At 42.5% G+C, this 121,896-nt stretch overlaps 1 protein-coding gene and 1 pseudogene across 1 annotated transcript; one reads left to right on the plus strand and one right to left on the minus strand.

Annotated features, from left to right (window-relative positions):
- Window positions 1-1,571: 1,571 nt before the first annotated feature.
- On the minus strand, window positions 1,572-1,703 carry LOC141113036 (U2 spliceosomal RNA; annotated as a pseudogene).
- A 31,782-nt stretch (window positions 1,704-33,485) lies between these two features.
- HSD11B2 (hydroxysteroid 11-beta dehydrogenase 2) lies at window positions 33,486-116,437 on the plus strand. The gene is made up of 5 exons (XM_073605423.1): window positions 33,486-33,964; window positions 92,023-92,235; window positions 102,603-102,788; window positions 107,049-107,186; window positions 110,975-116,437. The coding sequence occupies exons 1-5, from the start codon at window positions 33,688-33,690 to the stop codon at window positions 111,325-111,327; spliced, it is 1,167 nt and encodes a 388-aa protein (XP_073461524.1). The 5' UTR covers window positions 33,486-33,687; the 3' UTR covers window positions 111,328-116,437.
- The last annotated feature ends 5,459 nt before the right edge of the window (window positions 116,438-121,896 follow it).

Raw genomic sequence — 121,896 nt, forward strand, 5'->3', positions numbered from 1 at the left:
CAGCCTTAGGTCTAGTTCACACTTGTGCTTGGGGCAGTAAAAATAGGAGTCCAAAATGTATAGTTACATTGATTCAGCTCAAACCAATGTAAGTATACATACTCCATACCTGTGGGAATGTAGTGGAAGGTGAGAATTGCTCTTTTTAGTCCCCACTAATACAGTGATCTCCATGGTCCTATTGGTCTGGTGTTGAGCCACACCCATCCTACATAGTGACCACAGGGTGGGGGGTGGTCACGTGCTTGGTACTGGCGCCATTCACAGAACACCTTGGATTTTTTTTTTTATCAAATAGTTTTGTAGGCTTTACAAAAAACAGGCATACAAAAAACAAACACAAAAAAGAAACAATAAGCAGAAAAATAGTAAAAGAGACAGCAGCCTTGTAATCCTGTCCATAGCTAGTATGTGGAACAGCTATAGACATATAGGAATTAAAGCGGAGTTCCACCCAGAAGTGGAACTTCCACTCATTTGTCCCCCCCCGGGTGTCACATTTGGCACCTTTCGGGGGGGAGCAGATACCTGTCTCTGACAGGTTTTTTTTTTTTTTTTATTGAAAGTCTATGGCGTGCATAACACACCCAAAAACTTCACCCGGTGCATAAAAAATGTGCACACACATAAAGAGTGCTCACAAAAAAGTGCAACGGGTACACAGACGTGCCAATTCCCTGATCCCCCGGGGCGTTAGGCTCCAGACGGGGACAAAGGTATTTACAATAGGCTATCTGGCCGAAACCAGACAGACCCCGTTCTCTGGAAGGCCTGCCGAAGCAGAGCCCACCCAAGTACTAGGTGGGGCTTCCCCGAAGGGAGACCCCATGAGTCAGGGGACGGACGAAGCCAGAAGGCCATGTCCACCCCTCCACAAGACTTTCAGGACTGGCCCGAGGACCCGTCCTTACTCATCACACAGTGACAAACGTGAACAAGACGTGACAAAACATAGGATTCAATCAAAAAAAGAAAGAAAATAAATAGAAAGTGGGGAAGGGATAGTGGAGAGGAGAGTGAAAAAGGTGGCCATTGTGTAAAACAATGACCAGGCCCTCCGGCCAAGAATAAAAAATTCCTCTGGTCCCAGCCAAAAGGCCCAGCCCAAGAGGCAGGTGCTAAAAAAGCCTGTTTATGGTGCAGTGACCGTGGTGCCTCAAATCAAAGTGACTGCCACTCACAGTGATTTTATGGCACCCATGGACTGCCACTCCAGGGGTACTACTCCATAGGCTTTCAAGACCAACCCTGGCCACCAGCCCAGACCACAGCAGACCCCACCCCAGGCAGAAAGGCATGGAGTTCAGGAAGCTTGGTGAGAGCCCTTTACCATCAGGCTTCACCGTCGTTCCGTCCCTCCTACCTAATTACATTCGGGAAGTACTGGCCGCTCCCCCGGTGGGAAAAAGGGGAGCCAGCATTCCCTCCCGAATAACTGTCCGGAGCTAGATCTGCCCCAATCCAGGCCAGAAGGCCAGGGTCCCGACCCTCCGGTTCAGACCCCGTGGTTCTCCATCCACATCAGAAGGCTTCCCTTTCAGCTATGAACCGTCCAGGTCACCTTTACTCCAGCAGGCTTTGCATAGCAACCGCCATCCCATCTCTATCTCACCATAGATCAGAGACGGAAGCAAGCGCCACTTCCTGGAAACTGATAAGAACAGATACTACACTTGATCTTAGCCAAAAGGCCGAGAAGCGGCCTGTCCAAACTTCCGGGAGTCCACGCCAGTGGTGAATTACGCCAGTAGGTCGGCTCCCACCTCCTCCTTCCCCCGCCCCCGGGCCAGTAGGAGAGAGGAGTGGAGCCTCACACATGTGCAGTAGGGTTCCCGGCGTGAAGCCATAAGGCTACACTGGCGGGTTCCCTTACCCGCAATGGTGGCGGCGTCCCCTGACAGCTGACGGAAAGATCAGCTGCGGTGCCGACAACGCTGGACTTCAGGACAGGTAAGTGTCCGATTAATAAAAGTCAGCAGGTGCAGTATGTGTAGCTGCTGGCTTTTAATTTTTTCAGGAATAGGCGGACCTCTGCTTTAACAATAAATGCAATCACTGCATAAATGCAAACACATTGATTTCTCCAGGCTGATTATCCGAGTGTTGTGCAATGCATACAAGGAACAACGAGTAACTCAAGATTTTGTGATGTAAAGCCCGTACACACGATCAGAAATGCCGCTAGCTAAACTCCGATGAGAGCTTTTGGTCGGAAAATGCGACCGTGTGTATGCTCCATCAGACTTTTGCTGGCGGAATTCCAGCCAGTAAAAGATTGAGAGCATGTTCTCTATTTTTTTTTCCAATAAATTTTTATTGAGTTTTACATATTACAGGTTATGAAGTCATAGTAAGGAACAGGAACATGAACATGTAAATGTAAGTTTACAGACTAGATATTGTAAGTATAGTCTGAATAGCGATTTTATGAATAACGTTCTATGAGAAAGAAAAAATTGTTAACAAAGTGATTATAAACATAGGGTAGAACAGTTGACCTGGAATGATAGGAGGAGGGGTGGGGTAAGGAGGGGAGGGATGCAAGAGGAAGGAGGGGCAAGGAGGGATAAGGGAAGGGGGGGAAGGAGAGCTTCAAGTGGAAGGCGAGTAGAGAGACAGGGCATTCAATTGTTAAACCTTACTTCAATCATTAATTCTTTTTTGAGTACCAAAGGACCCATGGGTTCCAGCGAGTTAGTGTCTTTGTATGGGATTGTTTGCTGCGTGGCAAAAGGGTTTCATAAGTGAAATGGGTTTGTACTAAGTTAGTAACTTCCGTAAGGGAGGGAATGTTGTCAGATTTCCAGTTTCTAGTGAGCAAGAGTTTGGTAGCTAGGAGGACGTGTGTAATCACTGTTCTTTGGTGTATGGGAAAATCTTCTATTGTCAAATTAAGAATGGCTAAGTGTGGAGTAATTGTAACCGAGCTATGGAGTATGTCTTGGAGTATGGATTCCACATTTTTCCAAAGCTGGGTTACATTTGGGCAAGACCAACGAATGTGGAGGAGGGTGCCCATATGGCCACAGTTTCTCCAGCAGTCGTGTAAGGCATGTCTGTGGAATTTGGCCAGTCTGGACGGAGTTAGGTATCATCTCATTAGCGTTTTTTGGGTGATTTCCCAAAGGGAGGTGCAAGTGGTTGCTTTGTAAATAGATGTGATTGCCTGATGCCATTGGGCACCTGTGAATTGTGTCTCTAGGTCAGTTTCCCAGTCAAGGAGAGGTTTGGTTTTGCTGAACATGTTTTTTTCCTGTAGGAATGAGTATATGAGGGAAGTCCCTTTAGTGTTAAAGTGTTCTGTAAAGAAGTAGTTCCGTAGTTTCAAGGGTAGTTTTCCTTCTAGAGATGTGTGTGCCTTCAAGCAGTTTTGTAATCTGAAGTAGCTGAGGAAGTCTTTGGAGGGTGCATTGAGGTCTTTGCCTATTTGTGAGAAGGATTTGCAGGTTGTTAGATCGCGAAGTTCTTGTGTGTATGTTACCCGGTCAGTAATCCAGGATGGGAGTGTTAAGTCAGGAGTAAGAAGCTTTAAGGTGTTTAAAGGAATGTGTAGTGGTTTCGTCAGTACATGTGACCATTTGGTATTGTGTAGTGTACGCCACACTTTAACTGAGGCTTGGACAGTGGGTGAGTAGTGGAAAATGTGAGGATTATGTGTAGAGGTACTAAATAACCAGTTGGCGAGGTTTGTGCCGGTGTCTTGTGATTTTCTATATCGCTCCAGAGAGTTTTGGGTGAGGTATTCATCCATTCTTTCATTTGTGATAGATGGCGGATCTGTGTTTAATAAGTTTCGTGTGACTACATCTAGATTTTTTCCCTTGCCAAACAAATTGGCTTAAGATGGATTGGAGAGATTTCAGGTAGGTAGATGAAAGTGGTATAGGAAGCGTGCGAAATATGTAGAGCAGCCGTGGCAATACCATCATTTTAAAGGCTGCCAGGTGGCTTGACCATGAGAATTCATGTTTGGAGAGTTTTGTGGTTTCAGTGAGCATCATCTGTTTGGCGTCTGTTTGGCGTCTGTGTAGTTGTGTGCGAAAAGACCTCTAGTGGATTTGGTGAGAATAATGCCGAGGTAGGGAATACTATCCTCTGCCCATGGGTAAGGATATTGGGTCTGGAGAAGATTACTAGTGGTTGCATCAATGCCCAGGTCTAGAATGTAGGATTTATGTTCATTAACTTTGTAGTAATTAAAGTACTAAACCTTTTCAGTAGCGATTGGACCAAAGCCAGGGAAGAGTGAGGGTTTGTATTCATCATTATCACGTCGTCTGCAAATAAATTTATTTTGTGTTCTGTGGTACCAATGGTGAAGCCTGATATTGTAGAGTGGGATCTAACATGTTCTGCTAAGGGTTCCATAATTAGGTTAAAAATTATTGGTGAGAGCGGACAACCTTGTCGGGTGCCATTAGTGATGGAGAATGGCTTAGACAGCATCTCCAATGTATAGACCTGTGCTGATGGGGAGGAATACAGAGCCATTATGGCTGCCAGAATGGGGCCCTGAAAACCAAATTTGCCAAGGGCTGCTTCAAGATATTTCCAATGGACCCTATCGAACGCCTTCTCTGCATCCAAGGATAGGAGCAGAGAAGGCATTCTAGATATCTCAGCGTGATGGATTATGTTAATAAATCTGCGAGTGGCATCAGTTGTCTGCCTCCCTTTTGTGAAGCCTGATTGGTCCTTATGTATTAGAAGGGGCATTAGGTTGAGTAATCTGTGGGCTATTAGTTTGGCATAGATTTTTGTGTCCACATTGAGAAGAGATATGGGTCGGAAGTTTTGTGCAGAGGTAGGCTCTTTCCTCGGCTAGTGTAACAATTAAGGCACTTAGCATTTCTGGGGGAAGAGAGGAGGAGGAGGCAGCGTCATTGTACACTTTGGTCAGATATGATGTTAGTACAGTTCCAAATTGTTTGTAATACTCTCCTGTAAGACCATCTGGGCCAGGAGATTTGTTAGAGGGAAGTGATGAAATTATATTTTTGATTTCTAGATCTGTAAATGGGGTGTTCAGGGAGTCTAGTTGTTCTGTGGTCAGTTTAGGGAGGTTGATCTCATTGAGAAATGCCTCTATGTCAGGTAGAGATGGCTGTGTGACAGATGTGTCATCTTTTAAATTATAAAGTGTATTGTAGTAGTAACTAAATGCGCCTGCAATAGCTTGTGGATCTATCAGTTTCTGTTTAGCAGCTGGGTGGAATAGATGGGTAATTTTGGTTTTGGAATAGTAACCTTTGATTCTATTTGCCATTGCCTTTCCGGCTTTGTTACCAGTAGAGTAGTGTTGAGCTCTAAAATGCTTATGTGCTCTTTCAAAAGATTCTAGAAGGAGAGATTTTAATTCCTGTCTAAGGTAGTCTAATTTAGTCTTGGGTAATGGATCTGGATTAGTTTGGTTTTGGTTTTCTAGCGTTTTAATATCGGCAGCAAGTGTGTTTAGACGCTGTGATCTCCTCCTCCTCTCTCTAGCAGTAAGTTGAATAAGGATCCCCCTTATGAATGCCTTATGGGCATTCCAAAGAACGGTATCATTGCTAACAGATCCTGCATTAGTATTAAAGTATTCTGTTAAACGCTCTCTAATATAAGAAGAATGGATCGGTGAGTGGAGAATCGCAGCATTCGCTCTCCATATCCATGTACAGGAAATCTTCGGCGAGTCTTCTATGGTCATTGTAACCGCAGCGTGGTCAGACCACGTAATGGTCAATATCTCTGTGGAGGAGATTTTGGGCAAAGTCCATTTATCCACTAGGAAGTAGTCAATCCGAGTGTAAGAGTTATGTCTAGGGGAGAAATAGGAGTAGTCGCTTTCGGTGGTGTGATGGCATCTCCACACATCAAATAAGTCATGAGATCGAATGAACGGTCCCATAGGGGATGTAACTCTGGCTGAGTGGGAAGAAGAGTCGATGGAGTTGTCAGGTGTAAAGCGATTGATTTTTTTCATCAATTTCGACAGAAAGTGAATCTGTTTCTTGTTGGGGGCATATACTGATATGATGGTGTAATTATCGTTGTTTAATGTACAATTCAATGCCAGATATCTACCATCAACATCCTGAAGGCTGTCATGTAGGGTGAATGAGCATGTAGATTTAATGGCTATCATGACTCCGTTTTTTTTGTCAGGACCCGAGGCTTTAAAGATGTTTGAAAAATTCTTATTGGAGCACTGAGGTTCGGCGTTGGTTTTAAAGTGCGTTTCTTGGACGCACAGGACATCGCAGTGAGAATCCTGTGCAGTTCGCCACAGAGATGTCCTTTTGGCAGGGTGATTGAGTCCTTTTACATTCAGTGTAAAATATATATGGATTTCGCGCAATATTAAATAAAATTACAATAAATCAATAAATAAATAAATAAATCCACGTGTGACAAACGTGTGCAAACTATATGGTTATACGTAAAAACAGTGTCAATTAAGGTGCTGATTAGTGGGCTATCACTGCAAAGGATCAATTGTCTCTATATTGCAGCATATAGCTATATTCACTATCTTCTAATAGTGATAAATTAGTTGCAACATTAACGTGCGTGAAAAACAATAATATTAAGCAACCATTAATTAAACATGATTAGACATAAGTGCAAGTGCATACAAAAAATATATATATATAATCTTAGGACATCACTCCATAATCTCATGAGAAATAGTGTGTTAAAAAAGTCCTCATCAACACTCTGTTATAATGGGGAATAAAGTAATAAAGTCACTTGTGCTTCAAAATGTGTATTACCGCTCAGCCAATCCCTACACGTTACGACACCGTCACGTGTCTTCATCTGGGGACCATATGAAGGTGAGGGTCCTGAGAGACCATTAGAGGAAACACCACCAGCAGGGTCACGCACCTCTTAAACCTTATGCACTACAATTAAATAGAAGAACTGCATTTATCTACAGACTTTCGCATTTTGCTACCCATAAATCTCCTAATATTACTTTATTCCCCATTATAACAGAGTGTTGATGAGGACTTTTTTAACACACTATTTCTCATGAGATTATGGAGTGATGTCCTAAGATTATATATATATATTTTTTGTATGCACTTGCACTTATGTCTAATCATGTTTAATCAATGGTTGCTTAATATTATTGTTTTTCAGGCACGTTAATGTTGCAACTAATTTATCACTATTAGAAGATAGTGAATATAGCTATATGCTGCAATATAGAGACAATTGATCCTTTGCAGTGATAGCCCACTAATCAGCACCTTAATTGATACTGTTTTTACGTATAACCATATAGTTTGCACACGTTTGTCACACGTGGATTTATTTATTTATTTATTGATTTATTGGAATTTTATTTAATATTGCGTGAAATCCATATATATTTTACATTGTATTAAGTGTTGGTGTGAACACCCCAATTTTGCTGCAATATTGCTATTCACCCACTATGCGATTTTATATATTGTCACTTTGAAATTAGTTTACAATTTTTACATCCGACAAGCGCGAAGGACACTATACACCTTTTACATTCAGTGACAGAAATTTGGGCACTTTGAAAGTGGTGCGTATAGGTAGTGGAGTAAGGTACTACTTACAGTTACTCAGATGGGTAAATTGCTCGAGGAGGTTGGTTGTTGTTAGAAGTCCTGGATCCGAGGGACTTGAGCTCTCGTGGATAAGGAAGGAAGGGAGAAAAACAGCAAGGTAGTTAGCGATAAACAAGAGGGTAAGGGAAAACAGTTGTCAGCAGTGTGTTAGGGACTGCTGAATGTGGCTGAGGGTAAAGTTCGTAAACTAACTGCAACGAGCAGGCACTGAATCGGAGTGCTTATCTGAGATTGGATTCACAGCATCACTGATCTGGAAGTCATTTGTTGTAGTGGTGAGAATGACCAGAGTTGAAGGATTGCGCGTTTGGTTTGTGGGTCACTGGGGTTGGAGGGTCACCGTCAGGAATGATACCCCATGTTTTAAGCAATTTTATGCCCTCTTCGACGGTATGGATATTGTGGCGTGTTCCATTTTTGGTAACCATCAGCTTGGTTGGGAACCCCCATTGATATGGGATCTTATGATTATTGAGGGGTTTTGTGATTGTTTGCAGTTGACGTCTTTGTTGACGAGTATATTGAGAGATGTCAGCAAAAAGTTGCAGCTTTGCGTATGGATGTGGGAGCTGTCCCAGGCGTCTGGATTGTGTAAGGAGCATGTCCTTGGTGTGGTAGAAATGGATGCGCATCAGGAGTATCCCAAGGTACTTATGTAGGTAGGTGAGGAGGTTTTGGGAGACGATGGATGCGATCGATGATTGTCTTGATCGTTGAGAGATCTGGTAGAAGTGTTGAGATCAACTTCCTAGCGTAGGAGTTGAGATCTGCTGGTAGGATAGTTTCAGGGATTCCTCTTATCTTGATATTTTGTCGCCGTGAGCGATCTTCAAGATCCGCCATTTTGGCACGCACCCAGCGGTGTTCTTCTCTGGTGTGGTCATGTGCGTCTACCAGGTCATTAACTGTTTCTGTCATGACGCTCATCTGCTTTTCAATAATCCCCACTTTCTGCCCTGTGTGCAGCATTTCTGTTTTAAATGCTGTAAACATTGAAGAAATGTCAGACTGGAGGGAGCTGTGAAGTGACATCAGCATTTCTTTCAGCATAGTGTCTATGACAGGCTGATTTGTAGAAGGGAAGGCTGCTATGGGGGAAGCTGGAGAAGGCTGTGTGAGGAGATTTTCTAATGCAGGCCTTACCTCCTGTGACTGATCCGCTGAATCCAGTCGCATCCTTGCTTTTGCAGGGCTGTTGGAGGTGGATGAGGGGCCTGAGGATAGCTGGGAGCCTGAGGAGTTGTGCTGGGCTCAAATGGAGGATTCTTCATCATCAGGCAGGTCAGTGTAGGAATCCTCTGTGTGCTGTGCAGTGCCGCGGTGGCCATCTTGGATTTTATCTCCCTGAGGGAAGATGAGGAAATCTGTGATTTTTGTGGGAATCCTGTATTCTTTCCTCTTTCTAGAGGTTCCAGTCTGGTTCCCCAGGTTGTGGGGGTCTGAGGATTGTATTTTGTGGTGTCTGAGGCAGTGATTTGAGGTCCGGTTCTCCATTCAGTGCAGGAGCTGTGAGATCAGGCTTCCAGTCAGCTAGCCACGCCCCCCCCCCCCCCTCCCATGTTCTCTATTTTTCAGTCGGAAAAAGTTCCTATCCGAAAATGCGATCATCTGTATGCAATTCCGACTCACCAAAAATCACGCATGCTCAGAATCAAGTACGAGACGGAAGCGCTCAGTCTGGTAAAACTAGCGTTCGTAATGGAGATAGCACATTTGTCATGCTGCAAATTATTGGATCTTTTAATGCAGTGCATTCCTTTGTTCTTTATAATGCTAGAAGAATGAATTTGTTTTGCTGCTGATATTCACACAGAGTTCTGATAAACTTATTTCTTTATTATTTCTCGTTATCTCCTGAATAATCATTTTTGTTTTTAAAGCCAGATCTCCATAATAATGTTTAGAAAAATTTTTTATAGCCATTTTTTTAAATCAAGATCTCCTGTTTTTTGGATTATTTTTAAATTAGTTTCTAGTGATCTCCATATTTTTTTTTTTGTGTGTCAAGTTTCCACAACAACATTATTATCTTGTATTTTTATAAAGCTCAAGGAGGTTGGTTGGTGTCCCTTGTTAATTAGACATTGTATTTTGGAAATGTACCTGCCTACTCACAAACAAACTGTCCTATTTGAAGAAAAACACATAGGCAAGTATTTTCATATAAAAAAAAAAAAACATTTATTCTGGCTCATAATGACAAAATAAAGAGGAAGGCAATGCTGGAGAAACTGCTTGAATTTGCGAAGCCTTAGCCCCCAGGGCAAACATCAGCTCTTTGTAAATTAAAATTGTTAGCCTGAGAAGTCCATATAATAGGGAGCACAATCTGGTCCAGGACTCCCAGAGATCATGAACAGCAGCAAATGACATATCTGTCCCCAGGCTGTGGTACTACAACAGCCTGCGTCTTCTGTCAGACCAGACTGAACCCAGGCCATCACTTTCTTGTCTTCCTTGCAGCCTTCCCTCCACGCTTCCCTGCAGCCTTCCTTGGAGGCTGTGGCTCTGGAGGTGGACTTGTGGCAGGAGAAGGAGGAGGAGGAGGTTGGGCGAGTACACCTAAGTGCATGTTATCACTCATTTGGCCCCTCAACCCCTTATGAATGCCTCAAAAATAATTTTCTCACAGATGACGCGTTGGCCCTCCTCCATTTGCTGCAATTTGGCAGCTACATAGCAGCCATAGGCCTCTTCAGCGTCGGGGGGGGGGCTTTTCAGGGCCGCATTAGCCTCCTTAATGAGGCCCAGTGCTGCCTTCTCCACGTTACTTCCTTCCTGGCCCTTTTTGTTGATAGGCGGAGGGGAGGCACCTGGGATTGGGTGAGGCTCCTATTGGGCCCGGCCACCTCCTGGCTGACACTTACCCCCGCCTCCTCCTGGCTGCCACATTCCAGAGCCTTGTCCTGGCTGAGGTCTTCCTGTGTATGAAAAAGGGACATAGTTTTAGTTTTTGGTTCATCAATCACATACAATTTTCAGCTCATGACTGTTGCAAATTGAATGTTAATAAACAGAAAAGACTATCATTCTGAGCCCAGCATTTTTCATTCTTGTCACAATCATTTTTAGCCCCTACTGTCTATTGATATGTAAAACACATTTTGTTAAATCATTCATTTGTTATCAATAATAACATCTAGTTAACAACAATAATTTTCGGACAATAAACATGTTAAAAAATATTATACCTGGCTCCAGCTGAGCTCCTCAACTTCTTCCAGGATGGAAGGCCCAGGTTGGTCCTCAGAAGCCTCAGCTGGGGTTGAGTGAAGGGTTGAGGGAAGGCTGGATGGAAGTGTAAAAAGGGATTCCCTGACTTCCATCTGGTCTTCCAGAAACCGCATCCTGTTGTAGTACCACAGACTGGGTACATACACGTCATCTGCTGCTGCTCCTGATCTTATGGAAGCCTGGACCTTATTAAGCTCCTTCCTATACATGCTTCTCAAGCTACCAATTTTCCTCTGCACAAACTCGATGTCTGCATTGGGGACCTGCGTCTTCACAAATTGCCGCAGTTTCTCCAGCGATGCCTTCCTAGCTGGTTTATTGCGATATAAGGGGTCCCAGAAATTACGCATATCCCTGTATTTGTCAATGAAATGGCCCATGAAATCAGGGTCTTTGAATTGTTTCATATTTGCTGCAAGACAAAATACAAGACAAAAACACTAATATCAGGCTAAACTCTCCTAATCTTATCCCAATATAGGCCTCAGTCTCGAATCAGTATGGGCAACTGATGTCTCAAGTTAAAATGTTACCTTTGTTAGAACGTTTGGCGCTTCCGGTCCTCCTTCCTAAGCACACAGAACGTAGGTACGAACATGCATGTTAGCTTTATATACACTGCGCATGCGTGAAACTCCGCCCGCGTCACCCACCCCTGACGTTCTTTCTAGAATATTCCCCGCCCCTTCTCTTTTGGCGCAGTGGGAGATGAACATGGCGGAGACACAGCAGGTGCGTAATAGCAGTAACGAGGAGGAGAAAAGCCCAGAGCCAGAAACATCCCAATCCCGGATCAGAAGATTTGTGTCCTTTGTAGAGATGGTGGAGATGGTGGACATCTTGAAGAGGGCCGACTATGATGGGAAGTATGGACCATACCTAAACCCAAATATGAGAAAGGCCAAGATCATGACTAAAGTTGTGAAGAGTCTGCACAGGAATTTTGGGGTACGATGATCCAAGGAGCAATTGAGGAAACGCTGGTCAGACCCTAAATTGAGGGAGCAGGATCAGTACAGATGGATCAAGAAAGTGCTTCAAAAAAGTAAGTAGTTGTAGTGTGTTTCTATTATTATGATTACTTGCATGCTGCTCCTTGAGCTTTTCTTTACTGTTGTACAGTTTAAAATGGCAACTTTCAGGCTCGTGGGCACAGTAATCATTCACAGTAAACATTGTTCGTTCACCAACTAAATACAATGTTTTAGGCAGATACAGGGTTACCTACATTTGGTCATGCTAATTTGTATTAAAAGAAGTTTAGGACATTGCTGTCTGAATGTGTTTATAACTAGACTGAATAGCAAACTTGATTCAGTGTAATGTAAGGAGAGGACACTCAGCAGCTGTTTACACATCTGGACTCAGGAGCACTAGTGTGGGGCACAAGAACAAACTTTTTAGGGTGTCCCACACAGGTGCTCCAGTGGATACTTGGGGTGTCTACAAGTGTGAAACTTTTCCAAAAAAGGTAAGTATTGCAGCTTTGTTAAGGGAATAAACAATGTCTTCAACTTGGAACTCTGCCCAAACAGACAATTGTACCCCACTTCCAAGCAATGTTTCACATTCATTCTGGCCACAAATATCTGTGTGCTAAGTATACCTTTTGTTTCATTCTCATAGGGGAGAAAAGACTCGGGACATCTGAGGACTCCAGGAACCCCCCCATCTCCTGAAGAAGGGGAACAGAGGACACAACCTCAGGATGTGGAGAAAGGAGAGGTGGTTGAGATTGTCACTACAACAGGTGAGTGTCTGACACCACAGATTCAGGTAATAGAGGTATGACTGCATAATTATAATACATGCTGTGTATTTTTTCTTTTAGGTGATGTGCATGTTGTGGAAGAACAATCTACTCATTTCACGACTGACAGTGCACAAAGGCTAATCCAGGACATAATATTTTGTAGTCGGGATTTAGACCCCATAAAGGAAAAAAACAAGGAGACTGAACAAAGAATGAAGAACATGATTGATGTATTAGGGAGAATCTAAATCACAAAAAAAATCTTTTTTGTTTTTAATAGAAAATTTAAATAACCTTTTTATACATTTTAAAAGCCAAATTTGGAAGATGCACACGGTGTGTCAACATGTGCTATCTGCCATCAGGGGATATCAATGTACGTGTTTTGTGGGTGCAACCACTTCCTCGCAACTCTAGTAGGTGAGAGGAAGGGGTTGCACCCCCAAAACATGTCCATTGATCCCCTATGAAGGGAGATAACACACGTTGACATTAGGCATGGGATCAGGAGGGAAATCCCCATTTTGACTCCCAATTTGTGGGAGTCAAATCTTCTAAATTTGTCTTTTACAGGGGTGACATCACCTCATCTGATGAAGGCAAGAACAACACATTTTTGACACTATAATGTCTGATATTGCCATCAGTTTCTCAATGTTGAACTTTGTAAGTTCCTGAGTTGCGTATGTTATGTTTTGAAACATGCCTGTTTATGTACCAAAAAAAATTTTCAAGGTAAAAATTTCTAAAACAAAAATGTTATTTTTTTTACCAAAAAAGGTTTTACAACACACATGTGAATGTGCACGGAGTAAAATGTTTTATACTCAACAATGTGTGGCTTCTTCTTTCAATGCTCAATACCAGCTTTTGTATTAAGTTGGTGTTTACAGTGACAATGGGTGTTATTTAAATAATGGAAAAACCACTTAGCACTACAAGTGCACCAGGAGAACCTAGGAGACAGATAAAAGAAACACAAACAGTAAATCCAATTCAAGATTTTATCATATAATTTATTTTGCTAATATTTAAAAATTTGCTGGCATAGCAATGGCCCCCCTACCCGTAAAATATTCCACATATTTTTGACGGCCTTCACTGGTGCTTTGGGGGGGCAAGCCAGGACGGCCAGTTTCCAGGGCCGTCATTTTGGTTCATGAAGTCCGGCCTCAGGCCCAACTGAGGCAACATAATTAGCAGCATTTCGCTTTAAAAAGTTGTGCAAGATGCAGCATGCTAACATGATGTGGTTAACTTTGTACTCCGCCATATTTATAGCCGTTAGAAATAGGCGGAACCGGCTAGCCATTATCTCAAAGGTGTTCTCCACGACTCTTCTGGCTCTGGCCTGCCGGAAATTAAAAACCCTCTTCTCCGGGGTGAGGGTCCTCTGGGGGAATGGCCTCATCATGTGATCACCCAGACCAAACACTTCATCAGCAATAAAAACAAACGGGAGTCCTTCCACGTTCTCTTCGGCAGGTGGCAATCCCAAGCCACCACTCTGGAGACGTTGGTAAAACTTGGTCTGGGCAAAGACTCCACCATCCGACACCTGGCCATTCTTCCCCACATCCACATAAAGAAACTCATATGTCGCTGACACCACCGCCATCAACACGATACTATTGAAACCCTTATAATTAAAATAGTATAACCCTGAGTGGGGTGGTGGGATGATGTGGACGTGCTTTCCATCAATTGCCCCTCCACAGTTGGGAAAGTCCCAACGGTCGGTAAAGTGGGATGCCGCAGTCTGCCATTCCTGTGGCGTTGAAGGAAACTGTGGAGTCAAAACATAAAAAAAAAATAGTACTTTTGCACATAACATTGCAAGCAGATTAGACACAAACATTCTTGGCCAACATCAGTATAACATTTATTTTAAGGAGTATTTAAAGACAAAAATATAAAGTCCACTTATCAGATTCCTCACCCCCTCTGATGGCTCATTGGAAAGATTTTAGGGGGGGGGTATAAATGAGTTTGGGAGCCAAAAAAAGCCTCTGGCACTCTGCCTGAATTTAAGGACAACAATAACATTTGGACACATTTTAGGGGGTGTTTAGGGTAAAGCATTACTATGGAGCTGACAAAATACATTGTTAAGTGACTAGGCTAGGTGTATATGCCCAGGATAGCATGCTGGGGAGAATAGTGAAGGCAAATATGCATGAAGGACAAAAAAGGACCATTAAAAACTTCCAGCATGCATGAGGATAAAGAGGACATTCACAGCATATTACAATCATGGTAATTAGGGAATGATGAAAGAAATACAAAACATTAGCATACATTAAATACATAGAATGTGATGTTAAAGGAGAAAACTTACCCTAATATAGTCCTTCTGCAGGACCTGAATGATGGCAGAACAGGTCTCTGGAATAATGATCCCCAGAGCCTGGGGGGAGATGCCTGTAGGGAAATTGAGGTCCTGTAGACTTCTCCCCGTGGCCAAGTACCGCAAGGTGGCAACTAGCCTCTGCTCCAGAGTGATGGCTTGCCTCATGCAGGTGTCCTGCTTCGTAATATATAAGGGGACAGCAAAGCCAACAGACGGTGAGAGAATTGGTCCATGAACTCCTCCCCACCCTGTTCATGGACTGGGCTTGGGTCAAAGTAATAACCCCAACATCAAGCCCCTGCATAGCACGAAGTCTACGATGAGTACGTACCCGCAACATGGCTTCAAAACAGTTGGCTAGTCAGAACGAACTAACAGAATGCACTGAAAAACAGCAAGGCCTGTGAAGAGCGAGCTGAAAATCAGAAACGAGCGGACAAGAACGCACTGAAAAACAGATACGAATTGACTACATGCACTGAAAACCAGATGCAAACCCACAAGCAGAAACTGAAGAGCAGTAACGGACTGAAAAGCACGAAAGCTGAAAAGCACGAAAGCTGAAAAGCGCGAATCGTCTCTCACCAAACTTATACTAACACGAGGTAAACACAAGATTAGCAGAAGGAGCACAAAGGGTGGCGCACTGGCTATTGAACTTCCTTTTTCTAGTGCTGTTGTACGTGTTGTACGTCACCGCGTTCTTGACTGTCGGAATTTGGTGTGACCGTGTGTATGCAAGACAAGCTGGAGCGGAATCCCGTCGGAAAAGCCATCATACCTTTTTCCGACCAAAATCCCGATTGTGTGTACGTGGCATAAGTTTTAACGAGTATAGGATAGGGAAAAATGCCACTGTCCTAATACATACACAATTGGTAATAAAAAGGAGTGTACCCCGCGCTGCCTAAACTGGTAGAGCAGCTCACACAACAAATAGATAATTTGTTCAAATAGCAAAGATATATAAGTGTAGCGCTAAACTGATAAAGTTAATAAATATCAACTAACAACCTTGTAAGGTGAATCGTGAAATATCAGTAAATCAATCCGAATGTACAGACCATAAAAACTAATAACCTAAACAAAAGAACACATAAATATCACATATGGCATGTGCCTGATAAACTGAATAAAAAATAAACAATCATGTGTAAAAAAAGTCTGTGAAAATTCTATAAAGTCCACAGTATATGGTGAGGAAAGAGAAGATCCAATTCACCACAATGGTGTATCACATATGACATGTGCCTAATAAACTGAAATAAAAAAAACATGTATATGAAAAATATAAAACCAGGTGTAGCGCTAAAAAATGAGAAAAATTATTGCTGTACCACATGTACAATAAATTATAAAAAATGGTGTTTTGTATATTTTGTGAAAATTCATACATAAAAGTCACTCATATAATAAACCCTTAGGGTCCCCAAACGTGATGGCCAAATACAATAATAGCAATGAAGTCCAAAACAAAATATGCAGGTGCAGTGAACATAAATGTTACAATGGTGATGAGTTCCAAAACCGTATACTCGTGAAAATTTCTGATATATTCCAACGTGTGCTGATAACCACTCGTGCACAACCACCACCCGAGATGACTGGAGGCTTACTAGAAAGTTGGGACCCACCGAGCATACGATATATGGGTCAAACAGGCTTAGGTTGCACACTGGCAAAGGAGGTAGGATACCAGATACCGCGGTTGGGACCGGTGAGAGCGGAGCTGTGTGGAGAGCCCCTTCTTCATTTCATGTGGGTAATGTCCGTTGATGTCCGAGCTTCCATATGGAGAAGACTGTCTCGGGATAGCAACGTCACAACTCCACCATTTACCAGCCCTTGGTATCCTACCTCCTTTGCCAGTGTGCAACCTAAGCCTGTTTGACCCATATAGCGTATGCTCGGTGGGTCCCAACTTTCTAGTAAGCCTCCAGTCATCTCGGGTGGTGGTTGTGCACGAGTGGTTATCAGCACACGTTGGAATATATCAGAAATTTTCACAAGTATACGGTTTTGGAACTCATCACCATTGTAACATTTATGTTCACTGCACCTGCATATTTTGTTTTGGACTTTATTGCTATCATTGTATTTGGCCATCACGTTTGGTGACCCTAAGGGTTTATTATATGAGTGACTTTTATGTATGAATTTTCACAAAATATACAAAACACCATTTTTTATAATTTATTGTACATGTGGTACAGCAATAATTTTTCTCATTTTTTAGCGCTACACCTGGTTTTATATGATTTATTGCAAATTTTCTATTTGTTGTGATAGCTGCTTATGTTTATGATTTATGTGGAGTAAGCGCATGGTTTACAAGATTTTTACATACATGTATATGAAAAAATCCGTGAAAATTCTGTATAGTCAACAGTAGGGATGAGCTTCGTGTTCGAGTCGAACCAATGTTCGACTCGAACATCGGCTGTTCGATCGTTCGTCGAATTGCGAACGATATGGGCCGTTCGCGCCAAATTCGTGTGGCGCGTCACGGCCCATAATTCACTGCGGCATCACAGTGCATTGCTTGCTGATGATTGGCCAAGCATGCATTATGACCCGCATGCTTGGCCAATCACAGCGCCGCCTTAACAGAGAGCCGTAATTGGCCAAAGCCAAGGAGGCTTTGGCCAATTATGGCTCAGGGGATTTAGTACACGCCCCACACTATATAAGGCCGCCTGCACGGCGGCCCTGTGCAGTGTGTTCCGGTGTGCTGAGAAATAGAGAGAGAGAGAGACAGTGTCATTTCATTTGAGTTAGCTAGATTAGGCAGGACAGTCAGTCAGTTAGCTGCACTTAAAGTGTATTGTCTATATATATGCATCCCAGGTGTTGCATATATATATATATATACACTGTATTCAGTTTAGCTAGATCCGTTCCTGTTATCTTCTAGACTATTTACATTTAGTGCAGTGCGTCCTGCTCACAGTGTTCAGCTAGATCCGTTCCTGTTATCTTCTTACTGACAGGCAGGCTTGTCTTGTTACAGTATTTTGAAGAAAATTACTGGTGTTCTTTTGATCCTATTAGTACCACAGTCAGGCAGCTAGACTATTTACATTTAGTGCAGTGTGTCCTGCTCACAGTGTTCAGCTAGATCCGTTCCTGTTATCTTCTTACTGACAGGCAGGCTTGTCTTGTTACAGTATTTTGAAGAAAATTACTGGTGTTCTTTTGATCCTATTAGTACCACAGTCAGGCAGCTAGACTATTTACATTTAGTGCAGTGCGTCCTGCTCACAGTGTTCAGCTAAACCTACAAGTTAGTGGGGTGCGTCCTGCTCACAGTGTTCAGCTAGATCCATTTCTGTTATCTTCTTACTGACAGGCAGGCTTGTCTTGTTACAGTAAATACAGCTACCTGAAGAAAATTGCTGGTGTTCTTTTGATCCTATTAGTACCACAGTCAGGCAGCTAGACTATTTACAGTTAGTGCAGTGCGTCCTGCTCACAGTGTTCTGCTAAACCTACAAGTTAGTGGGGTGCGTCCACCTCACAGTGTTCAGCTAAACCTACAAGCTAGTGGGGTGCGTCCTGCTCACAGTGTTCAGCTAGATCCGTTTCTGTTATCTTCTTACTGACAGGCAGGCTTGTCTTGTTACAGTAAATACAGCTACCTGAAGAAAATTGCTGGTGTTCTTTTGATCCTATTAGTACCACAGTCAGGCAGCTAGACTATTTACAGTTAGTGCAGTGCGTCCTGCTCACAGTGTTCTGCTAAACCTACAAGTTAGTGGGGTGCGTCCTGCTCACAGTGTTCAGCTAAACCTACAAGTTAGTGGGGTGCGTCCACCTCACAGTGTTCAGCTAAACCTACAAGCTAGTGGGGTGCGTCCTGCTCACAGTGTTCAGCTAGATCCGTTTCTGTTATCTTCTTACTGACAGGCAGGCTTGTCTTGTTACAGTAAATACAGCTACCTGAAGAAAATTGCTGGTGTTCTTTTGATCCTATTAGTACCACAGTCAGGCAGCTAGACTATTTACAGTTAGTGCAGTGCGTCCTGCTCACAGTGTTCTGCTAAACCTACAAGTTAGTGGGGTGCGTCCTGCTCACAGTGTTCAGCTAAACCTACAAGTTAGTGGGGTGCGTCCACCTCACAGTGTTCAGCTAAACCTACAAGCTAGTGGGGTGCGTCCTGCTCACAGTGTTCAGCTAGATCCGTTTTGGTTATCTTCTTACTGACAGGCAGGCTTGTCTTGTTACAGTAAATACAGCTACCTGAAGAAAATTGCTGGTGTTCTTTTGATCCTATTAGTACCACAGTCAGGCAGCTAGACTATTTACAGTTAGTGCAGTGCGTCCTGCTCACAGTGTTCAGCTAAACCTACAAGTTAGTGGGGTGCGTCCACCTCACAATGTTCAGCTAAAGCTACCTGTAGAAGGTTGGTGGTGTTCTCATACTACAGGCAGGCAGTTGATTTTGCTAGCTGCAGTATCAGTACATATATATATATATATATATATATATATATATATCCCAGCTTAGTGCAGCTACAGGCCATTAGTATGTCTGGAAGGCCAAGAAGGAGAGGCAGACAGTCACAAGCCAATAAGAGAGGGCAAGCAGGCTCTGTGTCTAGTGCTGGTCGTGGAGATGGTGCATCCTCATCAGCACGTGGCCATGGGACACGCTTTGCCTTTTTTTCGGCAGCTGGCCATGTTGAGCCGCAACATGCGGAAGACTTGGTCGAGTGAAAGACCAAGCCGTCCTCATCCTCCTCATCCTCTCTCACCCATGCCCAGGGTACTTTGTCTGGCAAAGCAGCGGCCTCTTCCCTCGGCTCAATGCCATCAGTGACTCCTTCCCTAGCCCCACCATGTCCTCCTGAGGAGTCCCTCGAACTGTTTGACCACAGTGTTGGGTACATGCTCCAGGAGGATGCCCAGCATTTGGAAGGCTCTGATGATGATACTGAGCTCGATGAAGGCAGTAACATGAGCACGGACAGAGGGGGTGCCCAAGAAGGACAGCAATCTGGCAGTCATGCTCCCCCTGCTGCAGCATACTGCCAGGTTTGCTCCAGTGATGAGGAGGGAGGGGATGATGAGGTCACTGACTCAACGTGGGTGCCTGATAGGAGAGAGGAGGAGGAGGAGGAGGCGGCACATCACCAACGAGGCAGGATGCCCTCCAGGGGCCAGCCTAAGGGCAGCACATTGACTGCATCACACCCCAAAGCTCCACATGTGCAGGGCGCTGCAGTCTCTGCGCGTTATTCAAAAAGTTCTTTGGTGTGGGCCTTTTTTGAGACGAGTGCATCAGATCGCACCGCTGCTATTTGCAACATATGTCTCAAGCGTATCTCGCGTGGCCAAACCATCTCCCGCTTGGGTACCACATGCTTGACCAGACATATGTTGACCTGCCATGCAGTTCGTTGGCAAGCGTATCTAAAAGACCCACACCAAAGAACAAAGAGGACCTCTCCTTGCTCCTCATCAGCTGAGATTTCCAACCCCACTAGACCATCAGTCCTCTCTGAGACCTGCACTGAGAGGAATGAAGGTGTAGAATTAGGTGTGTCACAGCCAAGTACTTGTGGGCAATCTGATTTTGGTACACCGACGTCAGATTGTACCAGGCAAATTTCCCTGCCCCAGCTGCTGCACCGCCGAAAGAAGTTTGCTCCCAGCCATCCACATGCCCAGCGGTTGAATGCTAGCTTGGCAAAATTGCTAGCACTTCAACTGCTGCCTTTTCAGTTGGTAGACTCTGCCCCCTTCCGTGAGTTTGTGGAATGTGCGGTTCCTCAGTGGCAGGTACCCAAACGCCACTTTTTCTCACGGAAGGCGATTCCGGCTCTCTACCGGCATGTGGAAGGCAATGTCCATGCCTCGCTGGACAGGGCGGTCAGCGGTAAGGTGCATATTACCGCTGACTCATGGTCCAGCATGCATGGACAGGGACGTTAACTAAGTTTCACGGCGCATTGGGTGACTCTGCTGGCAGCTGGGAAGGATGCAGGACAAGGTGCAGTAGTGTTGGAGGTTGTTCCGCCACCACGCCTCCAAAATGCTAATGATTGTGACACACCTCTCTCCTCCACCCCCTCCTCTTCTTCTTCCTCCATGGCCTCTTCCTCGGAACCAGCGGTGCTCCGTAGTCGTTCAAGGGGCTACGCAAGTACGCAGGCCAAAAGATGCCATGCGGTGCTTGAGCTGGTGTGCTTGGGGGACAGGAGCCACACTGGGGCAGAGGTTCTGTCAGCTCTGCAAGGGCAGGTTCAGAGGTGGTTGACGCCACGCCAACTTAAGGCAGGAATGGTGGTTTGCGACAATGGCACCAACCTCCTCTCTGCCCTCCGACAGGGACAAATGACCCATGTGCCCTGTTTGGCTCACGTCCTTAACTTGGTGGTGCAGCGGTTCTTGGGCAGGTACCCGGGCTTACAGGATGTCCTGAGGCAGGCCAGGAAAGTCTGTGTGCATTTCCGCCGGTCATATAATGCCAGTGCTCGGCTGACGGACCTCCAAAAGGAGTTTAACCTGCCCAAGAACCGCCTAATCTGTGACATGCCCACCAGGTGGAACTCAACGTTGGCCATGCTGCAGCGGCTGCACACGCAGCAGAGGGCCATCAATGAGTACCTGTGCGACTATGGCACCAGGACAGGGTCAGGGGAGCTTGGTTTTTTTTCCCCACGCCAGTGGGCCATGATCAGGGATGCATGCACTGTCCTGTCACCATTTGAGGAGGCCACGAGGATGGTGAGCAGTGACAGTGCATGCATCAGTGACACTGTCCCTCTTGTCCACCTGTTGGAGCACACGCTGCGTGGAATAATGGACAGGGCACTTGAGGCAGAACAGAGGCAGGAAGAGGAGGACTTCCTTAGCTCTCAAGGCCCCCTTTATCCAGACAGTGTTCCTGCGTGCCCGCCGATCACACAGGAAGAGGACGAGGAGGAGGAGGAGGAGGAAGATTGTGTCAGTATGGAGGTGGAGCCTGGCACTCAGCATCAGCAGCAGTCTTTAAGGGATCAGTCCCAAGAAACACATGGACTTGTACGTGGCTGGGAGGAGGTGGCTGCGGACCATGTCGTCCTTAGTGACCCAGAGGACTCCGGACCGAATGCCTCAGCAAACCTACGCTGCATGGCCTCCCTGATCCTGCAAAGCCTGCGTAAGGATCCTCGTATTTGTGGTATCAAGGAGAAGTACCAATACTGGCTGGCAACCCTCCTTGATCCACGTTACAAGGGTAAGGTTGCGGACCTTATCTTGCCATCGCAGAGGATGAAACATCTTCGGGAGGCCTTGCAGAAAGGTCTGTGCAATGCGTTCCCAGAGACTGGGAGGTTACAAACTCCTGTTTCTGGACAACGTGTTGCTGAGGCTTCGGTCAGTCAAAGAAGGAGCGGTGGAGAAGGTGGCCGTCTGACCGATGCGTTTAGACAATTTTTTGGTCCGCAGCCCCAAGGTATGATCGGTTCCAGCAACCATCGCCAGCGTCTGTTTTACATGGTGCAGGAATACCTAGGGGCAAGATCAGACTTGGACACCTTTCCCACCGAAAATCCTCTGGGTTACTGGGTCTTGAGGATGGATCACTGGCCAGAGCTTGCACAGTATGCAATTGAGCTACTGGCCTGTCCTGCATCCAGCGTTCTTTCGGAACGCACATTCAGTGCTGCTGGAGGCGTGGTAACTGATCACAGGGTGCGTCTGTCCACTGACTCAGTCGATCGACTGACCTTCATAAAAATGAATCAGTCTTGGATCACCACCAGCTACCAAGCACCTGATGCTGATGTAACCGAATAATTTTTTTTGAAATCTCAGATCCCTTCAAAGACTGCCTATGCTGATGCTGAGTGACTATCCCTGATTAATTATCCTCTTCCTCCTCAATCATCACGCTGATAGCTTGTAAGAACATTTTTGGTTCTGGGCGCCACCACCAGTGCCTAAGGCACAATTTTTCAGCTCCTGTTTAACAGGGGCGTGTGATTACAATTTTTGATGTAATACTTTGCAGCAGGGCTCGTTCCTGCATTCCAACTAGAGTGTCTGTGAGGGGTTGCAGTGTTGTGGCACCAGCACCAGTGCCTAAGGCCCATTTTTTCTGCCCCTGTTTAACAGGGGCGTGTAATTACAATTTTTGATGCAATACTTTGCAGCAGGGCTCGTTCCTGCGTTCCAACTAGAGTGTCTGTGAGGGGTTGCAGTGTTGTGGCACCAGCACCAGTGCCTAAGGCCCATTTTTTCTGCCCCTGTTTAACAGGGGCGTGTAATTACAATTTTTGATGCAATACTTTGCAGCAGGGCTCGTTCCTGCGTTCCAACTAGAGTGTCTGTGAGGGGTTGCAGTGTTGTGGCACCAGCACCAGTGCCTAAGGCCCAATTTTTCAGCCCTTGTTTAACAGGGGCGTGTAATTACAATTTTTGATGCAATACTTTGCAGCAGGGCTCGTTCCTGCGTTCCAACTAGAGTGTCTGTGAGAGGTTGCAGTGTTGTGGCACCAGCACCAGTGCCTAAGGCCTAATTTTTCAGCTCCTGTTCAACAGGGGCATGTAATTACAATTCTTGATCTAATATTTCACAGCAGGGCCCTGTGAGGGCTTACAGTGTTGCGGCCACAGCAACACCTAAGGCCCACATTTCTGCTGAGTATATAGGGCAGGACCCTACTTTCAAACAACTAACTTACAAACGACTCCTACTTGCAAACGGAAGGAGACAACAGGAAGTGAGATGAAATCTACTCCTAGGAAGGGAAATTCTCTCCTGTAAGAGTTAATATGGGAAAAACATTTCTCCTTTCCACTGATGCTTTCCAATCCATTGGGACAAAAAGTGAGGTGAAATCTTCTGAAGAGGAGGAAAGACAGCAAAACAAATGTCACAGGGGTGATAACCCTTCCCTATGTTTTCCAAAAAGCTTAAAAAAGATTTTTTGGCTGGAGCTAAACACGTTAAAAATGTACCCATTCAAAATTACAAAGAGATTCTACTTAACAACAAACCTACAGTCCCTGTCTTGTTTGCACCGCCTGTATACTGCTGTTCAGAGTATATAGGGCCTGGTGGCCCCACACCTTTCCTTATTTTAATTTGGGTGTGGGGTTCCCCTTAATATCCATACAAGACCCAAAGGACCTGGTAATGGACTGGGGGGTACCCATGCCGTTTGTCTCACTGATTTTCATCCATATTGCCAGGAGCCGACATTTCATTAAACCCGCAAGCAGTTTTAAATGAGATTTTTTCCTTTAAAAATGACATTTGGTGCAGGGACTGTTCTAAACACGGGAAACACGCGTCACTTTACAGGCATACTATAGACACCCCTCAGGTACGATATTTAAAGGAATATTTCACTTTTTTTTTTTTTTTACTTTAAGCATCATTAAAATCACTGCTCCCGAAAAAACGGCCGTTTTTAAAAGTTTTTTTGCATTGATACATGTCCCCTGGGGTAGGACCCGGGTCCCCAAATCCTTTTTAGGACAATACCATGCAAATTAGTTTTTAAAATGAGCACTTTTGATTTCGAACGTTCGAGTCCCATAGACGTCAATGGGGTTCTAACGTTCGTGCAAACTTTCGGTCCGTTCGCAGGTTCTGGTGCGAACCGAACCGGGGGGTGTTCGGCTCATCCCTAGTCAACAGTATATAGTGAAGAAAGAAAGGATCCAATTCACCACAATGGTATCAAAGTGCAATGGATAATACTGGAAGCATCAGTGAAGTAAAGCCCCCACCAAAGCAGATAAGAGCTTACCAGATGGTTTGAACTCAAAAAAACGTATGTTCTATAAGTCAAACAGGCTTGTATATTAAACTGGCAACCAGGATGGAATCTTGAGGCTCCTCTGCGGTTAAAACCCAGGGCATCCCGACCCTTTATAGGAACTTGATCTTTGTGAGGAAAGAGAATTCTGCTTCTTTCGCGTTTATGTCAAGGTAATTTCTTTTAGTACATACACATCTTCAATGATAAGCCTGTTATTGTATTCTTCTCACAACAGTTCATCTCTGATTAGCTGTTGAAAGTGTTGTGTAGCAGACCTGGCCACTTATCCCTCTCAGTGCCCAGTACTTTTCTATTATTCCCGGGACAGACCTTGGGATGTCATCTCTAATACATACACAACCAGTGCTTAAAGTGGAGGGCCACCCTAAAATAAAAAAAGCATGAAAAAAAAAAAAAAAATTTGAAAAAAAAAAATGTTTTAAACTTACCTGAACCCTTGTTGCTAGGCAGTCTTCCTAATCTGCCTCTTCCTATTCCGCGGCGTGTCCTGCTCCTCGGTGAGCTGCCCCGTTGCCTTCTGGGAACTGTGTGTGTTCCCAGAACACCACGGGGCCATTCACAGAGCGCTGCGCCGCTCGCGCGTGCGCAGTGGGAAACTGGCAGTGAAGCTACAAGGCTCCACTGCCTGTTTCCCTTAGTTAGGATGGCGGTGCCGGGACCCGAGAGCCGAGGGACGGGTTGGCCTCGGGCAGCTGACATCGCGGGCACCCAGGACAGGTAAGTGTACTTATTTAAAGTCAGCAGCTACAGTGTCTGTAGCTGCTGACTTTTAAAAAAAAATGTTCCTGGCCGGAATCCCGCTTTAAATCAGTGCACACCTGCCACTCAATTAAAGTGTTACTAAACCCAGGACCCTGCATTCACTATATCTGGTCTCCCACAGTACACAGAACATGGAAACGCAATTATTTTAGTAAATATAAACTGCTAAATACCTTTTCTCATCAGCAGTATATAGCAGTCTTGTGATTTCTATCAGTGTCTTGTTAACCGGTTCCCGACCAGCTCCTGTAGATATACGTCGGCAGAATGGCACGGCTGTGCAAAGTAACGTACCCGTACGTTACTTTGAATTTGCCGCCGTGTGCGCGTCTGCCGCGATCTCTGTGGGTCCCGTGGAATTAATCGCCGCGGGCATACCCGCGATCGCCTCACGGAGAGGACGAACTGGGAGATGCCGTTGTAAACAGCATCTCCCCGTTCTGCCTAGTGACAAGTGTCACTGGATCTCTGCTCCCTGTCATCGGAGTAGAGATCAGTGACGTCACACACCAGCCCATCCCCCTGACAGTTATAAATCACTCCCCTAGGACACACTTAACCCCTCCCCGCCCCCTAGTGGTTAACCCCTTCACTGCCAGTGTCATTTATACAGGAATCAATGCATTTTTATAGCACTGATTGCTGTATAAATGACAATGGTCCCAAAAATGTGTAAAAAATGTCCGACATGTCCGCCATAACGTCGCAGTCACAAAAAAAATCGCTGATCGCCGCCATTACTAGAAAAAAAAAAAAGTTTTATTAATAACAATGCCATAAAACTATCCCCTATTTTGTAAACGCTATAACTTTTGTGAAAATAAATCAATAAACGCTTATTGCGATTTTTCTTACCAAAAATATGTAGAAGAATACGGATCGGCCTAAACTAAGGAAAAAAAGTGTTTTTTTTATATATTTTTTGGGGATAATTATTATAGCAAAATGTAAAAAATATTGCGTTTTTTTCAAAACCCCTTTGTTGAAAGTTGTGGCGCTCTTAACCTCATATTTTTTAAACACATGGGATTCTCTTATTGGACAAGGTGGAGACTGTGATGTCATTTCCCTGTTTTGTTAACCTTCCTTACTGTTTTTTTGTGCCTACTTGTAACATTTTCCATGAACTCCTGAACCTCTCCTTTTCCCCATCACTTCTGTTTCTTTATAACAAGCTGTGAATGTTCGTTGTGGTCAGTTTACTGCTCTATGGATACTACAAATCCCATAGTCCATAGTCCCTAATCAATCCCAGGAGCAAGCAAGAAAGAATAGCTACATTCCTACAATCAGGGGGACCAGAAAGAATGAATGTAGTCACCCTCCAACAGGAAGTCAGATCACAGCAGCAAAAAAAAGGAATTTGGAGCAGGATGAGAGCAATAGAAACGTTTTAAAGGTAAAAGAGAAGTTTGGCATTTTTTTTTTAAGAATCAATGTAGCATCAGTCCCCCGCCGACTAACACAGAGAACCGAGCGATCAGCGGTCTTTTGAGTTCTCAGTGCTCTGTAAGCAGAGAGCATGGAGCTCTCCCCCCTCCCCCCCACACACTCACTGGAGCACTGGGCTGTGAAGGGGCGGAAGCGGCTGGCTCAGGCTCTCAGTGGCTCAGTGTCCAGGGATGTGGGCAGATCCCGACCATATTGTTGCAATCTTGCCCCAGCCTGGACCAGCTCTGTGACATCAGCTGCCAGCGGACTTCAGCCCGCTATCTGCTGAAAATGGGTCATCATTCCTCTGATCAACAGGAGAAGTACAGCCAAATGAGCTTTGGCTGTACTTCTCCTATAAGCACATACTCTAATAATTTTTTTTTCTTTTTAAACCAAAGTTTACTGTCACTGAACTTTTTGGAGTTAAAGTTTACCCATGGTCAAAATTCAAAATCCTACATTCATGTCCACATTGTATTTTCATTATTTCTGACATATTTCCTTTCATCTAAAGAATCTTGAAGTTGTCTTGAAGTTGTAAAGATCCGCACACATTTACATCCTTGAAGTCTGACATGTTATTACTATTCCCTGTGAGTAGGCACTGCCATGTCACACAATTCACACAGCTTGTCTTCTGAACCACAGAGGTGCTGAAAGGAGGAGTTTTAGGAGGCGGAGTCAGTGCAGGAATCATTTTCTGCACTCAGCAATGTACCATGGGATATGTAGTCTTTAGAAACTGAAAGTAAACAGCAGAGGGGACGCTACAAAGCATACAGGGAATCTAGGCAGTTGTGGAAAGAGATGGTCCAGAAGGCAGAACTCAGAACATGAAAGGTGATTTTTCACGTAAGATTATATCAGACTTAAATATAACTATTGATGGTATTGTTAATACAATGCTAATGTTATAAAGTGAAAGTGTATGCTGTGATCTCCTTTAGGGCTCATTTACACAATGCATGGTTACCTGCGCTTTTCCATACAGGATAACATGCAGGTCACCACTAGCACACATACAAAATAATTTTACTGTATGTGATCCATTCACACCATAATGCTGGTGTGCGGTGCAGTGTGGAAAAATGCAGCATGTCTGCATTTTTCTGCAGCACACTGGATGGCACCGCATGTCATCCAGCAGCAGCACACTGCATTGCTGTGCAGAGACACGAAAGAAGTATCACTATGATACTTCAAATAAAGTTAAAAAAAAAGCAAGTAAGTAGTGCAATGTGCTGAAATGTATATTACACTGCTCCCTGCGGGATCTGACACTGATGATAGCCTGCACAGTAAAACGCTGTACAGTGGAACCTTGGTTTACGAGTAACGCGGTTAACGAGTGTTTTGAAAGACGAGCAACTTTTTAAAAAAAAATCCTGACTCGTTTGCGAGCGTTGTCTCGCAAAATGAGCAGGATTCAAGCCAATGGGGTGTGCAGTACCGCATTTGGCCAGAGGTGCGGGGGCGCCGGTGACACTCGGAACGGTTCAGAGCCATTCAGAAATACTCGGAAATACTCGCAAATACTCAGTTCCTGAGTGTTTCTGAGCCTTTCTGGGTTTCCGAGTTCAGCCAAGCTGTCCCCGAGTATTTCTGAGGTTCTTCAGCGCCCTCCACCTCTGGCCATATGTGGTATTGCATACAATAGAAGTCAATGCGGAATGAATTATCTTTGTTTCCATTGTCTTCTATGGGGAAACGCGCTTTGATATGCGAGTGCTTTGGATTATAAGCATTCTCCTGGAATGGATTATGCTCGTAATCCAAGGTTCCACTGTATTTTACTATGCAGGTTAGTGTAAACCTATCCTTAAATAGTTCACCTTTTCACAAAAAATGCCACCCCCAATCCCCGCTGCACTCAGGTTAGGTTCATATTTGCCTAAAGCTGCAGCACACATGTGTTGCTGTACATTTTTTTTCGAGTATTACCATATGTTGCGGTAGGGCAGTCCTTTTATTTGAATGGGTTGCCTGCCACATCTAATTCTAAAGTGTATGACCCCCTTTTTAAAAAAAAAAAAAAACACACTGCAGCAAAGAGCATGGTACTTTGTGGTTCCATTAACAATTAATGGCATTGTTGTGCACCTGCAAATGGGATGCTCATTTTTTGTGCGATGCAGGACCAAGTACAATTTTGCGTGCATTCCTAAATCACACAAATGTGAACCTAGCTTTATCTCTGTCAATGATTACCTCCTGTCACCCGTGCCAGTTGGTGTAGAGGTCTGGTCATTTGAAAAACGCAGTACAACCCGGAGGCTGTGTAGCATCATAATGCTTGTAGTGGTGAGCAGGCAATGGTTATGTGCGCTGACCAATGGGAATCTCTCAGAGCCCACTTTGTTCAAGGATGCACCCTGGAAGAAAGATGAGTGCGGTTTCCAAATGTCCGGATCACTACATCGAGTGAGCAGTGAAAGTTTATCATCTAAGGAGAAAAGGGACTGGTTCACACTGGATCATGCACGCCTGCATACACATGGTCCCTAGCTGTCACTCTCATTCCAGTTTTGACAGCTCTTTTTCTTGAATGGACTGCCAAACGCATATGAACACACAGAACTACTTTTGCAAAAACGTGCGGCACCAAACCGCATGGTACCATGGCGCAAATGCGGTTGCAAGCAGTGTTAATTTTAGCAGCAAATTTCGATTTCATTTTAGCCTTAGTCTTTTGAATAAAATGGCATTTTAGTTTTAGTCCCATTTTAGTCTTCTGCAATTGTTTTAGTTTTAGTCGTATTTAGTCGACTAAAACTCATTTTTGTCATCTAAAATCTAATGGGTAGAGTTAAATTGTAATGCATTATTTAAGCATTTCTCTGCAATTTCCAAATTCATTATATAATGCTGGAGTGAAGAATCGAATATGTTACCCTGGTTACAAATATTGTTATTTCCCCCCAAAAAATCGAATCTGTTATTATTTATGGTATTTAGGTTTGAACATGCACTACAGACCAGTGTTCATTTTGATGTCAAATTTCAATTTGGTTTTAGTGATACTCTTGTGACTAAAATGCCATTTTAGTTTTAGTTTTATTTAAGTCTTTTGACTAAAACGCCATTTTAGTCATCTCAATTGTTTTAGTTTTAGTCGTATTTTAGTCGATGAAAATGTTTTCGGCGACGAAATTAACACTGGTTACAAGATACATTTGGAGTGCCATTAACAATTAATGGCGACCGCGAGTGTCTCACAGGGGCAGCATATTTACATGCAATGCGGGAAATGAACATGGAACGCACCTTTCCCACACTGTGTTCTAGTGTGAAGATGGGGATGATTGTGTGGAGGGTGTTGTTAAAGAGGAGGTCCAGACCCCCATGAAAAATGAAAAGTCAGCAGCTACAAATACTGCAGCCGCTGACTTTTAATATATGGACACTTACATGTCCAGGGAGCCTGTGATGTCGGAACCCCAGCTGATCTTCGGATCGGATGTCAGGTGCTGCTGCTGCCATTCCTGGTAAGGGAACCCGGCAATTAGGCTTTTTGGCTTCACTGCCGGTTCCCTACTGGGCATGCGCGAAGCACGCTGCGCTTTCTAATTGGTCCTGCGGCGGAGGAAGGAGGAGGGGGCCCAACTTCCGGAGACCGGACCACAGCCTGGTCTCCTGGAAGTGGTTAACGTTACCTGTCAAAAACTAGTACCCGTTCCCCCCTCCACCCTGAAAGGTGCCAAATGTGGCATTTTATGTGAAAAGGTGAACTAAACCTTTAAAAACGTTGCAAACCTCAGACATGAAATATGAACAAAGCATATCCCTCTATAGTGTGTACTTGTCTCATTTAAGAGCAGTAAGTGTAATTTCTTTCTGCTGCTTTGTTCCACTGCTATCTGCATGAATCACTTCTGACAAGTTTTCCTGACATCAAGAGAAAAAAAGTCAACAGGGGAGGGAGCTCCAGCACACAGTCTGTGATTGACAGCCTCAGCTCTGTTCCTATGTGCTGTGTGAAGGAGGTGTGTCCCTTCCCTCCAATCAGAGCTCTTCTCACTGAAATCTGCAGAGTGTCATTTCAGCTCCCGCCCCTTTTTTTCTGATGGAGCAGACAAGCTTTATAAATTCTGAACTTTAAAGGAATGTGGAGAAGCGAAGGCTGCAGATAAACAAGTACAAATTATGTAGGAGGAATTGTTTAATCTCTGTGTATCATCCGAGGCCAGTTACTTCACTGGATGTATGTAAGGGTTTACAACCATTTTTAGGTCAGCTTCACAGTAGCCTGCACTGTAAAATGCAGCATTTTACTGTATAGGCCATAGTCAGTGTGATCTCTGGCAGGGCAATGCAAATTTCACCATATTGCACTGCATTTTTTTTTATTTATTTCATATAGTGACACAATATAGTGTGCAGGCATGCAGCTCTATCCAGTTCTTTAAAAAAAAAAATGCATACCTGCATCCAAAGGGTTAAAGAGGAGCTCCAGTCTAGGCAAAAAAATGAAATGAAAAGTCAGCAGCTACAAATACTGTAGCTGCTGACTTGTAATATAAGGACACTTATCTGTCCAGGGATCCAGCCATGTCGGCACCCTGAGCCAATTCTTCAATCGGCTTCGGGTGCAGGCGCTGGCATCTTCACTACAGGAAACCGTCAGTGAAGCCTTTAGGCTACAGAACCGGTTTCCTACTGTGCATATGTGAGTCACGTCGTGCTTTCTGAATGGTCCCGTCGTCTTCTGGGACCTGTGTGTGTCCCAGAAGGCATCAGAAGGAAGGAGGAGGGGCTGGACATGCTCGAAGATCACCGTGGTGATCTTACCCAGAAGTGGAAGTGGGTACCTGTCAAAATCAGGTACCCGCTCCCCCTCCCCCCAAAAAGTGCCAAATGTGGCAGTGGAGGGGGGGTGAGGGGGGGGAACAAGCGGAGCTTGCCCTTTTGAGTGGAGCTCCGCTTTAAGTACAGCCATGACTGGGGTGGGGAGGGTGTTGTGATTTAAGCCGGTCATAAACGGTTTAAATCTTGACAAATTCAGCAAGAACCGGCCAAGATTTGAACCATGTATGGGCAGCCTTTGGATTTTACATGGGATTTTTGCCAGCGGCTGTTATAGCATCTAGCAATAATCATTGTTTTTTCCTGGGGGGGGCGTCTTCCTCTGTACCACCCCCAGCCCCCACCCACCGGGAGAACACAATGGCTCCACGGGAGGGATTGACAGTCAGTGTTGATGGAACCCTTGGTTGCAGGACAGAAAATCGCTCCATATCTGGCCGGTCTTAGGCTGACCATACATGAGTGATTTATTTATTTATTTTTTTTGTTCAAAGAAAAGAAAATGCCTCCATTCCCCACATCCACGCACTCGATGTGGATGGGGGAATCCCTCCCGCTGTATTCTGACAGCAGAAGACTTCCCTGGTGTCAGAATACACTGATCAGCACCACAGGCTAGAACTGGCAGCTCTGATCGAGAGAATATTTTCCAACAAGCTGGTGGTTAAGGATGAGCTCCGGCGTGTTCGCATGCTGAACGTGCCGAGCCCACCAGGAAGTCGGCACGGGCAGCACTAATCACAGGCAGTGAGACATCTCTGCAGTTCATCGGGAAATTTCTTACTGCGCCGTGCCGACTTCTTGGCGGGCTCGGCATGTTCAGCATGCGAACACGCCGAACATCATCCTTACTGGTGGTACACCAGTCGGATCAATCGACTGGTGTACCACCAGCCTGCCAATAAGGCTACTTTCACACTGAGGCGCATTGCAGGCGCTATATCGCTAAAAATAGTGCCTGAAGAAAACGCTCAATTTACTCCAATGTGAAAGCCTGAGGGCTTTCACACTGGAGCGGTACGCTTGCAGAATGGTCAAAAAAGTCCTGCAAACCGCATCTTTGTAGCGCTATAGGAGCGGTGTATTCACCGCTCCTAAAGCGCCCCTTCCCATTGAAAACAATGGGGCAGTGTCGCAAACCCGCCGGCAAAGCGGCGCTTTTAACCCTATTTCGACCGCTAGCAGGGGTTAAAACTGCCCCGCTAGTGGCCGAATAGCGCCGCTAAAACGACGGTGAAGCGGCGCTAAATATAGCGCCGCTTTACCGCTGACGTCCGCCTGCCCCAGTCTGAAAGTATCCTAACTGGTTCGAAAATTCAGCCTGTCCCCGCTGAACCATGTATGGCCAGCTTTAGTCCACCTTTTCAATTTTTTTTGTGAAAAGGTGAACTATCCCTTTAAGAATACATACTTGAATCTTTTTTTTTTTTTTTTTTTTTTTTTTAGTTTTGTGACACTCTAACTGAGCAAAAAAGACTCACGACATCTCCTAATTTTTTTTTTCCAGAGTTGATCGTTTGTGAAGGGAGGAGAAGAGAGCACCAGGCAGGATTTCCTAGGATCATCATATAGGTAACCAAATCTTTTCTGCTGTCCTTGGAATCACAGAGGTTGCAATCAGCGGCAGCTGCACTCCTGCATTGTGGTTGTCAGCCTGCTGGCAGGAATGAACAGAGATCTCCTGGACAGGAGCTCCAATAATCCAGCCCGCCTCTGACAACCCCATCGGAGAAGTTAGTGTGTGCAAATAGAGGAGAGAAAGAGCCTGGAGAACTCCTCTATTAACATGAAATCATTGGAGTACAGATTACAAGTGGCCACTCCCTCCCTTCTCTACTCTCTGCTCTTTTATAAATAGCCTGCTAGTGTTGTGTGATTGTGTGTGTGTGTGTACTGTACACTCCTTGGACTTTGTGCACAACTTCTGTTCCCTATACTCATTGCTCTGCCCATCTCTGCTCAGTGCCCATTGCCTGCCTGCTATGGAGCTGTCCACATCACCCTCCCTGGTGGCTTATGGCTCTGTCTGGCTCTTCTTCTCCCTCCTGGTTTTTTTCAAATTTTCCCATTCTGACATGGTCCTGACCCCGGCTCTGCTAGTATACTTCTTCCTGCTGGTGCTGTTTGAGTGGTTCTGCCACCTGTACCTCCCCATCCTGCTAGGAATGATTCTGCTCAGTTCGGCATGCTGGTATGTTCTGAGCATCGCATCCCCCAGGAAAAGGCTGCCCGTGGCTGGGAAAGCCGTGCTGATCACAGGTAAGTGCTCTGCACACACTTCACTTGTTAAGCCCCATACACACATCAGATTTTCTGCTGATTTTGGTCTTCAGATTTACCAAAACAACGTAGTGCAAGGGCCTGCCTGATTGCATACAAATTGAAACTCCTAAAGTTTGACCTCATATTATATGGTTTTGGTAAATCTGAAGACAAAAATCAGCAGAAAATCTGTGTGTATGGGGCTTTAGACTCACCATACAAATGACAATCTTTGTACAATCAACTTTAGATCTGCCAAAACTATGTCATAGGAGGACCTACCTATACTATCCAATCAATTTGCATCCAACTAGGCAGGCCCTTGTACTACACATTTGTTTGGTAGATATGAATATTTTGTAATTCCATGGGACTTTGTAGGCAACCAATCTTGACAGTATATCATAAAACCTTATTATTATTATACATTATTATTATACACGATTTATATAGCGTCAACAGTTAATGCAGTGCTTTGCAGAAGGGGGACAGTACAGCTTAATACAGAAGGGACAGGAGGGCCCTGCTCGTAGAGCTTACATTCATAATATCTTTTGTATCTTTTATGTTATATAATGGGCGAAACATGTCGGGATGTTAGTGCTGAGTGACCCCCTTTTTAACATCTAATTTGATGTGTACTGATGTTTGCGTTATTTATGTATAGCCAATGCAACCTTTTAACTTGTTCTATGTTTAATAAACTGTGATAATATTTTTTTACATTGTTGTATGCGTAACTCAACTTGCCTGGCACCCATAAAATCCCATCAAATTATCCTCTCATCCATATATATATATATATATATATATATATATATATATATATATATATATATATATATATAAATGTGTGTGTGTGTGTGTGTGTATATGTATGTTTTATGATATACTGTCAAGATTGATTGCCTAAAAAGTTCCATGGAATTACAAAGTATACATTTGCCACACTTAGGCTGCATTCACACACAATCACAGGTGGAATCACCGTGATTTCAAATGGCTGCAAAACGCGGGACAGATATGCGATGCCATTACTTCTAATGGCACCGCAATTGCGCCGTGAATTGTCAACACGGAAATTCGCACTGCAATCGCGACAAATCGCAAGGCGCAACAATCATGTCAAAATCACGACACAATTAGGGTGCCATTAGAAGTAATGGCATCACAAACGTGCCCCGCGTTTTGCAGCCATTTGAAATCGCGGGGTGGAATTGCAGCGATTCCACCCGCAACCACGTGTGAATGCAGCCTTAGGGGATGTTGGCAGCAGTTTGCTTGTCCTTTATTTCCGATTCCTATTTTCAAATTAAACATTGTCGGTTGATCCAAAAGTGGTTGTACAATCAGATTGTAACTTGTGTGATGAGTTTTAGGCAGAAGACAAGAGAAAAGCCTGCACTGATCCTGGTTCACTCAACTATACTAAAATGTATTCTCTATCCTGAGCATAGGGTGACTCTATAGGATCCAGATGTCATCATCCATATAGCCCATACCCTGTGTGCTTGTAGTATTCAAACCTGTCATTTGAAAATGTAATGTCACTGTAGTTTACATCAAATCCTATGTATGTACATTTAGAATGTGTGTAATTAGATTTGTCATTGACCAGCACACTGCACATGGCTTTGTATATATGTTTCAGCCAATCAAAAGAGGGGGCGTGACAGCCAAGTGATTCCAGCGTTATGCTTGATAGAAAACTAATAGAGGGAATTGAACGGGTCGCGCCTGGCAGTGGTACTGCCCACTGAACGTGACACAGGGTATCATTTTTGTCGCAGCCATGAAGCAAAGTATGACGATCATGGATGTGTGTAATAGCTGGTTGCATGTAGATATTTAGGTGGGTGGTCAGGAAGGGGTAGGTAAAACCGCAGCTTGACCACCTGTTTTTATCTCCGCCAAGGTATTTAAAAACCCTGAAATAAGACTAGTGGTTCTCAACCTCAGTCCTCAAGTACCTCTAACAAGCCATGTTTTGGGGACTTCCTTTAGATAAAATAGCTCTTATCAATACCATGTCATTAATATTGATTTACAGCAGCTGTGCAAAGTAAAGGAAACCTTAAAACATGGCTCGTTGGGGGTACTTGAGGACTGAGGTTGAGAACCGCTGGTCTAATTTCAAGGTTTTTAAATATATTTTCACCTGGTGATACAGCCAGTAACAAACTTCCTCTGCTAGGGTGACAACACTCAGGCTGCATTCACATCTCGGCGTTTTGACTCAAGAGCTACTTTTGGGCGACACGCTTCACGAGATGCGGGTTGCCATGATTGCAGCGCGATTTATCGCGTGGCAATTCACGGCAGAACCGCATTGTGATTTTAGGTGCCATTCAAATGAATGGCATCTCAAATGTGCTTTCTGCGATTTTGTCATTCACACCTCGGCGATTTGAAATCGCGGGCAGAAGAGCGGCAAATCTGACCGTGATTAAAAATGCTGAGATGTGAATTCAGCCTTATACCCCCTACACACTATTAGATTTTCTGCAGATTTTTGTCTTCGGATTTACCAAAACCATATAATATGAGGTCAAACCTTAAGAGTTTCAATTTGTATGCAATCAGGCAGGCAGAAAATCTAATAGTGTGTATGGGGTCTTACTGTACTGTATCTGTGGAGGAGCAGTGTTGTCACCCTAGTACAGGACTACAGATTACTCCCCCTCAACTCCAATACACAGGGGAAGGTGAGCTATCATTCATAAAAGATAGCTGGGTGGCTGATAGCATTGAGATAACAGTTCTATGCAATGACACTGGATTTCTGACAGGACCAGCAGGTATATTTCTGTAAGGCCTGGTTCACACCTATGCATTTTTTTTTTTTTAGTATATTTTCAGTCTTGCAGAAACACACTACAGTCTGTTTAACATGGTTTCCTATGGATGTAGTACACATCTGTGCATTTTATGGAAAGGGCCAGGGACTTTTTTCTGGTTTTTGGTTTCATAGACTTCAATGGATCAAAAACGTGTATTGAAAAACGCAAAATGCACATGGAATATGCAACCTGCATAGGTGTGAACCAGGCCTTCTAGCTGAAAATGTTCTTAGACTGAAAAAAAGAAAACTAATGCAGACACCATAACTAAGGGCTGGTAAGCTGCACTACATGTTTGTTCTTGGGTTTAGATATACTTTAATATTTTGTTAATTAATTGTGGTAGTATGAAGTGCGGTGAAGTGTAGAAACCCATAGCACCAATTAGAATTCATCTTTCCTCAGTTTAGGAGCCTTAATAATGATGGGAAAATATGGATGATTAGTTGTGCCATGTTCAGAGCTTTTGAATATGAGTGGGATTTATCAGAACCGGAGCAAACAGAATCTGGGGCAGCTGTGCATGGCAACCAGTCAGCTTCTATCTTCAGGTTTTTCAGTTACGCTTTAGAAATGAAAGATAGAAGCTGATTGGTTGCCATGCTCAGTTGCTCCAGATTCTGACTTTTCCAGTTTTGATACATTTATATAGTGTACAGTATGTACTGAATTCTAGTGGTGACTTATTATAAACTACTTATGCATTGCATGCTTCATATTAGGACCAATTAGCTAACTTGATGAACACATCCTATTAGCATGCTCTGTTTTAGTTATGTAGGTAGGGATTCCTAAAAATGCACAAAGTAGAAGTGTGTAGTAGCCTATGGAAGCCAATCAGGAATTCGCTTTCAGCAACATATGGTGGACACAATAATGATATATGGCTGCTCTGATTGACTGTTAACAATGGTTATTAGCATTGTATTGGTAAATAAGCCTATTTATGTTTTATAATTACTGTATGTAGGTTTATCGTTAAAAAATCGTGATCTCGATTCACCTCCCCTGACGATCTCTCCTGCTGAGTTTGCCGATTCTTTCATATAAACAAGTGGAGAGATTATCTGCTCACTCAGCTGTCAAAAGAAAACATTCAGGCATTCTGCCAAGTTTAGAACTTGAAACATTGTAACTAACTTCCTTCTTAGATCAAAAAAAAAATTACTTGGAACCCCCAAATATTTTATATATATATATATATATATATATATATATATATATATATATATATATGTGTATGTATATATATATATATATATATATATATATATATATATATATATATATATATATATAAATTTTTTTTATTTTTTTTTTGACCCTAGGGAATAAAATGGCAATTGCTGCAATATTTTATGTCACACTGTATTTGCCCAGCTTTCAAATGCAATTTTTTGGGAAAAAATACACTTCAATAAATAAAAAAAAATGAAACAGCAAAGTTAGCACAATTTTTTTTGTTTTAATGTGAAAGATGTTACGCCACGAGAATCGTGAGAGAATCGTGATCTATCCTCTAAGCAAAAAAATCGTGATTCTCATTTTAGCCAGAATCGTGCAGCTCTAGTTTATCTAACACAATTATGTACTTAGCTAACCTCCATGGGTGATGAGCTGTCAGTGCCCATGTAGACAATGTAGCAGACTGGGGATTTAAAATCCCAGCTCTTCTCCCTCTTCTTTCTTCAGGGCTTTTGGGATGGATCAGAGCAATTCTGATTGGTCAGCTCCAGCACAGGTAAGTACAGCAGGGACCAGGGCAATGAGGAGTGTGTAGGGTGTTATTTCACCTTTTCATTTTTTGTCTGAAAAAGTGAACTTGCACCATGGAGGCCCCTGTTGTACAATCAGCCAGGTAAAAATTTGTCGACCAAACACCTGCATCCAATCAGATGCAGTCGCTGTTTGGGTATTCTGACAACCACAAGTGCTGACTGTCAGAAAACAATAACCTGCAGCTGGAGATGCATACTTCTGCCCTGTGAATGGAGGAATCTGTTATTTTGTTCAGGCTGCATGATAGAAATCTTAGCATATGGCCAGCTTTCCTAAACAACCCATTCAGTTTGTATCTATCCGGGCAGGCCATTGCACTGCATAGTGGTTAGCAGCTTTAAGGGCTCATTTACACCCCAATCCCAAAGATCAGTGTGAGGTTACGCATGCGTGCTTGTGTTTGTAGCCCATTTTTTGGCATCATATTTTTTATTTTTATTTTACTGCTGCGTTTGTGGATGGTTCTTCTCACCTTGCACATACGCATTCATCAATGCCTTGGACCAGGCGGCGCCACGTTCATGTGAAAGTCAAACATTATGGCAGTACCCCAGCTTAGAGATGAGCCATACACTGTGTGCAGTAGTTGAATATACAGAGTTCATCTGTAAAGCATGCTGTCCCAAATTACTACACACTTTTTTGCTTGATGTGTGTTGCATTTGGGAAGGACACTGCTGAGCCTGTGCCCTCTCCACCAGTCTAGCGTACCTCTGCCACCTCACTCCTAGTGACAGAATGGGGTGCAGCCCTGGCACCTAGTGTGGACCTCATGCGCCCTCTCACTTGACTCCTTCACTCTCCCGCACCATGTGGCTAGGTATATGGGGTCTCCATACCATGGGTTTGGCCTCAGATAATTTTAGGGGAACTGACTGCTAGGGAACCAGGTCACCGACCCCTTTTGCTAGCGAAGGACCTGTCACCTTCACCAGGTACCATGCCATATGACCGGCTGCTATACACTTCCCACCAGTTTCTGGTTACCCATGGCAACTACTCTCTTGCTCTGACTTTTCTGATGAGTTAACCCTTGGTAGTGATCGTGCTCCAGTACCCCGTGTGTGCTTTACAGGCCCTGTTCTTCTGATATGCCATATTCTACCATGCACCCCTTGAAAAACTTCAGACCAAGCTTAGAAAGTTTTTAAAGACTTCACTGAAAACTCCCTCTGGTGGCAATGTCCATACCAATGAAATATAGTTCCATCCCTAACTAAGTTGAGGCTGCCCAGGTATATCTTAATAGGTGTAGTCCATAACTGGTGTCCTCCAAAGGTGCCAGATTCTTCTTGTGTGCTGGCATTCCAAGGGACTACATGGTGCAGCAGCGCTCTTTCAGCATTCCATGTGTTGGCTCTCTCAGAAGATTACATCTTTAGGCCTCTCTCCTCTTCCCTTGCAGGCAGCAGCACCCTGAGCAGAGCCTTCCCCTTTTTATTTACAGCACAGGGGGGAGGGCAGAGCCCAGAAAAGTCCAAAAAACAGAGATAGGTTTAACCCTTCTCTAACCTGTGTTTTGATATGTTCACGTGCAAAAAAAAATGCAGCATGCTGTACGTTTTACATATGTAACACACATAAGAACTCCCTGCAGTAGTAAACTAGACTCTTTGAAATACATTCATTTTGCTTGCATATGCATTTGTACTGCATTTGAAAACGTATTTGACTGGATCTGGTGTGAACGAGCTGAAGAAGATTGCACAGTCAGACTACAGTACATGGTCAAATTTAGAGTAAATGTAGCTGTCCAGAGGGGGTGGATATCCGCATTTGATAGGGCAATTATCTTGACTATTGCAACCTACCTCTAATATACCCCATACAAGTTTTCCAATTATAATGAATAAACTACTACCCACAGCAACCAAACTTTCCCAGTTTACTGTAAGCAAATTAGTGAAAGAACTTCTGATCATATACCTTGAGCACAATGCTCTTAGCTGTGGCCTATAGCCATGGTTCTCAACCCTGTCCTCAAGTACCCCCATCAGTCCATGTTTTGGGATTTTCTTTTAGATAAAAGCCATTGAATCTGATTTGAAGAATATATATATATATATATATATATATATATATATATATATATATATATAATTTTTTCCAGGTACTTATATAGCACCGTCAATTTACGCAACGCTTTACATGTACATTCACATCAATCCCTACCCTCAAGGAGCGTACAATCTAAGGCCCCTAACTCACATTCATATCCCTAACTCACATTCAGATCCAATTAACCTACCAGCATGTCTTTGGAGATATATATATCGTATGTATGTGTATAAAAAAAAAAATATATATATATATATATATATATATATATATATATATATATATATATATATATATATATATATATCAAATCAGAGTCAATGGCTTGGTATTTTGGACAGCTATTTTATCCAAGAGAAATTCCCACATGGCCTGTTAGGGGGTACTTGAGGATATATATGTATCCTATTTCTAGCAATTGAAAAACTATTCAAAGCCAAGTCTTTGAAACCTACTAAAATACAATAGACACCACTGTGTCCAATATAAATCCTTCAGACCTCCTAACTTTCTATTGGCTTAACATCACATCCGTAAGTTGTTTGCCCTAGACCAGCCTTTCTCAACTATGGTTCTTCTAGAGGTTTGCTAGGTGTTCCTTAAGCAATGAGCAATTTCTCCCTCTGAGCTAAGTTACCACTGACACCAGTGTTCTTTTCAGCTCTCTGTAACGTGCGGCATTCTCACTTCTCATGAATTTCAAATGTAAGGGGCATTCTTCCTACTGACCACCAGTGTAATTGGGACCTTTTCCACTGACCGCCAATCTAAGTGCTTCATTCTTCTTGGACCACCGATTTAACATAGAACTTCACTGACCACCAATATAAGGAGGCACTTTTCCACTGACCATAAATGGTCTGCATTTCTTCTCTGACCATTATTAATTTTTTTGTTTAGGAATAACATTTTTATCGAAGGATATGGCACAATGACGATAGCCAATGAGAACATTTAAACATAATACTGTAGGTATGGTGATATACTTAATGACATGGAGTACAATCCACAGAGAGTAACAATTAGCATGAGCGAAACTTGAACAAAAAAACAGTACGTACTTGCAGCATTAATGGGCTCAAGCATCCGCCTGGGCAGCTTCTCAAATGAGATCAATACAGGGGAAGAGGAAGTAATCCAGCTGGGTATCAACGTAGTCTTGATGGGAACTACGAAAAATGCTTTATTCCGTGGAATTTAAGCTAATTCTGGTTTAGTGTCATAGTAAGTGCCATATTTTCCAAGGTAAAGTAGGAGATAGAAAAAGATCACAAGAAGTAAAGAGGGAATGAGGAGAAGAAGAAAGGGGGGGGAGAGAAAGGGAAGGGAGTGCCCGATAGGAGGGTCAGCCCAACGTAGTCTCAGGTGAGTGTGTTTCAAATGCCTACTGGCTTAGAAATTGCAATTATTCGGGGGAATTAGAAAACCTTATCCATGCAAACTACAAGTACTTAAACATAGAGAAATGTTCATTGATCATAGCCAATATCTGCTCTATACCATTATTATTGATTATTTCTGTACCTTTAAGTACACCACATCCCTTATTCTTTTATTTAGTTCTATATTCACAACTTACAATTCATGATAATGTTTGGCGCACTCTTGATATATTAATTATTAGCAGCGGTTCCCTAGGACCTGAAAGTTATTTCAAAGTTTCTGCTGTGTTAAAAATGTTGGGAAAGCCTGTCCTAGATGGAAGCCCATATATCATATGTATTTAATTCTTGTATTTATATAGAACCATCATATTACACAGCTTTACCGAGTATACTCTCATTTACTCAGCTCTTGTGCTCTAATGTCCCTACTAGGGCCAGTTTGGAAGGAGACCAATTACTACTGTGTTGTAAATGTAAACTTCATGCAGATAGCAAATGAGCAAACCACTTAGCCATTGTGCAGATCTGTGCTAATGGATTTTATTAGGCCAACAAAGGTGTTTATGCTAACAGGTCTGTGATATGGTAGGTTTAACACTCAGCCAGTATATTTTTATCAGGCCAACAGTATCATAAAAAGGCCATTGTGCAGGCCCACAAGTAAGGAAACTAAGGCCAACCTTAGGTGCAGTATGGCTATATTGCTGTTGATTGAAGTGAACATGGTGGAAGGATTGGATCATTTTGATTTAAAGTTATATAGTAGAATTATGAACGCCAAACTCAGATCTTCAGATAGAATTGTGTTGTGCTGCAGCAGAGCTCTAAGCCTTTAAAAGCTCATGGCTAAAATCAGATGCTTTGCAGGAGGCATCAAGTTTTATTTAAAACTGACCACTTCAGCACCTAAAGCTCACCTTTACTCTGGGCATCTGCTGCTCCATTCAATGCCAGGAGCTAGGGAAGAAAGTGTTGTGAAAGCTCCATGTCTCATATGACAGCCAATCACAAAGCATTAGCACTGTCACATGAGAGAGAGGGGAGTGAGTCATGTGAGCCTCCTACCTGGAAGTACCGGATATTTGCTTTCACTCCTTGCAGTGAACAAATCGGTTAAGGGAGTGAAGGGAAAGAAGGAGGGGTAGTCATTACGGTGAACCTGTTCCTTTGAGCTGTCACACACATATTTGTCAGTACATTATCTTTGTACATAAGAGCTTTTGCTCATTATCAGGTTTATTAAATAAGGCAGTACAATCACGTCGTACAAAGGGCAGTAAGACATGGTAAAGAATTAGATCTTATGTGAAAACTGAAACCTGGTACGTTGCTGTGAGTGGCTGTTCCCTGAGCATCAATGCTTTAATCTGCACTTTATTATTTAAAGTGACTCCACCATGAGAAAACTATGGGATCTGCCTTTGCTAGCCCTCCTTGAAAAATGCTAGTTACATGGCTGTGACTTTTGAGTCACCAAGTCCAGAACGAGCATGCTATATCTGTTCCAGGTCAGTGACTCAAAAGGCATTAAAGCCAAAGCTTCAGCAAGACAGCCAGGGAACAAATATACTCAAAAGAGAGGTCAGCAATGGCAGCCCACTTGATTTACTTATGATAGAGTTGCTTGAAGAATCTTGATTTTGTCAATTAAACATATAAGGTAGGACACCCTATACAGCCAGCAATTCAAGGAAATTGGAAGGAAGTAACTATAGGAGGTTAAAATGCATGATCCGTTGCTACTCTTATGCCGTGCACACACGATCGGTCATTCCAACAACAAAATCCTGAATTTTTTTCCAACGGATGTTGGCTCAAACTTGTCTTGCATACACACGGTCGCAGAAATGTTGTCGGAAATTCCGAACGTCAAGAACGCGGTGACGTACAAGATGTACGACGAGCCGAGAAAAATGAAGTTCAATAGCCAATACGGCTCTTCTGCTTGATTCCGAGCATGCGTGAAATTTTGTGCGTCGGAATTGGGTACACACGCTCTGAATTTCCGACAACAAGTTTTGACATTTGCTGTCGGAAATTCCGACAGCAAATGTCTGATGGAGCATACACGCGGTCGGAATTTCCGACAACAAGCTCACATCGAACATTTGTTGTCGGAAATTCCGACCGTGTATACGCGGCACTAGTGTGGTGTTTTTTTTTTATACAATACAATCAAGGGAGTTTAATTCTTTCCTTAGCAATGAGAAATGGAAAAGGAGGTACAGCTATACACTGTCTTACTTGCTGCAAACATGATAAATGCCTTGAACCTGACCTTAGATTGTCTCAGACCTGACCTTAGATTGTCTCAGAAATTCACTAAGCAATCCTCTGTATGGCCTCGTTAAAATGTGTTCTTCCAAAAGTTCTTCTTTAATTACATACTGATCCCCAACACTTTTGCATTCTAAGTGACTTACCTCTTTCACTGATCCTGCGTTCCATCACAGCTCTCTGTAACTTTGAGACCCTGGTGAGCTATGTTTAACCACCACAACAGATAAAATCTTTAGCTGTCTGGCTTTGAATAGTAAGGGGCAATGTTCCAACATCAGCTTCATAACTCTTACATAACTGTTATCTCTCAAGAGAATTAAGACCTTTTTTTTTGTAACACATGCTGAAAAGGAAAATCGAAATAAAATAGAAATAAACCATGCTATAAAAACAGAAGGCTTAGTAGACTCGGGTTTGTACAATCTTGCTTTGCTGGCCAAGAACTTTTTTATGCCCCACTGGAAATCTATGGAGAGCGAGAGGTTTGGCTGTTAAATCAAACCTCTAGAAGTTTATGCATGATGCCTGCTTTAAGCCTTTCTGTGTTTCATTAGAGTAGGCAGTGTGCGATTAAAGGTCTTTTTTAAAGGTTCTTGTAATGTATGTGAATGTGATCAGCAAAATGTAAAGCATTTACCACTGCCTTATAACTTGAGCAGGGGTTTATAAATCTTAGATGCTATTTGAAGTTTTACATTTAAAGCTGATGTTTTGATATGGTAATTTTTACATAGTTATGTTGGTCCAGCTTTTACTGACCTGAGTATGTACACTATAGTGTGAAAAAAATTGGGACACCTGCCTTTACACGCACATGAACTTTAATGGCATCCTGGTCTTAGTCTGTAGGGTTCAATATTGAGTTGGCTGAACCTTTGCAGCTATAACAGCTTCAACTCTTATGGAAAGGCTGTCCACAAGGTTTAGGAGTGTGTCTATGGGAATGTTCGACCATTCTTCCAGAAACACATTTGTGAGGTCAGGCATTGGTATGGAACAAGAAGGCCTGGCTCGCAGTCTCCGCTCTAATCCCAAAGGTGTTCTATCAGGTTGAGTTCAGGACTCTGTGCAGGCCAGTCAAGTTTCTCCACCCCAAACCCGTGCTTATACATGTCTTTATGGAGCTTGCTTTGTGCACTGGTGTGGAGTCATGTTGGAACAGGAAGGGGCCATCCCCAAACTGTTCCCACAAAGTTGGAAGCATGAAATTGTCCAAAATGTCTCGGTATGCTGACGCCTTAAGAGTTCCCCTCACTGGAACTAAGGGGCCAAGTCCAACCCGTATAAAACAACCCCGCACCATAATTCCCCCCCCCCTCCATCAAATGATTTGGACCAGTGCACAAAGCAAGGTCCATAAAGACATGAATGAGGGAGTTTGGGGTGGAGAAACTTGACTGGGCTGCGAGTCCTGATCTCAGCTCAATAGAACACCTCTTGGGGTGAATTGGAGCAGAGACTGCGAACCAGACCTTCTTATCCACATCAGTGCCTGACCTCACAAATGCGCTTCTGGAAGAATGGTCAAACATTCCCATAGACACACTCCTAAACCTTGTGGACAGCCTTCCCAAAAGAGTTGAAGCTGTTATAGCTGCAAAGGCTATTATTTATTAGGAACCTAGGCAAAACTATTTCCTGCTTCATGTGAAAATTGGAAGCCACTTTAGGGGAGAATCCCAACATAGGGATCAGTACAACCCTGTATTCCAGGAAGGTTGTGACGTGTTCTTTATTTTACAAAACTTTTATGAAAAGAATGCAACAACAGTGAGGTTAGAGAGGCAAGCAAAAACTGTGTAAATAGGTTCACCGAATAGAGAACGTGGATCGGGAACTGGTCGGCAGACCTTTTTCGGTCATGCCTGATCGGCTGGCTTCTGTCGGACAGGCTGCAGTACACATGGTCCAAATGTTGGGCAGTTTCTATTAAACCGGCCGATGTCACCCGACATTCGGCCTGTGTGTACTAGGCTTTAGAGTGGAGAGCCATAATTGGCCAAAGGCAGGGTGGCTTTGGCCAAATATGCCTCGGGATTTAGTACACGCCCCACACTATATAAGGCCGCCTGGAAGTCAGCCTTGTGTAGTGTGTTCCGGCGTGCTGAGAGAGAGAGAGACAGACAGTGTCATTTCATTTGAGTTAGAGTAGGCAGGCGAGTCAGTTAGCTGCAGTCAGTGTATTGCGCACGTGTGTGTGTATATGTGTGTGTGTGTATATATATATATATATATATATATTTAGCTAGATCTGTTCCTGTTATTCTCTTCCTAATATACTTACAGGCAGGCAGCTGCAGTATTTTTAGTCAGTGTACTGTATGCTGTGCTCAGTGTGCAACTAAAGCTAACTGCAGACAATTGCTGGTGTTCTCTTTCTAATAATACTACAGGCAGGCGATTCAGCTAGCTGCAGTATAATCAGTATATATATACATCCCAGCTTTGTGCAGCGACATCTCACTGCAGGCCATTCCTTGTGTACCTATTCCAATACATCAAAGACAGTATGTCTAGAAGGCCAACAAGGAGAGGCAGACAGTCACAGGCCAATAAAACAGGGCAAGCAGGCTCTGTGTATAGAGGCAACAGTGCTGGTCGTGGACACGGTGCATCCTCATCAGCACGTGGCCGTGGGGCATGCTTGTCCTTTTTCTCGGCAGCTGGCCGTGTTGAGCCACAACATGCCGAAGAGTTAGTAGAGTGGATGACCAAGCCGTCCTAGCCGTCCTCGAAGTCATCATCAGTTACTCCTTCCCTAGCCCCACCGGAGGAGTCCCCCGAACTGTTCAACCACAGTGTCAGGTACATGCTGCAGGAGGATGCGCAGCGCTTTGAAGGCTCCGATGACGGTACCCAGCTTGAGGAAGGCACTAACGTGAGCCCAGAGAGAGGGGTTGCCCAAGAAGGACAACAAACTGGCAGTCATGTTCCCCCAGCTGCAGCATACTGCCAGGTTTTCTCCAGTGACGAGGAGGGAGGGGATGATGAGCTCACTGACTCTACATGGGTGCCTGATAGGAGAGAGGAGGAGGCACATCTCCAACGAGGCAGGATGCCCTCCAGGGGCCAGCTTAAGGGCAGCCAACCGACTGCATCACACCGCAGAGCTCCGCAAGTGCAGGGCGCTGGTGACTCCACGCGTTATTCCAAAAGTTCTTCGGTGTGGGCCTTTTTTGAGACGTGTGCAGCAGATCGCACCGTTGCTTATTGCAACATATGTCTGAAGCGTTTCAAGTGTGGACTGGACAGCAAGCGCTTGAGCACCACATGCTTAATCAGACATATGTCGAGCTCCCATGCAGCCCGTTGGCAACACTACCTAAAAGACCCACACCAAAGAACAAGGCGGACCTCTCCTTGCTCCTCCTCATCAGCTGGGATCTCCAACACCACTATACCTTCAGTCCTCTCAGAAATCTCCACTGAGAGGAATGAAGGTGTAGAATTAGGTGTGCCACTGCCAAGTACTTGCGGGAAATCTGCTATCGGTACACCAACGTCCGATTCTAGCAGGCAGATTTCCTTACCCCAGTTGCTCCACCGGCAAAAGAAGTTTGCTCCCAGCCATCCACATGCCCAGTGGTTAAATGCTAGCTTGGCTAAATTTCTAGCACTTCAACTGCTGCCTTTTCAGTTGGTAGACTCTGCCCCCTTCCGTGAGTTTGTGAAATGTGTGGTACCTCAGTGGCAGGTTCCCAAACGCCACTTTTTTTCACGGAAGGCGATTCTGGCTCTCTACCGGCATGTGGAAGGCAATGTCCATGCTTCGCTGGACAGGGCGGTCACCGGTAAGGTGCATATTACCGCTGACTCGTGGTCCAGCAGGCATGGACAGGGACGTTACCTATCTTTCACCGCACACTGGGTGACTCTTCTGGCAGCTGGGAAGGATGCAGGACAGGGTGCAGTAGTGTTGGAGGTTGTTCCGCCACCACACCTCCAAAATTCTACTAGTGGTGATTCTGTCACACCTCTCTCCTCCACCCCCTCCTCTTCTTCTTCCTCCATGGCCTCTTCCTGTGCTGATTTGTCTTCGGAACCAGCGGTGCTCCGTAGGTGTTTAAGGGGCTACGCAAGCACGCAGGCAAAAAGATGCCATGCGGTGCTTGAGCCGGTGTGCTTGAGGGACAGGAGCCACACTGGGGCAGAGATTCTGTCAGCTCTGCAAGGGCAGGTTCAGAGGTGGCTGACGCCACGCCAGCTTAAGCCAGAAATGGTGGTTTGCCACAATGGCACCAACCTCCTCTCCGCCCTCCGACAGGGACAACTGACCCATTTTCCCTGTTTGGCTCACGTCCTTAACTTGGTGGTGCAGCGGTTCTTGGGCAGGTAACTGGGCTTACAGGATGTCCTGAGACAGGCCAGGAAAGTCTGTATATAATGCCAGTGCTCGGCTGGCTGACCTCCAAAAGGTATTTAACCCAAGAACCGCCTAATCTGTGACATGCCCACCAGGTGGAACTCAATGTTGGCAATGCTGCAGCGGCTGCACATGCAGCAAAGGGCCATCAATGAGTACCTATGCGACTATGGCACCAGGACAGAGTCAGGGGAGCTTGGTTTTTTTTTTCCCCACGCCAGTGGGCCTTGATCAGGGATGCATGCACTGTCCTGTCACCATTTGAGGGGCCACGAGGATGGTGATGCATGCATCAGTCACACTGTCCCTCTTGTCCACCTGTTGGAGCACACGCTGCGTGGAATAATGGACAGGGTATTTGAGGCAGGACAGAGGCAGGAAGAGGAGGACTTCCTTACCTCTCAAGGCCCCCTTTATCCAGATAGTGTTCCTGCGTGCCCACCGATCACACAGGAAGAGGAGGATTGTGTCAGCATGGAGGTGGGGCCTAGCACTCAGCATCAGCAGCAATCTTCAAGGGATCATTTACAGTCTGAAGAAACCCATGGAGTTGTACGTGGCTGGGAGGAGGTGGCTGCGGATCATGTCGTCCTTAGTGACCCAGAGGACTCTGGACCGAATTCCTCAGCAAACCTACGCTGCATGTCCTCCCTGATCCTGCAAAGCCTGCGAAAGGATCCTCGTATTCATGCTATCAAGGAGAGGGATCATTACTGGCTGGCAACCCTTCTTGATCCATTTTACAAGGGTAAGGTTGTGGACCTTATCTTGCCGTCGCAGAGGGAGCAGAGGATGAAACATCTTCGGGAGGCCTTGCAGAAAGGTTTGTGCAATGCATTTCCAGAGCCTGGGAGGTTACATTTTCCTGGTCCTCCTGGACAGCGTGTTGCTGAGGCTTCGGTCAGTCACAGAAGGAACAGTGGAGAAGGTGGCCATCTGATTGATGCGTTCAGACAATTTTTTAGTCTGCAGCCCCAAGGTATGATCGGTTCCAGCAACCATCGCCAGCGTCTGATTCACATGGTGCAGGAATACCTAGGGGAAAGATCAGGCTTGGACACCTTTCCCACCGAAAATCCTCTGGGTTACTGGGTCTTGAGGATGGATCACTGGCCAGAGCTTGCACAGTATGCAGTTGAGCTACTGGCCTGTCCTGCATCCAGTGTTCTTTCGGTACACACATTCAGTGCTGCTGGAGGCTTTGTAACCGATCACAGGGTGCGCCTGTCCACCGGATTGGTCGATCAGCTGACCTTCATAAAAATGAATCAGTCTTGGATCACCAGCTACCAAGCACCTGATGCTGATGTAACGGAATAATTTTTTTTTAATCTGAGATCCCTTCAAGACTGCCTATGCTGATGCTGAGTGACTATCCTGTAATTCTGAGTGACTATCCTCTTCCTCCTCAATGTTCAGGCTGATAGCTTGTAAGAACATTTTTGGTTCTGGGCACCACCACCTTGGGCTAAGGCCCAATTTTTCTGCCCCTGTTTAACCTGTAATTACAATTTTTGATGCAGAACTTTGCAGCAGGGCTCATTCCTGCGCTCCAACTAGAGTATCTGTGAGAGGTTGTAGTGTTGTGGCCCCAGCACCAGTGCTTTGGGCCCAATTTTTCAGCCCCTGTTCAACAGGGCCATGTAATTACTATTCTTGATCTAATATTTCACAGCAGGGCCCATTCCTGCGCCCACCAAGAGTAACTGTGAGGGCGTACAGTGTTGTGGCAACACCAACACCTAAAGCCCAAATTTCTGCAGAGTATATAGGGCAGGCCCCTACTTTCAAACATCCAACTTACAAACGACTCCTACTTGCAAACAGAAGGAGACAACAGGAAGTGAGAGGAAATCTACCCCTAGGAAGGGAAATTCTCTCCTGTAAGAGTTCCTTGTTTCACTAAAAACCCCCAAATTTTCAAAATCCAATTGTCATTGGGACAGAAAGTGAGGTGAAATCTTCTGAACAGGTGCACAGACAGTAAAACAAATGTTACAGGGGTAATAACCCATTCCCCGTGTTTTCCAAAAAGCTTAAAAATAGATTTTTTTGGCTGGAGCTACACGTAAAAAAATGTACCAGTTCAAAATTACAAACAGGTTCTACTTAAGAACAAACCTACAGTCCCTGTCTTGTTTGCACCGCCTGTATACTGCTGTTCAGAGTATATAGGGCCTGGGGGCCCTACGCCTTTCCTTTTTTTTTTTTGGGTGCGGGGTTCCCCTTAATATCCATACAAGACCCAAAGGGGCTGGTAATGGGCTGGGGGAGGGTTCTCAATTATTTTCATCCATATTGCCGTGACTAGACATGACATTAAAGCCGCAAGCAGTTTTAAATGAATTTTTTACGTTTTAGAAATGTCTCTTTGTGCAGGGACTGTTCTAAACACGTGAAACACGCGCCACTTTACAGGCATACTGTAGACACTCCCCAGGCACGATATTTAAAGGAATATTTCACTTTTATTTTTTCACTTTAACCACTTCAGCCCCGGAAGGATTTACCCCCTTCCTGACCAGAGCACTTTTTACAATTTGGCACTGCGTCGCTTTAACTGCTAATTGCGCGGTCATGCAATGCTGTAACCAAACGAAATTTGCGTCCTTTTCTTCCCACAAATAGAGCTTTCTTTTGATGGTATTTGATCACCTCTGCCGTTTTTATTTTTTGCGCTATACACGGAAAAAGACCGAAAATTTTGAAAAAAAATGATATTTTCTACTTTTTGTTCTAAAAAAAATCCAATAAACTCAATTTTAGTCATACATTTAGGCCAAAATGTATTTGGCCACATGTCTTTGGTAAAAAAAATGTCAATAAGTGTATATTTATTGGTTTGCGCAAAAGTTATAGCACCTACAAACTAGGGTACATTTTCTGGAATTTACACAGTCTTTAATTTATGACTGCCTATGTCATTTCTTGAGGTGCTAAAATGACAGGGCAGTACAAAACCCCCACAAATGACCCCATTTTGGAAAGTAGACACCCCAAGGAAATTGCTGAGAGGCATGTTGAGCCCATTGAATATTCATTTTTTTTGTCCCAAGTGATTGAATAATGAAAAAAAAAAAAAAAATTACAAAAAGTTGTCACTAAATGATATATTGCTCACACAGGCCATGGGCATATGTGGAATTGCACCCCAAAATACATTTAGCTGCTTCTCCTGAGTATGGGGATACCACATGTGTGGGACTTTTTGGGAGCCTAGCCGCATACGGGGCCCCGAAAACCAATCACTGCCTTCAGGATTTCTAAGGGCGTACATTTTTGATTTTACTCCTCACTACCTATCACAGTTTTGAAGGCCATAAAATGCCCAGATGGCACAAACCCCCCCCAAATGACCCCATTTTGGAAAGTAGACACCCCAAGCTATTTGCTGAGAGGCATGTTGAGTCCATGGAATATTTTATATTTTGACACAAGTTGCGGGAAAGTGACAATTTATTTATTTATTTTTTTTTTTTTTGCACAAAGTTGTCACTAAATGATATATTGCTCACACAGGTCATGGGCATATGTGGAATTGCACCCCAAAATACATTCTGCTGCTTCTCTTGAGTACGGGGATACCACATGTGTGGGACTTTTTAGGAGCCTAGCCGCGTACGGGACCCCGAAAACCAAGCACCGCCTTCAGGATTTCTAAGGGTGTACATTTTTGATTTCACTCTTCACTGCCTATCACAGTTTCGGAGGCCATGGAATGCCCAGGTGGCACAAACCCCCCCAAATGACCCCATTTTGGAAAGTAGACACCCCAAGCTATTTGCTGAGAGGCATGGTGAGTATTTTGCAGCTCTCATTTGTTTTTGAAAATGAAGAAAGACAAAAAAAAAAATTTTTTTTTTCTTTTTTTAATTTTCAAAACTTTGTGACAAAAAGTGAGGTCTGCAAAATACTCACTATACCTCTCAGCAAATAGCTTGGGGTGTCTACTTTCCAAAATGGGGTCATTTGGGGGGGGGTTTGTGCCACCTGGGCATTCCATGGCCTCCGAGACTGTGATAGGCAGTGAAGAGTGAAATCAAAAATTTACGCCCTTAGAAAGCCTGAAGGCGGTGCTTGGTTTTCGGGGTCCCATACGTGGCTAGGCTCCCAAAAAGTCTCACACATGTGGTATCCCCGTACTCAGGAGAAGCAACAGAATGTATTTTGGGGTGTAATTTCACATATTCCCATGGCATGTTTGAGCAATATATAATTTAGTGACAACTTTGTGCAAAAAAAAAAAAAAAAATAATAATTTGTCTCTTTCCCGCAACTTGTGTCACAATATAAAATATTCCATGGACTCGACATGCCTCTCAGCAAATAGCTTGGGGTGTCTACTTTCCAAAATGGGGTCATTTGGGGGGGTTTGAACTGTCCTGGCATTTTATGCACAACATTTAGAAGCTTATGTCACACATCACCCACTCTTCTAACCACTTGAAGACAAAGCCCTTTCTGACACTTTTTGATTACATGAAAAAATTATTTTTTTTTGCAAGAAAATTACTTTGAACCCCCACACATTATATATTTTTTTAAAGCAAATGCCCTACAGATTAAAATGGTGGGTGATTTATTTTTTTTTTTTCACACAGTATTTGCGCAGCGATTTTTCAAACGCATTTTTTGGGGAAAAACACACTTTTTTACATTTTAATGCACTAAAACACACTATATTGCCCAAATGTTTGATGAAATAAAAAAGATGATCTTAGGCCGAGTACATGGATACCAAACATGACATGCTTTACAATTGCGCACAAACGTGCAGTGACAACAAAATAAATACATTTTTAAAAGCCTTTAAAAGCCTTTACAGGTTACCACTTTAGATTTACAGAGGAGGTCTACTGCTAAAATTACTTCCCTCGATCTGACCGTCGCGGTGATACCTCACATGCATGGTGCAATTGCTGTTTACATTTGACGCCAGACCGACGCTTGCGTTCGCCTTAGCGCGAGAGCAGGGGGGACAGGGGTGCTTTTTTTTTTTTTTTTTTTTTTTCTTTATTATTTTTTTGCTTTTTTATCTTATTTTAAAACTGTTCCTTTCATTTTTTTTTTTTTTTAATCATTTTTATTGTTATCTCAGGGAATGTAAATATCCCCTATGATAGCAATAGGTAGTGACAGGTACTCTTTTTTGAAAAAATTGGGGTCTATTAGACCCTAGATTTCTCCTCTGCCCTCAAAGCATCTGACCACACCAAGATCGGTATGATAAAATGCTTTCCCAATTTCCCAATGGCGCTATTTACATCCGGCGAAATCTAAGTCATAAAATGCTCGTAGCTTCCGGTTTCTTAGGCCATAGAGATGTTTGGAGCCACTCTGGTCTCTGATCAGCTCTATGGTCAGCTGGCTGAATCACCGGCTGCATTCTCAGGTTCCCTGTTGAGACAGGAGAGCCAGAGAAAAACACGGAAGACGGTGGGGGGGCATTCTCTCCCACTGCTTGTAAAAGCAGTCTAGAGGCTAATTAGCCGCTAGGATTGCTTTTACATGAAAGCCGACCGCTGGCTGAAAAGAATGATACCAAGATGATACCTAAACCTGCAGGCATCATTCTGGTATAACCACTCAAAGTCGTGAATGCTGTACCTGAAGACAAAAATATGGTTAACAATAAAGCACAGTAAACGGTAAAGTATAAAAAATTGCAGACCTGAAAAGCAAACATGATAAAACATAATAACAATAAAACATTGCAGAATAGAATACAGTAAAAAAGAGCAGAACAATAGAGAGAATAGAGAGAGAGAGAGAGAATAGAGAGAGAACAATAAAACTACAACTATTATTTTTTATTTTATATTTTTGTTTGTGTTTTTTTTTTTTTTTTTTACACTTTTTTTGTAACTGTAACTTTTATAACTGTAACCGGTTCCAGGTTCGGGTCTCTCAAAATGCGATGGCATCTTGGGGGACCCTGTGAAAGTGTGTCCTAGTCTGTGCAATGCTGTACCCTACGCTAATACTCAACTAGTGAATGGTAGCGTTCAAAACATTCACCAATGCAAAGACCAGGATTGTCAGGACAGGAGGGACAATAATAGCGGGTGTCACGCCTATATCCGCGCTTGCTGCAGACACAACATCTTTTTTGGGGGGGTTCGTTGGGTAGGGGTACTCGGGAGGACATAAAAATGCCTCTCATGCAGCCGACTGCATTTGGTTGGGGATGTGAATGGGGGAAGTACGGGCGCTGCAGAAGTGGTGGGTTCCCAATTAGGATTGGCGAATGCAGCAGGAAGGGCACTATGGGCATGACGGGCCTGTGTTTGTCTTCTTGGTGGCAGCGGGACACTATTTGTGCTTGCCACCTCACCAGCTTGAACTGCACTTATGGGACTCGCCACGTCACCAAGTGTTACTGCAGTGCTGGTTTGACTACGACCGGGGTGTACTAGGCCGCTGGCGCTTGCCAGTTCACCAAAACGCTACCAAAAAAACTGTTAACGATCGCAGGGATCAGGCCTGACTCTGCGAACGCTGCAGTTATGCATTTAGTGTTTTGTAAGTGACAGTGATCGATCGATACTGCACTTGGGTGGGCTGGGCTGGGCCGGGCGGAGGGGCAAAACGCAGGTGCTAGCAGGTATCTGGGCTGATCCCGCTGACACTGCGTTTTTGGGAACCCTAAACTGCTGGGGACGCCAGTATAGATCTGATCGGATCAGATATTGATCAGTTCAGATACTATACCACTAAGGGAGGTGTACGGTGCGTGCGTGGGTGTTAGCGCTACTGGCACTAACCTGACGCTGCCTGGGGCTGGTGCTTGCCAGTTCACCAAAACGCTACCAAAAAAAACTGTTAGCGATCGCAGGGATCAGGCCTGACTCTGCGAACGCTGCAGTTATGCGTTTAGTGTTTTGTAAGTGACAGTGATCGATCGATACTGCACTTGGGTGGGCTGGGCTGGGCCGGGCGGAGTGGTAAAACGCAGTTGCTAGCAGGTATCTGGGTTGATCCCGCTAACACTGCGTTTTTGGGAACCCTAAACTGCTGGGGACGCTAGTATAGATCTGATCGGATCAGATATTGATGCGTTCAGATACTATACCACTAAGGGAGGTGTACGGTGCGTGGGTGTTAGCGGTACTGGCACTAACCTGACGCTGCCTGGGGCTGGTGCTTGCCATTTCACCAAAATGCTACCAAAAAAACTGTTAGCGATCGCAGGGATCAGGACTGACTCTGCGAACGCTGCAGTTATGTGTTTAGTGTTTTGTAAGTGACAGTGATCGATCGATACTGCACTTGGGTGGGCTGGGCTGGGCCGGGTGGAGGGGCAAAACGCAGGTGCTAGCAGGTATCTGGGCTGATCCCGCTAACACTGTGTTTTTGGGAACCCTAAACTGCTGGGGACGCCAGTATAGATCTGATCGGATCAGATATTGATCTGTACAGATACTATACCACTAAGGGAGGCGTATGCTGCGTGCGTGGGTGTTAGCGGTACTGGCGCTAATCTGACGCTGCCTGGGGCGACGCATATCACCGTCGGGTGATCAGGGGGCTAAATCTTTATTCGGTAATAAACGGCGGGTGCCCTGACACTATAAAAAATAAACAAACTAACCAGCGTCACCCGTAACAGTTATACGGTGATCAGTGGTGAAAGGGTTAACTAGGGGGCAATCAAGGGGTTAAAACATTTATTAGGTAGTATATGGGGGTCCCTGTCGCTATAAAACGCTGACGGCGAACCTAAATATTTACGTCCCTAACTAGCGTCACCAGCGACACTAATACAGCGATCAGAAAAATGATCGCTTAGCGACACTGGTGACAGGGGGTGATCAAGGGGTTAAAACTTTATTAGGGGGGGTTAGGGGGGTACCCTAGACCTACAGGGGGCCTAACACTCACTGCCCTGACACTGTAACTGTCACAAACTGACACCAATACAGTAATCAGAAAAAAAAAAAAAAAAAAAAAAAAACCTGCTTGCTGTCAGTTTGTGACAGGGGGGGGTGATTGGGGGGGGATCGGGGGGCGATCGGGGGGGGGATCGGGGTGTTTTGTGTGCCTGGCATGTTCTACTGTGTGTAGTGTGTTGGTGCACTTACATTGCAGTCTTCTCTCCTCGGCCCGGAACGGAAAATACCGAGCCGAGGAGAGATGACATCATTTCCTCTGCCTCTGTGTACAATACAGAGGCAGGGAAATGATCCCATTGGCTGAGAGCGATCGCGAGGGGGGGGCCACGAATGGATGACCTCCCCCTCACCTCCGATCGCCGGGGAAGATTTGCCGACCGCCGCAGGCACCGGGGGGGGTCCGATCGGACCCCCCACCCGCGGGCAGGCAAGGACGTACATACACGTCCTTTTGCCTGCCCGTGCCATTCTGCCGACGTATATAGTCGTGCGGCGGTCGGCAAGTGGTTAAGCATCATTAAAATCACTGCTCCCGAAAAAATGGCTGTTTTTTAAAACTTTTTTTTGCATTGATACATGTCCCCTGGGGCAGGACCCGGGGCCCCAACCCCTTTTTAGGACAATAACTTGCATATTAGCCTTTAAAATTCGCACTTTTGATTTCTCACGTTCGAGTCCCATACAGTTTAACGGGATTCGAAAGTTCGCGCAAACTTTCGGTGCGTTCGAATGTTCTGATGCAAACCGAGCCGGAGGGTGTTCGGCTCATCCCTAGTGCTGACATGGAGACATCAGGGAAAATATCTAACATTTGATTTGTTGGGCAGACACAAGGTAATGCTTCAAATTTGATATTGGAAACATAAATATGGCCATTGTAAACTTGTGTGTAATTTAAGTGGAAACTAGGTGATATTGCTTTTTGAGTTACAGGGTTTTGTTTATGGTGAACTCACATGTAGACCATTGTATAGCAGCATCATCACTTGTTTATGGAATGCAATAACAACCATGTTCTTGAGTTCATTGGTCTTTCTGCCAATGTAAACTGGAAAAAATCAGCAGTATTATATATCAGTTCTTTGAAAGCAATTACAGGTGGATGTCCTTGGAGTCTATGATATTTGACACATCTATTGAAACTGCACAATATATATTATAATATTGTCTGTTTTATAGCAGCTGCAGAGTTTGTTGCCCTACTTGAAATATTGCCCAAAGAGCCTACAAGACTGTACAAGGGTGCACTATGAACTACATTGTAGTTAATGAGGGTTTCAAGGTGCGGAACAGGTGGAGTCCTGGAATTTAAAGGTTACAGTTCAGGCTTCCTAGATTGATAAGATGTGGGAGTATTATGAATGAAGAATGAGCAGGGTGAATTTACAAAGGCAGGTGCAGCAAAAAAAGGACAGTATGAGACTAGAATAAAATGTTAAATTCCATCTTTTTTTGGAATCCCCATCTCCCATAAGAAGAACAAATGCTATACTAGGATAGTTTAAGGTATATTTATGACTACAATCCACACCTCACATAATCAACAGGGTATGTCAGCATTACCAGATTGTGTAATTGTTTCTGAAAGCAGTACACATTCTAGGCACTGTGGTTTCTGGCTTTCAGGAGAATCATGAGTCATTTTTAGATTGTAAGCTCTAACGAGCAGGGCCCTCCGATTCCTCTTGTACCAAATTGCAATGTAACTGTAATGTCTGCCCTAATGTTGTAAAGCGCTGCGCAAACTGTTGGCGCTATATAAAACATGTATAATAATAATACTTAGAGACTACAGAAAACTTGTCTTCAGTCAACAAGCCCAAGCCAGGAAGCAGACCCTGTGTCACGGGCAAGATATGGCCAAATCTTTGTACATTTATAATTATCAACTATATGTAGAACAAAATGTTTAAAACATTATCTTACATTCATTGAACTAGTTAATACACTGAGCTATTGCACATGCGTATCTATTGTTTCTTCAGTGAATTTTTTTTTTAAATATGTGTGTATATATACGAAATCAGGTTAATGTAAGATGTGCATACATTTAAAAAGATTTTTTTTTCAATGTGTATCCTATATTTTTCTAAGTATTTATATATCCTTATCTGTTCATTTAATATGCAGATTTTGTATCCCTCACATTGGTTTTGTTTAACTGCTCCTTCACACAATGCAAATATATGAGCTAGCTGAGTCAGTCCAAACAATGCACTCCCTATGTGGTTGAATCAATACTTTGTAGAACCACCTTTCGCTGCAATTATAGCGGCAAGTCTTTTTTGGATATGTCTCCACTAGAGGTGCGCATCTTCACTGGTCTCACAATTCAATTCGATTACGATTATCATGTCAACGATTTGATTCTATTCGATTCCGCATGCATCACGGTTACAGCGCAAGTGTGCATGGTTTTCATCAAAAAAAATTCAAGCCGTCAGGAGAACTCCCTTATTTTTTATTTTATCTGTTGTTAAAAAAAAAAAAAAAACACTCCCTGCATGCAGCAAAGTCTAAACACAGCAGGCAAAAACTTAAGGGAGCTCCAGGCTCTCTCCCAAAATACTAGAAGAGATGGTCAGAGACTGCAGACTTGATACAGGAGATGGTCAGAGACTGCAGACTTGATACAGGAGATGGTCAGAGACTGCAGACATGATGCAGGAGATGGTCAGAGACTGCAGACATGATGCAGGAGATGGTCAGAGACTGCAGACATGATGCAAGAGATGGTCAGAGACTGCAGACATGATGCAAGAGATGGTCAGAGACTGCAGACATGATGCAAGAGATGGTCAGAGACTGCAGACATGATGCAAGAGATGGTCAGAGACTGCAGGCATGATGCAAGAGATGGTCAGAGACTGCAGACATGATGCAAGAGATGGTCAGAGACTGCAGACCTACTACAGGAGACGGTCAGACTGCAGACCTACTACATGAGATGGTCAGAGACTGCAGACCTACTATATGAGATGGTCAGAGACTGCAAACATGATACAAGAGATGGTCAGAGACTGCAGACATAGTACAGGAGATGGTCAGCAGGTAAGTATGATAACTTTTTTTACTTTAAAGAGGAATAAAAATACCGTTTAGTATCACTTTAACAAATGACCGGCTGTTCTCTCACCTCTGGAGCACTCCTACCATCCCCCTCCTCTCCTCGCAGCTTGTTTCCTGAAGCCGACTCTATCCCTCATCCCACGGATGTTAAGACAGCTGCAGTGATCTGTGTGTCACAATTCCTTGCAGCTCTGTGCCCGCCCATTGGTGAGATGACTGGTGTCACTGTCCAGAACTACAAATCCTGAGGAGGGGGAGAGCGTGGGTGGGAGCAGCACTCTGAGGCTACATTATCCGATGAGGGGGGATCGGCACCAGGCGCAGCCAGCCGTTCGGCGGCTAATCATTCCAGCAAAGACACTGCTGTGCTGGGGGAGGGGGAAGAGCCGGAATCGTGAAGGGCAGCATCGTGATGCATCGATGCGCCGATAATTTTTAACACCCCTGGTCTCTGCCAGCTTTGCACATCTAGAGAGTGACATTTTTGCCCATTCTTCTTTACAAAATAGCCGAAGCGCTATCAGAATGGATGGAGAGCATCTGTGAACAGCAATTTTCAAGTCTTGCTACAGATTCTCAATGTGATTTAGGTCTAGACTTTGACTCGACCATTCTAGCACATGAATATGCTTTGACCTAAACCATTCGATTGTAGCTCGGGCTGTATGTTCAGGATCGTTGTCCTGTTGGAAGGTGAACCTCCGCTCTAGTCTTTGGTACACGCTAACAGGTTTTCTTCTAAGATTGCCCTGTATTTGACTCCATCCATCTTCCCATCAGCTCTGACCAGCTACCCTGTCCCTGCCGAAGAAATACACCCCCACAACATGATGCTGCCACCACCATGTTTCACAGTGGGGATGGTGTGTTCAGGGTGATGTGCATTGTTAGCTTCTAACATAGCCTTTTGCTTTAAGGCCAAAAAGTTCAATTTTGGTCTCATCTGGCCAGAGCACCTTCTTCCACGTTTGCTGTGTCCCCCACATAGCTTCTCGCAAACTGGAAACGGGACTTCTTATGGCTTTCTTTCAACAATGGCTTTCTTCTTCCCACTCTTCCATAAAGGCCATATTTGTGGAGTGCATAACTAATAGTTGTCCTGTGGACAGATTCTCCCACCTGAGCTGTGGATCTCTGCAGGTTTTCCAGAGTTACCATGGGCCTCTTGGCTTCTTCTCTGATTAATGCTCTCCTTGCTCTCTTTCCATTTTCAGATGATGAGTTGAACAGTGCTCCATGAGCTGTTCAAATCTTGGGATATATTTAGTTGACATGTTATGTGGATGATAACTTAACCAGAAGGTTGAAACTGGCCCCAGGATTATGCTATTTGGAAATCTCCAACGAAATGGCTCCTTTGCAGAAAAGGCATGCAGCTCTAAAACTTGCCTTGTTAAGACTATTGCAGCTTGGATGATGGTTCTCACCTTAAGAAGCCACTTAGAACAAGTCCAAATCGGTTCAAAGGAAGATGCCATCAATGCCTTTAGGACCAAAGCTAAGTCTCACGTCAAAAAGAGAAGTTTTCTTGGAGATTGAATCTTTGCTATCATCTTTATGAACTGCACAGCTAATGGTTGGACCACCCATTATTGAGCCAGTCAATGCAGACAGAGCCAAGACATGGACCTTCCAGGTGTTATAAATGGGGCTCATGTCCAGACCCTGCTGCAGGAAGTCCAGAATTTTATTTACCAAATGAGAGGGTAGAGAAACTTTATTTGCTATGGCAAAGGTCACTAAATTCTCCCAGATCTACTTGTAGACAAGCTCATTGAGGTCCTCCTCATCTTTAACAGGGTGTCAGGATGGTGACACTGCTAATAGGGACACTCCAGCCACACTGTAAGGGATAGCCAAGGAAAGGCAATTGGTGTACTTGGGAAGTTCAGGCTAACAGTCGGTTCTTCGGTAAGCAACTGCACCATGAAGAAAGTTAGATCTGGGTGCAGGATCCACACTGGATAACACTGGAAAAAGTAAGATCAGGAAAAGGAGATCAGGCTCACACTGGAATGGGTAAGATCTGGCACTTGGATCAGGATTAATCAAAATATGAGGATAGCGGTCCCACATGAGAGCAGGTGATTTGGGATCCCCCAGAGCACAGAGTCTATGAGGCAGCTGGTATTCACCAGGGACCCCCCTCAAGAGGGTTTGGACTTGCCTGCTGACCCCACGTCGTGACCCCTGGGTTCACCCCATTTAAGCACTACAGACCATGAGTCAAGAAGACACCAGAACAATCCAAAGGTCAGGGCAGGCTATAAATATAGATAACCAGAGGTCAGGATAGACAATAGACATGGATACCTAAGAAATAGCTAGAATTAAGGGCAGGCAGCAGACACAAAAAACCCATGATCTAGACAAAGGTCAGGGAACGCAGCAGACATAAATTATCAGGAACAAGCCAAAAGGTCAGGGTAGGCAGCAGACAAGGATAAACAGTAAATGAAGCCAGAGTACACAGAATCAATGGACAGCAATGCAGAATGCCTAGCAGGAAAGCTCACCAGAGGCATGGCAACTAGCTATAAATAACATAGCTTTGGTAGCAAACCTGGAGCTGCACTGAGTTTAAAGGTGCTGCTCAGAAAGAGAAGGCCGCACCAATTAGATGTGACCGTGAAGGGGATAAGACTGTCCATATTGGAGCTGCCAATACAGGGAGAAGCCCACCCTAATTGATGTGGCCAGCAGGGAATCTGCTGGTCCAGTGAGCAGCAAGTCTATTAATGAAGGATGCTGAAGTAAAAGGCTTCCCTGTATCATCTGGCCCATGGCACCACTGGTATGGTCGATATTAGAAGACTCTGGATCTTCATACAATCTCTCGCTGTCATCTGCAGAAATTTTATGACTGTTGCTGCCTTCCTTTCAACACCCCTTATCTTTGTTAGCAGCAGGTGGACCCTTCCCTGAACAGTGTCGAAGCAGATCTTATTGGTTGAGAATACTCAGGCACAGTGCTGGATTTATAAGGGGGCAAAAGAGGCAATTGCCCTGGGCTTCCCTACCCTGAGGGGGGCCCAGACTTCCTTTTATAAAAAAAAAAAACTTATTTTCCTCCCAGACTATGACTCATATAGTGTGTCAAAGGTAGATACCACCAATGCTAGTCGGCATGGATGAAGCATGTCTTCATACTTGTAGGCAAAACTCCCATGGCCTTCCAGAGGCCAATTTATAATACACTCCTTTACTTTCTTTATATGCCCTTTCAGGTGAATTACCACAAGTTCAGTGACATTTGATTACTGATTGTAAACGTGTTTTATTGCAGGTATGACACAAGGGACTAATGGCCCTTATTACACAACTTTGCAGTTCTTTGGTCTTTCCTTGGATTGCTAAGCAGTTCAAGGCCAGACTACATTTTTTTTTTCCTATATATTGAATTTTCTCTCCACCCTATGCAATAGTTAAAGCCCAACTCAAGCCAAAATGTTTTGTGTTTTTGTTTTGTTTTTTTTTGTTTTTTTTTATTTTGTTTTATTTTGGTTAAGACAGAGAAAGGTTAGGGTTCCATTTTTATTACCATCTAGTTGCCCTCTATTTTGTTAGATTTCTCCTCAATACTTGTTAGGACAGAAAGTGATGGCACGTGTCTCCAACAAGAACACGTTTGACCACTTAAAGCGGGGGTCCACCTATCTATCGTTTTTTTTTTTTTTGAGTTCATTCACAAACTTTTCTTCTCAGCATTACATACTCACATATTGTGTGTAATATGTCCGCCTGTGTCAGATTTCATCGGAAAGAATAACTTATATTATTCACTGCAGGCGGTTTCCATCTTCATTGTGGGCATTTGAAGCCCACAAGCATTGTTTTTCCTGGATGTGGTGAATGCTGTGCTCCCAGCATTCACCGCTCGTTCCCGCACATGCTCAGTGGCATCCTGGGAAGCCTGAGACAAGCTCCCAGGAGTCTGGGAGAGGCTAGAAACACGCCTACTCCCACGGGAGGAGAACCAGGAAGTGCAAAGAAGAATAGACAAAAGGTAATTACGGCGATTTAAATTTTTTTAAACAGCATGTCAGCATCTAGGCAAGGAAGAGAATACATACAGATATTGTTCATTAAGTCCTGGGCATCGGTTTAAATCAGCACAGGGACAGCTTTCACATTGTGTTTACACTGGAAGGGTAGTGACGTAAAGAGTGATGTCACAGTGCTTCCTCCTTATACAGAGGCTCAGAACAAGCTGCTGCACTTCTGTGCAACCTCTAATTTCAGCAGCAGATCACTGCTATTGTGAATCCGGTCTCCACTGAGCAGATCTCGTGAGGAAAAAAGTGTAAAGCAATTAAACATATACAGTGGCACAAACAAATATGTGAACCCCATGGAATTAACTATATTCTGCAGTAATTTGCAATAAAATGTGATTTAATCCTCAGCTAACACAATGTGCTTAAAGCCTGGTACACACGGGCCGAGTATCGCTCCGGTATTAGCTGGTTCAGAAAGTTACTTACCTTTTCTTTGCATTAAAAACCTTATTGAAAAGAGTTGAAACTCTCATTAGAGTTACATTTTATAAAGACCCTTTTCTTTGAATTAAAACCTTATTGAAACGAGTTTAAACTCTAATTGGAGATACATTTTAGTCTCTTCCTGAACTGACAAAGATTTCATTCTATCAGTAAAAATGACAATCTAGGATAAGTGTAGCTAACGTGCTGTAACAAGGTTGTAGAGTGACTGAAAGCACAGTGTGTAAAATCTGATTCAGCTGGGAATGGTAAAATGGCTTGCTTCCAAGCTACTCTGTTTGCTGATAGTTTTGGCTCCTCTCCAAAGGGTATTCTGTCTAGGAAATAGCTGTGAGAATATAATCACTGCTGCATACAGATTCCAGGAATTACGTTTTATTTTACAGCTGCCTGTAACCGTTACTGCCAATGGGATCCACACTATATTTATCGATTGTTTCTGGCTATGAATGCACTCTACACACTATGGAGATTTAAGTGCCACTTGGCATAATCTAAAGAGTATTGGCAGTGGAAAAATAATAATTAGAGGTACAAAGAGAATCAAATTAGTAGTGGAAGCAATAAAAAATACTATTATGCTCTTGAACATGTATGTAATTCAAGGGTAAATTTGTTTAGAAACTTTTTCTAAAGGTTTCACGCAGCACGTGGTGAACTATAAAAAAAGTTGATCTTTAAAAAGGCCTTAAAATCTGTGTTGCTGTAATTGAGGAAAAGTCTCCCAGATCTCTTATGGGTGCTGTGTAATCCAACCCTACCTGCCTTTCTCACCTTCCTATTGGCTAGTGAAAAGACCCATCACACTTTGTAACTAATAGGGGGGTGACAGCAGGAAGGGATGGACTACATAGAAGCAGTGGTAGCCCGTCCATAGAGGGCGCCCCACCCACAACCATGCGACCGCCCCCCTGGTCTACATACAGGGACGCCGGACCATGAATTCTAATGGGGGGGGGGGGTTTTGAAGCACGTGATTAGAGCCAGAGGCTCTAATAGGCTTCAAAAAAGGGTGGGCTCAGGGGGCAGAGCACTGTGCTCCAATCCCCCGCAGTTGTGTGACAACAGTGAATGAATATTCGCTATTCTCACACTAATCCTCCTCCTGGCTAATCGGGAAGCGGGTTATGAGAACCACCGTTTCCCGATTGGCAAAAACGCCAGGCAATCCTATTGGATGCCAGGGAGGAGGAGGAGAGCGGAGAGCATGGCCAGAGGAGAAGACCCGCCGACCCACCAGCCGCCACTGAATTGGCTCACCTGCACCGGCATTCCCCAGCTTGGACAGGGGAGGGAGGGGAGATCAAAGTGAGAAGGTAAGGAGGCCGTCCGTCTCGCGGGGGGGGCGCATTTGCTGCATTTATTTCCCCAGGGAAGGGAGGTGGACAGACTCGTCTCCTGCCGGGGGGGTAGCAGTTGGTGGTTGGCGCCCTCCCAAATTATTGAGCACCAGCCGCCACTGCATAGAGGTCTAGAGAGATCTCTCTGTTTTCTTCCAAAAACAGCACCCCAGATATTAAGTTTAGTAGTTTACTTTTTCCCTCCTGTCAGCAAGATAGAAAATCTCAGCATGCAGCAACAAAAGCGTCCAATTATCAGAAGTGCATATGATCTCCTGAGGGGGAGGAGGGGGCCTTTATGTATGTGCATGGAAGGAGACATTGGTGTTTTTTTTTTTTTTTGTTTTTTTTAAAAAGAGAACAGAAGACATTTTAAGTGGAATACAATTCTCTACAGACTGAATGACGACGTAAAAGAAAATATCTGAAAAAGAATGTTTTATCTGTCGTGAAGCAGAGAAGAAAGGCCAAAAGGAATTGCACAACTACTGTGATTGCATAGATTTAGTGGGACATCAGCAGTGTTTACTGACATGGATTCAGAAGGGTTCTGGTAATGAAGATCGACAACGATGCAGTGCTAAACAAGTCTCCCTCCTGACGCTGAAGCAGTGAAAATATCTCTCAGTGGGTGGCGCTCGTGAGCAGGACCAGAACATCGGTATTCATTTGTCCCCGCAAAGGGTTATATCTGCAGGCCTGTATGACCTCGCTACATAGGAGGTCCAACAAGTTTGGTAAGAGTACATCTATAATTACTCCTTCGGAACTATTGGTGGCTTTGAAGTGTTCCTACATCTTTCACCTTTCCATCTTGATGTGACACACCAAAGGAACGGCTTACCTTTCTCACATATCTCTCTTTTGCGATTCCGTCTTCCATGAACTGAATTAAGCGATTTTCATGCGATCTGGATCCCAATTGTATTTTTGATTGAACTTTTCACACTTTTTATATATTTTCCTTCACGGAGATGTGTTATAATTTATAATTTGTTATATCATGCTGCACTGTGGTTTGTTTTAACATATACACTGTGGCTCTTGGTATTGCTCTGAGAAGTTTTATTTGCAGATTTAACTTCAAGATATATGATATATTTATGCTAGTGCACAATGTTTTGTTTATATATGTTTTCTACACTTCACTGATATTTGAAGTAATTTGTTGCAGCTGCAATTTTAATTTCACTTACTTTATTTATTTGTTGTTTTTGCTCATTAGCGCAGGTTTTCTTTTAAAATATGATCTCCTGAACCCTGCACTCTGTACGTAGTGCACCCCAGATGCAAATGGCTTTTTGAAGGCAACCATGCTGCTGATGCGGCCCACGATGAAGGTTAAAGCACTTCTCTTCAAATTTCAGTTAACCACCCAAGGACCGGGCCTATTTCTGACTTTCTGACACTTGTTGTTAAAATAATTTTTTTTGATAGAAAATTACTCAGAACCCCCAAATATATATATATATATATATATATATATATATATATATATATATATATATATATGCTACGGTCACCAGATAAGTTCAGACTATTATGACCATCCTTACTATGTCTTATTCCTGTCTCATCCTAAGTTTGTTAATAAATGTTAAATAATGTAAATAGTTTATTAAAAGTTGGTGTGTGTTATTGGATAGATTAAGGAAGGGTTATAAGCCCTATCAAATTTTTTTTCACAATCTGTGTCCCATTGTGGAGACTTCGCTTCACTTCCTGTACCGTAGCCAAACAGGAAGTGAGAGAAAATCCCTGCAAATTAAGGAAATTCCTTGGGGGGCCCCCAGGTCTCCAGAACTAGTGTCCCCATTGGAAGGTTTCCACTCTATTACTTTTTTGGGGACAAACCCAAATTTGGGACTTTTAAAAATTTGTAAACCTTTAATGGTAAACAGGACAAATAGAGATGGTGAATTTCAATAACAGGGGCACAGATAGCAATAAAAAAAGGCAAACTATTCTTAAATATCTCTATGCAGTTGTAAATATAAATAACCAACTATATGCTGGCCATACAAAAACAATGTCTTCCTTCAAAAAAAATGTAATTTTAAGAAGGTTCGTTCGATTTTCTAATCGATGTTCGTTTTCAACCACAGTGATGGGAAAATTTAGAAATAATAGAAAACTTCTTGATCAAAGGGATTTTCAGACAGTGTATGTGGTTTTTGTACAGAAATTACATTCATTTTTAAAACAGAATGTTAAAAGCAAGTGAAAATTTCAAACAACATACTTACATTTAGCAAATGTACAAAGATTTTTCGTATGAATATTCTTGTCTGAAAATTGATCTGTGTGGCCAGCATAAGGCTCGGTGTACACCTATGCAGTTTGCCTTTGATCTTTTTCTGCAGTGCTTTTTGATGTGCGTTTTGATTTTTGCACACGTGATTTTGCTGTGATTTGAGTTTTTGCATTTTTTTAGGCCAATTTGATGTTGGACAGATTAAAGAACAAAAATTGCTGCAAAAACGCACTGCATGATTTTCTGCAGCTTCTCCAATGAATTATATTGAACTAAAAAAGCACCGTTTTGCGTTGAAAAAAATCCTTGATCCTTTCCAAATAAGCAGCAGCTGAAAAAAACATAGATGTGAACGTGTCCCATAGGAAACCATGTTAAATGAACTGTAGTGTGTTTCTGCAAAAAAAGCACCAAAAAACACATAGATGTGAACCAGGTCTAAGACGTTTAGTAACAGCAGCATGCTTTTATTTGTATCACCTGTCATAATGGGGTTAAACAAACTAAAATTAGCCCTTTTATAGTACAAAAAAAGCAGACAATCGCTACTGTGAGGGGTTTTGTTTTTTTACTGTGGAACAGTGAAAGTCATAATATATATTACGTCTATCATATATATAATAATAAATACACCCAGAAGTAGGATATATGGGCATTTTAACTAGGAGTCAGATATGAAGCTATATGAAGGGTGGAAGGGAGATATAAATCTTTTACATTAAAGTAGTACTAAAAGCTGAGACTTTTTTTTTTTTTTTCATGGATATAATAATTTTAAATACAATGCACAATACTGGTAAAAGTTTACTTTTACTGTAATTGTAATGTAATGTAATACATCCCCATTAAGAAGTGGAGTCGTGGGCGCGCACCCGCCACGGTCACCCTGACCGCGGGTCTCGCGGACTCTGTCCGCCGGGTGCCCGCGATCGTGTCATGGAGAGGAAGAACTGGGAAAAGCTTTTGTAAACAAAGCATTTCCCCGTTCTGCCTAATGACAGGACAGTGATCACAGCTCTCTCTCATCAAGAGCTGTGATCACTGCGGTGTGTGTTGAAGTCCAGCCCCCTAACAGTTAGAATCACTCCCTAGGACACACTTAACCCCTTCACTGCCAACCAATGGTTAACCCCTTTACTGCCAGTGTCATTTACACATTAATCAATGCATTTTTATAGCATTGATCACTGTATAAATGACAACGGTCCCAAAATAGTGTCAAAAATGTCCGATGTGTCCGCCATAATGTCGCAGTCCCAAAAAAAAATTGCAGATCGCCGCCATTACTAATAAAAAAAATAAATAAAAATGCCATAAAACTATCCCCTATTTTGTAGACGCTATAAATTTTGCGAAAACCAATCAATATACGCTTATTGCGATTTATTTTTATTTATTTATTTATTTTTTTACCAAAAATATGTAGAAGAATACATATTGGCCTAAACTGAGGAAAAAAATGTTTTTTAATATATTTTTGGGGGATATTTATTATAGCAAAAAGTAAAAAATATTGTCTTTTTTTTATGTTTATAGTGCACAAAATAAAAACCCCAGATGCGATCAAATACCACCAAAAGAAAGCTCTATTTCTCAGAAAAAAACATCAATTTTGTTTGGGTACAACGTCGCACGACCGCGCAATTGTCAGTTAAAGCGACGCCGTGCCGAATCGCAAAAAGTGCTCTGGTCAGGAAGGGGGTAAAATCCTCCGGGGCTGAAGTGGTTAAAGTCTTGTGGCTTTTTTTAGTTAAAAACAACAAACATGTTATACTTACCTGCTCTGCGCAATGGTTTTGCACAGAGCAGCCTGGATCCTTCTCTTCTGGGGTCCGCCACTGACACTTCTGGCTCCTCCTGCCTTCAGAGCACCCCAATAGCAAGCTGCAAAGTGTATTATAGAGTGCCCCAATAGCAACGTAAAGAAAACTTCTGCCTTTAGAACCACTGCCTGCCCAGGACTACATGTCCCATGAGCCATTGCTCCTCACACATTCACAATTTCTCAGGCACTTACTGATGTATTGATGGTGTACTGAGCTGTATGTGTGCTCCACTGTAATACCTGATATGTACACAAATAATGCATTCTGTATGCAGGCCAACTAATCGGCTGGCCGATTAATCGATTATGAAAATAGTAATCGATTAATTTCATAATCGATTAGTTGTCGATTAATCGATTAGCTGCCTTATGTTGTACTTTAAGGTGCTTGTCTTGAGCTTCATTTTTACTGAGTCAACTGTGTTGCATGCCATACAGATAGCCACTGAAAAGAATTTAAAAATCAATACAAAAAATATGAAACCTAGCCTATGATCAGGAAAAAACACCCATAAAATTATCAATATAAAATAAAAGAGCACACCATGTGGCATGTTCTTAGCCAGAGCGATCCTTATTCCATGGCTGTATAAGAACTAAATGAGGGGGATATAGGACTGGAGAAATCAATTTTAGTGTGTCAAATTACCAATTAATGAAACTAAGATATTGATATCTTTTGAAGTCATACTGAGACCTAAAATGACTTGTTTGATGATGATTTTGATCTGACAAAGAGGGTATGGGGGCATATTGGCAAACCATAGGGGGTCTATAATCATAAAAGGGTTCGCAACCTCTGCACTAAAAGGAGATATATGCCCAAACTAGTGCATAATTATGCTTTCATCTACTGGAAATAACTGGACTGTAACAAGTAGTTTTATTCTCATCTACATTGTATACTCACGCATATACTGTACATTGTAATTACACCATGTAAAAAAAAAAAACATAGCTGCTAGTAATTATCTGTTTAGAATAGACTAGTACTAAATATTTTGCTACACAACTCCTTTTTTTTTTTAACTGACACAAATAAAATATAAGTGGCTTGGAATTTTTTTTTTCCTAGAAGATTAATCATAGTATCTGAATAATTGCAATATACTAATAACTACGTGTTTGGGATGTGTCCAAATTCCTATTCTTCCCAGACAGGAAGGGATGCTCCATTTATAATTGTTATCCTAAAAGAACTCTATGTACTCTATAATTGCCCAAGTACTGTAGTTTGCTTGGGGCACAAAGCACTCTGCCAACCTTAACCTTCCGCAGAAGGTACAATTAATGAACCATCATCTGATATTAACTCGTATCAGATTAAAGTAATATTAAGGACACTTTTATTTTTCAAATAACAAACATGTTATACTTACCTGCTTTGTGCAGCAAATTTGCACAGAGCATTGCAAAAAAAGGAAAAAAATACTGTGCTAGTACTCCAAAATAATATGGCAGCCAGCACAACAGTGAACAAATTGTGTAATGAATGGTAAAAATAGGTGCAGCGCTAATAAGTGAAATGTACCTATGAAATGAACACGGTACTAATGTGCAAAACTCTTGGCTGATGATACCCTAGTCAATACCACACTTATTGGCATAAGTGTATCAAATGGCAGGTAAAACTGTATGAACTGCTGAATCGGTAGTAAAAAGTGAACCAAACATTAGAAAGTGTCTAGTGCAAACATAGTATCTCACAGAGATTGAACATAATCCACCTGAAAAATCAAATGGAGAAATGTATAACAATTAAAAAAGTTAAATAATTGAAATGTCCAAAACATTAATAAGTGCAATAAGAGGAAAAAGAAAAAATGTAAAAACATGCAATGAAAAATACATGAAAAGGAAAAGTTCGTACAGTGATTCAAAGAAGGAAGAATGAAATCTCAGTCCCGGCAGAGATGGTCACATGAAGTAAGGAGATATCCACCACTGATTAGGTGAAGGCTTACTGGAGCATGTGGGCTCAACAAGACATATGCTCAATGAGCCAATATCTGTAAAGTAAACAATGACCATTTAAAAGCGTCATCACTGTCTAACCGAAGTTTGTCAGACAACAAAGACTTTCTATTGACCTCTAAAGTATTCTGAAATTCGAGATCAACCTCCGCTTGGTCATATCCTTTATCAAGAAACTTATGTTGTAAAATCTGGGCTTGTTCTCTAAAATCCTGGATGTCTGTGCAGTTCCTCCGCAGGCATAAAAACTGACTGCGTGGAACTGAACGCAACCACGACTTATGGTGGCAACTATCCATCAATTCAATAAAACCATTCTGGTCAGTAGGTTTGAAATATATGTTTTCAATTTAAATTGACAATTACAAATCTCAATTTCCAAATCCAAGAAATGAATCTTGGTTGAACTGGATTCATATGTCAATGATATGCCTTGATCATTCCTATTGAGTAAACCAAAAAACTGTTCCAAGGACTCTGGACTGCCATCCCCCAGGAGGTGGATGTCATCTATGTATCTGGCCCACAAAACCAATTGGGGTCTGTTCAGAGCATAGACCACACCCTCCTCCCACTATCATGAACAGATTGGCTAAACTGGGGGTGAACTTGGCGCCCCATCGCTACGCCTTTACGTTGTAAATAAAAACGATTGCTGACCTTATCATGATCCAGCCGCTATGAGACCAGAGGGATCACTTTTCACCGTGGCCAATGCAGAGTGACGTGGAAGCTTCCCTCTATTGATGTGGGTACACCTTTAGATCGCTTAGCTCATTGGGCATATGTCTTGTTGAGCCCACATGCTCCGGTAAGCCTTCACCTAATCAGTGGTGGATATCTCCTTACTTTGTGTGACCATCTCTGCCGGGAATGGGATTTCATTCTTCCTTCTTTGGATCACTATATGAACTTTTTCCTTTTCATGTATTTTTCATTGCATGTTTTTACATCTTTTGTTTTTCCTCTGCACGTTGCACTTATTGATGTTTTGGACATTTCAATTATTTAGCTATTTTAATTGTTATACATTTCTCAATTTGATTTTTTAGGTGGATTATGTTCAATCTCTGTGAGATACTATGTTTGCACTAGACACCTTCTACTGTTTGGTGCACTTTGCACTTTTTACTGCTGATTCAGCAGTTCATACAGTTTTACCTGCCATTTGATACACTTATGCCAATAAGTGTTTTGCATTGACTAGGGTATCATCAGCTAAGAGTTTTGCACATTAGTACTGTGTTCATTTCATAGGTACATTTCACTTACTAGCGTTGCACTTATTTTTACCTTGCACAGAGAATCCCCGATCCTCCTCTTCTCAGGTCCCCTGCCGGCGCTCCTGGCACCTCCCTTCTGCCCAGTGCTCCCAGAGCAAGCAGTTTGCAATGGGGGCACCCAAGCAGGCTCGCTCCCAAGCCACAGCTCTGCGTGTCCATTCACACACAGAGCTGTGGCTCCGCCCTGCCCTCCCTCTCTCCTCATTGGCTCACTGGCATTAATTGACAGTAGCAGGAGTCAAAGGCTCTTGCTGCTGTTTCGGCCAATGAGGAGGGAAGGGAGAGTCCCCGGGGAACTGAGGCTCCTGTGCACAACGCAAATCATACACTGTTCTGATAGTGTTTTCACTATTAAACCTGATCTAACAACACTTGCCTCTACAGTGCTTTATTGAATGAAATATTTTGTCTAATATATGAAGTCAAGAGGGAAGAGGAGTATCTAGGTTACTCTGTATAACAATGCAGATTCGATTCTTCTAACTAGAGGAATGGCAGCTTTGGTAGCTGTATGGACTTTTGGATGGTCTTTCTGAGATAAGTCTGTGCTTTCCTTTTATTCCTCCAGGCAATCAATTTGAATGCATCTAGACTGCGCTGTAATCTGACCAAAAATATTTTGTCTAGCAGAAATAATTTTCCTTTCTGCAGTATTTGCATGTGATAGTCCAGGGTTCCCTAAAGCCCTACATGGGGAAAATTAAAAATTATCCCCTGCAATGGTGCTGTGCCTGCACCCTAAGGGTTAATTGCTTGTTTAGGTTAGGGCACATAGAAAAGAAGAACTACTTACCAGATCCTCTGTACTGCTAGACCAGTCCTCACAGCATCTTCTTCCCCATGCTCCATAATCCTACATTGGATGTAATGATGCCAAGGGACAGTTCACCATCAAAGCATTGGGGCGTGCCATCTGCCGGGGAACCCCACTGCAAGGGCTAATTTTTAAGTTTCCCATTATTGGGCTTTAGGGTACATCTAAAGGCTCCCTAAATAAGTCGCAAATCCAATTACAATGCGATGCATAAGCATCATAGATTTAGCAAAAAACTTTCTTCACATCTAAGTGAGCCATATACTCCTTTTATTTGTGCCTCACACGCTCTCCCTCCAAGGCACTTCAGCCTATAGTGGGAGGGTTTGAGCAACAGAGGCAGTGCTGTCAATCCAGAAATTAGTGGGCAGGACTAGGTGATGCCAGGTGCTGATTGGCAAGCTACAGGATTGTGACAGAGACAATGCTGATAGCCACTCCTCCCCACCCCGCAACATCTTCTCATTCTATTGTGGTGCAAGCAGGCACAGCTAACAAGTATATGACAATGCTACTCTGAATTTAGGAGCAGTGCAGCATCATTGCTACACCATCACAGGAAGCTGCATTGGGTGAACTTAAAGTGTTACCCCAGAATTTCAAATTCCTAATATGTGCCTTCTGTAACATATACTTGTATTGCTCCCTTTGTGTGCAATCCCTGGTGTTCCTGACAGTCCCTCTGCTTTCCTGTTAAAAACTGACCACACTAGGCAGGAGAGCTCACCGTGGTCAGTTCCCTAGTTGTGCTGGGAACTCAGCCTGCTCTCCTCCAATGATCAGACTTGTCCTGACCCGCCCCCTTGCACAGTCTTTCACTGCAAAGTACAGTGTGCTGTTGCTCCCCCACCCCCCCAAGCTCTTATGCATCTGAGAACAGAGGGTATGTGATCACGTATAAAAAAGGGGTTAAAAAATGTATTTATAATGAGTTTTTTTCTTTATATATCTATACACAAATCTTTGCCTTTCAGTTCTATTTTTAACTGAATGGGTTGTTTTACAAGGTGATTGTTTACAATCAATTTAACTGGCAGTATCAACGGGTATTTGTGAACATTTTTGGGAGGAATGAGAGAAAACATTAAGTGCAGGTGCACTTAAAAAAAGTGCTAAAGGACAGGTTTATTCAGTTAAAATTCTTACACAGAGCCTATTATACACCACAACGGCTAGCAAATATTTATCCTGAACTTAGCCCCAATTGTAATAGATGTGGTGTGGAAGTGGGCTCCTTTTTCCATGTAGTCTGGTCCTGTACTAAGCTGCGCCCGTACTGGACTTTGGTGGCAGATACCTTAGGTACAATATGTGGAGTCAAAGTACCGCTTGATCCTTTTTACCCTGTTACTGAGTCATTTAGATGATATAGAGGGGGACCGCTATGTTAAACTTTGTCTAACTTGCTCTCTATTTTATGCTAGAAGAGAAATACTACTTAGGTGGAAGCAAAAAGAACCTCCATCCATAGAAGCATGGCAGAAATCGATCAATGGTGTATTACCCTTGTATAGATTTACTTATGAAAGTAGAAGTTGCCCACAGAAATATGATAAAATTTGGTCGAATTGGGTAGATGCATGCGGCTGAGTAATGTCGGGGAATGCTGAATTAAAATGGCAGCTTGCACTCGTACTTTGTCTTGCATGGTGAGGTGGGAATGGGCTAGTACTATCTTTCCGAGCTTAGGGCTACATATTATGCTTATTATTAGGTCGAGACGGGGTTGATGCTGGCTTCCCTCTCCCCCTTTTTCCCACCTCCCTTTCCCCTCCCTACATCCCCCCCCCCCCCCCCTCTGTTTCTGGCTAGGGGGACAGGGACTAGCCCTCATCGAACTGGTTAGGCTTCTTAACCTTTCTTTAATTGTAGTTTTCATATGAATGCATCTGACTCTACAACCCACCTACTAATAACATAGACTATAATTAGAACTGTAGATATACTATACATTGTTAAAGGAAGACATGTAAAATATTTGTGTATATATTACTGCAGAATTGTATCTGTTTATATATCATAGGATCCTATGTATAACACCTGCTAAATCTGTACTGTCTTATTGCGCAATAAAAAACTTTTTCTGTTAAAAAAAAAAAAAAGTGCTACAGCTTAGTTATTTAATGGGAAGCCATAGTTCTACTTTAAATCCATCAAGACCTGGCAATGAACTTGCATTATTTCCCTTCACTTCCTGTCCCATAGCCAAACAGGAAGTGAGAGGAAATCCCAGCAAGTTAAGGGAATTCCTTGGGGACCTCCACGTCACCAGAACTAGTGTCCCCATTGGAAGATTTCCCCTTTATTACTTTTCTGGGGACAACACAAAATTTAGGATTTTTTCTTTTTTTTTTTAACTTTCACTTTTAATGATAATGGAAAACAGGACAGATAGAGCGGATGAATCTCCCTAACAGACAGCGATAAAAATGACAAGCGTTCTAATCCCTCTCCACTCTATCCAAAACTAAAAAAAAGTTTTGCCTTTAGTTATACTTTAAGCATTTGATGGTATATTTGGGTTTTACTGTTAAAGCCTATTCAGCAAACTCAAAAGATGTGCTGATGCATAATGACCAATCTGCAATTCTTTTCCAATGTGCTAACTGACAATCAAGTGGCGAAAAAAAACCTGTTTTAGACTATAGCAAACGATTGTTATAAAATTAGCCCTTTTTTGGGGGGATAGACAGAAACTGTAGTGAAAGAACGCATTATTGATCTTGGGTTGTCAGATGCCCACAAGATAACATTTGACTCAATAGTTTCCAATATGTTTATTGAAAATATTAAGTACAGATTGACTCATTAATAAACATAAGTAACACATGAATCATTGATAACACATCAGCTACGGTAGACTGAGTTCAAGGCAAGTTAAGGACAAGTTGGGTAGGTTGATTTTCTAGGTTTAATAATCATTCACTGGGACAGTAGATTATGCTGTGATGTAGAGTTCCAAATGACTTTTAGGCAGTGTGTAAGATTTATTTCTACTAAGAACTTTTTACTAGTAAGGGTACCCATACATGGTGTAAGGAACCCTGAGGCAGCATTGAATGTTGTATGCTGCCCTAAACTTAATTTCATGTGCCACCCCCTCTGTTAGACACTGCAATAGTTGCTATAAGAAAGCCTCTAGACTTCAAGTCTGAATTAGTAACATGTTCCACCATTCTATATGGCCAACTTTGATCACACAGAATTGTTAATAAGAAAAATCCTTTAGTCATGCTATGAAGCTGATAGTGCTATAGCATAACTTTGTAATTAAACGGAAGTAGGGATCAGAACATGGTGTACCATTCAGTTCATGTATCAACATCTATTTAATCACGACACTTGTAATTGCTTCATTACCTACCCCCTAGGTGGAAAAAAAAACATAACCATAACATGTTCTGCTTGACTGGTCTTGTTGAGCAAGACAAAGTGCACTAGTCAACAAATAACCACCCATGGTAACATCCACAAATCATCTTTTAATAAAATAACATCAACCAGATAAAGTCAGAATGGTTACGGGTTATTCATTTTGGATGGCACTTCTGCTTTATTGAACCAGTCCACATTGAATGAACCTGGTAATATATATAGACCCTATTAGGTAAGGCGAAGAGCAATATGCTAAGTGCACTAACTTGTAGCGGTCAATTGAAATTCATGTTTCATTGTGTTACTATATTTTACACACCACAGTTTCGCTTTGCATTGATTTTGTTTTTCAAAAATTGAGAACAGAAAGTTCTATGTTTGAAACCTGTTCTAAAGGACTAGCAGAAGTCATATGACCTATTAATGGAAAGGCATTATTTGAAATATATATAAGTCTATTTTTAAAGCCCAACTGTAGCCAACATGTATTCTTTTCAATTTTGAATAGTGCACAGTACGGTGATGACTTATTTCAGGCTTTTGCTGTCGTCTGTGACCACTGTAGAATTATTTCTATCCTTGATATATACAAATATTACAGCAAAGAACAAGACTTTGTATATACCTCCTTAGGTGGAATGCAGAAAAAGTATTCATATATAAAATCTTAGTATTTTATTGGACATACAACAAATATTAAAAAGTTGTTAAAATCATGGTACACCACCTTCATAGAGAAGACGACTCTGTATGCCGATGATGTGGTATTATTTTTAGATGACCCGACCACGTCCCTTCCTCAGGCCTTGTCCATTTTAGATCATATTGCCACCTTTTCGGGACTGCAAGTCAACTGGCACAAATCTACTATTCTGACAAGAACCTTGGAAGGAGGGGGGCCTAGCTGTGCCAAATTTCTATAAATATTTCTTGGCAGGACAACTGGTAATGGTAAATAGATGGCTTACTAGTCCATATGATGATGCTGTGGTTGCCGTTGAGGCGGCGCAAGTGGGTTCATATGAAGCATTGGCCCACATAGTATATAGAGGGTCCAAGTATCCTTATGTTTTAACTACATCTATGAGGTTGGTTCTACATGCATGGGTAGCTGCCCATGGAGAGGAATTTGGGGGTCATTTACCACTCTCATTCCATGCTCCTTTGTGGAGAAATCCTAATCTGCTTCACTTTTTTGTTTTTGAAGATCAGGTTGTCTGGACGAAATTTGGGATTAAAAAGATTAGTGATATCACCACAAATGGGCAGTTAAAATCCTTTGATGAACTGAAATCTCTATACTAGCTACCAAATAAGATTTTTTTTTCATTATATACAGTTAAGACACGCATACCAGGCGCAATTTGGACACGCTTCAGCCACATACTCAGTGTCCGTCCTCAAATCCATTTTAAGGGAAGACGATCTCCATAAGCCTCTATCTACCATTTATAAGTTCCTCTTTCCTGAGACTGATCGGCTCATGAGTGTGTGTAGATCTAAGTGGGTGTCAGTAGTCCCTGATTTGGACACAGAGGATGTCTGCACCCTTCACCAGACTAATTTTAGCCGGTGATCAACTGATCCATTCTAAATTTCTCCACCGTATATGTGTGTATATATATTTATATATATATATATATATATATATATATATATATATATAACCCCAGCGAAGATAGCAAAGATTTTTGGCTCTGTCACCTCTTCTTGCTGGCGTTGTCCTACGGGGGGAGCTGACTTCATGCACATTCTGGGAATGTCCTGGTATACAGAGGTATTGGAAGGATATTTTGTTGTGTGTACAGGAGGTGACTACTATCCCTTTAAGTCCTTCTATAAGACATTGCTTGGTTTGATGGATGATTTGGCCCCCTCCACAGCTATACGGACCTTACTTACCTTATTCATTTTTCATGCTAGGAAGTGTAGTCCTTTCTTGGAAGAAGTTTAATCCCCCATCTGTAGAGTCCTGGAAGGTTTCGGTGAACAAAGCCCTGCCATTTTATAAAGCCACATACTTGAACAGAGGGGCGCTACTAAAGTTTGATAAGGTTTGGGGAGGATGGATGGCTTCTCCTATGGCATTGGATACACTTTACACTTTAACTACTAGCAATAATTCTTGACTTATGTTCAGTCAGGCCCTAAGCAAGTTGTAGCTATTGCATTTCATTTAGATTGGCATCTTGGCTGTTTTTCCCATCACACCTCTGTTTGGCAGATATCCTGCTGTTTGCATCCCCCTCCCAGTTACAGTTGGTTTTGTGCTCCATTGTCATACTTGAAACCTGTAGCCTGTTCATCGTTCCTCTCTTCAATGTACCAACATGGAATGTGGAAATGCTTCAAAAGAAAAATATTATTAAAAATAAAAGAGTTATCCTTTTTATAATCTATTTCTAAATGTCTCAAATGCAAATAATTTTAGTAATGCAAATATTCCACTGACAGGTTTTCAGAAATATAGAAGCAGGGATGACAACATGTAAAAATAATATTTCAAGTCTCTTGTTAAATAACATATATATTTTTTTAATGTTAAGAAGTTGAATGCCATCAGCACTATGGACAGCACTTTGTCTTACTTTTTATTTTAAAATGTGCTCACTTAAAGCAGAACTACACTGTATATGAGCACCACAAACCAAAGACGCTATATAATTAAGGTTTAAAATTCAGAGCAAACTAACCTATCAATCCATGTCTCCATGCTTTATTTTGCTGATAAATCACTTTTTTCTCAGAAATCATGTGACCATTTTGAGTAAGGGCAGGTGATTCATGCAGCATTTACTTCCTGGAACTGCCACTAGCTCAGACATGCAGGCAGGAGAGTATGCTTATCTGTGAAAACCCCTCCCCTTTCCTGAAGACCCCTGGGATGTATGACGACATGTGCCTAGGCCAGAAACCATGAAGTAACTTAAAAAATGTAAAAATACAAGAAAAAAAAACCTGTTAAAACTAGTAAATATAATATAACTTCCTATCTATTTAGTTATAAGACCCTGCCGCCTGACCATTCATTTCAACATCAATCTTCCCATGTGCATTTAATGTATTTTAGGCATGTTATTTACATTTAAAAACCCTGAGATCTTGGATGTGATGTCAGCAGCTCCACCAGACTCAGAGCTGTCACTCAAGTCAAACTCTATAACATTGATGGCGAACTTTGCAAAGCAGATGTTTTGGAACTACATTTCCCATGATGCTCAACTACACTGCAGAGTAGCATCATGGGAAATATAGTTCCAAAACATCTGGGGTGCAAAGGTTCGCCATCGCTGCTCTATAGTATTATCTTTCTCTCCTTCCAGCTACAGCACAACTACATAGAAGGTTATAAAGTAACTAGAAACGCTTAGACCAGCAGGGGGCTATGACGTGCAAGGAGGAGGTTGAGCTAAGGAATTTACTCTTACCGAAATAGTCACATTTACTAACAAGTTTGGAGGCACAATGCAAGTCAATAAAAAATTGTTTATGCGAACGTCTAGCACTGCTGTACACTGCTGATCATAGCAGGTCGCTCATTGTACACCTCCTCCATTCAGAAAAGGCATTTTCAGTGAAAGCAAGGCTTTCTTTGGAGGAAGGGAGATCATGACATCCATCCACCCCTCCTCCAACCAAAAGAAGCCTTGCAATCAGTAAAAAGATTACAAGGCTTTTTTTAACCACTTGCCGACCGCCTCACGACGATGTACATCGGCAGAATGGCACGGGCAGGCAGAATCACGTACCTGTGTGTGATCTGCCTCTCGTGGGCAGGGGGGTCCGATCTGACCCCCCCCCCCCCGGTGCCCGAGGCGGTCAGCACTTGTCCCCCGGCGATCGGAGGTGAGGGGGGGCCATACATTCGTGGTCCCCCCCTCCCGATCGCTCCCAGCCAATGGGATCATTTCCCTGCCAATGTATAGTACACAGAGGCAGAGGAAATTATGTCATCTCTTCTCGGCTCGGTATTTTCCGTTCCGGCGCCGAGGAGAGAAGACTGTAATGTGAGTGCACCAACACAACACATCACAGTAGAACATGCCAGGCACACATTACATCCCCTATCCCCCCCCCCCCCCCCCCCGTCACACTGACACCAAGTAGGTTTTTTTTTTTTTTTTTTCTGATTACTGCATTGGTGTCAGTTTGTGACAGTTAGTGTGGTAGGGCAGTTAGTGGTGGCCCCCTTTAGGTCTAGGATTCCCCCCTAATAAAGTTTTAACCCCTTGATCACCCCCCCCCCCGTCACCAGTGTCGCTAAGCGATCATTTTTCTGATCGCTGTATTAGTGTCACTGGTTACGCTAGTTAGGGAGGTAAATATTTAGGTTCGCCGTCAGCGTTTTATAGTGTCAGGGACCCCCATATACTACCTAATAAATGCTTTAACCCCTTGATTGCCCCCTAGTTAACCCTTTCACCACTGATCACCATATAACCGTTACGGGTGACGCTGGTTAGTTCGTCTATTTTTTATAGTGTCAGGGCACCCGCCGCTTATTACCGAATAAAGGTTTAGCCCCGGCGGTGATATGCGTTGCCCCAGGCAGCGTCAGATTAGCGCCAGGACTGCTAGCACCCACGCACGCAGCATACGCCTCCCTTAGTGGTATAGTATCTGAACGGATCAATATCTGATCCGATCAGATCTATACTAGCGTCCCAAAAACGCAGTGTTAGCGGGATCAGCCCAGATACCTGCTAGCACCTGCGTTTTGCCCCTCCGCCCGTCCCAGCCCACCCAAGTGCAGTATCGATCGATCACTGTCACTTACAAAACACTAAACACATAACTGCAGCGTTCACAGAGTCAGGCCTGATCATTGAGATCGCTAACAGTTTTTTTGGTAGTGTTTTGGTGAACTGGCAAGCACCAGCGGCCTAGTACACCCCGGTCGTAGTCAAACCAGCAATGCAGTAACACTTGGTGACGTGGCGAGTCCCATAAGTGCAGTTCAAGCTAGTGAGGTGGCAAGCACAAGTAGCATCCCGCTGCCACCAAGAAGAAGACAAACACAGGCCCGTCGTGCCCATAATGACCTACCTGCTGCATTTGCCAATCCTAATTGGGAACCCACCACTTCTGCAGCGCCTGTACTTCCCCCATTCACATCCCCAACCAAATGCAGTCGGCTGCATGAGAGGCATTTTCTTTATGTCCTCTCGAGTACCCCTACCCAATGAACCCCCCCTAAAAAGATGTCGTGTCTGCAGCAAGCACGGATATAGGCGTGACACCCGCTATTATTGTCCCTCCTGTCCTGACAATCCTGGTCTTTGCATTGGTGAATGTTTTGAACGCTACCATACACTAGTTGAGTATTAGCGTAGGGTACAGCATTGCACAGACTAGGCACACTTTCACAGGGTCTCCCAAGATGCCATCGCATTTTGAGAGACCCAAACCTAGAACCGGTTACAGTTATAAAAGTTAGTTACAAAAAAAAGTGTAAAAAAAAACAAAAAAATATATAAAATAAAAAAAATAGTTGTCATTTTATTGTTCTCTCTCTCTCTATTCTCTCTCTGTCGTTCTGCTCTTTTTTACTCTATTCTATTCTGCAATGTTTTATTGTTATTGTGTTTTACCATGTTTGCTTTTCAGGTATGCAATTTTTTATACTTTACCGTTTACTGTGTTTTATTGTTAACCATTTTTTTGTCTTCAGGTACGCCATCCACGACTTTGAGTGGTTATACCAGAATGATGCCTGCAGGTTTTTTTTTTTTTAACAGAAAAGTTTTTATTTATAACAAATACAAAAATAATACAAAAGAAAACAAACAAAACACGGTACATCATAAGTATATCTTAGCAATGTAACCTATCTAGAGAAAAAAAAAATAATAGATCACAATTGAATAGGACGGATGTAATTTGATGATGCTACAAAGATCTGTTCCGAAGTATAATGCGGAGCATGGTATTCTGGCCTGGCCCATGTGTTGGTATAAAAAAGTGTCCATATAGTTGACCATATAATTGATGGGGAAGAGTGGGAGGAGGAAAGGGGATTATATTAGACCTAGCTATATTACTGTGTCTTCTCAGGCATATACTTGACTATGACAGGTCAATTAGGCTTGTTAGTTGGGTACACATGAACAGAAGGGCTCAGCGTACCTACAGGGCTTCTTTGGGGAGGCAGAGGGCTTCACCTATAGGTTCCTGTGATTTCTGTCTCAGTCATATTGGGTAAGCAAGTGTTATCTCTATCACCTGTTTGTGAGAAATATTTCAAGGCCTGGTTAGTCAACCCATATACCCATCAGTATCTTTATTTACTGAGCTATATTCGTGGGCCGGGTCAAACCGAAGGTGATCTAGTGCTCACCCATGACTTCCACACCTTGTCAAATTTTTGGGGACATTTGCGACCCATATACGTTAATTTGTATAAGGGTAGCATCGTATCCACCAGGGCACGCCATTGATTCACCGTGGGAGGAGTCATTAGTTTCCATTGTTGGAGGAGGGCTTTTCTGGCATAAAAGCATAAATAAAATAATAGTAATTTGTCATATGTGGAGTGAGTTATCAATTCAGTAATTCCCAAGATAAGAATCTTAGGATCCAGGGGTACAGACAGGTTGGTGACAGAGTTAATTTCCTCAACCACTTTCTTCCAGTACTCCTGGATGACAGGACACTCCCAGATGACATGGTAAAACGTCCCTACCGATTGCTGACATTTTGTACATTGCTCTGATTGCGTAGGATATATCCGTGCTAGCTTCTGTGGTGTATAGTAAGCTCTGTGTATGAATTTGAGTTGGATAAATCTATCCCTAGCCGAGATCACTGTTGGTATGTAGTTTTGAATTGCCAGTTCCCATTGTTCGTCAGAGAGATCAGTGATGTCTGTCTTCCACATCTGCAGTAGATGTGGGGTCTTCTCTGCGTCTCCGCAGGTAAGGCGTAGGTATATGGAAGACATTATCTTGTCTACCCCCCGTGAGGTAAGGAAACTTTCCACCATATTTGGGACCACTGTAACCACTCTGGGGAACTGCGCTTGCGTAGCATGTTTCATCTGAAGATATCGAAATAGCATCCAGGAAGGAAGCTGGTAGGTCGTTTTGAGTTCTGGGAATGGGAGAATTTTTCCGTTAGGCATAATCTGCTTAATCTTCACTATCCCAAATTTAGCCCAAATCCTGGGGTCTGGGATGGATCTAAAGTGTGGAAGTTTGGGATTACCCCATAGTGGGGTGTGAGGGGAGATAGTATCTTGTTTGGCTATAGCTGCAGTGACCTTATCCCATACTTGTAGTGTGGTGCGCATTGGTAGGGTTACATGTGAGCTAGCCTTTACTCCTCTATAAACAAGGTTCGTGAGAGCTGAGTAGGAACCCATTATAGCTGCTTCAAGATTTACCGCAGGGTTTGATCTAGGCTGTTTGAACCACCAGCGAACAGTGACTAGCACTGCCGCCCAGTAATATTTCTGAAAGCATGGTAATGCCAGGCCTCCAGAAGACAGGGGAAGTTGTAGCTTGGCTTTCGCTATTCTTGGAGTTTTCCCTCCCCATATAAAAGAGGAGATTACCCCGTCTAGTTTGCGGAAAAAAGAAACAGGGATTGGGACCGGGGTGTTCCTAAAAATGTATAAGAACTCAGGGAGGAATGTCATTTTTAATAGATTCACCCTTCCCACTGGTGTCAGTGGAAGCATTTTCCAGGCCTGACATCTTGCAATAAGGGTTTGAAGGATTGGGTATAGATTATGCGTCAGGTATTGGGTCAGGTCTCTACATATCTCGATACCAAGATATCTAAACTGGGTGACTCTGCGGAGGGGGGTCAGGTCAGGTGTGGGGGGGTTATTATCAGAGAGGCTGAACAGACTAGATTTACTCCAATTAATTTTGACCCCAGAGAAATCTCCATAATAGTTTATTATTTCTAGAGCCGCAACTAAAGAATGGGTATCGTCGCCTAGATATAAAAGCGTGTCATCCGCGTATAACGAGAGTCGTTCCATCAGTGGTCCCATCTCCAGACCCCTCACCGCAGAAGCCGAGCGGAGCAATATAGCCATAGGTTCAATGGCCAGGGCGAAAAGCCCTGGGGACAGTGGGCATCCTTGCCTTGTCCCTCTGCATAGTTGGAAGGGGGGGAGAGGAGACCACCTGCACGTACCCTAGCCGATGGGGATTTGTAGAGTAGTTTGACCCAGCTGATAAATTTAGTTCCGAATCCAAATTTAGACATTACCTCCCAGAGAAAGGCCCACTCAACCGAGTCGAAGGCCTTCTCGGCGTCTAGCGAGGCCACCACTCCACTCTCCTTAGGGTCACGGGGCAGCACTATGTTAGTATGGAGTCTGCGGATGTTTATGTCGGTGCCTTTGCCCGGCATAAACCCGGTCTGGTCACCATGTATTAGGGAGAGTATCACCGAGTTTAATCTACCCGCCAGAATCTTAGTAAGGATTTTGGCATCCACGTTCAATAAAGAAATGGGCCAGTAGGACGAGCACATTTCCGGGTCCTTCCCTGGTTTTGGAATGACAACAATCACAGCCTCCATCATTGAGGGTGGGAGACATTGTTGAGCCAGTGCTTTAGTGATCGTGGAGTGGAAGTGGGGGCCTAATATTTCCAGGTTAGTTTTGTAAAACTCCGTGGGCAATCCGTCAGGTCCCGGAGTCTTACCTGCCTGAAGTGACTTAATGGCTCTCTGGACTTCTTTTAGGGTTATGGGAACTTCCAGCGCCTGGCTCGCTTCTGTTGTTAAAGTAGGGAAGTCTATCTTTTGGAGAAATAGATTTAATTCCTCAGGGGAGTATGTTGCTCTGGATGTATAGAGTTGCTGATAATACCGCTCAAATCGCGCATTAATATGCACGGGGTCAGAGAGCAAAGTATCATCTTCATCTCTAATATTTGCAATACAGGAGCTTCCAGCCCGTTCTGTTGCCAGCCAGGCTAGCAATCTACCCGATCGTTCGCCCTGCTCAAATATGCGTTGAGTCTGGGCAAGGAGGAAGCGCCGGCAGGAGGCTGCACGAATAAGCGCCACCTCCCTATATGCCGTGAGCATATCAGTATGTGTGGCCTGATCTGGTGAGGCTGTATATTGGATCTCAAGTCTTAGTGCCCTTTTTTCTGCCGTCGAGAGCTCCAGTTTCGACTCTTTCCTAATTTTAGAAATGTTAAACTGGTGTCTGCCCCTGGCAAACGCCTTGAATGCGTCCCATACCACTGGTGGAGGGGCCGTGTGATCATTATGTGTCCAGTATTCCCCAAGCTCCATTAACATTATCGGTTCCATTTTCTCATCAGTGATCCAGTATCTGGAAAGTCTCCACAGTCCCGCACTAGCTGCTGAGCCTGTGGAGAGATCCAGCATGACAGGGGTATGGTCCGATATGCCACGTGGCAGAAGGGAGATAGCGGACACCCGGGATAGCAGGGGGTCAGTAACATAGATTAGGTCAATGCGTGATAATGTTGCGTGGGTAGCAGAGTGACAGGAAAATTGTCTACCCTGTGGATTTTTCCATCTCCACGTATCATAGAGGCCATACACCTCCGCCCAACGAGACAGCGCTGTTTCGGTCGTCTGACCTGGGTGTAATTTATCAGCACTGGGGTTGGGGGTCATGTTGAAGTCACCTGCTATGATTATATTAGGGGTGGAATAGCCTGCAATAATAGTTTGAATTTTATGCAGAATCGTCATTTTGGCCGGTGGTGGTACATATACCCCTACTATTAACATTTCCAATCTGTCACACAGTGCGTGTAAAATTACATATTGCCCGTCCGGGTCTAGGCGAAGGTCGAGAAGCACAAAGGGGAGCGCCTTGTGTATAAGGACACTAACTCCCCGGGAGTGGGAGGAGTATGTGGAATGGAAATATGACCCCACCCATGGCTTCTTGAGGGAAAGTATCTTTGAGCCCGTAAGATGGGTTTCCTGGAGTAAGCAAATGTGCGGGTGATATTTTTTCAAATATGAAAATACTAGGGATCTCTTAAATTTGGAATTGAGCCCCCGCACATTCCAAGATATCACTCTAAGGGGGACCATACTTGTAAGTGGGCAATCATCACGACCGCACCATCCTCCGGACCTCCACCCAGACCCAGGCACATATCCAGCATACCTGATTCACTATCAAGTACATTTTCTACTCCTAATAAACAGGTCAAGTAGAATTCTGTCATATGAGCATCATCACAAACATATTTTATGGTGTACCGTTGAACAAAACCCCTTCCCCCCCTCCCCACGCAACCCCTTAAACTCAGGTGCGTTTGATCACCCAAACAATGCACGACTTTAAGTCCTTGGGAGGCGATGCGCCAACAGGGCGCCTCGGAGGCACAAGGTTTAGGTATCATCTTGGTATCATTCTTTTCAGCCAGCGGTCGGCTTTCATGTAAAAGCAATCCTAGCGGCTAATTAGCCTCTAGACTGCTTTTACAAGCAGTGGGAGGGAATGCCCCCCCCCCACAGTCTTCCGTGTTTTTCTCTGGCTCTCCTGTCTCAACAGGAAACCTGAGAATGCAGCCGGTGATTCAGCCAGCTGACCATAGAGCTGATCAGAGACCAGAGTGGCTCCAAACATCTCTATGGCCTAAGAAACCGGAAGCTACGAGCATTTCATGACTTAGATTTCGCCGGATGTAAACAGCGCCATTGGGAAATTGGGAAAGCATTTTATCACACCGATCTTGGTGTGGTCAGATGCTTTGAGGGCAGAGGAGAGATCTAGGGTCTAATAGACCCCAATTTTTTCAAAAAAGAGTACCTGTCACTACCTATTGCTGTCATAGGGGATATTTACATTCCCTGAGATAACAATAAAAATGATTAAAAAAAAAAAAAAATGAAAGGAACAGTTTAAAAATAAGATAAAAAAGCAAAAAAATTATAAATTAAAAAAAAAAAAAAAAAAAAAGCACCCCTGTCCCCCCCTGCTCTCGCGCTAAGGCGAACGCAAGCGTCGGTCTGGCATCAAATGTAAACAGCAATTGCACCATGCATGTGAGGTATCACCACGAAGATCAGATCGAGGGCAGTAATTTTAGCAGTAGACCTCCTCTGTAAATCTAAAGTGGTAACCTGTAAAGGCTTTTAAAGGCTTTTAAAAATGTATTTATTTTGTTGCCACTGCACGTCTGTGCGCAATTTTAAAGCATGTCATGTTTGGTATCCATGTACTCGGCCTAAGATCATCTTTTTTATCTCATCAAACATTTGGGCATTATAGTGTGTTTTAGTGCATTAAAATTTTAAAAAAGTATGCTTTTTCCCCAAAAAATGCGTTTGAAAAATCGCTGCGCAAATACTGTGTGAAAAAAAGAAATGAAACACCCACCATTTGAATCTGTAGGACATTTGCTTTAAAAAAAATATATAATGTTTGGGGGTTCAAAGTAATTTTCTTGCAAAAAAAAAAATAATTTTTTCATGTAAACAAAAAGTGTCAGAAAGGGCTTTGTCTTCAAGTGGTTAGAAGAGTGGGTGATGTGTGACATAAGCTTCTAAATGTTGTGCATAAAATGCCAGGACAGTTCAACCCCCCCCCCCCCCAAATGACCCCATTTTGCAAAGTAGACACCCCAAGCTATTTGCTGAGAGGCATGTCGAGTCCATGGAATATTTTATATTGTGACACAAGTTGCGGGAAAGAGACAAATTTTTTTTTTTTTTTGCACAAACTTGTCACTAAATGATATATTGCTCAAACATGCCATGGGAATATGTGAAATTACACCCCAAAATACATTTTATTGCTTCTCCTGAGTACGGGGATACCACATGTGTAAGACTTTTTGGGAGCCTAGCCGCGTACGGGACCCCGAAAACCAAGCACCGCCTTCAGGCTTTCTAAGGGCGTAAATTTTTGATTTCACTCTTCACTGCCTATCACAGTTTCGGAGGCCATGGAATGCCCATGTGGCACAAAACCCCCCCAAATGACCCTATTTTGGAAAGTAGACACCCCAAGCTATTTGCTGAGAGGTATAGTGAGTATTTTTGCAGACCTCACTTTTTGTCACAAAGTTTTGAAAATTGAAAAAAGAAAAAAAAAAGTTTTTTCTTGTCTTTCTTCATTTTCAAAAACAAATGAGAGCTGCAAAATACTCACCATGCCTCTCTGCAAATATCTTGGGGTGTCTACTTTCCAAAATGGGGTCATTTGGGGGGGGGGGGGGGGTTGTGCCACCTTGGCATTCCATGGCCTCCGAAACTGTGATAGGCAGTGAAGAGTGAAATAAAAAATTTACACCCTTAGAAATCCTGAAGGTGGTGATTGGTTTTCGGGGCCCCGTATGTAGCTAGGCTCCCAAAAAGTCCCACACATGTGGTATCCCCATACTCAGGAGAAGCAGCTAAATGTATTTTGGGGCGCAATTCCACATATGCCCATGGCCCGTGTGAGCAATATATCATTTAGTGACAACTTTGTGCAAAAAAAAAAAAATTTGTCACTTTCCCGCAACTTGTGTCAAAATATAAAATATTCCATGGACTCAACATGCCTCTCAGCAAATAGCTTGGGGTGTCTACTTTCCAAAATTGGGTCATTTGGGGGGGGGGGGGGGTTGTGCCATCTGGGTATTTTATGGCCTTTAAAACTGTGATAGGTAGTGAGGAGTGAAATAAAAAATTTACGCCCTTAGAAATCCTGAAGGCGGTGATTAGTTTTCGGGGCCCCGTATGCGGCTAGGCTCCCAAAAAGTCCCACACGTGGTATCCCCATACTCAGGAGAAGCAGCTGAATGTATTTTGGGGTGCAATTCCACATATGCCCATGGCCTGTGTGAGCAATATATCATTTAGTGACAACTTTTTGTAATTTTTTTTTTTTTTGTCATTATTCAATCACTTGGGACAAAAAAATTAATATTCAATGGGCTCAACATGCCTCTCAGCAATTTCCTTGGGGTGTCTACTTTCCGAAATGGGGTCATTTGGGGGGGGTTTGTACTGCCCTGCCATTTTAGCACCTCAAGAAATGACATAGGCAGTCATAAACTAAAACCTGTGTAAATTCCAGAATGTACCCTAGCTTGTAGGCGCTATAACTTTTGCGCAAACCAATAATTATACGCTTATTGACTTTTTTTTTACCAAAGACATGTGGCCGAATACATTTTGGCCTAAATGTATGACTAAAATTGAGTTTATTGGATTTTTTTAATAACAAAAAGTAGAAAATATCATTTTTTTTTCAAAATTTTCGGTCTTTTTCCATTTATAGCGCAAAAAAAAAAAACCGCAGAGGTGATCAAATACCATCAAAAGAAAGCTCTATTTGTGGGCAGAAAAGGACGCAAATTTCGTTTGGGTACAGCATTGCATGACCGCGCAATTAGCAGTTAAAGCGACACAGTGCCAAATTGTAAAAAGTGCTCTGGTCAGGAAGGGGGTAAATCCTTCCGGGGCTGAAGTGGTTAAACAATGAGTGACCTACTATGATCACTCTACTGCAGTCGGAACTACAAGTCTCTGCACTGGACGCTCAGAACTTACAGTATTGCGGCGGCTGAATGCAAGCAAACGTTTTACCAAATGGAACAGCCAAACATAGCACACACATTCACAGGGGTAATGGCTGAAAACAGTTTTTGTTCCCAGAGTTCAGCTTTAACCTTCACTAGGATGTTGACGAGAGGAGGAACCTGGAAAAGTGAAATATTAGCAGATGAAACTTTAGCTTAACAATTCCAATAAAAATTGTTGTGATATTTCTTTTGTTTTTCTTTCTGTCATACTGTGATTTTTATAGATAAGTGTCTATCTTGCTTTGCATTTGCTTATTACGGCTAGGATGAGAATAACGGTATTGTAGGACAATTGACTGTTTGATGAAACATGAACTTAACTGTAAATTGTACCCAAAGAGTATTTAATACTTAATGTCATCTCTCATGGAAGACTGGTATTGTACACTGTATTTTTTTTTTTTTGCTTCTGTTCTCTTGGTAAATTCAATAAACATTTATTGGATTATAAAGTGTATGTAACCCCCCCCCCTCCTCTTGTAATAAAAAAATGGCTCAGGATTTTTCTTTGTTTTCCCAAATAAATTTTAAAAAGTTTCAGTCACTGCCTAATTTTGCTTTTGATTTCTTTTGTGAAAGAAGTTCATGCAGGTTGCCTCAGTGCAATTGTTCTCCAAGCCATATAAACCAGTAGTGTAATGGTAAATTCTGACACCAAGTCAGGGTTATCGGTTACCCTTGCAATGTGCTGTACTTCAGATTATTTAAGGTTTTTCAGTATGTTTAGAGCTAGCGATGCAAGGACAGACAATGATTGTAGTATAACAATTAGCTCCTTTATTAAAGACCTCACAACTGAACAAAAATAATACTACGTTCAAGATAAAGAACTAATCTAAAGCTAAGTTAAGATTACCATATTGCTATGGATGCCATAAAATACTTGAATGCCTTGTCAAAGAAAAAGTTGACTAGTTATCTGTCTGGTAGGTGGCAAGTCAAATATTCAATATGGGCAGCACAGTGGATTAGTGTTTAGCACTTTATGCCTTGCAGCCCTAAGGTCCTCAGTTTGAATCCCAACCAGGACACTATGCTAAAGAAATGTGCTTGTTTTCCCGGTGCTTGTTTGGGTTTCCTCAGGATACCCTGATTTCCTTCTACACTCCAAAGACATGCTGGCAGGTAAACTGGGACTAAAATGTGTATGTACTGTATGCATGCAAGATAGGGACCTTATACTGTAAACTCCTTGAGGAATGTGCAATATGTAAAGTGCTCAAAGTAAGATTCCAGTCAAAATGTTCTCTGGCATCTCCTCCACGGTCTGTTTCTATCCCTCTGTCACCTAAAGATCCAGCAAATCCTCACAAAATGTTGATTGATTGGGCTTCTGATGAGTTGGATTCTTGCCACAGCAGAACAAAAATGTAGAAGTAGTGTCAGGGTCTCTTTGACTAAAACATAAAAGGCAGAATACCTCTACATGGCATGTTTAAAGAAAGCATATAATTCCACAAATTTGACTACAGACTCTTTTACCTTTCATTCAGGATGCGATTCTGGATTTGGAAAGGCAGCTGCTCAGAGAATGGATGAGATGGGCTTTAAGGTGATTGCGACTGTGCTGGATCTTAGAAGCCCAGGGGCCAAAGATCTCCAGAAGAGTTGTTCAGATCGCCTGACAATCATTCAAATGGATCTGACGAAACCTGAGGACATCAAGAGAGCCCAGCAAGTGGCAAAGGAGCAGACACATGAAACTGGTATGTGAATTCCCTCTAACATCAGACATAGCACCAGAACCCCACTTAATGCAAGAATACTAATCAAAAGATTGACAAAAATGACTATAATCATTATATTGATATTTGTTGACCTACCTTCAGTTTGTACTTGCTACTCTGAAGAGCAATGTGTACAGCAGGTATTTACAAAGCTTTTAGCAAGCTTTCATCACCTACTGTGAAGCTCTGAAAGCACCGGTTTAGTTCTGCTAGTATTAAACATGTGTCTCAATGGAATAGCTGGCTGGAATCTTTCAACCACTTCAGTCAATGCTTATTAAAAAAAAAAAAAAACTCCTGGAGTATGGTAATGGCTTATTTAAAGCAACATCTAGCACTCTCAATATGATCTGTGTCCAACAGTTCCAAATTGGAGGTGGAAAAGCAGGCAACATTTCATATTTCCCAGAAATCCCAAACCTTTGCATGATCTGAGTGGTAGTCATTCGGGTCCAGCAGACAGGAATGAGAGTTACTGCAGGATGTTCATGGAAAATTCACTTTAAAGAGACTCTGCAGAGCACCCTCTTTGAAGACTTTCCATGAAAAACCTCCAGCCCCCCAAATCAGATTGCCTACAAAGGCTTTTTAAAAAGAAGTCTAGCAGGATTTTCCAGCTTTCCCAGGAGGCAGTGGTGAGGTGTGGTGATGGATGTCCGCAGGCAACAGCTGATCGCCAAGGAGAGAGGCTGGACAGAGCTCTGCATATGTAAACAATGCAGAGCTCCATTCTGACAGCGGGATGTGATGGATTTTCTTTCCCTGCAAAGCAGCAAACATAGTACACAAAAACACTGGCTAGGCACACATTTAACCCTTTGACCACCCTAGATGTTTAACCCCTTCTGAGTGTCTTTAGTACAGTGACAGTGGATATTTTTAGCACTGATCACTGTATTAGTGTCACTGGTTCCCACAAAGTGTCAAAAGTGTCAGTTCGTGTCAGATTGTTTGCCACAAAATCACAGTCCCACTTCGCTGATCGCCATCATTACTAGTATAAAAAAAAAAATTAATTATGTAGTGTATATACCATAGTTTGTAGTTGCTATAACTTTTGCGCAAACCAATCATTATATGCTTATTGGGATTTTTTTCCAAAAATGTGTAGCAGAATACATATTGGCCTAAATTTATGAAGAAATTAGATTTTTTACACTTTTTATTGGATATGTTTTACAGCAGAAAGTAAAAAATATTATGTTTTTTTTCTTCAAAATTGTTTATAGCGCAAAATAAATAAAAAAAAAAAAAAACAGTGGTGATCAAATACCACCAAAAGAAATCTCTATTTGTGAAAAAAAGAGACAAATTTCATTTGGGTACAGCGTTGCATGACTGCGCAATTGCCAGTTAAAGTAATGCAGTGCCGTATTGCAGAAAATGGCCTGGTCATGAAGGAGGGGTAAATCTTCCAGAGGACAACTCTTTTTGTAGATGATCTAATTTTGGGGGTGGGGGCTTTCTATAGAGCTTCTGATAACCTTCTGTTATCTTTCTCATTCTGTTAGTCATTACACATTGGTCATTTCAGACACTTCAATAAATATGGACCTCTGCCAGTTACCATAGCACATGATAGAAGTTAGATTACTTCTGCTTGGCAGGCTTCTACTGAGGACTAGTAATCTTTCATATCATCTTCAATAATGATTTACTTTATTTTGTTTAATGTTTAAATAAAACATAGTGGCACAGATTTTTATTCAGAGAATACCCCTGATCTCCAAACTGGGAAATATAACCTCTCTGAGGACACACTATCTTAAATCATTAATAGAGATTCAACCTGATTATATTTTTAATTCTTTATGCTTTTTTTTGTTGCATGCTACACTAACTTTCTTAAGATAATTAAACCAGAATTTGCAAGCGTGTATCCAACATTCTTAGCACATACAGCAACAGAAAAAACAAATATAGAAAGCTGTAGACAAAATTTAATTCCCTGTTAAAACCATTAATTTATAATATATATATGCATAATACTTATTGAGAGATCTAGATTATCCCTTTTTTTATTTAGGATTCCAACCAATATTGTAGAGAGTGATGTACACTTGGACTTAACTAGAGTCTATTTTATTGATTAATAATTAATGGAGGTTAACATATGATAAATAGTTTTTGTTTTTATCTAGATTCATTTCCATTCTTTGTACCCATTTCAGCGCTGCATTAGGATGTAATGTCCGTGTGTTGCGTGAGCGGGGACACAAGGAGTGCGCAAGTGCAGTGGAGCTACTTCCGTTCGTAATGAGAGCGTATGAGAGAGTATAAAGGGATAGATTGCCTAGCCATACAGCAAATCCCATGATTAAGTCTTAGTGACGAAACATGTCGGGGTGTGGCTGTACGGCAATCATCCACATGTGACGCGATACGTTGTGATGTGACACACTGCACCAGGAAGTGGGGGATTGGCTCCGAGGAGCGGGTGAGGCTGTAACCAACTGCTGTACACTTTGGGTCCACCGCGACCGCTATACACCGGGTTTATACTGCTTGGGGTTCTTTTGCTGTGAAGTTTTCTCTGCTTGATGTGATTTTATAACATGAGTGCAATGGTGGAAGTGTGTGCTGCTGTTTTATTAAAATTTTAGTACGTTATCACAATATTGGAGCACTTCTTTATTTACATATGAGGAAACCCTGTATGCTGACGGTGTGAGTCTGGAGGTCATTATTCACCCCTTCTGTGTGGGTCAATGCGAGTTTAGCCGAACACGAGAGTGTGAGGCAAAGACAGCTGGTGAGTGCATTTTCTAAAGGGGAGTGGAATCATGGACACGGAGGTGTGGTGGAAGATTCATTAAGTAGAATTCCTTAATTTTTTTCACGTCACAGACTACTCTGCACACTTTTTTGGATCTTTATTATGGACTTTTTTTATTGATATTTTGTGGATGTTCACCTATAAGATTTTAATCACTTTTTTTTTTTTTTTGGATCACGTATGAATATTATTCATTTGAGCACCACTTTATTGTTCATACATCCATCAGCTTATTCACCATCATTGGTGTTTTTCATATTTAGGTGTCACTCATTGTGATATTACTACACTGTAACATGTTGTAGTCAGTCGTTACACTGCTGTTTTATATTTGTTTTTTTAGTTTAGAATTTTTTATTTTCAGCGCCACTATTTTTTTCACTGTTTTTGGGGGGTCATCGTTTTAACAGGGAATTAAATTTTGTCTACACATTTGCTCACACTAAGTGGCTGCTTTAGATATCCACATTTGAATTTTCCAGGAGCGCAGTGTTGCTATTGTAGGGTCGGGCGGATTACCTTTTATACCATCTGTTTTTAAATATAGAAAGCTATTTGAAGTGGAGGGGCAGCATTTTGGCTGCTAAAGTACACATTGAAATAGTCTATATATGTTATAATATTGATTTTTGTCCTTTACCTCTGTTACAGTTGTTTGCATACTATACTACAGTACATACTTGCAAGTTAACTATTGGTTTGAAATTGTATCACCATTCTGATTTTCTTCTAAAATCAACTTTCTAAAATATTTTTATTTCATATTCAAGATGGCTATCGCCCAGCTAACTGTTCAAAAGAATTCTTTTTTATGACTCTGAATTTTTTTATGGGCAGTCTAATCTACTGTTCATTATGCCTTTACCAGTTATTGCTTTGTGACTACTTCAGAGTATGATCAATGTCTTTTTGGATGCTAAACAGGTTGGATAGAGAGTTTTAACATGGCACCTGTATGCGCATATACTTCTATTATTATACACAGTGCTTAAATTCATCCCTGCACTGAATTAATACGCAAGGAGGTAAGGTAAAAAAATCATGGGCACTTACTGCTTTTTAACATGAAAACTCCACCCAGTCTGGTACTTGTTTCAGATGATCTGCTAAGACATACTACATACTAAAGCCATGTACACACGAGCGGAATGTCTGACAGAAAGTCCGACGGAAGTGTTTCATCGTCGATTCCGATCGTGTGTATGCCTCATCGGACTTTTTCTTTTGAAAATTCTGATGGACCTAGAAATAGAACATGTTCTAAATATTTCCGACGGAATCAATTCCTATCGGGAAAACCGCTCGTCTGTATGCTGTTCGACGGACCAAAAACGACGCTTGCTCTGAAGCAAGTACGGTTGACCGTGTGTAGGCAAGACCGCTTGAATGGAATTCCGTTGGAGAAACCTTCGGAGTTTATTCCGACAGCAAAACCGGTCGTGTGAATACAAGAGCAAGAAAATTATTCCCAATTTGGATTATTTTATTAAAACCATATTGAGGTTTTGGTCAGTTGTGACAGTGTATGTATTCTGCGTTATAGACTGCGGAGGGACTCTAACTGGAAGGCCTACATGTAACGTAACATTTTATTGTCTATCATAACCACAGTTGTACTGTTCCATCACTGTATTTCTTTGCTGGAAAACTTAATAAAATCAATATTTGAAAAAAAAAAAAAACGGTTGTGTGTACACGGCCTTAGACTATATTGTCAAAAGTATTGGGACCATTCCTTTAACACCATCAAGTTATTCTTCTCAGGTATTCAGCACTTCATGTCGCTTCAGGATCCTGATAGACCGTCCATTTTTACGACTCATCCTACCAAAGCCATTTTGAAGGGTATCCAGAAAAGGCAGGGACAGTCGCGTTTGATAAGTTTACCAATCACCAGTCAGATGTTCCTAGGAATCTAAGATTTGTAATCCCTTTCACCTTTTGGCACATGTCCCAGCCTCGTCCTCAAGGCAGTCATCTACTTAATTTACTTTGGTTTCCTCGGACCCGGGGAAGTATCCCAAGCCAGCCACAACGCACCGGTGCTCCTCAAAGGCAGTCTCACCAGATTTCCTGATCACTTTTCGCTGCAACTCACCAACAACAAAAACCAACAGACGGGTCAGGGTTTTGGTATTAACTATTACAAAACTATCAATATCTGGTGTCCAGTTGATATTTTGGACCAACTCTCCTCTAAGTTTGCAGCGGCTCCCCTCGACAGCCCATTACTCCCTTTCCCCAAGCAGCCTCTTGCTTCCAAACAGTTAATTTCACACGTCAGAATTTTGCTTGCTAATTTGGGGTTAAATCCAAAGCAATTTTCAGGTCATTCCTTCAGGATTGGGGCAGCGTCCTCAGCATCCAAACAAGGGGTCCTGTCCCACGTTTTTAAATACATGGGGCGTTGACAGTCAGCCTGTTATAGTCAATATATTCCAGATCCCCATGATGAAATTATTCAAGCTTTTGCTACTCTGCTTGATTAGTTGATTCATATGTTTTTATTAAACATTACTTTTCTATACCTACTTTGTGTATTTTTCCCCTCTTTTAAGCATACTGTCCTACGTGACCATGGCACACCCCAGGTCGCTGTAGTTAGGGCAAAGCGTATCCTCAGTATCCAGATTCTGACTACAAGTTAGAAGGCTGGCCATTGGCTAGCCTGAGGTTGTAGGAGGAGTCTGGGGCTTATAATCCCCCCTCCTTTCTTACACACTCGTCGGCTAGAATTTCCGGTTCCCTTGCTTTGTGCACTGGTCCAAATCATTTGGTGGAAGGTGGAATATAGTGTGGGGTTGTATTTCAGGGATTGGGCTTGGATCCTTAGTTCCAGTGAAGAAAACTCTTAAGGCATCAGCATACCAAGACATTTTAGACAATTTCATTGTCCCAACTTTGTGGGAACAGTTTGGGGATGGCCCCTTCCTGTTCCAACATGACTGCACACAAGTGCACAAAGCAAGGTCCATAGAGACATGGATGATGGAACTTGACTGGCCTGCACAGAGTCCTGATCTCAACCCAATAAAACACCTTTTGGGTGAATTAGAGCGGAGCCTGCTAGTCAGGTCAAACATTCCCATAGACACACTCCTAAACTTTGTGGACAGCCTTCCCAGTAGCGTTGAAGCTGTTATAGCTGCAAAGGGTGGGCCAACTCAATATTGAACCATACAAACTAAGACTGGGATCCCATTAAAGTTCGTGTGTGTGTAAAGGCAGGTGTCACAATACTTTTGACAATATAGTGTACATTGGAACTTCACAAAAAAAAAAAAAAATCTTCCCAAATATACATGCCTCAATTAGTATACAAGCCATTAAAATGTTTTGTTATAGTTACCCTTTTGTTCTGATTATATACCTGTTGATCCTGCCAGTGCTTGTGTACATTTTTTATTACCTGTGGTGAGCCATCAATGATAACATTGTGATGCTGAATTCACTGTCAGCCCTCCAATCTGCATCTCCTTAGTCCTGTCAGTGATGATGTCAACACACTGGCATCCACCCCAAATTTGTTGTTGGATCGTAGATAGAGCTGACATAGTTACATCTTACACTGAGTAGTTGTGATAGAGGAATGTCAGTAGACATAGCCCAGACAGGGAAACAACAGATCAAGGTATAAGTAAACATTTGACATGACAAAAAAATTATTAAAACAATGTTTTTTTTTATTTTCATGGATTGCTTTAATTTTCAAGGATTGCTTGAAAGAACTGTTCTTGTTGCACTGTTCCCTGTTTTTGAATGTGTATGTATATTTGCCATCTATTTTAAATTACCTCTAAAACCAAGAAATACCTAGTATGGTTCTACTGAACACCATGACTTGCCATGACTATTGCATGTGTGTTATTTTAAAGTCAATTATTCTCCTATGTAGATGGATTAGGATTTCCTAGTAAGTCAGAAGTGCTTGTAATCACCCTCTAGCACAGCAAAGATGCCCTCAGAAACTCAAACACTGCTGGAAATGGGGACCATCTCGTGCTTTTTTCTGAGCCCCTTCCACAGCCTAGCTGAACGTCATGAACTTCCACGTCCACTGTCCTTAGGGTAGAGGTGCATGAAAAGTCAGTAAGGTTAGTGTATTGTCGGAGATGATTGATTGCATCTGTCTTTAGTTTTTCAAAATAAAATGTGTCACCTAAAAGGAGATCTATTTCTATTGTTTATTTGTGCTGAAATGTATCGCTTCATGATGCCCAACAAATCTGTTTTATTGGTTAAAACTGAACTTCAGGAAACCTTAAAATGCTCGCTTGCAGTGGAGCTGCACCTGCACTGGCTAACTACTCATTTATGCCTAGGAAATTGGACAAGCTTTCTCTGTTCCTGAAGGATAAAAGAGCAGTTAAGCTTTGCAGTCTGGATGCAAGAGAAGATTCTGAGATTTCCTGAAGCTGGGATTTAAAATATTTCAGCATTTGCCATTTAAAGTATGACTTTGACCTAAATATAGCAATAAATTACTTGCTTAAAGCAGGGCCATCTTTATTATTGAATTATTGTTATTCCATCTTTATTATTGACTGGACCCTGGGCAAACATTTTCTTGCCGGCCCCCTCAATGGAATTTCACTCTCCACCTGCTCTGAGCCATACAATAAATTGCAGCTAGACTCAAAACCAGTTTACTGGATCAGATCAGGCAGCCATTGCGATTGGTTGCCAAAGGTTGCAGTGTATCATTACTGCTCACTGACTGGCTGCTAGAGGTTCAGCACATATTATGGCTCACTGATTATTTGCTAGAGGTTACAGCACATGACTTCTGCTTGTTTGGTTGCTAGAGATTACTGTACATCAATACTGCTCACTGGTTGCTAGAGGTTACTGGACATCCTTACCACTCACCAATTGGTTGCTAGAGGTTACTGCACATTATTACTGTTCACTGATTGGTTGCTAAATGTTACAGCACATCATCTCCTCACTGCCTGCACACCATAGACTGGAGAGGTGAGGGGACCCATCAATAGAAAGAAAACTCCTAGGGATCCTAGGACTCCTGGGAACAGTGGCAATGCTGGGGGAATGGGGTTAGTTAGGAGGCAGTACACTGTGGCAAATTCTGAATTATGTAGAGCAAAGCTGGAAATCTTTGGCAAGTATATAGTGGGGGATTTTACACTAACCACCAATGTAGTGGGGAATTTACACTGACCACCAATGTAAAGGGGGGATTTACACTGACCGCCAATGTGAGGGGGATTTACACTGACCACCAATGTAAGGGGGATTTTACGCCACCCACCAATATAATGAGGGATTTCTGCATGGACACCAATGTAATAGGAGCATTTACACCAACCTCCAGTGTAAGGCGGAATACCCAGTGACCTCCATGTAAGGGGGAATTTACTCTGACAACCAATGTAATGGGGGATTTTACATCAGCAACCAATAAAGGGGGATTTCTACACTGGCCACTAATGTTAGGGGGTATTTACACTGGCCACCAGTGTAAGGGCAATTCTACACTTACCACTAATGTAAAGGGAAATGTACACTGATCACCAATGTAATGAAGAATTTACACTGACAACCAATGTAATGGGGGATTTTACATCCACATCCAATAAAGGGGGATTTCTACACTGTCCACCAATGTAAGGGGGATTTACACTCACCACCAATTTAAAGGGGGCTTCTACATGGACCACCAATGTAAGGGAGGATTCAAAACTGATCACAAATGCAAGTTTGTATTATAATATAGTAATATATTTTTTTTACCGATTACCAATATAAAGAGGAGTTTCTACACTGGCCACCAATGTAATGGAGATTTACACTGACCACCAATGTAAGGGGCAATTTGCTTACCTTAGCAGAACAGACTGATGTTAGGCTTAATGACCACAGTTGTAGGTAGGACTTTCAAGCATGCCCCTCTACCTCCCTAGTGGGCAGCATTCAGCAGAAGTGATGGTGGATATGACCTCAGGGGGCATGATATACAATACATATGAATGTCCCCTCTATTTACATACTAATGTAGGTTATTTACATGTAAACACAGATTCTGCAGGTGAGTCATCTGTAATAGGGTAGAGCTGGACAGCATTAGTAACAGAATTTCACACTGAGATATCGGGACATAGTACAAAACTAAAACCTCAAGGGACAAGGGAATTTAAACTGGGATAGTTGGCAAGTATGAGGCAGCTGCTTTGGAGCTCACAACAATGATGGGGTCCAGGGCAGTTTCCCCTTTTGCATTGCCTTAAAGATGGCCCTGGCTTAAAGGAAACTATACTCAGGAGAAAGATGCTGGCTGCCATTACTGACTGCTCATTGTGCAAATGCCTATTTCTCCAGGGCTATCTGTCAGCAGGAACACAGTTGAATGTATGTAACAGCAAGGGGTGGTGGGGTGTGCTGTAGGGTCTACTGTTGCTGGCTGCTAGGGAATCAATTGTCCCTGGGAGTATTAATTGTTGTGGGGTGTCTATTGTTTCAGGGAGGGATCTTCTGTTGAGGAAGGGGGCTGTTGATGCAGGCTGACGAAGGATCTATTTTTACTGGGGGGTATTTTGTTATGGGGGGTCTATTGTTGCTGGGGGAGATCGGTTGTTGCTGTCAGCATCTATTGTTGCTGGGGGATGTCTGTTTTTGCTGGGGGGATCTATTCTTTCTTGCTACAGGGAACTTGTTTTACTGCTTTTCTTTTTTCATTAACAAATTAACTAGAACCAAAAATAATACTTCTGTATTCTCTAAAAAAAAGGGTGGTAATGGGAGGTGGGTAGGGGGTGGAACTAAGGGACAGCGCTTGGAGGTGGATAGGAGGTGGAAATAAGGGGTGACTCAGAAGCGGAAGTACCTGCACCTATTCTTAAAAAAAAAACCCTGCTTATTGCTGTTAAAGTGACCCTGTCATATACTTACCTGTCAAGGCCACAGATCTTGGCTTCTTCATAAGCTAGAGGATCCTCTTTATGTGACTTGCAGATTTATTGCATTTCTGGTGCCTCACCAATGACACTACTGTGCCTTCTAGTGACATAGAGACCAGGTGGAAGAAACCACATCATTGGGGGACAAGTAATTCAACACTGGAAGTGTGTCGGATTAGTCGCACCATAGCTCTTGAAGAGAGTGAAGATTGATGGTGTGGGTGGTGGGAGGGGTAAATATAACATTTCCACTTTACAGGGGAATACTTATTCCACTTTTTTAATTTTGCGATATGTTCATTTTAGGATGACTCAAAATTTCTATTGCTATTGCTCTGTATACTTGTCAGTGACCTAGAAAATAATGATGCCAGGGGTTCATCATAACACCCAGGCAACTAAGCATTTTTAAGATGGAATTTATATGTGATATGGACTGCAGACCTCATTTTTCAGCATTTTTTTCCCTTAAAAAAAAATCTGATTTTCAAGTCCCAGCATTAATGCTTTGTATGGTACTCTGTCAGCATTTTTTAAATCTTAAGTTCACTACCAACAGAAGAAACAAGAAGTGGTGGAGCTGGACAAATAGTCCTCAAGCTGTTCTGTTCTTTATGGTTGATATGTTTTAACATGCATTCTCCCTTTCTATTTAGGGCTGTGGGCGCTGGTCAACAATGCTGGATATTGTGTTCACTTTGGAGATGCTGAGCTGTCACTCATGTCCACCTACAGAGGCTGTATGGAAGTGAATTTCTTTGGGACACTGGAGATCACCAAAGCTTTGTTACCCATGTTACGCAGTTCTAAAGGACGAATTGTGACTATTGGCAGCCCAGCTGGTAGGTACCATTACATTATAATTATACTATATTGTATAATGGCCTTGATCCATTAAATCCATGATATTCTGCTGTAGATTTACCATGCAAACTAAAAGAACTTTATAGGAAACACTAATACTAGAGTCATAAGTATAACCTGTCCTTGGTAGCCACGATTTTCACTCCCATAAATAACAAAACAAAAGATCCATAGCTGAGAGCTCCCAATGGAGCCTGCTTACAGCTGCAAGTCAAATTAGTGGACCTCAGCGTACCAAAGGTAGTGCGCATGCGCACGGTCCAGCCAGCGCCTTGCTACGTATCCTGGACACTGTGAAAGAGAGGAGGGGTGGAAAGACGTGGGGACACATCACGGTTACCACAACAACGCGTTTCGGAGGTGTGGTCTCCTTTTTCAAGTCACTGAAAAAGGAAAAATACTGAGTGATTTTAAAAAAGAGGCCACACCTCTGAAATGCTTTGTCGAGGTAACTGTGATGTGTGGAGCTCTCAGCCATGGATCTTACAGCGGCCATCGAAGAAAGGTGTGACGCATGGAGACATGCCTTATTAACCTATGGAACGGGCAGTGAAGTACCAAAAGGCACCACCAATGTGTAAAATAAATGTAGAGACAGAACGGGACTTTTAAGGTACCAGAAACCACTCTTTTACAACAAAAGGTAAGATTCAATAAAAACATAATTTTTATTTATAACAGATTAAAAAATAGTAGCTATAAAAAACATCACAAACATCCACAGACGCACAGGGGCTTCATGTTGGAAGGACCTATTCATGCTATTTATGACTGAACCAGGGGTTTAAACAGACAAAGTACGCTTGACACATCATGGATATGGATATACCCCCATAAGGAACCACAGTTGACTGGCACCTACTCTATTCCAATTAAGGTATTACATTTTGGTGTCTTATCTGATGTCACCAAATACCAGGCCACCTAGCGACAGAAGAGAGAAGTGCAGCAATTCCAGAGTTAGGGCGAAATCAACGATCGGCAAAGGCAACTATCACTTGGCAAATAAATTTAACAGCAACCCTGCCTAAACATCAGGGTGCTACATCTATCTCTCCTGTGGTCACAATATACCTAATGGTTCTGGTTCTTCTTTGAAAAATCTGGCATCCATTTGATTCAGCACTTCTAATTTCTTGAGCACTATGTATCATCAATTTGCAGCACTCAGACTCCTGAGGAAGCCTCTAGGGTGAAACATGTAGAGCGGAAGCTGCTGCACTGCTGTTTTGAAAGCATAGTTTGTGATGGTTTTTATAACTTCTATTTTTAATGTGTTATAAATAAAAATGATGTTTTATTTAATCTTACCTTTTGCTCTAAAAGAGTGGTTTCTGACACCTTAAAAGTCCCGTTCTGTTTCTACATTTGTTTCATGCCTTATTAACCTGTTTACATGTTAGTGCATCTATGGTGCTTTGCACATTTAAATTTTTATCAATAAACTATATTACACTAGGCCGGTCATGCACTCTCTTCTGTTGTATGATTTTTTACTCCCCAGTGGATGTGAGAAATCATGTCTTCTAAAAGACAGGAGAAATCCACATAGAAGTACAGTTCTTCTGTGCATGCCAGGCAGCCAGAAGAACAGGATCTGTCAGAGGTACACATGGCAGATAGACAATGTATCATAAGGAGCTTTGGAGGGTAACTTGGGGAGATCAGCTCAGTGGTAGATGGCAAAATTCAGAAAAGATTAAATATTTCAGAAAAATGTTTTGAAAGTTGTCTTACCCTTCAAAGCACCTTTTCTGCTGGTTAAGAATATGCATATACTTTCAATACAAACCAGACTTTAGTAGTGAAGAGTGGATGAACAAAATACTTCACTTTCATATATATGGCAGAAGAACCAGGACAGGTTTGTCCAGTGCCTAGGGTAAGTATATGTAACTGCGCCAGTTACTGCGCCCCCCCCCCCCCCCAATGCCAAATGTATGCTGTAGAATCGGTGTACGGCCCATCCATTCTTTGTCCCCTCGCTCTGGCTGCCCATGGTTGGCATGGAGTGTGCACTGTACACGTGTGGCCAATTGCTTGCTTTCTAGCAGCTTGAAGTTAGTTGCGCATGCATGGTGTTTTTTTTTTCGTGTCGTCTGTGTGCAGACGGGATGAAGAGTGGGAATACTGGAGCAGTAGCTGACATGAAGCTGTGGCCCACTGACTGCTAGCCACTTCTTTGAAGGAGACATGGTGGAGGAGCGCCCCCCCTGCTCTTCCTTACTTATGTGCCCAGCGCCCCCCCCCCCGCTCTTCCTTACTTATGTGCCCAGCGCAGCTGCCCCACCTGCCCACACATTGTCCTGGCCCTGCATGACAGTACAGATCAAACCCACACTTGAACTATAACACCTAATTCAGTTACTGGAAAACCGGCTTATCCTCCATTCAAGGTGTCATTATCTCAGATGTTTAAAAAACAATTTTATTAGCAACATTAACATTTAAGTGATGTGTTAAATAAAGAAAAAGCAATTAAACCCGTTGGTTAAATAAGAGTACCTTGACTATCATGACATGGATGCAGATCTCATCACATTTTATGAACCATTCATCTAGAAACAGAGTTCCCAAATGTTTTTTCCCCAAGTATATAATTAAACCACAGAGTCCATTTTTGTCAGCACACCCTTTTAAGCTTTTCCTTTCAGCTGTCACAGTACCTGCCTAGTGATTATTACAAGCTATGAAAATACTTGTTTAAAGAGCAATCATTGTGTCTGTTTACCAACAGTGTCATGGTTTCCAGGCTGTGCAGCTGGTCTAATGAATTTGTGTCGAGTGATAAATATATGTGGTTTAAAAAAAAAAAAAGTACCCATAAATGGCCAGAGATACCCAACAACACTGAGAAGCATTACTTGGTTTCATTATGCTCTTATCAGACAAACACTTGTATGAAAGAAGCAGGTATTGTTTTTTAACTACTGTATTTCAGCATGATGGAAAAATAATGCTTTTGTAACTCAGTGAAGCATATTTATGGTGTTCTTTTGAATCTGTAGTGGGTCTTGTGTATGTAGCGCTATCCCCCAGGAGCCGCTGGTGAATATTGGTTATCTCCCACCCTGAACAGCCAGGCACATTCATTTCTCGATCATTCCTAAGACGAGAAGCAGTCCTTGGAGCTTTGTGGTTTTTTAAAAATTTATTTAGGGGAATTGAACTTGGATGGAGAAGGGTAAATATAGGGAATGCCAACTTGATCAGTAGAAACTCTTCAGGGACAAACTATATACATCCGGTAAATACACACTCCTCTTCTACCTCCAGCACGGACTTGCTTATTGGACTACAACTCCCAAGACCAGCTAGCACTTTGAATCTGATAAGGGTGTACTCAGACCATAGCAAAAGCCCTTTGCAGGCAGGGCCCCTTTTGATGTAGCAAAAATAGCTAGCTGTCCTCTCCTGTGGCTATTCCTCCCAGTACTACCTCTTCAGGCACTGCCAGCTCACCTGGCTGCAGCTGCCCCTTTCACTAGCCCTCCTGGCTGCTTTTGCACAGTCTTCCCAGACTGCTTGCACCCAGTCCCTTCAGGCATGCCTCTCAGTCCTCTGACTGCAGCACTCACTAGCCCACGTGGCTGTCTTCCTCCCTAGAGATTTGCCCAGCAGTGTCCTCCTGCTGTCTTCTCCTTGCTCCACCCCCCCCCCCCCCCCCCAGAGTGGGGAGCTACTCTCAAAGGCCTAGACAGCCTAACACTCCATCTCCATCTTCATAATCCAACCGAACTCCACACTGCCCCTGCTGGGCTGGCCCTGAGTATTTGAGGGGGCCTGCTCCCTGCCAACCCTTCTGTTGGGGATTGGTCAGAGCCCTCAGAACACTCTAGCCAGCTCCTTCTAGACCCCTCCCAACTGCTTCTGAAATCTTCTCCCAGTTTTCAGATAGCAGGGGGAATCACCAGAGAAGCTGCTGATTAGTCATCCAGCCTACCTGAGCCACTCACCCGACCCAGAAAAACACAGCCAAGCCTGAAAATGTACCTACACGATCACAAACAAAAACCCTATCACTAACACTCTAGCAATGTTAGGGGATGCTACATGTATAAAAGGGGAAAAGAGCTTTGTCAAGAAGCAACGCATAGTTCTTTTGAACCTGCATCAGAAACATTATAGCTACCGTAGGATCTGTTTGGATAATCTATGCAAAACCTACTTTTATTTAACCCAATGTTTATACCTTCAGTAACCATTTGTTAAATATAACATGATCTGCTTTTTGACAGGTGAGCATTCATTCCCGTTCTTGGCTGCGTATGGTTCCTCCAAAGCTGCTCTAGGCCGAGTAATGGACACATTCCGCCATGAGTTGATGCCTTGGGGAGTTAAAGTCAGCATGATACAGCCAGGATCCTACAAGACTGGTTTGTAATAACTAGGATTTTATAACCTATTGTGTTTCAAGTGCCGATACATGCAAAGACATACCTTCTTAGACCCAGCCTGGCTGGACACAATGGCCACTTGCTGACTTGGTGTAATTCATAGGTAGCTTAACTCTAAAATAAGACTGAAACTGAATCATTTTACTTCAGTACAGTACAGAGGACGTTTTTTTAGACTTTTACAATTATGTTCATGATATTCACAATGAAACCATGAGAAAAGCAGGGATAGTCAGCTAGGACTGTACTAACATAAAACAAGAGGAGAAATGAAAGGGAAAGTATTGCATAATAAATACTTTGTACTGGCACAGCACCATCACATCAGTATACATCAGAGCATCAATAACATAATGCTAAAAACAGATAAATACATAATAGTTGGGACAGAGCACAATGACTTCAACACACCGCACTATAAATTGGTATGCCAGAAGCTGGTGGTTCTTCTTCCCTGGGCCCAGCACAGAAGAGGCATTTCTGTGCTTCCCTGGCTCCATGAATGACATAAACACACATATTACACATATACACACACAACACACAACACACATATTACACATATATACACACACACACAACGCACATATTCTGTCAGACCTTATGTAAAGCGATGAAAGAAATATGAAGGCTGTGAAATGGAACTACTTCTAAAGATTACTGGTTGCCTGGTCACCTCTGGATTGAGTCATTGGTGTCACTGACTTGGAACAAGCATGCAGATTTGAAAGTTGGAGTGAAGTCAAGAACAGACTTCATATTTTCTCAGTATAACTTTCCTTTAAGTAAGAACACTATTTTTTTTTTCTAAAATGAGTAAACAACTCTTAGCTTCGTATATTACAGAATTTTTTATTTGAAAATCTGTCTAATCTACATAGGTCTCGGTTCCAACTGTGTGATGTAAAGAATTTTTGAATTTCGATAACATAATACCAAACTATATATCGTACAAATTATTGTATTGAATATTTAACAGCAGGAAAAAAACAAGTCCATTGTATAGTCTCATGGGGGTCTGATTACTCTTAAATAAACAATAAAAATACATTAAGAGCTTGAAGTAAAGTCGAGATCCACGCAGATGCCTGGATCAGCAGCTGGAATAAGCCTCTCAGCAAGCCGAAGGGAGACTGAGCCAGCCACTCCTGCCCCTCCACAGCCTAGAATTCCAGTGAGAGCTGGAGGGGCAGAGCAGAGAGCTGGTGACTGACAGTCACTGCTCTTTAATTCTTTAATCAGAGTGGAAGGGAGAACTGTGCGATCAGCAGTGTTTGATCGCTCAGTTCTCAGTACAGTGTAGAGCTGGGGGGGGGGGGGAGATGCAGCATTGGGTCGATGCTGCATAAACCTAGGTGAGTATAAATGTTTTTTTTTTTTTTCGTAACCCCATGCTTCTCTTTTTAATAACCTTTCCTTATTCTATCCAAAGCTAAAGAAAAGCAAAATATGTATTGTTTTACACCATAAGATTACCTGCGACAGCTCTAGTGTTAGCTGCATCCACTCATACACTGATCTTCCATCTTGTTGGTTGGGTTGACCAAAAAAAACATATGACATGCAGTGTAATGACCATCATTTGGAGTTTTTATCCATTTGAGATCCTCAGCAGTTTAGATTCTGCATACATCTCACAAGGGTCATTACTGTACTTAGATATCCTTAATATCCAAAACAAGAAGCTGACAAACTGTCCAGACAACATAATTGGTCTGGTAGACCACAAAGAATCAACGTGATCTAAAAATATCAGCGCAAGGTGAAATGTCCATTTTCCATTTGGCTTTCATTCATTAGACCCAGTTATTAAAAATTGAGTTTGTTCTGGCCAATGTTTTTTATCATGAGCAACACAATTGACATTTTATTTATTGTTACTATCCAGCAGACAATTTCCTGTCCTTACGCTTTTTCTTTTATCAGTAAAATCATCTGATATATCATTTTTTGTCATTTGGCTTTCCCAAATTATTACTTTTCATCTGCTAGTAGTAAGAGCTTGTTATTATTCTAAAACACTTATATTTTTATTCGGATATATGTAGTGTATATGAGGGCATCATTTAAGCTTAACACAATTTTCACGTATTTTTCTAGTTATTTTGAAATACCGTAACGTTTGCTGTATTAAAATTTAATTAATTAGATTTCAGTATGAACAAAGCATATGTATCCAGTAGACTCAACCAGAATGTCCAGCATTTTATGAACATTGGTACAAAGAAAATTTCTGTCACGGTCAATATAAAACAATAAAATCAGCTATGGCACCAGGAAAATAAAACTGTGTTTATGATGTCTGTCAGTTGGAAAGACAGCTCACCCAAACAGGGGATCCACCAACATTTAGAGTGCAGGATCCATGTGCTCTGTGTATTTTCCAAGCAGACTATGAGGCAGTCATCAAAAGTATTATATCTAAGGCCAAAACTTTTTCTAGTTTTGGATGGAGTAGAAAAGTGAGGAAAATTCTCTTAGTTGTAACCAAAACACGTGTGCCCACTGGAAGACTTTTCCTCTTTATTGCTTCAGTGACTGCTGAGCTACGGTAAAAAGAAATTAATGAAATGTAATTTTGTGTTACGAAAAAAAGGAAAAACATGCCTTGTGTTGCAAAAATGCAAGGCACTGTCCCCCCAAGCCCTACAACATGGACACCAGACTGCACAGGAAAATGTCTCGTTTTCCTCTATGGGTAGTGCAAACAAGTCCTACGACAAAAGGTGAGCTCAAGTCCACCTTTGTCCACATCCTGCCTATGCAGATATGGGATGTCTATAGATGGAAACAAACTGTGCAGCTTTGACTAAAAAGTTAAATAATGCTCTTGATATAAGTGTAGGCCATTTATGTATCCCATGAAGCCTCACCTGAAAAAGCCCAGGATGTTGCTAGGACATTGCTAAGAGAGGCTCAGCTATTACTGTTCATTTCCATCACAAGGATGTGCTCTTTCTCTGATTCAAACCTTCTCACAAGCACGCTCTCCCCCCTGATGCAGTATCTCAGAGTCTGAGAGCTCACTCCTGTGATGGTGAACATAAACCGTAACAGCTGGGTCTCTCTTAGCAACTTTATAGCGGCATCTGGGGAGTTTTCAGGAAAGGCTTCATGAGGGACATAAATGGCCTACGCCTATAGCAAGGGCAATATTCAACATTATTTAAAGCTGCACAGTTTTTATCTACAGACACCCCTTATCTGCATAGACAGTTTTTTGGTAAAGGTGAACTAACCCTTTAAACTTGCAAATTAATAAGGGAAAACTTTACATTGAATGTACTAATCACTTTGTGTGTGTCTGTTTTACCTAGATATAGCTACTGCTTTTTGTTTGCAACTAATTTTAGGGATTATAGTAACCAGTTAATTAAAGCGGTTGTATACCCCGCTTGCACATATAATAAGGTTTACCTCTAGGTAAAATTAATATCTCCTAAACCTGTAGAGTTTAGGAGATATTCACCTTGCATGCAGCTACTAATGTCAGCGGCTCATGCGCTCTGAAGGTCCGGCAGATGATGCCGCACCTTGCCGGAATGGAGGACTCCTGTGAGCATTACATATAACTTAATTTAGAAACTTGTTTGGTTTCTTTGTATGTATGGATTGCAAGGGTCGTTCCCGACATGTGGTAAAAATTTTATGTCAATAGCACCTTTAGAAACATATTTACCTAAAAAAAATGGTGACGTGTTCAATACTTATTTTACCCGCTCTATATGGTGACTTTTGTGTGACTACTTTTTTTTGTTTGACACCAGGTGCACATGATGACAAAAACCATTGGGAGAATCAGCACAAGAAACTGCTCTCCAGTTTACCCAGTGAACTTCTCCAAGAGTATGGTGAGGAATATATCTGTGAAACCCAAAGCCTTTTTCTCGAATACGGGAAGACAGCATCCACTGACTTCGGTCCTGTCATAGACAGTATAACTGATGCCATCTTATCTGAGAATCCTAAAGTGAAATATTATGCTGGCAAGCAGTTATGGATCCTTTATTTCATTGGAATATATTTACCTCATAGCCTCAGCGACAGCTTCTTCAAGAGCCTATTCCTGAAGGGCAAAGTCAGTCCCAGAGCTTTGCGAAAACAGAAGAACAATGAGTAGGAGTTATCTCATTAAGCCATGCAATTTGTATGTTGAACCATGACAAACTTTTTTTTCTCTGGGAGCCACTTTGGCTGCGTTTCAAACAAAGCAAAATAATATAAAAAAGCACTGGCTATGACCCCAATGGAATGGAGATAACATCTGCGTCATATTAAAGTGGATCTAAATCCTCCTTTCCTTTACAGCGCATGACAGCATATTAGCCTCTATTTAGATCTGCAATTATCACGGTGTGATCAGCTATGACACCAGCCATTCGAGGGAAGCATACAAGTAACTGTGACAGTTGTCACCAGAGGTGTACTTTGAATATAACTATTTTGGGAAACAGTTAAAACTATGGGTTTAGTTCTGCTTTAAGTTAGATAAATGACTTTCATCTAATCTGAGCCATCACTTGGGAAACAGGTGTACAATGGCATAACCATACAAATGCACTGTCAATTTTCTTTCTCTTTTGTAATGGTAAAAGTGCCTTCTAATAATAAGGAAAATCTCCATCACACTGGGAAATTAGAAGCTCCATTCAGTTAACCTAGAAAACGCTTACCCAGTTATTTTATATGATTAACGATCCAATCCCTACTGTATGCTAAGCAGGATACAGGAAAGTTATGCACTTTGCTTTTGACATATCATTTGTTTATCTCCCTTGAAGGGATATTCCACTTTTTATTATCAATTGGAAAGAATACTGCCCCTCCGATCCTTAAAACATGCAACCCCAAAGAACTAGGACCAAGTTGGGTTTCTTTGGCTTAGAAGAAGTCTGACCCAGAACATGCTATGAAAAATCTATGTTAAACTTCGCATTGATGGGATTTATTTTTTTTCATCATTGAAACTCTGATTGTAGTTGTATTTGAATATCTTTACATGTATGCATATAAATGAAAAGCATATCACACAGAGGTTTATTTATGATGCTGAGTGCAACGGCGTGTAGTAGATCAATCAGCTTCATTGTTTCATCAGCAGTGGCGGCCGCTCCATTAGGGGCACTACCCCCAATACATTTTTCTCTTTTTTGAAGCACATGATTAGAGCCTGAGACTCTAATTGGCTCCAAAAAAGGATGGGCTCGGGGCGCACTGCGCCCTGAGCCCACCCAGTTGTGTGATATTAGCAAATTAATATTCGCTAATGTCTTCCTGCTTCTCCTCCCGGCCAATCAGGAAGCGGGTTCTGAGACCCAATTGGCCAGGGACTCCCAGCCAATTGGGTCCCAGGACTACTTCCTGTTCAGCCGGGAGGAGAAGCAATGGCCCGGCTCTTACCTCTGCAAGCTGCAGCAGGTGGAAAGGCAGCTTCTAGGAGCCCTACTCTGGATCCAGCACCACCTCCTAAGGTAAGGACATGGATGGCCGCCTTCCCGTCCGACCCATCCAGAGCAGGTAAGTATAAAATGTTTTTTTTTTGTTTCAAAATAACAGACGAGACTTTAGTATCTCTTTAAACCCTCAACTATACCATGCCAAACTGTACTGCCCCCAAGAGTTTACTTATCCATTATGACAGCAGCTTTCATGTTGCATATATCCTGGCCGGTGTCTATGCCTGCACAATAATGCCCTGTACACTTGAATGGGACTTACCTGTACTGCTGGAGCACTTCCCTATTCAAGTCTAAAGGATGTTTCTGCACATGTGTGGGCAACCCGTCTCTAGATTTTTTTCCTCCCCAGGATGTAAGGAAACTGGGACGTTGCCCCATTGTAGGTAAAATTGTATTTAGTTTAGTGTAGTTTAAACATACTTCGGACCCCATTCTAACTACCCTGTAAAGGAAAGATGTCTATACTTACCAATGCTGGGAGCGCTTTGGTCTGGTCACTTGATCAGCTCCCAGTGCCGGCTTTAGTATGGAAGAGGGACAGCTGACAACGAATGCTTAATAGTAAGCCTATGGGTGATGTCACAGCAATCTCTTCACTTCAATAAAGCTGGCAGCAGGAGAGATCGTATGACTGGACCGGAGCACCCCCAGTATAGGTAAAAATAAGCATCTTTCCTTTACAGGGTAGTTAAAATAGGCTTGGAAAGGGGTGGGGTAGGTTTAAGTATAGTTAGGATTTGCCTGACCTTCAACTTTAATTTCTAAAGCAACAATTTTTTATTTTTTAATATAGGCCTTTTCCATCTATTAACCGGTTCAATACTGGGCAATTTCACCCCCTTCCTTCCCAGGCCAATTTTTAGTTTTCAGCACTGTCGCACTTTAAACGTCAATTGCGCGGTCGTGCGACGTTGTACCCAAAAGAAATTGACGTCCTTTTTTTCACCACAAATAGAGCTTTTTTTTGGTGGTATTTGTTCGCCTCTGCGGTTTTTATTTTTTGCGCTATAAACAAAAGAAGAGCGACAATTTTGAAAAAAACACAATATTTTTTACTTTTTGCTATAATAAATATCCCAATTTTTTTTTTTAAAAACACATTTTTTCCTCAGTTTTGGCCGATACGTATTCTTCTACATATTTTTGGTAAAAAAAAAAAATCGCAATAACCGTATATTGATTGGTTTGCGCAAAAGTTATAGCGTCTACAAAATATGGGATAGATTTATGGCATTTTTTTTTTTAAATATTTTTTTATTTTTTTTAGCGGCGATCGCGTTTTTTTTTGGTGACTGCGACATTATGGCGGACACATCGGACACTTTTGACACATTTTTGGGACCAATCACATTTATACAGCGATCAATGCTATAAAATTGCATTGATTACTGTGTAAATGTGACAGGCAGTGAAGGGGTTAACCACTAGGGGGCGGGGAGGGGTTAATATGTTTCCTAGGGAATGATTCTAACTGAAGGGGGAGGGGACGCACTTGGGGAGGAGACTGATCTGTGTTCCTCCGTTCTGGGAACACAGATCGCTCTCCTCAGAGCTGACAGGCTGTGGATCTGTGTGTTTACACACACAGATCCACATGCCGGCCCGGTTAACGGGCAATCGCGGGTGCCCGGCGGACATCGCGGCCGCCGGGCACATGCACCGGGTCCCGAGGAACGCGGCGGGCGCGCGCGTGCCCCCTAGACGGCCGGGAATCCCAGGACGTCATATGACGTCCACCCAGGATGGGAGATCCCATCTGTGGACGTCATATGACTATGGGCGGGTAGGGAAGTGGTTAATGGGCCAACTAGTGGGACGCCAGATCAAAGCTAATTACACAGTTGCAATACACATATGTTTCACCTTTCTAAGGATTTGTATTTCTCTACCGAATCTTTTGGTTTACACATCTGCCATACTGTACAGTCCATAAGATCACTCTGCTACTTCCTAGTTCAGCTTTACTTCTCCTCAATTACCTTCCTGCTAATTGAACAGAGGTGATGATGCTACTTTATTGCCTAACTAACAGTCTGAATGTGAAAAGTAACACAGGAAGCCAGGTTAGGACAGGAAACGCATCAAACTGACCTTTTTTATAGTAGCAATGTCTCCTGTAGGCTAAAGAAAGTTTGCCAAAAGGGGGGGATTTTTATAGGTGAATTTAAGGTAAAGTGGAATTGAAGTACAAATATAAGCTTAGTTCCAGCAGTCTGATGCTCGCGAAGTCCCACGCTGGTGCCAGCATCTTCTCCCTAGGTTCTTCTGGGTGCTGGTCTTCGGCTGTTTTAGTTGGCTAGTTAAGGATAGTGGTCTGCCGGAATGTAGCCTCAGCTGCATACGCGCATCTCAGTGTACATTCCGCATGGAACTGCAAACAGGTAGGTAAGTGTACTTGACTGCAGAAGAAACATTGCATGTCTCTTCTTCAATAAAAAACCTGCCTGTTTTATTTTTTACATTTAGTCTTGCTTTAATGAGCTGAATAAGATGAATGATACTCTATAAAAATTTTATAAACTAATTTTTAAATAAAATACTACGTAAAATACAATGCCATAATCTCAAATAGACCTGATCATTCAGCTTTTTTTTACCAAGTTAGAACACCACATTTCCTAGCATTGACTTTCTTTGCAGCTCTCTGCATTTGATCGTAAAACATCTCAGATCCCCAAGGTTGATGTTGGAAGACTTTCCTCTCTGAGGCTCTGTTATTGTAGGTCTAAACAGGGAGCAGATAGTTATAAAATCTCCACTGTCAATGACTGTAGGTCTTGCTCTGATTGAGGACTGAATGGGAGAGTATCTCCACTCAGGGTCTACCAGCTTAACATATACAATCCCCTATAAAAAGCTAAATTGCCTATCCAAGAAATATTATGTGTTACCTGCCTGGCTGTGAAGGGTGGTGGGTGAATGCAAATCATAAAATGGGCTAAATTACAAATCTTTTGGCAGGTAAAAATGTATGTATTTTGTTCATATTTGTCCAGCTGCAAGTAAATATTGATATTTTTCAAGTAAAAAATGCTATGGTGTGATGGTACCCATAAAAAATGTCTGATCTCCGTATAAAAGCTTACATAGCGATGAAGCCAATAAAGAGATCTTTGCATCTGGGTAGGTTCTTCAAAGCAAAGCAAAAGGTCTCCATCTACCCTAAAAAAAAAAAAAAAAAAAAAGTTCTTCCTGTCTCTAATGGGATTAATTTCAATTATTACGGGCACATAAATCTGGTATTACTGAGCTAGACCCGTTGTATACTTTTTATACTATAAAATATAGTATAATATTAAAATACATAACATATTGTAAATGGAAAACAGAGCTTGATGCATAAGAGGTATTAGACTACCCTGATTTCTCCTGTAGAGTATCTCCATATACACCATGTGTATTTGGTGTTTTCTTAGTTCTGACATATTACACATTTCCTTGACACAGAGCACATGTAGCCATTTCCAATATATGCCAATATTTGTCCACATATAAAATCAATGGTGTTATTAAAATTCCTATCAATTTTTGTTTTTAACTTCAAAATCAAGGCTGCTGCATTAAATATCTAGCTAAATATAAATTTTAGAATCACACTTGTGTGAAATGTATGATGATTTGGTTATGTTACAAATATTGCGCTTTGAAAAAAAATTATTTTTCTAAGGCATAAAAGTGCTTTCTCCTTTCAATTCTTGTTTAGTTTTTAGAAAATAAAAAGTTTTTATTTTTACATAAAACCACATTAAATCTTGTGATAAAAACATAAAATATGAAGTGTCTGTGTGGTTAATTTCGTGATTAAAAAAAGAGCCATAATCGTTAAAATTTTGCTAAGGGTCCTAAACAGACTGGCTATGGGTAGAACTGATGCTACAACCCCTGGCAAAAATTATGGAATCACCAGTCCCTGAGGATGTTCCTTCAGTTGTTTATTGTTGTAGAAAAAAAGCAGATCACAGACATGGCCAAAAACTAAAGGCATTTCAAATGGCAACTTTCTGGCTTTAAGAAACACTAAAAGAAATCAAGAAAAATAATTGTGGTGGCCAATAACAGTTAGATTTATAGAACAAGCACAGGGAATAAATTATGGAATCACTCAATTCTGAGGAAAAAATTATGGAATCACCCTGTAAATTTTCATTACAAACACTAACACCTGCATCAGATTAAATCTGCTTGTTAGTATGTAGGTAAAGAGGGTAAATCATCACGCAGTGTTGCACAAGATGTTGGTTGTTCACAGTCGGCTGTGTCTAAAACATGGACCAAATACAAACAACATGGGAAGGTGGTTAAAAGCAAGCATACTGGTAGACCAAGGAAGACATCAAAGCGTCAAGACAGAAAACTTAAAGCAATATGCCTTGAAAACAGAAAATGTACAACAAAACAAATGAGGAACAAATGGGAGGAAACTGGAGTCAACATCTGTGACCGAACTGTAAGAAACCACCTAAAGGAAATGGGGTTTACATACAGAAAAGCTAAAAGAAAGTCATCTCTAACTCCTAAACACAAAAAAACAAGGTTACAATGGGCTAAGGAAAGGCAATCGTGGACTGTGGATGATTGGATGAAAGTCATATTCAGTGATGAATCTCGAATCTGCATTGGGCAAGGTGATGATGCTGGAACTTTTGTTTGGTGCCGTTCCAATGAGATTTATGCAGACGACTGTCTGAAGAAAACATGCAAATTTCCACAGTCAATTATGATATGGGGCTGCATGTCAGGTAAAGGCACTGGGGAGTTCGCTGTCATTAAATCTTCAATAAATGCACAGGTTTACATTGATATTTTGGACACTTTTCTTATCCCATCTATTGAAAGGATGTTTGGGGACGATTAAATAATTTATCAAGATGATAATGCATCTTGCCATAGAGCAAAAACTGTGAAAAAATTCCTTAAAGAAAGACACATAAGGTCAATGTCATGGCCTGCAAACAGTCCGGATCTCAATCCAATTGAAAATTTGTGGTGGAAGTTAAAGAAAATGGTCCATGACAAGGCTCCAACCTGCAAAGATGATTAGCCAACAGCAATCAGAGAAGGCTGGAGCCAGATTGATGAAGAGTACTGTTTATCACTCATTAAGTCAATGCCTCAGAGACTGCAAGCAGTTATAAAAGCCAGAGGTGGTGCAACAAAGTACTAGTGATGTGTTGGAGTGTTATTTTGTTTGTCTACCAGTATGCTTGCTTTTAACCACCTTCCCATGTTGTTTGTATTTGGTCCATGTTTTAGACACAGCCGACTGTGAATAACCAACCTCCTTTGCAACACTGCGTGATGATTTACCCTCTTTACCTACATACTAACAAACAGATTTAATCTGATGCAGGTGCTAGTGTTTGTAATGAAAATTTACAGGGTGATTCCATAATTTTTCCTCAGAATTGATTCCATAATTTATTCCCTGTGCTTGTTCTATAAATCTAACTGTTACTGGCCACCACAATTATTTTTCTTGATTTCTTTTAGTGTTTCTTAAAGCCAGAAAGTTGCTATTTGAAATGCCTTTAGTTTTTGGCCATTTCTGTGATCTGCTTTTTTTCTACAACAATAAACAACTGAAGGAACATCCTCAGGGACTGGTGATTCCATAATTTTTGCCAGGGGTTGTATAAGCTCGATCAACTGGAATGATTGGTAGGAAAGAGATGACCAATTTGATCCACTGGGTTTTAGGACTTATCCACTGCAAATCAATTAAGTTAGCACTTTTTTAAAAGTGATGAGTCTGAAAAACCAAGAAAACAAGTGTGCCATACCAACAATTGTCCAAAGAGAACTACCCAGTGTGCGTATGGCGTGAGGGATTTTTTCCCCTACACGGGAACTTATAAACTGTCTCCTTTATTCAAAAAGCATGCTTTAGAAGCTTGTTCTAACAAAACTTTAGTAAAGAAGCCAGTTCATAAGGTTTATTCCAGAGTTGACTTACATTCTGTATATACTTCTTTTGGCTTGAATTCCATGTTAAAATATATGCCTAGACAAAGTACATTGTCTTATGGGTTTTCTTATCTAGGCAGTGACATACCATAAGCCTCTTGGACATTCTTTCCCATTTTCCTCTGATGCTCAGAAATTTGGACTATGCATGTTTCTCTGGTCATTCACTAAAGTGAAACTTAACCCCTTCAATAGCTGATCAAACACCAAAGTCTGCCATATTTACTGCAAATCATAAATGTCCGTCTTCTTCTTTAGGCCCGGTTCACACTGGTGTGGCATACGCGACTTGTGCTCTGATGATCTTGAAGGGAGACGCCCACGTCTTCAGTCTGGTATGGGTTTTAAGGGGAACCCCACTGCCAAAATAAAAAAAAAAAGACATGGGGTCCCCCCAAAATCCATACCAGACCCTTATCCAAGCATGCAGCAGGGCAGGAAAGGGGGAGGGACAAGCAAGTGCCCCCCTCCTGAACCATACCAGGCCACATGCCTTCAACATGGGCGGTGGGTGCTTTGGGGAGGGGGGGCTCTGCTGTTGTGTTAGCTCCGGCGTGTTTTATTACTTATATAGCCATGGGGCGTGGCCATCCAGTGACATCATCCAGAGCACCTGCCCCTTGTGACGTCAGAAGAATAGTGTTGAGGGGGGGGAGAAACAGCTTTCCAAAGCCAGGTTTTTACTATGAGTCCTTTTTATTTCCTCTATCTAGGGTTCTGTTGTAACCAGTTAATTTCACCAGACACCAGCTGATTGGGTATACACTACAAGCTGCATTTACTTGCTTGCAGACTTTATGGATCTCCTAACATCCCTCCCAGCTGATACCAGTCCTAGGCCATCTAAATTTCACTGCTAGTCATAATGACAAGGTATTCCTTTTTGGCTCCAGATCAGCAATATCCACAAGACAGTGGTATGAATAGGACTTCCACAGGTCATTTCCTATTAGATATATTAAAAAGTTGTCAGTTGGTTTGCAAATTTTAACAATTTACATGTTATTGTAATTAAAGTGGACCTTCTCCCTTCAAAACAAGTTTGTTCCTCTCTATCCCACACCTCTCCTCCTGCTACCTTTTTTCACTAAATAGCTTTTGGCTCACCCACCATCCTCCCTGATTGCCTAGGAGAATGACATCAGTGCCCCCAGTGCCTCCGGGGATATGTACCAGACACAGGGAGCACTAAAGTCATTCCATTCACTAAAGGAGGAGGGGGGCAGGCCTAGGGGCACATCATCAGGAGGCTGCACCGAACCCGAAAAGAAGAACATGCAAGTTTCCCAGTGACGTCACAGGAGAACATGGTGGTAAGGGACCCGAGCAGTGGCTGCAGAGAAGAGGAATTCACCAGGACAATGCTGGATCTGCTGAGTTTGTGGGTGAGTATCTGAATTAAGGACAATCAAGCATCAGTAAAGCAGGAAAATAAATTAATAGGGGGAGGGTGAAGTTCCTCTTTAATCACCCTTTATCTCATTAAAAAAACAAAAACTGTGATTTTGACAAGGCCAAGACATAAGACCAACTCTCTTGCATACTGTATGTCAGCCTACTTGCAGAATTAAAGGTACCCAATTGTTAATTTATTTTATTTTATGGGCACCTCCGGTTTTAATTCCCATTTAAATCAACATTAAAAGTTATTTTGGTCATGCCCTAATTGGTCCACATTGGGCTTAATTTACCAAATAAATACACTAGAACTAAGGCTTCTTATTTGTTTTCAAAGTCATCTTTATTGTCAGCTGAATCATTGAGATTTTAAATTATAGTCACGTGATTGAAAATGAAGATCCTAAATATCTATCTAATAATCTAAATAATGACCCTGCCATACAGCTATTCCACATCACACTACTTTCACAAAAAGAGAACAAAGAGATCACTGCATTAAATACAGCTAAGGCCTGCATCCAGGCACTTTGAAAGCAGTCATGCAAAATAAGCTGAGATTCCATACCCCCAGAGTAAATACTAAAAGGACAGATCCAATGCCTTCCATCCTACATACCTTCATCTACTTAATCCTATATCAAGGGTTATCTTCCTCACCTGCAGTCCTTTGTCTTCTATAGGAGTCTACCACATGTTTCGAATCTCTCTTACCCAAACACTTCCAAACTGTGGCATGCGGGCTGGATGTGGCCCTTTGCTTGCCTGTATCCGGCCCTTGGGGCACTGTAACTCACTGATACAAGGTCCTATTCCTCACACTGACATCCATGTTTAGACACTATTCCTTTCACTAATACCAATGATAAGGCACTATTCCTCCCACTGACACCACTTGTGACGGATCCTATCCCACACTCCGCTGAGTGCTTCCGTCAGTAATACTGCTTCCTCCAGTCTGACCATCAGAGAGATATATTCTTATAGCTGCATTGAATACAAGTCTAGCCGAAAATAGCTTGTAGAATCTTGAATGCTTTATTGGACAGAACACAGCCTTTTTATACACATTTAACACAAGGGGTTAGATAACGAGGTAGGGCCGACTCATGGATACTCCCCCCTCCCCTCTAGCAAAAACTTAAAAGACAATAATATAATTAACATGATAATTAACACAACACTTAAGGCAGCCCTGGTGACCAGACAGTTCGCCTCCGTAGGTCAATGTGATCAGCTCTTTCAAGAATCATGTATTGTTCAGAATTAACAACCAAATAACAGGGTGAATGTGGACAGAAAAAGGTCCTTGCAGCCAGTGTCTGCGACAGTGCCCCCCCCCCCCCCCCTGTCCCATAGTCCGGCAGACCCAACTAGATCCACCACGGGTCAGCTTGGGGCTGTCCGGGTGAGTTTTATATTTCAGTTTGCCGGGAAAGTCCATCAGCGTTCCCATTCTGTTTTCTTGGCTGATACTGTATGGTGCCAAGCTCCATCGTAACAAACGTCCATTATCCCCGGAGACCCGATTAAGCCAGATTAATGGATTGTGGTCGGTGAGCACCGTAAAAGATTGTCCGTAGAGATAAGGTTGGAATTTCTTGAGAGCCCACACCAGCGCCAAACACTCCTTCTCCACGGCTGCATAACCGACTTCCCTGGGTAGCAGCTTCTGACTGATGTAGGCCACTGGGTGCTCACCGCCATCAGGTCCTACTTGGCTCAGTACTGCCCCCAGCCCAAATGTAGAGGCATCTGTGTGGACACAAAAACGTTTGGTTGGGTCAGGGGCAGCTAGAACAGGAGCTGAAGTTAGTGCATTCTTTAATCGTTGGAAGGCAGCTTCACACTCGGGGGACCACAGTACC

Source organism: Aquarana catesbeiana, linkage group LG11 (assembly GCF_042186555.1).
Source record: "Aquarana catesbeiana isolate 2022-GZ linkage group LG11, ASM4218655v1, whole genome shotgun sequence".
Lineage (NCBI taxonomy): Eukaryota > Metazoa > Chordata > Amphibia > Anura > Ranidae > Aquarana > Aquarana catesbeiana.

Excerpts from the sequence above, each read along its gene's own strand:
- HSD11B2 (XM_073605423.1), top strand. The coding sequence starts at position 33,688 with ATGGAGCTGTCCACATCACCCTCCCTGGTGGCTTATGGCTCTGTCTGG. Across the intron at positions 92,236-102,602 it reads GGAGCAGACACATGAAACTG|GGCTGTGGGCGCTGGTCAAC; the intron begins GTATGTGAATTC and ends CTTTCTATTTAG. Across the intron at positions 107,187-110,974 it reads GCCAGGATCCTACAAGACTG|GTGCACATGATGACAAAAAC; the intron begins GTTTGTAATAAC and ends GTTTGACACCAG.